Source organism: Ochlerotatus camptorhynchus, unplaced genomic scaffold (assembly GCF_037179485.1).
Source record: "Ochlerotatus camptorhynchus isolate MF236.1 unplaced genomic scaffold, CSIRO-AGI_Acam_v1.1 ptg000814l, whole genome shotgun sequence".
NCBI lineage: Eukaryota > Metazoa > Arthropoda > Insecta > Diptera > Culicidae > Ochlerotatus > Ochlerotatus camptorhynchus.
Window position 1 is genome coordinate 910 of NW_027041277.1, and position 144,179 is coordinate 145,088.

At 40.6% G+C, this 144,179-nt stretch overlaps 5 protein-coding genes across 5 annotated transcripts; 4 read left to right on the forward strand and 1 right to left on the reverse strand.

Annotated features, from left to right (window-relative positions):
- Positions 1–17,898: 17,898 nt before the first annotated feature.
- Positions 17,899–70,809, forward strand: LOC135715123 (uncharacterized; the record flags this gene model as incomplete). Its single annotated transcript, XM_065238531.1, has 7 exons — positions 17,899–18,132; positions 34,308–34,450; positions 34,610–34,704; positions 34,776–34,894; positions 55,560–55,669; positions 55,729–55,808; positions 70,212–70,809. Coding segments are annotated over 7 exons (903 nt in total), but the record flags the coding sequence as incomplete, so codon positions are not given.
- A 298-nt stretch (positions 70,810–71,107) lies between these two features.
- On the forward strand, positions 71,108–72,425 carry LOC135715118 (pancreatic lipase-related protein 2). Its single transcript, XM_065238526.1, has 5 exons — positions 71,108–71,256; positions 71,316–71,684; positions 71,748–71,950; positions 72,023–72,203; positions 72,347–72,425. The coding sequence occupies exons 1-5, from the start codon at positions 71,108–71,110 to the stop codon at positions 72,423–72,425; spliced, it is 981 nt and encodes a 326-aa protein (XP_065094598.1).
- Positions 72,426–78,839: 6,414 nt separating this feature from the next.
- On the forward strand, positions 78,840–79,441 carry LOC135715120 (uncharacterized). The gene is made up of 2 exons (XM_065238528.1): positions 78,840–78,924; positions 78,981–79,441. Exons 1-2 carry the CDS (start codon positions 78,918–78,920, stop codon positions 79,424–79,426), a joined length of 453 nt encoding a protein of 150 aa, XP_065094600.1. The 5' UTR covers positions 78,840–78,917; the 3' UTR covers positions 79,427–79,441.
- A 25,102-nt stretch (positions 79,442–104,543) lies between these two features.
- Positions 104,544–105,842, forward strand: LOC135715122 (microfibril-associated glycoprotein 4-like). The gene is made up of 3 exons (XM_065238530.1): positions 104,544–104,754; positions 104,824–105,636; positions 105,701–105,842. The coding sequence occupies exons 1-3, from the start codon at positions 104,603–104,605 to the stop codon at positions 105,840–105,842; spliced, it is 1,107 nt and encodes a 368-aa protein (XP_065094602.1). The 5' UTR covers positions 104,544–104,602.
- Positions 105,843–118,562: 12,720 nt separating this feature from the next.
- On the reverse strand, positions 118,563–119,575 carry LOC135715121 (ficolin-1-like). Its single transcript, XM_065238529.1, has 2 exons — positions 118,773–119,575; positions 118,563–118,710 (listed from the first exon to the last, which is right to left on the reverse strand). Exons 1-2 carry the CDS (start codon positions 119,519–119,521, stop codon positions 118,584–118,586), a joined length of 876 nt encoding a protein of 291 aa, XP_065094601.1. The 5' UTR covers positions 119,522–119,575; the 3' UTR covers positions 118,563–118,583.
- Between the last annotated feature and the right edge of the window lie 24,604 nt (positions 119,576–144,179).

The window sequence follows — 144,179 nt, forward strand, 5'->3', positions numbered from 1 at the left end:
GAGTTGGAATTGGTGCCCAATACTAAACTAGAACTACTGCTGTTTAAAATGTAAAGCAAAAAAAAAATATGATTTTTGGTATATTAGCTGGTTCTATGCTCCGAATGGTCCGAATCGAGATGAAAGTCTATGGGTTCGAAAAAAATATCGTTGTGCTCTGAAAACGAAACTCTTTCAGATGATGTATAAAACTGATTTTTTTTTTAGAAATTATACAAACCCAATTGATGAAATTTTTGATTTCGATTTTATTTTTAATGCTGATCCTAATAACCTTTTTTTCGACATTCATATGAAACCAAGCTTGATGCAACTGGTGTCAAAAAATCAGAAAAAAATCAAAGAATAATATTATACCTATAATTATAAATAATATAATAATAAATCATCACTTCACCACTGAACAAGAAAGTTGGAAAAATGTATCCGCATTAAAAAAGGGTTGGGTGTATGCATTTACCTCAATACGCTTAAAGAATCCAATCCAAAGAATAGAAAACATAGGTAACAAAAAAAAACAACTATAGCAGTGTTGGAGAGTTCTAAAACTCGTTTAAAATATGCTACAGAAACCTAGCTCCTTCCAATCGAAATTGTTACCCATAAACCTCGAGCCCGCCCACACTTAGAACTACAGCTGTTTAAATTGTAAATTCTAATTTATTAATTTTTGGCTCCGCATAGTGTCATATACGACTGAGCCTGGTAAATAAACGAACTAGTAAAAAAAATATGATTTTTGGTATATTAGCTGGTCCTAATCGAGATGAAAGTCTATGGGTTCGAAAAAATATCTTTGTGCTCTGAAAACGAAGCTCTTTCAGATGATGTATAAAACTGATTTTTTTTAAAATTAAACAAACCCAATTGATGAAATTTTTGATTTCGGTTTTATTTTTAACGCTGATCCTAATTACCTTTTTCCGACATTCATATGAAACCAAGCTTGATGCAACTGGTGTCAAAAAATCAGAAATAATCAAAGAATAATATTAAATCTATAAAAAAAATTGTTTGAGAATTCTAAAACTCGTTAACAATATGCTACATGCAACATAATAAGTGATGGTCGTTAATTAAGTTCAAACTTCAAAGAAATAATCATGCCATGTCAGGAATGTTGATGACAACTTGGTGTCATCCAAAATTCCTCCTTTCCAACCAATAGCTAGTAGTTTGATCCTGAAAAGAAACATTCAAGTAGGAAGTACAAACAAAATCTATTTAACCTATTTCATGTCCCACGCATTACATCAATCGATAGCACCTATAATTCCACTCAGGCAACAAAAAGCAAATAGAACCTACATCAGATCCAATCAGCTCCCGTGAATACGCAGTTAATTAACGCCACACGCCCATCCATGAAGAACACAATGACGCATTACCCTTGTGATGAAAACGAAAACGATCCGTGTTTTTACCCTTCTTACAAAGAAGGGTGTAAAGGGTGTCCACGATGAAATTGCCACACACAAAATTTATTCGAAAAATTCGAGTTTTCATCCGATTGCCATCAAATTTTCAGGGATTGAGAAATAACTATTAAACTTCATTTTCCCATTTTACTCGTATTTTATTTACAGTCCATACGCAAATGCCCGCACCTTGGCCTTAACCCCGGCCATAAGATTCTGCACAACCTGTGAATCAACCGTTTTTTGCATGTAAACCCATACTTTCTTCAGTTCCTCGACTGTCTTCACTACCTTAGGTCGTTTAAGAAGGTGCTGCTTCATAATCACCCAGTACTTCTCGATGGGGCGGAGCTCCGGAGTGTTGGGAGGGTTGAACATTTTCGGCACGAAATTGACCTTATTGTCCGCATACCACTTCAGCACGTCCTTGGAGTAGTGGCATGAGGCCAAATCCGGCCAGAAGATTGCTGGGACGTTGTGGGCCTTCAGGAGAGGAAGCAGCCGCTTCTGGAGGCACTCTTTTATGTACACCTGTCCGTTCATCGTGTCCTGGGTCACGAAAGGTGCACTCCGCTTCCCGCACGTGCAGATGGCTTGCCAAACCAGGAATTTCTTCGCAAATTTGGACATCTTCTGAGTGCGGACATGCTCCGGAACGCTGAACTTATCCTTGGCCGTTAAAAACAGGTAGCCGGGGATCTGTTTGAAGTCGGCCTTCACATATGTTTCGTCGTCCATGATGCAGTATTCAACTTTCGTCAGCATGTTGAGGTACAACTTCCTGGCACGGGTTTTGGCGGACTTGTTCTCCTTCTCGTCGCGATTAGGGGCCTTTTGTACCTTGAACGTTCGAAGCCCAGCCTTAGTTTTGGCCTTCTGGACAAAACTTCGGCTTAGGTGCAGCTTCTTAGCCACATCCCTAACGGAGGCGTTCGGATTTCGGTTGAAGGCCCCAACTACGCGGTTGTGATTTTTGGTGTTGTACGGAATACTTTTTCCTTCACTTCTGGGCTTCCGATCGGTGGTCAACCGTTCCTCGAACCGCTTAATCACTCGCGACACCGTGGAATTCGCGATTCCCAACGTTTTAGCGATGGAACGATGCGAGAGATCCTTGTTCTCGTGATGAATGCGCAAGATTTTATCACGCACGAGCTGTTCTTTCGACTCTATTTCCGCGAGTTTTGATCACAGGACTTTAAAACTTGCAGGATGTAAATAATGCACTATGAACTAAATCCACCCAAATTTTCATTAAATTCTACCCAACGGTTAAAAAGTTAGAGCAATTTCATAGTGTGGCAATTTCATCGTGGACACCCTTTATATATATATCGCATCGATAGCTGGCTTTCGGTCTGAGGCCCGGAGGGCAGATTGTCATAAGGACTGTTCAAGTTATTAAACGGATATCACAAATTGTCTGTGTTTGGAGCGAGGGTGACACGCATGGCATAGATGACCGACCCGCAGCGACTCACGAAGAGCTACTGATTCCGATCCATAGCATAGCAGTGCAGCTTCTTCCTCCTTTGATGGTTGCTTATGTGGGCTCTGCAGCTCGCTACTTGCAGGCAGCCTTTCGTTGTTACTGGAGAACAATTTTCAACGCCACACGCCGAAAGCACTGCTACTGCTGCTACTAATTTCGACGACCGAACACCATCACACAGTGGTGTGGTCGTTGGGAGCGTGTGGTTCTGAGTATGGCGATGATTGTGCAAAATATTACGCAATTCCATCCTCCCTATTCGCACGCGCCCGAGGATCGGAGGCGAATGCCACTTCGACTTGTTTCGTCTACTTACTACTCTCTGACGACTGTGCTGGGGAAGCAGCATATGCATGTAGGTAATTGGTGGATTTGTTAGTTAATTCGATGTTTTTGGACAATGCTGGACATTTACCAGTTTTTCAATAGTTTCTTGTTGAAAATCAACATTTGAAAGCATTGTTATCGATGCGTAGCCATATTTCTGATCGATTGGTGATAAAATTACTGAAATTGGACCAGGGGTAGCTGAGTTATTAACATTCAAAATCTTTCTTAATTTGATACATGTTACATTTTCGGTTTTCACAAAGTGTACCCCCATATAGAAATCAAAGACGTAGTCCTACGTCAAAATAAATAAAAAAAAAATGTTTCCGTTTACCTATGACTCTCGTTCTGCACGATTGTCTCACGCTTCCGTTCTCACACGCGCGTGTGCTTCTCAGAATTTCGACGGGAGTCTGGATTTCGTTCCTTTGGTTCCATGATTGAATGTTGTAGATTATTCATTTGATGTTGAATACTGTGTGCTTTCAAGGAGGTGTGTGAGGCTTTAATGAAAAAAGTATTAGTAAATCGGGTGTAAAAGGAACAGCTGCACTTTTACAATACGCTTGCTGTGCTGATTGACTGCCTTTCTGTCTGCAAAACGTGTTGTTCTGCGACTGTGGCCCCCATGGAGAGTTTTAAACAGGCGCCGCATGCTGCTGTTTTTGGTGCTGTTATTTTCATGGCTTCTGCTTAAGGTGAATGTGACCTAGTGGTGAGTAAACGAAAATTTCAAAAATGGTTATCTCTAAGACATTACTGCATAGGTATTGCAAAAAGCTTTCGTCGGTGTTTTCCTTTTATTATTATGCTCAAAATGACAAAGTTCTGAAGTGTATATGATGTGTAAGAGATAACTAATTTTGAAATTTTCATTTAGGTCACTTCCACGTTAATGCCGTACTTCAGTACGATACATTCAGGAAATAATGTTACAGCTGTTCTGAAATTCCTGTTATAGAGTTCCTGTTATAGAGTATAGAGAGTGTGCGTGAGACCACGGGGTGCCATTCTAAGTAATTGTGATATCGCAATAACTTCTTCTTCTTATTTATTTTTATATATTGACGTTCCATCTTAATGGTCGGGGGATTGTGCTTGGAGATCTTTATAGTCCTCTGCAGCTGCATATGGATTGTATAAAAAATTGCATATTGCTGAAGAACTGTCAACTGTGATACAGAACAACAAGGCTTTTACCTGAAGCGCTCCGTGTCCACGAGCCTGATGCAGTTTAGTTCTAACTGTCTTCGATGCATGGATTCAGGATGGCAAGTCAATGCTGCGTATATGGATCTAAAAACTGCATTTGACACGGTGGACCATAATATATTGCTAACCAAGCTGGAGATACTTGGTGTCTCATCAACGGCTGTCGATTGTTTCAGATCTTAATTGGTGAATCGCTGTGTACGGGTTAAGATTGGCGCGTCGGAATCGGATGTTTTCTCAAACAACTCGGGAGTTCCGCTAGGCAGTAACTTAGGACCGCTACTGTTTTCGATCTTTTTAAACGACGTCGCCTTTCAGATACCACCAGGATGCCACGTTTTCTATGCAGCCGATACGAAAATCTACAAAAAATTATTAAAAGTCTCTCGTACTGTTGGGATCTCCAGAATATGTTAGGTATTTTTTTCTGACTGGTGCTCAAGAAATTTGATGAGTCTAAGCATCGAAAATGTAACATTATTTCCTATCACCGAAAAATCGAACCAATCATGTTCTCTACGGACGCTGTCTTGCTCGTGTAGAGCACATAAAGGACCTCGACATTACATTGGACTGCAGACTCACTTTCAGAATCCACTACAATGACATCATCTCATCAAGCTAATCGACAATTGGGCTTTATTTATAAAGTTGCCGACGACTTCCGTGACCCGCTATGCCTCAGGTCACTCTACTCTACTCGTTTGTGCGATTCTTATTGGAGTCAAGTTTAGTTATTTGGTGCCCTTTCCATGCTAGCTGGATCACTAGAATGCGTTCAACGCAAGCTTGTGAGATATGCTCTTCGTTTCCTCAACTGGCGTGACCCAATGAACTTGCCACCGTACGAGGAGCGTTGCCGTCTTCTGGGAATCGAACCATTAGAGTTGAGACGGACTGTCGCTCAAGCTATGTTCGCTGGAAAGCTGCTTACGGGTGATAACTCGAAAACAGTAGGCTGTGGAGTTTTGACATCTCCAGAAGAGTTGTTTATTTTATCAAGATAAACAACTTTTCCAAAGTCGCTAAGTGTTCAAAACGCCATTTCAATGCATTAAAAAAAGTTATAGAAAAAAAAAAATACTTGCTCCACTAAAATGATGAAATCTCAAAAACTCCAAAATATACCTCTCTACCTAAAATTGTTGTTTTTTTCGGGTTTTCAACAATATCTTCAAAACTTGAAGCTTAAACCAGTATGTTTCTTTACAAAAGCTATTTATTTAATGCATTTGCAAAAGAGAAAAATATAACATTATATGGTTGTCAGCAAAAAAACCGAAACAGAAAGAAAAAACCATATTTTCGACATTTTTTTCTTTAACTCGGAACCAGTAGGCTGTGGAATTTTTACGTCTACAAAAGAGTTATTTATTTTGTCAAGATAAACAACTTTTCCGCAGACATCAAGTCTCCAAAACGTCAGAGAAAAAGTTAGATTGTGGCGCCATCTTTGCGGACGAGTTTTGAACTAATTGTTTATGTCAAAATATGGTCCTTATTATGATGAGAAACTTTACCTAAGACACCAAGTTGCGGAAATGCTTCGTTTCAGAGTTATTAATTTTGCTCCGCTTGATTGCATTTCTGGCCCAGTGTGCACTGCTGTCACAACTAAATATGTATGCCCCTGAAAGGCCTCTTCGGCAACGTGACTTTCTGTTTTTGGAACTACGGCGCCGAAATTATACACAACACGAGCCAATTCGAGCAATCAGTCGGCAATTAACCACTTCATTCGAGCAGATAAAATGACGTTTACTACCACTCGAACTTTGAAATGAAACATTATTTTGAGATTTTTTCTTCTAGAACCTCGAGAAAAGTAGCCAACATTTGTGCGTTTCATAAAAAAATAGAAATTAGTTGGTCCAGTTTTGTGAAATCGCTGGTAGAAAGTCACGCCAAAACTGCTTGACAAAGTGGTCAATTCAATACACAGCAAAAAAAAAATGTACTATCGATCAACGTAATTCAAGCTGATGTATGAAATAATGATGTAATAGCAAAAAGCAGATACAATATTACATCAATGGATGTAATTTTGTTCGCAAAATCGATGTACATCGTACCATGGGATATTACACAACCGATGGATTGACCTGGTTGCAGCAGTTTCGATGTAATATTCAACAACTTTTTTTGCTGTGTACCTTGTTGTATACGTCCGACTTCAATATTTCAGCTGACGTGTTTCGTCATCGGCTACTTGGCCTTTTCCGTACCGTTGACCGTAACTATTTAGTTTAAGTTTTATTCATTTGGACAATAATTGTCAGTTGAATGTTTCAACTAACAAATAAACAAAACAAAATAATCTGCATGGAGAACTCAAAGTGGTCATGTGAAAGAAATGAAGTCCCTTTCTTTTGGATGGTACATCGAAGTCATTGTCACACTCGCTGCTGCATTGGTACGAGTGAGTGTTTGTATGGATTTTTTTAGATGCATGAATTTGAATGCGAATGGCGAAGAAACTGTGTTTGCCGTTATCGCAGGATGGATGATATACATAAACTTAGTAGTTTATTTTCATTTTTTTGTAATCCTTCACAAAAAGGCTAGACTATTATAGAGGTTTAGCTGCTTTGGTGCGTCATTGATAAGTAATGCTTCTGTATTCATGTTTTGTTAACTCTTTTGATTGGTAAATGTAAGGGTCATTCCAGCTCAAATGGGTACATCACGTATGGCCAAACTTGGCCAAAACGCTTATTTTGGCATTCTGAACAAATACCTTTTTTGATTTTGCTCTGAAGTGCCTAGATTACTCTCGGCTACAACCCTGGATTTTCGAGATTTTTTAAAATGTCATCTTTCGGAAGAGATTACTCTACAACCAAAAGCTATTCGTGATCTTTAAACGTCAATTTGAAGGTATTTTATTGTTTTTGTTGTAGTTACTGTAGAAGATAGAGTTAGTGTTGAATAAATAATGAATAGAATCAAGTGAGCGTGAAGCGTGATAGTTCGTATGTAAACAGAATCTCATTGGTTAGAGAATTTTGATAGGTTAGCAGGTATAAATATGAAGCACCTAAGCTCGTTGAAGTCATTCTTGTAACGAATTTTGGAGATGACGGACCACCAGCAGCAGCAGAAACAGCAGCAACAGAAACCTCAGCAGCAGAAACAGCAGCAGCAGCAGCAATAGAAGTAGCCGCACCCGTGGGAGCTGCATCGCTAATTCGTGTTGCCGTGGCCGAGGCTGGAAACCTCGGTCCGGTCACGACAATGGCGCAGTTGGTACGATAGTGTAAGTATAGTGGAATGACTAAAGAACTGAAGAATTATTTTGAAAAAATTGCCATGATCTGATGGATGGTAGATAGAATTAACTATGACCTGATGGATGGTAGAAAGAATTACCATGACCTGATGGATGGTAGATAGAATTACCATGACCTGATGGATGGTAGAAAGAATTACCATGACCTGATGGATGGTAGAAAGAATTACCATGACCTGATGGATGGTAGATAGAATGACCATGACCTGATGGATGGTAGATAGAATGACCATGACCTGATGGACGGTAGATAGAATGACCATGACCTGATGGATGGTAGATAGAATTACAATGACCTGATGGATGGTAGAAAGAATTACCATGACCTGATGGATGGTAGAAAGAATTACCATGACCTGATGGATGGTAGATAGAATGACCATGACCTGATGGATGGTAGATAGAATGACCATGACCTGATGGACGGTAGATAGAATGACCATGACCTGATGGATGGTAGATAGAATTACAATGACCTGATGGATGGTAGAAAGAATCACCATGACCTGATGGATGGTAGATAGAATTACCATGACCTGATGGATGGTAGAAGGAATTACCATGACCGATGGATGGTAGAAAGAATTACCATGACCTGATGGATGGTAGATAGAATTACCATGACCTGATGGATGGTAGATAGAATTACCATGACCTGATGGATGGTAGAAAGAATTACCATGACCTGATGAATGGTAGATAGAATTACCATGAACTGATGGATGGTAGAAAGAATTACCATGACCTGATGGATGGTAGAAAGAATTACCATGACCTGATGGATGGTAGATAGAATTACTATGACCTGGTAATTCTGGAACGGATGGTAGATAAGAATTTCTATTACCTGATGGTTGGACTGAAGAAATTTAGAAATAGTTGGAATTGCCATAACTTGATGGAGGAAATTTTTAAATAGTTGGAATTGCCATGACCTCATGGATGAAATATCTCTGAGATGGTAGATGAAAGTCCCCCGAGAGGGTGGATAAAATTCCACCAAATGGGTGGATATAATGCCCCCCTTCCTCAATTAAGGAGAGTAGAAGAGGGGAAGAATCTAGAAGATAGAGTTAGTGTTGAATAAATAATGAGTAGAATCAAGTGAGCGTGAAGCGTGATAGTTCGTATGTAAACAGAATCTCATTGGTTAGAGAATTTTGATAGGTTAGCAGGTATAAATATGAAGCACCTAAGCTCGTTGAAGTCACAAAAACACAGCTCATTCGCTGCCAGACTGTTGAGCAGTTCAGTCGATTTGAATTCTCTCTAGTTTCGTTCGTTCGTTCGCAAGTCGAATTAGCTCCGCGTTGTATAGTGACGCTCTCGCTGACCCAGCCATGGGTAAGAAATCGCGCGGTAACGCGAGTGCCGGCTTACCGGGAAAACAGACTCTCCCAGGAGACGGCGCGACCACCGAGCCAGCTCAGAAGAAGCAGAAGAAAACCCCATTGCCCGTCCCGACAGGCGTTGCGGACCCGCAGCCGGGGCCTCCCGGAACTAAACGACCCAGACCTGAAGACATCAGCGCCACCGCATCGGCAGCAAAAAAGCTGCTGAGCAACAATCCGTTCTCCGCCCTGCAGAACGGAGCCCAGCCGCAGTCGGACCCTGAGACGGTGCCTTAAAAAGTTAAGTTGCCACCCTTCTATGTGAAGGGCTTCCCTCCCGGGCTATGGGAGCAGCTGGATTTCTACATTAAGCAGGGCCTTCGCTGCACCATTCAACGGTGCACGGAAGGCTACAAACTGATGGTCTCGGCCGAAAATCACTACAACGCAGTCCAGGCCCTCTTGGACAGGATGAAGCTGGAGTACTTCTCCCACGACGTCGAGGCCACCAAGCCGCTGAAAGTGGTGCTGCGCGGGCTCCACGACATGGACACCACCACCTTAATGGACGAGATTAAGGCGAACGGCCTCAAGCCGGTCGAAATCCACAAGATGACCCGCAGCAAGGCCATCAAGTATCGTGACCAGCTCTACTTGGTCCATCTGCAGAAGAACTCCACAACCGTGAAGGATCTCCATACGACACGCACACTGTTCCACATCGTAGTGAAGTGGGAGCGGTATAAGCCAACCCACCGTGGCGTCACTCAGTGCTCGAACTGCCTATTGTTCGGGCACGGCACCAGGAACTGCCGCATGGCCAGCCGCTGCATCAAATGCGGCAAAAACCACAAGATCGACGACTGCGACAGCATCGAGGAAGCCGCTCCCACATGCGCCAACTGCGGTGCTGCCCACAAGGCCACGAGTAAGGCCTGTCCGAAGCGGGCCGAATACGCCGAGATCCGGAAGAAGGCCTCGTCCAACAACCAGCCCGGTCGCAAGAAGGTCCCAGAAAACAACGCGCAGAACTTTCCTCCGTTATCACCGGTCCAACCACGGCCAATTCCAGTGTTGGCGCCGCTCCCGCTCAACCAACAGTTGGCTGCTGCCCAGTCGGCTGCCGCTGCAGTACCTAGTCAAGCCTCCGGCCCATCGACGGATCCCCCTGCTCCGGGATTGGCCGGTACAACCGGTGAAGCTACAGACGATTCTCCGCTGTCAACGGATGAGATCGTCACACTGTTGGCCCAGGCCATCATCATCAAGCGCACCTGCGCAACAAGAACACAACAGCTCCAAGCTATCATCTCCTTCGTCGCTAATTATGGACCGTGAACCCATAAAGATCGCCAACTGGAACGCTCGCTCCGTAGGGGCGAAAAACATTGAGCTTGCAGACTTCCTCCGCAAGCACGACATCGACGTGGGCCTCCTCACCGAGACCCACATCAAGACCGGTGACAGCTTCTGGCTGCCCGACCACAGCATTGTCCGGCTTGATCGCACCAGCTCCAGGGGGGGCGGTGTCGCGGTCATCATCAAGAAAGGCATCAAGTACTGCACCCTACCCCACTACCGCACTTCCATCATCGAGGCCGTCGGCGTAGAGGTGGAAACATCGACCGGAAACATCCGGTTCATCGCCGCCTACTGTCCCCGGCAATGTACCGTTAGCAATGGTACAGCACAGCAGTTCAAGAACGACCTTGCCATCATAACCCGCACCAATGCCCGCTTCGTAATCGGAGGGGACCTGAACGCCCGGCACGAGGCCTGGCGGAACTACCAGCAGAACCAGAACGGCCGCCTGCTATTCGACCATTCCCAGCATGGTCTCTATTCCGTCTGGTTTCCGGACGAACCAACCTTCACATCACCGACGGGCAACCCATCGACGCTGGACCTGTTCTTGGCAAACACCAGATTAGCCAAGCCGGTTGCCGTCAACGACCTGAGTTCGGACCACCAACCGGTGCTGACCGAGCTGGGCTACAACGTGGCCCCTGCACCGTGCCAGCGGAAGGACTACCATCGAGTCAACTGGGTCCAGTTTCGACGCGTGGTCGACCGCCACATCGACGACTACCCACCGCTCGACACAGTGGAGGACATCGACCGGGCCCTGGAGGGTCTCCATCAAGCCATATCCGTGGCTGACGAAGAGTGCGTTCGACGAGTTCCTGTGAGGGGTAAGTTTCAAGCAATTGATTCCCACACCAAACTCTTGATTCGGCTCAGAAATGTTCGTAGACGCCAGTTTCAGCGGACTGGGGATCTGCAGCGTAAATACGAAATGGTCGATCTGAATCGGCAGATCGCTTCCAGAATGGTCTCAATCCGGAACGAGAGTTTCGGGCGGCTCGTTCATAACCTGGACGACCGTTCCAGACCATTCTGGAAGGTTGCCAAGGTGTTGAAGTCTCACCCCAAGCCCATTCCACCACTTAGAGTCAATGACGAACGGCTTATCACCAACGAAGAGAAGGCCAATGCAATTGGGGAGCACATTGCCCAGTCGCATTTGCTTGGCTCTAAAATCCCAAGTCCACTCGAGAACCAGGTTGCGCAGTGCGTCCTGACGTTAGATGCCTCCCCTTGTGCCGTCCCTCCAGAAGAACGGATTACAGAGGAACAAATTTGCTCAGCGCTGAAATACAGTAAGAACATGAAGGCTCCCGGGTTTGACGGAATATTCAACCTAGCGTTGAAAAATCTCAGCCCGAGGGTGCACTCGCTGCTAGCTGCCACCTTCAACAGATGCTTGGAGCTGCACTACTTTCCAAGCATCTGGAAGGTGGCAAAAATCATCCCGATCCGCAAACCTGGGAAAGACCCTTCACTACCGTCAAGCTACAGACCGATTAGCCTGCTCTCAGCGCTGAGCAAGCTGTTCGAAAAATTGATCCTCAGCCGACTAAACAAGTTTGTGGAGGAACATGACATTCTTCTTCCGGAACAGTTCGGGTTCCGTAAGGGGCATTCCACCAATCATCAGCTAGTGCGGGTGATGAATAACATCCGGAGTAACAAAGCTGTATCCAAGTCCACAGCCATGGCCTTGTTAGACGTCGAAAAGGCGTTTGACAATGTCTGGCACGACGGACTTATATACAAGCTTTGTAACTCCAACTTTCCACCATACCTTGTGAAAGTCACCCGTAACTATCTCCAGCAAAGGTCGTTCAGGGTGTCGTTGAATAGTTCCCTTTCGGGACAATTTCCGATCCCAGCAGGTGTTCCGCAAGGGAGTCTGCTGGGACCACTGCTTTACAGCATCTACACGTCGGACATCCCTCCTCTAGGAGACGGTTGCGTGTTCTTTCTGTTTGCAGATGACACCGCGATAGCCGTCAAGGGTAGGATGCCTCGTGAAATTACGAACAAGCTCCAACGATGCCTTGACACATTTACTGATTACGCCACCACGTGGAAAATCAAAATCAACGCCTCGAAAACCCAAGCGATCATGTTCCTTCACAGACAATCATTAAAACTTAAACCGTCTCCCTCCTGTACCGTAATAATGGATGGTACAAGGGTCGAGTGGTCCACTGATGTTACTTATCTCGGGATGTTGTTCGATGAGAAGCTCCTGTTCCGCTCGCACATAGAGAAAACCCTAGTTAAGTGCTCCGCCTTGGTTAGGTGTTTGTATCCGCTCATTTGCCGCAGATCCCGCCTCTCAAGGCAAAACAAACTGGCTGTTTACAAACAGATCATAGCCCCCGCGATCTTCTATGCCACCCCGGTGTGGGAATCGTGCGCTCAGACCCACAGGAACAAAATCCAGGTTGCACAGAATAGAGTGTTGAGGATGATCCTAGATCGTCCATTCGACACAAGAATAGCAGACCTCCATCAAGAGGCAGAAATTCCCAAAGTAGATTCCAAAATTGATGATATGACAACTAAATTTATTCAAAAATGCAATCTTTCTGAACATGCTTTAATAAGCAATTTGTACATAGTAGGTTAAGTGTATATAGTAGAGTAGGTTAGTTTTAAGCTGTAAATAGTAGTATTAAGTAGTTTCTCTTCAAATTCTAAAAACAAAACAAACCAATCCCACCAAGGTGGTCGACCGTGTACTAAGTCTAGGACTAATCCTGTAAAACAAATTTTAAATTTTGCCCATACCTAAAGATGAAGAAAGCAATTAAATCACTTAGTAAAAATTTATATGGTAATCGTCCAAGTTAAACTAAAATAAAGATCATTTAAATTAAACTAACTAACTAACTCGTTGAAGTCATTCTTGAAACGAATTTTGGAGGTGACGGACCACCAGCAGCAGCAGAAACAGCAGCAACAGAAACCTCAGCAGCAGAAACAGCAGCAGCAGCAGCAGCAATAGAAGCAGCCGCACCCGTGGGAGCTGCATCGCTAATTCGTGTTGCCGTGGCCGAGGCTGGAAACCTCGGTCCAGTCACGACAGTTACTACAGTAAAAAGGCTTATTACCGGCAGGTATCCAAATTATCAAAAATGGCCTATTTTCACCATGGGTGGGATTTTTTATTTCTTAATACACTCTGGAAAACTCTTCTACTTGTTTCCAAGGGAAAATGATTGGGACAATTAGTATTTAAGATATGACCAGATGAGTGAGTGGTTGTTTTGAGCTTTTCTGGTGGAAAATCAATGCTATTTAATATTTTATTTTTATTTTTTCTTGAATTCCTTCACGCCGATGGCACAATAATAGTTTTATGTTATTTTTCACGTGCTATTAGCAGGATTCCCATTATATAAAATCATAGCTAGCTCAATTATTTACTTGTGTCCATAATTTAATTGTGATCCTAAAAGGGAAAAATACGTTCCTATGGGATACGGCCAAAACGCTGTGCTTTAGAAGTACGATGAAATCAGATAAATTAGCAGGTTAATAAAATTTCAGCTGTCGATGACAGCTGCTACTCATATTTATGTTAAAGTATTAGCATAGATTTTTAGGCTTCCACGCACACAAGTGGACGAACATGCACTTTTTTTTCCATGATTTGTTTTCCGTCGACCTTGTTTTCCACCGCTTAATTTAAGTTAATATTAATTGTTTAAGAGATCAATAATCTTATGGCTGCTTTACTGTTTTTTGGGCAACACTGTATTCTGCATTCTGTGACATAGTAGCTATGATTTTTGTGCTCTATTCTACGCGTCAGAAGTACCAAAATCACAAAAATATACCAATGTTGCCTGCTGAACAGTTGATTGAGCATAATCATAAGACATTAGGGACTTGAATCATTAATACATTTTGTTCCATACATTTTCTTAAAAAATGGTTCTACAAGCAAAGCTATCATTTTTTAAAGCAGAGCGATATGGTGATTGTTTAGATAGCTATGAACAAAACAATTGGTTTTCCCATAGTAGTTTCTAACTTCAAGTGGTTTGTTCCAAGTCATTTTCTGACTAAATGAGTTCAAATTTTGGGAGGCTAATCAGGTCTCAATTGTGAATCATTTGAGCACTGTGGAGCGAAAATTCCAAATTGAGCATCAGTCTAATGAATAGGGTTAGGGCGGATATTTCTATCTCACAGTCTTTTAAATACTGTCGAAGCTGCAGTGAAAGTGGAGAAACGATCAGCGAACTAGCAACGTCGGCAAGCTGAGCAAAAGAGAGGTGTATGAGCAAAGCCCGAGTCGAAGAAGCGCATTCTGGTTATGCCGAGGGGATTCAGGAAAGAGTTGGTAGATTTGGTGGATACAAAATTAACTCACGGGGAACTACAGTATTGCTGCATTTGAGCACACGAAAGCAATAATAAATTTAAAAAATGCATGACGGCAATTTTGGCCTGCTTTTCGAACCAAATACACCTATGTGCATTGGGTTGAAAAGTTAAACGAGATGAAGAACTGCGATAACATGAAACTGCTGCTGATGCTGTCACCACGCGACTAGCGATTTCACGGTTCGTTTTGTAAGATGAGTTATTCTCTTGCGATGACACGATGACTGAATATCTAATTACTAAGGACACCCCCGTCAAGATTTGCTCAATCCTCAGCATCAAGTGTCATTATATTGAGTGACGTTGAAAAAAAAGAAAAGACCGCGGTTCGTTGAATTAATTAAGTCAAGTGCATCGAAAAACTTAAATTTTAATTAACAAATCATTTAGACCAAATGACCAGGCAAAAGCTGGTTTTATGAAAGCGTAATAAAGATATGCAAAATTAAGATTTGGGCATCAGTGGATGAGTGCTACATTTGAATTGTGCTCTCCTAAGAGGAAGGGTCCATTAATTACGTCACGCGAAAATCGGCTAAAATTAACCCCCCCCCCCTCCAAGTCACAGATTGTCACATTTTTTCCAACCCCCTTCCACACTGTTACGTCACACAATCAATACCCTCCCCTCCTTTGTACGAAGGATGTACAAAAACCGTGTGTTGAATCAAACAAAATGATATTTTAATTTGTCGGTTTTTCTGTGCTTTTATTGCTTTTAATTACATGAAACTCAGACCAAGGCAAATTTGATTTTATATTTCTTCAATCATATTCATGTGATGCCTCCTTAAAGCTCGAGTTCAATGCGTTTTGAGGTAATTGAAATAAAAAAATAAAATACATAGAAAAAAACAAACTTAACAAGATATCTGCAAACTCTCACTACTCGTCAGCCCATGGATTCTGCAGATGGTCTTTGATAGAAACCACAAGGATGCCACTACTCGGTTCTTGAGCTGCGCCTTGAGGTTTTCCTGGCTGGTGCAGGGCGTTTCATTGCACTCGATGTTAAAGTTTGTGTGGTGTCATCCGGTTCCTTTGTTGAGGAAGCGGGTTTTGGTACATATACTGGTGTTACGACGGATTCTTTAGCTGCGCTAAGAGATTTCCCCAGAACTTGAACAGCTTACCCTGCTTTTTCAGCAAAAGTCCCTCTAATTCTTTAATTTTATCTTTAACTTTTGCTTCAAGCACCTCGTTATGCTTATCCTTCCATTCATTCCAAAATCTAACGGCATGAGCCTGGCATTATTGCTTTTTCTTGTCCGGGAAAGCCTTCACAAAGGCATTGTACAGTGAACGCGATCCATGATCCAATGTTTTGAATCATGTTTTAAAATGAGTTCAGCAATCTTGAATGGTCACACATTAAACTGCACTTTCTTTGCACCGATTCGAAACAAAAACTCTGAGACAATTGGCAAATCAAAGTTGGCACTCGTGGAGAATAGAAGAACTATGAAAGTGATGATGGTTTCAAAATTTTGCACGGGGAAGTATACGAGTGCAATCTTAAAATGCTTTTATTTTAAAAATTGAACATTTTATTTAAATCTGGTTACTGCTACAGTGGTAGAAAAGCGGAAGTCTATGTTTACACCTAAAAATCTGAAAAGAAATTAAGTTTTCTGTATTATATGTCTATTGAGTAGTCCTGAAGTTTTCTACTAACGTAGCACTAACCAGATTTAAATAAAATGCTCCATTCACAAAATAAAAGCATTTTAAGATTGCACTCGTATACTTCCCCGTGGAAAATTTTGAAACCATCATCACTTTCATAGTTCTTCTATTCTCCACGAGATCCAACTTTGATTTGCCAATAGGGGGGCGAAAACGAACCACGTTTTGACAGAAACGCGAACCAGCTCCTGATTGGTCGTTATAAAGTTTGCGTATGCCAAGTGGACGTAAACAAACCCGAGCATTTTCACAATAGGAAATCTATTTTCTTGTATTTTGACAGTAGGCCGTGTCTCCCAGAATGTGTTCGTTTTGGCACGGTCGTTTTCGCGAGAAAAGAAGAACACGTTAGATCTAAAAAGAAGCCAGTTGTCTCCTCTTTCTCTTAGCGAAAACTGAATGAACTGCATTTGCTTCAACTGTCATTCACAAAACAAAACAAGGTAGCAATGGGCGACTTTGATTTTTTTCATCGTAAAATAGATTATTGCTTCTTACTTCCACAAACTTGTTTTTTCTTAATTCAAATATGTTTCTTTTGTATAAATGTTAGCATAAGCTTTAGATTCCGAACGATGCCTTTCATGTGTTGAACAAGTTGTGGAATGCATTTGGAAGCAAAAAAGTTGAAAGGGTTGTATACTAGATACGACCGCAGGGTTGGCGTTGGATAACGTCTGTTATGTGTTGTACTTAATTGTGTATATTTTAGGAATATTCCTTAATAACTCTTTTGCGATATCTTTCCCCAAAGCGCGTTCGGACAACTCAGGCGTTTTCATTAATTTCTTCTCTCGATTCCGGAAGTGCACGACGTATCTGGAACTACCACACCAAAATGTATGCAGAATATTGTCGGTACTGGATTAGTAGCGGTAACCAGCAGGACCTACGTTGATTTAAGCTTAACACCCGCAGATTGATGAACGCTCCATCACATCACTTCAACCTTTCACATTCTGGCAAGAAAGTCAATTCTAAAACATCTTTTAAATTTATATGGTGGCCCTGAAAAGGGCCGGTTTTTTGTTCTGAGTCGATGACCGGAAATTCTCTTAACTCCACCACGACGAGCCAAACGACGGATTGCAGGTTTAGTGATGCCCTGGATGTTGTCACGCAACACTTTTCGGTGACGCTTGGCTCCTCCTTTGCCAAGTCCTTTCCACCCTTGCCGCATCCAGTAATTTTCTAGTATGACAATTGTAACGTCGATGAAGGTTGAAACAAAAGTGAACAAAAATTTCAAATTTTGGCTGTTTTATACCTACTCGAGGGTTAAATTCTTTTGGTTAGTTGTTGTGTTGTTGTTCTTTCATCGTTTCTGATTGGTTGAACACAGCAAACGCATGTTATAAAACAGAATGGAAGTGATTTTTATTTGTTATTCCACAGTGTGCTTTCATTGCATACACATCACAACCAGCTCAGCAGACCGCTCGCAAGTCCACTGGAGGAAAGGCTCCTCGCAAGAAGTTGGCAACGAAGGCCGCTCGCAAGAGCGCTCCAGCCACCGGAGGAGTAAAGAAGCCCCATCGCTACCGGCCAGGCACCGTCGCCTTGCGTGAGATCCGTCGCTATCAGAAATCCACCGAACTGCCGATCCGAAAGTTGCCTTTTCAACGTCTGGTCCGTGAAATTGCCCAGGACTTCAAGACCGATCTGTGTGGTAGTTCCAGAGCTCAGCTGTTATGGCTCTGCAGTAAGCTAGAGAGGCCTATCTGGACGGTCTGTTCGAGGATACCAATCTGTGTGCCATCCACGCCAAGTGCGTCACTATCATGCCGAAGGACATCCAGCTGGCTCGTCGTATCTTGACAAAACCGGCCCTTTTCAGGGCCACCACAATAATTCAAAAGAGTTGAAGTGACCTTTCGTTCCGTTCTAGTCTAGATTAAGTCTAGACTAACATTTGAAAAGGGCGGAACTCCAAAAAAACCATATCGAGAAAATCGCTTCCGAATTTTGATGACCTAAAAATTAATCCTATTTCACGACTTTCCATTTTCTGGATGATTTTATAAGCTTGACATATAGTTAATAGTGTAATCTATCATCATGCATAAATAAAAACACAAAAAAGTTTTCTTTGTCGTGAAATTGAGAAGAAAACATCATACGCTCTGATAATTTCATACATGTTGTTACCCCCCAGATCTTCCACACTTTGAACTGCCAACACTGGTGATACGCCGTGGAAGTACACCATCGGGATTTTTTGTTTGTTGTTCCGCCTTGGTTCTTCTCTCGTAAATTTTGTGAGAGTGGAATTACGCCCTAAGATTTTTTTGGTCTTCTTTTTGTTCGTTGTTTACACGTGAAATATCAATCCGATGCGTTTCAAATGAATCGGGCGTGACTAGATACTACAGAATCAATACGTTTGGCATATTAAAACAATATTATTCGTTGTTCTGGTGCAAGGCGTAACAACCAGTTGCATCATCGAGTTGAAAGTTGGAAATCCACCATGTAAGAAGAAACGTTTTTGATGATATGAAGTGATATTTTCTTCTACTTTTTCGTGTTTATCGAGTAGTTTGTGAACTGTTCTTTCTATATGTGCCAAAATATGGTTTGTTTACATTTTGGCTCTTCCGCCCTTTTCAAATGTTAGTCTAGAAGTAACGAAGTAGAACGTGTGCGGGGGTTTGTTTTCGAGGTTTTGAAAACAAACACAGCCGGGTCCGGTATATGATTTGGAAATGAATTTCACTTTATTTTCATGTAGCATCAAAGTGAAAAGGTCTTTGCTCAATCCACTAGAAAATAACATATGGTACTTTCTAAGTAAATTTTATTATGTTTTCAAGATTCTCGTTGTTAAGAATCTTAAAACTATTTTTCGAGATAAAATATGGCTCTGCTGAATCTTCGTAATTAGAAAATTAATCGTTAAACTCTTTCTTGATAATGTTGTGGCCCTGAAAAGGGCCATTTTTCCAACGCGCTCAGCGTAGTTGCCCATGCGGAGCAGACGGTGAATACGACCGACTGCAGCAGCTGGGCATTCCATGACGGCGGCCCAGTATACCGGAGCACTGGCACCAACGCACTCGGCGTAGTTGCCCTTTCGCCCCCAGGCTCTGCTGCCGCTGCTCTGCTTCCGCTGCTCTGGTACTGCTGCTCTGCTGCTCTTCTGCTGGGTCGACGATCGGATAGACAATGATGGAACGGGCGACTTTTTTTTTTTTTGACTTAAATGATCTATATTTCTTGAATTTGTGTGGTTTACATGTATAACTTATCAAGTGACACAGATGCGTCTTTTCAACTTTAGTTCCTGTGAAATTTCAATTATTATTAATTACAGTTCCTAGTCCTATCAGGCCTGTTTTAGAGAATGACCACCTTGGTGGGATTGGTTTGTTTGAAAATTTGAAAAAGGAGACTACTTATAACTACTATTTACAACTACAACTAACCTACAACTACTATGTACACCTAACCTACTATATACAAATTGCTTATCAAAGCATGTTCTGATAAATCACATTTTTGTGCAAAATTAGTCTTAATTTCGTTAATTCTGGAATCTATTTTGGCAATGCCTGCCTCTTCGTGTAAATTTGTTATTCTAGTGTCAAAAGGACGATCAAGTACCATCCTCAGCACTCTATTCTGAGCGACCTGGATTTTGTTCCTGTGAGTCTGTGCACATGATTCCCACACCGGAGCTGCGTAGAGGATCGCAGGTGCTATGATTTGTTTGTAGACGGCCAGTTTGTTCACCCTTGAGAGGCGGGATCTGCGGCAAATCAGCGGATACAGACACCTAACCAAGGCAGAACACTTAACTACAGTTTTCTCTACATGCGCACGGAAGAGGAGCTTTTCATCAAACAACATCCCGAGATAGGTTACTTCGGCAGACCACTCAACCCTTGTGCCATTCATGATTACAGTACAAGATGGAGCCGGTTTCAGTTTGGGCGATTGCCGATGGAGGAACATAATCGCTTGTGTTTTGGAGGCATTGATTTTGATTTTCCACGTGGTGGCATAATCAGCAAAGGCGTTAAGGCATCGTTGAAGTTTGTTCGTTATTTCGCGAGGCATCCTTCCTTTGACGGCTATTGCGGTATCATCTGCGAACAGGAAAAAACACGCAACCGTCACCGAGGGGAGGAATGTCGGAAGTGTAAATGCTGTAAAGCAAGGGGCCCAGCAGACTGCCTTGCGGGACTCCTGCTGGGATGGAAAACGTGTCTGAAAAACAACCATTCAACGATACCTTAAACGACCTTTGCTGGAGGTAGCTACGGGTGATTTTAACCAGATGTAATGGAAAGTTGAAGTTACAAAGCTTGTATACAAGCCCATTGTGCCAGACATTATCAAACGCTTTCTCAACGTCTAACAAGGCCATGGCTGTGGACTTGGATACAGCTTTGTTACTTTGGATGTTATTCATCACCCGCACTAGCTGGTGATTGGTGGAGTGCCCCTTTCTGAACCCAAACTGTTCCGGAAGGAGAATGTTATTTTCCTCGACAAACTTGAGCAAACGATTGAGAATGAGTTTCTCGAACAATTTGCTCAGCGCTGAAAGGAGGCTGATTGGTCTGTAGCTTGAAGCTAGCGTTGGGTCCTTCCCGGGTTTGCGGATAGGTATGATTTTCGCTGTCTTCCAGATACTTGGAAAGTAGTGCAGTTCCAAGCATCTGTTGAAGACAGCAGCCAGCAGAGAGTGAACCTTCATGCTGAGATTTTTCAACACTAGGTTGAATATTCCGTCAAACCCGGGGGCCTTCATGTTTTTGGTGCATTTCAGCGCTGAGCAAATCTGTTCCACTGTGATTCTATCCTCCGGAGGGATGGCACAAGGGGAGGAATCAAGGTTGAGTACGCATTGCTCAACCTGAACTTCAAGCGGACTTTGGATGTTGGAGCCAAGCATGTGCGATTTGGCAATATGCTCACCAATCGCATTTGCTTTCTCCTGAGGGGTGATTATGAGCCGATCGTCATCATTTTCATCTTTTAGTGGCGGAATGGGTTTAGGGTGCGTCTTTAAGACCTTGGCAACTTTCCAGAATGGTCTGGAGCGGTCGTCCAGATTCTGGACAAGCCGCCCGAAACTTTCGTTCCGGAGTGAGACCATTCTGGAAGCAATCTCCTTGTTCAGATCGGCCATTTCACGTTTCCTCGCTTGATCTCCAGTCCTCTGAAACTGGCGTCTACGAACATTTCTCAGGCGAATTAAGAGTTGGGTGTGGGAATCAATAGCAATAAACTTACCCCTCACAGGAACTCGTCGGACGCACGTCTCGTCAGCCACGGTTATGGCTTGGTGGAGTCCCTCCAACGCTCGGTCGATGTCCTCCACGGTGTCAAGCGGCGGGTTGTCGATGATGTGCCTGTCTACCACGCGTCCAAACTGGGCCCAGTTTACGTGATGATAGTTCTTGCGCAGGCTTGAAGCAGGAGCCACGTTGCAGCCCAGCTCAGACACCACCGGTTGGTGGTCGGAGCTGAGTTCGTTCAAGGCTACCGGCTTGGACAAGCCGATATTTGTCAGGAACAGGTCTAGCGTCGATGGGTTACCCGCCGGTGAGATGAATGTTGGTTCTTCCGAAAACCAAACGGAATACAGCCCATGCTGTGAGTGGTCGAACAGGAGACGACCGTTCTGGTTCTGCTGGTAGTTCCGCCAGGCCTCATGGCGAGCATTCAGATCTCCTCCAACTACGAAGCGGGAACCGGTACGGGTGATGGTGGACAGGTCCTTCTTAAATTTAGCCGCTAGTCCACTGCTGGCGGCACACTGTCGAGGGCAGTAGACGGCGATGAACTGGACGTATCTAGTCGACGACTCCACCTCCACACCAAGGGCCTCGATGATAGAGGTGCGGATATGGGACAGAGTGTGGTATTTTATTCCTTTCTTGACGACGACCGCAACACCACCCCCCTGGAGCTGGTGCGATCAAGCCGGATAATATTGTGGTCAGGCAACCAGAAGCTGTCGCCGGACTTTAGATGGGTCTCGGTTAGAAGGCCCACGTCGATGCTGTGCTTGCGGAGGAAGTCGGCAAGCTCAATCCTTTTTGCTCTTACGGAGCAAGCGTTCCAGGTGACGATAGTTAGCGGTTTAGACGCCATACTGGATGATGAACTTACCGAGCACTTGGATCTGTTCGGGCTTATTGCGGCACTTACGAAGAGCACCGGACATGTTGACGAAAATTTCCATCAGTTCATCCGCTGAGAACAGATCGGGGTTGTTGTTTTGCGTTGTTGGTTGTCTCCAGAATCCAGGGGGGGATGGAGAGCTTTGGCCAGCAGAATCACCGGAAGCTTCTTGAGGAGGGGCGGGTTGCACCCGCGAATTCGCTTGCCTTTGCTGGGGAGCACGAAGAGGCGGAAAATCCTCCGTCCTGAATGCTGGGGTTTTGTCCTTCTTGCGTCCTGGTTGATTGTTGCTTGACGCCTGCTTTCGGATGCGTTTGAAGTCCTCGCGTTTGGAGCACTGTCTGTCGGAACCTTGATGTGCACCACCACAGTTGGCGCATTTTAACGCCACGGCTCCATCCGCAGGGCAGTTGGAAGTGGCGTGTTCTTGAGCGCAGTTGCTGCAGCGTGGCTTGATGTTGCAGTTGCGGGTACCGTGACCAAAATTGAGGCACCGCTGGCACTGCGTTACGTCACGATGGCCGCCACGGTATGGCTCCCATCGTACGATGATGGAGTAGATCGATCGGATGGCTTGCAGCGCATTGAGAGTCACCGTCCCTTTCTGGAAGTGCACCAGGAAGAGGCAATCCGGGTACGTCTTCACGTTTTCGTCTCTCCTTGTCATTCGGAATACAGCGATTGGGGCTAGCTTGTACCGGTTGATTTCAGCTTCGACCATCTTGGGGTCGAAATTTGGTAGACCCCTGATGACTACCTTGAAGGGCTTCTCACCGGGGATGTCGTGCGTGAAGAATTCCGCCTTGGAATCCTTCAGATATTTCACGGCCACTTCGTACTCCGCTTTTGTTCGCAGCATCACCTTGGTGCCGATCCTGCCGAGCTTAAACTCAGCGGCAACGCCCAGCGATGAGAGATCGCCAATCAGCGTGTTGAGTGGTACTTGCTTCACCACCAGTGGAGGAAGCTTGATTTTCACCGCACTCGGGCCGGCAGAATTCTCGGTTTCGACGGCGTCGCCGAAATCACCGATGTCGCTGGCGTTCGTCGCGGTAACATCGTCGCGTCCGCTCGTACCATCGGACTGTCCTTGGTTCTTCTTCCTCTTTTTCGTCCGCTTCACCGGGACTGGGTTGGTATTTCCAACATCGGTGGGCAGGGTAGCGTACCTATTTGAGGTAGGTACCGAGCTACCCTCACCACTGTTCTTCTTCTCCGCTTGGTCACGAAGTCTGCTCCGAGAGCGCTGTCTTCCCATCACGCTATGCGACCGACACTACTGACGACGCGACGTGCAGTATATCTGCGAACGTTTGTAACAAACTATAGGTTAATCGAACAACTCGACAGAGCGAGCAAAGACCGAACTGTACTGCTTGACGTTCAAGCAGCTAATGTCGATGGAACGGGCGACCTTGTTGGACGCTTATATAGTAGAACAGAAAATATCAAATGTGTCAGATACTCGCATCTGATGTCTCGGTTGGAGAAAGTATAAGAATATAAAAAAAATCAATCGATTTTCACCATCTTTAGACAATGGTTTACTTTTAACCATTTTTCAATAGTTTACAGAATGAAATCAATAGTTTTGAAACATTCAGCAAATTGCTAGAAATATTTCCAATCGATTGATGCCATTATCTCGTAAATCTATCGAGAGACGGTTGAGTTATTATCGTTCAAAATCTTTTAATTTTTCGTAACTCATCCAAAATGACTGTTTTCAATTTTGTACCCCCGTATGTTGCCGAAAGACGTTATCCAACGTCAAAAGTTCATCCACTGTGCCTTATAATCCACTTATATTTTAATATCTAAATTTCAACTTTAAATCAATTTGATTGTAAAGCATGCGTAGTTAATATGTTTGCAGTAGATCATCAAATCAATATTAAGCTGGAAATAGGGCCTATCCGCATTGGTCGATGAAGAAGACTTTCTCTTTCATAAATAACTCAGCTGCAACAATATTTTTGACGTAGAACTGAGTCTTTGTCGACTATACTAGGGTACAAATCAAAAAATATGTGTGGTGAAATAGTGTTAGGTTTTGAACACTTGTAACTTTGTCATTTATAGATGAAATTAAAATCCAAATACGCCAATCGATAGGATATTACTTCTGAATAACTAAATCTGCTGAAATAAATACTCTTCCAATTTAAAAAAAAACTTTTGAAAAAATGCGCAAATGATAATTTTATCACTGTCTATCACTGGACATCGGCGCATTGAACCATTGATAACTTTCGATCCTTGCATTTAAGTGGTCTTCAGCAAAGTTGTAGCTGGGAAAATTTCCTACAAGTACATATGAAAGCGTTTGAAGCAGACCGATATGGTGAATTATTAGATTGACATGAACAAAAATCTTGGTTTTACCATAGTAATTCCCATACAAACTTTAAATGGTTTGTACCATCTCAGTTTCTCACCAAATGGGGGGGGGGGGGGGGGGAGGTAGCTCATCGATTCTTCCGGTTCGCCTCCTAGCATCGTGCTATAAGGTACCAGGCGATAACCAGGGTGTTGATCGATAGCTCGATGACGTCATTTTGTTGGCGTCTGCAATGGGAAATTCTCATAGCAGGCGTTGACGATGGGACGTTGTCGAGTTGTTGAATAGCAACTATCGTGGTAACTCACCGATTACCTGTCGATCTGCCAAATTTGGAAAGACGTCTGCATTGAATTGTCTCATATAATAATATTCCGCCCACTATATCACAAGAAATTGCGAGTAGCTGAGTGGAAAGGAGATAAGTTAAGCATTGGATACAGGACCAAGTCTCCCCTGGGTGGTGCAAGAAGATGAGCGCAATAGAATCATCAAGTTGCCATAAGGCACGGAATTAGACTATTGCATGGCTGGGTAGTTAAAGTCTTCCATACGTTAGTCATTTCAGGTGGATTAGAACAGGTTTAGGTTTTGGGTGGGCGTTGGCCAGATTTGGATTTTTCAGATGTAGTCCAGGATGGGACCTGGATTGTTTAATACACTAGTAACCTCAACTTCTGTCACAATGTTTCATTGTGACTAATCAACACTCAATGGGTAAAATATCAAATTTGCGGTGGATTTGAAAGAGAGGTAACTTGGAGTGTAGAACGCACTGCCCACTGGACGATTCTGAAGCCTGACCAATATATATAGATACATTCATACATTGTATTTGAGATAAGACAGGGACAGGATGCGGAGGGCCCGCTTAGGGGGAGCGTAACCCATGTTATGGCTTCCATTTATTAAATAGTTCAGATAGGCTGGAAATGATAGCTTCATGTTGAGAAAATGTACCATATGGTGCTCGTCTACTGATCAAAATAAAATTAGATTCAAATCATCAGGCCCTGCCCTGTAATAAGGGGATTGACGATGATTTGTCAAGTTTCATTTTGCATTTGCATATAATTGTAAGTTTCGGTTTGCTTTTGTAATTGTAAGATAGATAGTTTGGCTCAATTGAAACATTGAGTTGTATAAACTTGACGAATCATACCTCTAAAATAGTAGTAGTTACAGTGCCGCATTATCTAACAACCACTGCCTGCAACTAATGTTGGAGGGGTCAGCAGGGCTGATTACGGATCAAAACTAACATAACTCTAACACTGAAATGATCCCGAAACTAACGCTCATTCATTGCACTTTGAGTCATAAAGTAGTTTTATTTATTTTCCTACTAATCTATCTACACACTTAGTTTTTTCTACCGAGCTCGGCTGTGTGGGTCTCGGTGGGGAGGGGGTTTCGCTGAGATCTCGGCGGGAGTGACATTTGATTGCCGAGTCTCGGATAATGCCTTTTCTAATAATCTGCCTACGTTTCTTTTATTTGTTATCTACTTCATCCCTTTTTTATTTGTCTGCTCTTCTTTACCCTTCTCTTCTTTTGTTTTGTTTGTTTACATATAACTAATACTAATACCTCCTTGTTTTCTCTCTAATTTGTCTACTATGTCCCACCATCACGATGAGAGATGAGCTACCGTACATGGTACACGCTCATATACACTCCCAAAATAGTATGCCGCAAGTAAGTATATCACAGAGGCAACTAAAGATCCAGAAACGAAAACCGATAACGCTGAAGATAATGAGCTGTGGAGATTTATATGACTAAATAGTATTATTTATTTATACTAACCTAAACACAACGTGGGGTGACCCAAATCCAAACGATCACTAACCAAAATAATTGACTTATCTTTTTTCAGCAGCACTACACCAGCCAGCAAAGTTCAACAATCCATCGTTGCTTATGCCTTTGTTGTCGTTTGGAACCAGTTTTGCGAGGTAGGCGACGATTGTGCGTATTTCTCGCGTAATTTTTGAAAAGAGCCTTTTTATAGCCTGAACAATACGTAAAGAGCAAATTGAAACATTGAACGTCGTGTGAAAGTGGAACTTAATGAAGGCCTAAGTACTTTTTCGTAGTTTTTAGTTTTCGGATTTGAAAGATCGTCGGTTACAGTGGCCTGCTTACTGAGCAGAAAAATGCGGTCCCAGGTCCTTACATATCAAAGAGATTTATGGTAAAATCGCTTGTGTATAGTGTATTTTGCGAATCTCGTTGTTGTCGTTGGTTCCGGGTTTGAATGGATACAAAAATTTGAGCAACGGTATTATGTGACATGAGGGGCTCGGTGGCTTTAGAGCAACCGTTTTTGCTTACTGAGCAGAACATCATGAGTCTAATCTCAGGCCCATCCACATTCAAGATTCGTCAATCGTTTTATTTGTTAATATGACTACATGGTAATAACAGCAACTCGGTGATTAAAAAGGTGCTCGTCTGCCTAGTGGCAAACGTTTTTGCTTACTGAGCAGAAGACCGTGGGTTTAGTCCCAAGCTCCTTCGCGTTATATGATCGTTAGGACATCAATTCAGCTTATCGTTTACCAAAACGAACCCCGCTGCAAACCCAACCCTCTTATCCAACATCCCAGTGATTCCTCGTGGAAGTGCAGAGGTGTTCTCGGCTTCCATCAAAGCGAGTGTCATGTCAACACAATCCTTCCCATTCCTTTCTTGACCTGTGTTCGGGCGCGGCCGGCGCTGGTATTGCCTAATTTAAGATCACCAGTTTTTACACATTGAGGATGATTGCTAGTCCCAAGCATCGTCTATTGGTTCTCTGTGTAATTACAGCTGATCTGGCAATAACAGAGTAGCAACCGTGGGCGGTCAATCAAGCTCAAGCTCAAGCTCTCAGTTTCTCACCAAATGGGTCCAAAGTCCATCCTTTTTTTCATATTCTGCACAAAAGATACGTTCTGTCCCGCGCCATTCATAATAATAAGTATAATAGTCTAAAATGCATGACAGACATCAATTTTGCATGGTTCTACGTTAAACTGCGGTCGTGTCGAGGACACAACCCTTTAATTATTTTTTTTATTTATAAAATATTTAACGATTTGATGCAGCGCAAACAGCATGAAAGTTGTATGCATAGCCGTGGGTATCAATAGAGAAAGTCGGTGAAGAGAGTCGATCAATGCAGGTAGGGAAATGTAACCAATGACTTTAATCGATGATTTCTCGCGATCAAAAGTGAATCGGGCAAACATACACTTCCAATTGAAAGAAAAAAAAACCCGATAATATTAAGTTAATAATTTTTGTGATAAAAATTCATTAATGACTTAGGAAAATTACACCAATTCATCGATGTTGAAATGTTGTGATTTTATGTTGACTCATCTAAATTACAGAAAACAGACGTCCAAGCTTAGTCAGAAACTCGTTTAAAGTTAAGTGGAAACGTTGCCATGAAGTAGTGCTAGCATCTCCTGATTTCTTCTATAAATTTTTCAATTTGATTATTTTTTTCACAAGTGTTGATTTTGTTGAAAATTGCCACTGGGGGCTAGCGGCATTTTGTAATGTGTGCTACGCTAGTGCCATCATGTTGTCAAAAAGGGTTTTCAAGTTGAGAGCTCGGTGTTGGCGAAGCTTGAACGCATTGAAAATATTTATACTAGTTTTCAATCAAATTTTCCCTAGCTTCAACGTCTATTTTCTTTGCTCTAATGTACTCATGCTATATTTAAGATATAAAAAATTTAAACAAAAATACATGTTGATGTGACGTCACGGCTGAACAAACCCCTCCTCCCCCACTTGTCACATTTGGTCACATTTTCCTTAAACCCCTCCCTCCTAGACGCGTGACGTAATTTATGGACACCCCCTGAGGGTAACGGATGTATTCTAGACCGCTTTAGGTAGTCATTACACAATTTCTCGAGAAAAGTGTGATTTTGTTACAATAAATGGTTATTCATCAGGTCATTTATTTATTTATTTATTTCTTCAACCAACGTGGACTAGTACACAGATAAACATTCTGGATTTTAAAAGTGATGTAAACATTCATTCACCAAAACTTGTATTTCATCTCACGCAACCGAGAAACTTCAGTTTTATGTAATTTAAAAAGTAGCATTGGTAAAGGGTGTCCACGATGAAATTGCCACACTATGAAATTGCTCTAACTTTTTAACCGTTGGGTAGAATTTAATGAAAATTTGGGTGGAGTTAGTTCATAGTGCATTATTTACATCCTGCAAGTTTTAAAGTCCTGTGATCAAAACTCGCGGAAATGGAGTCGAAAGAACAGCTCGTGCGTGATAAAATCTTGCGCATTCATCACGAGAACAAGGATCTCTCGCATCGTTCCATCGCTAAAACGTTGGGAATCGCGAATTCCACGGTGTCGCGAGTGATTAAGCGGTTTGAGGAACGGTTGACCACCGATCGGAAGCCCAGAAGTGAAGGAAAAAGTATTCCGTACAACACCAAAAATCACAACCGCGTAGTTGGGGCCTTCAACCGAAATCCGAACGCCTCCGTTAGGGATGTGGCTAAGAAGCTGCACCTAAGCCGAAGTTTTGTCCAGAAGGCCAAAACTAAGACTGGGCTTCGAACGTTCAAGGTACAAAAGGCCCCTAATCGCGACGAGAAGCAGAACAAGTCCGCCAAAACCCGTGCCAGGAAGTTGTACCTCAACATGCTGACGAAAGTTGAATGCTGCATCATGGACGACGAAACATATGTGAAGGCCGACTTCAAACAGATCCCCGGCAACCTGTTTTTCACGGCCAAGGATAAGTTCAGCGTTCCGGAGCATGTCCGCACTCAGAAGATGTCCACATTTGCGAAGAAATTCCTGGTTTGGCAAGCCATCTGCACGTGCGGGAAGCGGAGTGCACCTTTCGTGACCCACGACACGATGAACGGACAGGTGTACATAAAAGAGTGCCTCCAGAAGCGGCTGCTTCCTCTCCTGAAGGCCCACAACGTCCCAACAATCTTCTGGCCGGATTTGGCCTCATGCCACTACTCCAAGGACGTGCTGAAGTGGTATGCGGACAATAAGGTCAATTTCGTGCCGAAAATGTTCAACCCTCCCAACACTCCAGAGCTCCGCCCCATCGAGAAGTACTGGGCGATTATGAAGCAGCACCTTCTTAAATGACCTAAGGTAGTGAAGACAGTCGAGGAACTGAAGAAAGTATGGGTTTACATGCAAAAAACGGTTGATTCACAGGTTGTGCCGAATCTTATGGCCGGGGTTAAGGCCAAGGTGCGGGCATTTGCGTATGGACTGTAAATAAAATACGAGTAAAATGGTAAAATGAAGTTTAATAGTTATTTCTCAATCCCTGAAAATGTAATGGCAATCGGATGAAAACTCGAATTTTGCGAATCAATTTTGTGTGTGGCAATTTCATCGTGGACACCCTTTATGTCTATGCGGTCAAATGTTGTGCTAAAGTCTGTATAGAGAACTTCTACTTGGTTTCCATTATCCATTGCATTCAATGAATAGTCTATAAATTCCAGTAAATTTGTCGAGGTCGAGCGACCCTTGAAAGAGCCGTGTTGCATGTCAGTAATTCTATTTTTGATTTGGAGAAATAATTTTTCGTTGACAATTGCCTCGAAAAGTTTAGGAATGCAAGAAATAATGGCTATACCACGATAATTACGTACGTCATATTTTTGGCCAGATTTAAAGATAGGCGCTAGGAATGAGCTTTTCTTAAATTTTTGGGAAGGTTCCAGATTCCAGGGACATATTAAAAAGCCAAAACAATGGAGCAGTGAGTTCCATTGCTAGATGTTTAATAAATGCTGGAGGAATTCCGTCAGGTCCAGGACCTTTTGAGGCATCTAAATTTTTTAAAGCCTGCAAAATATCCTGCACTTCAAGTTGATTGAGGCCAATGTCCCTTGAAAATTCTTGAAAAAATGCAAAATAATCGCGGTCGCTATCTTTTTCAGAAAATGTCGTATAGATTTCTTGAAATTTTTTTGCAGATAGATTGCAGTTTTTTCCGAGCTATCACCGACATTTTCGTCGTGATGCATTATTGAAGGAAAATTGTCAGATTTTAATTTGGTTTTTACTTAATAAAAGAAGTTCTTTGGACAGGATTTTATTTCATGTTCTGTTTTTGCATTATATTCTTCAAATGCAGTACTGATAGCTAAATTCAGTTGATCGCATATATCCAAATAAATTAATAAATTATTACTACTATTGTGTTTTTTATAAATTGTATGTGCTTTTTGCTTCCGATTTTTCATTTTTTTTTTATTTGTTCGTTAAACCACACTGGATTTTGTGTTTTTCTGTTGCGTTTTCAAAGGAATTTCTTCCGAAATTATTTCTGTTAACATTTTGTAGAACACCACACTGGATTTTGTGTTTTTCTGTTGCGTTTTCAAAGGAATTTCTTCCGAAATTATTTCTGTTAACATTTTGTAGAACACGTCTATATCAATTTCGACATTTCCTACATTCCTTAAAATTAATTGCCAATTGACACTGTTTAATTTAAATTTTATTTTTTCGTGGTCTGCTAATTTGTATTCAAAGACTTCTTCGTATTCGCAGTCGTTGGGTCTTTGGTTTTCATGCACAAATAAAGAATATTCAATTGCTGTGTGAACGCTTGATTTTTCCACAGTGGATTTAATGATTCGGTCACACAGAAATCTTCATAAATATTCGTTAGTAAATAGTCCAAACAGCAATTTTGTTGGTTTTTTATGTGGTTAATTTGGTTCAGTCCTAAATTACCAGTTTTGTCAAAAATGAACTGCAATGTTTCATTATCCCCAACGACTGGGACTTTAACCTCAGGAGGAAGCTCAGATATAATTTGATCAGCACTTTGGAAGAAGGCTTCATAAGTGCTTTTATGAGCATGGTCTGGTGGAAAATACACTGAGGCGAACACGTTCGTTTCACCGGCTATGTGTGATTTCACCCAAATATGCTCAAATTCTGTAAATTTTGGTGTAAAGATGAGTTCTGAGTTAAAATTGGCCGAAAGAGCTATAAGGACTCCACCGCCTGACTTCTTCTGAGTTGCAAGAAAATTTCTGTCATCTCTGAATACATTTAAGGCATTTCCAAAGATTTCTTCACTTTCACGCTTTTTTTTTTTTTCCTTTGGTTTGTTTTTTCCGTCGATCTTGTTTTCCGTGCTGAGCACCAATGCTACCGACGTGCCAGGAAGGCAGCTCCCACACCTGGACCCTACCTATCGACCCATCAACTCATGAACCGGGGACCAACGGCTTTACTTTCCGAAGGAAGGCGTAATCAGAGATGTTATGCCTCAGAACATCCCGGCGGCGCCGACTGGGATTGAACCCAGGCCTGCTGGGGTGAGAGGTAATCACGCTTACCACAACACCACCGGCGCCGTAAACGCTTTCACGCTTGTTTTAGTTGCCAAAATGACCGAGAAGGATGAGCATAATAAATTTTGATAGTTCTTCCTTCATTTTAGCTGGGCTTTTCATGCGATTGAAATTTTGACAGTAAATCAAAATTTCAGTCGCATTCTGTTTATGGAAGAAATTGTTGGAAGTACGTGGGTTGATAAAATATTTTCATTATTATTATTATTTACCTCTTTCTCGTCGAAAGGAGTCATTGCTTCCAAAAACTCGGGTAGTGAAATTTGTCGGCGCTTTCCATTATACGGTGCAGGTGTTGGATCCTCTGGTTGTTAAGATGACGCTGATAGGATTCCAAGTCGTCAGATGCCGCCTGTTTTGGTACACCATATTCTTCATGCACCTCGTAAAAGATTTTCCGAAGTTCCTCCGCTGAAGTCGGTAGTTCTTCGGATGCCAAATTAATTTTGATGCTAATATTCGTCATGCCTTTCATGGCAAAACGATGCCTCCTTGTCATGCATATATACCAAATAAAGGCGAACGATGTGCATTATTTTTGTGCCCCGTAGTCGTGCTTTCAGGAAACGCCCGTCCCCATCAGCTGATTGCTGCGTCAAGCTTACGATGGGTCGAGTGACCATTCAGATGTTGTATTTGATTGCAGAAGTGATGACGGCGTTTCAGTATTGTTGTTGTATTGTACCTGCTTTTCTGTTCGGTATTGGTTGATGGTTTCACCCTTCCTGAAGTTGATAAATTTTGGGACCGAGAGGGCTGTAATCGGGTGGTCGGTGGTCAATGGCGGACCAGCAAATTGTACTTTCGCTGTGGCCAGTAGTTGCTTGTCCGATCCCTTGGCGCGGCTGTATTCATTTCCTTGGATGATGTTTTTGGTACTGCTGGTGTGGATTTGTTGTTGTTTTCGTCGTTTTCTGCTGCGTTTGGCTTTTTCAGCAGCTTTTTCCTGCAACCTGTGAGTCTGTTGTTTTGCGTCAAATTTAGACCAGCCCTGCTTCCAGTGCCATTTGTTGCCTAAAAACCGCAATCCAGGAGATGAATGGTCAGTTTTTGGAGATATTGTATTTTTGTGTACTGGAGGACTTTCATTTTTGAAAGAGTTGAATGTTTTTGTCAAAACAATTCGTTGTAGAACGCAATTTGACATAATTTGTTGGTTTGCAGGAAATATCACAAATACTTAAGGCGCTTTTTATTTTGTTTAGAAGCACCAACTAAACAAATTTTGGCCCAGCTTTTCAAGCCGCTTGTGGAAACATACGTTGGACCAGGCTTGGAACATATTTTGGCCCAGCTGAATATGCTGGTTCACGGACATAGCGGAAATCTATTTTCGCTAGATAATGACGAACATATTTTCGCCATGCCTCATATCACTATTTTAACTCATTTGATCGCTTATAAATGCGAGCTTAAAAAAAGGTGTCAATCGGATTTAATTGAAGCAATAACCACATTTGCATGTTAAACATGTATAAATTTAAAAAATAATAACTCTTGAAATTTGGGTTCAATTATACCACCTCCTATTGATTTTGGGCTGGTTCAGCACGAGTGTGAAAATACGTGAGTATATTTTCAATTTACTATCACTAAATGAATCATTTTTCTAAAAACATAAATGGAAGACGCTAAGTAGTGTAATTATGTTCATGTAATTTTCACAATAATCTAAAATTTTATTAATTTTATGTGACAAAATGTGTAGAATGTAGCCAGGTGGGCCAAAATATAAACGTGGGCCAAATTACATCCATTACCTTAGTATGAAGAAAATGTAAGAACCAGAAGGAATAGTAAATAACTGTTGATAATTGAATCATAAGTGTCGGAGCATACCGCAGTTTTCCTCTGTTGATGACCTCGTTATTTATAACACTGTCCACTTGTGCCATCCCACACCTATCGATAATGTTTCCTTTCCTTTCTTTTGCATCCGCAGTCCCAGATGATCATATTCAATTATATCGACACGGTAATCGTGTTTGTAGTGCCATTTACAATCATCCTAGTACTGAACTCCATCACGGGCTTCACAGTGTGGCGGGTGGCCGGTCTTCGCAGAAACATGACACTGACACGGCGGTAAGTATGGATGTATGCGACATGGCTGCCTGACTGGTTGTCAAACTGATAGCAACGGGTCACTTCTTGTGTGACTTCATAGTGCGTGACATATTCATCGCAATCTTAATTTGGCTGGTTATTTTTATTGCATGCATGCTTTCTGGATGCTGTAAACAGGAAGCCATCGAGCTTTGAAATCCGAAGACAGCTTAGCATTCAGAAAACCTGCCCACACCCCAACGGACGTAACAGTGTACTCAAGCAAAGACCCGGTAAGTGTAATGGGGCATATTTTACATCGTTTCCGTAGTCATGGCCATTCTTCTTTATCTATTCCCGGTAGAAATCGGTCGCATGGTAAACTCCCAAATGAAGGTCACCAAAATGCTGCTGATTGTATCGTCTGTTTTTGTCTGCCTCAACCTACCAAGTTATCTAATGCGTGTTCGTGCGTTTATCGAGGTACGTGAGAATCGACATATTTTTGGTTTGGATGATGGAAAACTGAAGCTTGTCGATGTAGTTCGTGCTTATCGCCCCAGTATATCACACTTGCATTGATTTCATGAATGTGATGAATGTGATTCTATTAATTGTTTGGTAGAAGGTGGCATATCGGGTGTTATCAATTAATGATTTCTATCTATTAGGTAAATGTTCTTCTTCTAGGCTTTTTACGTTTCTTTTGAGAAAACATGCACATTGCACAGATTGACCAACAAATTTCACAATGAATTAACCTTAATGACGCTAACTGTTTTTAAAGGTTTGATTTCATTGTTAAAAGTTCAGTGTATTTGTGATCAATTTAATCCAGAGCTAATAGGAATAATTCTATCACAGCCCGTCAATCAAAAAAGTGTGTGATTCCAAATGCATCAAACTCACAAAAGCTTTTCAGTCTGTCAAAAAGAGACATGTGCACTTACACTTACTATGTCACTGTGCAGCTCTTTTCAATAGATGAGAAAAGTCCTTTGACAAGGGACTATTACAGCCCTTTGAAGTATGGCTTTTATCTCCAATGAAGGTAGTTCGTTTTATACGGCATGTAATTCCTTCGTGGGAGGATTACCTGAAATCATGGCTACTTTTTATATTAGCTTTTCACACTGATAAGGTTAACAGTAAAAAGAGGGTATATATTACATAAGCATGACTGACCGCTCGAGGATGCAACTCCGTTATTGCCAGATCAGCTGTAATTACACAGAGAACCAATAGACGATGCTTGGGACTAGCAATTATCCTTAATGTTTAAATACTGGTGATCTAAAGCTAGGCAATACCTGCGTTGGCCACGTCCAAATACTGGTCAAGTAAGGAATGGGTAAGAATATGATGACGTAATACTCGCTTTAATGAAAGCCGAGAACACCTCTGCTTTTTCACGAGAAATCACTAAGATGTTGAATAAATGGGTAGGGATTGCAACAGAAATTGTTTTGGTAAACGATATGCTGAATTGATGTCCTAACGATACAAAATCACGAAGGAGGTTGAGTTTGAACCCACGGTCTTCTACTCAGTAAGCAAAATCGGTCGCCACAAGTCCACCGAGCTCCTCATTTCCTGCTCAACTTGCTGTTATTAGATTTCGATCCCAGCGATGACCTCACTGACAACGATAACAACTACTTTTTATTTATTTATTTATTCGTCAATCAATCAAATCGTAGAAGGATGTGTTATAGATTTCCGATCAAAACGTCTTTCCTAAAACTCACATATTTTTTTTTTTTTCTTTAAGTGCTCGTTCCTCCAGCCGAATTTCATATTAAAAAACAAATCCGATTTATCGTTAGCGTTGGCGTCAGCGTTGTTACGGTATATATTTTAATTTGCTGCATCTTTAAACAGACTACATATAAACTTATTCTTACTTACAATACACTAACACTTACATAAGCACGGATTATTTCTTAACCTAGATTTAAAAGCCTGTCTTGAAATATTAAAATCGAACGCGTCACAAACATTGTTGAAAACACAAACACAAGCACATAGAGGGTTGTTGTACCCATAATTTGTCCGATGTAGAGGAATGGATAGCAGATGACGACTACGAAGTTGGCGTTGGGGAGCGTTGATTCTTAGCTGTTCCAGCAACATAGGGCAATCCATCTAGTCTGTCAATAGATCGCGAATAAACAAGCTCCTTATACTGACCCTTCTGTTAGAGAACGATATTAAATTAATTAGTTTACATCGCGCAGGGTACTCTAGTCAGTTAAGTGGATCACGCCACCGCAGCTGTTGCAAAGCACATCTAAAAAAAGCTTCTCTGCATCCTTTCGATACGCAAGTCTTGACACGGATTGAATCTCTACGTTCAAGAGTAACATCATTCATGTAGTACTCATTTCCGATGGAAGTTTGACGGCGCGTGAACGAAATAGTTTTACACTTGTTAATATTAACCGACATACCACTTACAATGCACCATCGGTGTAGCTCATTGATATCGGCTTGAAGTGCACAGCACAGCGTAGGTTGGATACTAGTGACACTGACGTCTCTTTTGAAATTCTCAGTCAGACTGCTCTCAGGAATAATGATGGGATTCTAATTTAAACAAGGATATCAAAAACATGACTGTCGCTATTCCCAGCCACAACCATCTGTACCGTAACTAGGGATAGGGAAGGAAATGTTGATGTACTTACTTAACGAGAGACCACCGACTTAGCGACACCCTCATAAGAGCTACGGGGTTAGTGAATTAATCATGTTTTGTTGCTGTACAGCTTCGATATTCCTTTACATATTTTTCGACGTTCTGGTCCATTCTGGGCAACCACACATTTTTATGCAAATGGCTCTTTATAATCCAAATACCCGGATGCCACTCGTGTGCTATCTGCAACATTCGTTGTCGTAGAATCTCAGGAATTACAATCCGGTCTACGAGTCCGCATCGTGCTCTCTTGCCGTGCGGATCTATTTGCTTTTTGCTGAAGGAAGTGTTACTACTACCTAAAGCTACAACAAATTTAAACAGCACTTTTCAGTGCTCAACCTGTAAAAAATTTCTACCTTGTTCAACTCTTATTCCTCTTCGATCCTTGTTTGGACCCTACCCGAGGTAATCCTTCTTGGATATCGATTTGGAAAATTCCTCTTCGATCCTCTTCGATTTGGATAAAAATTTACTGCCGCCATGGCGCCTAAACGCAAAAGAAAGGGGCAAACTCTTGATCCCCGTTCTGATGAAATTAATTTGAGTAATCAATTTGATTTGCTCACGGATGATGAGAATGATCCATCATCCAAGAACAATTCTAGTAAACTTTCCCGGCTTAATGCCACGAAGGAAAAGATTCCCCCTATTGTTATAACCACTTCCGATTTCCATGCTCTTCACATGGAACTTTTGAATTTCGTGAAAGTTAAGTTTTCACTACAAATTGGACGTCGGGGTGAATGCCGTGTATTGGATGAAACCTTGGACGGATTTAAATGTCTTCTCAAGTATCTTACTGAGAAGCAGCACAATTTTTTTACTTACGACACCAAAACTGAAAGTGTGTTCAATGTTGTCATGAAAGGACTGCTCAGTGGTGAATCCCGGGATCAGATCAAAGATGAACTGGCAAAATTACTTGGAGTTGTGCCACTCCAAGTAATCAAAATGAAACTGAAATCCCGTCCTGGCGATTCGCGCAACGGGATTTCTAATGATTTTTATTTAGTTCACTTCAGGTCTAGTGAACTAAACAACCTTAAGGTCTTAGAAAAAGCTAGCCTTATGCTCCATGTCCGAGTGAAGTGGGAACACTTCAGGAAGACTGGAGGAAATTTCCAAAACCTCACTCAGTGCCGTAAGTACCAGGGATGGAGTCATGGAACTAAAAATTGCTACATGCCAGCTAAATGCATGAATTGTGGTGATTCCTGTCACGCAAAGGACGACTGTCCTGTGAAGGAAGATGCTAAGAAATTTAAATGTTCAAATTGTGGTGAAAACCACAAATCGAATTTTTGGGAATGTAAGACTCGCAAAGCGATCCTACAATCTCGTTCTAACCGACAGGTAGGAAACGCTCCACGTTTCCGACCAGGTACAAATTCCTCTGCTGTTAACAACGGTCAGCGAGGAACAAATTCTACATTCGTACCCGTAGGTACAAATATCACCCCTGCTTCAAATGTTTCATCTATACCTACTCCCCTCGCTGCTAACAATGTTCAGCGAGTTAATGGAGCTACCTATGCTGCTATTGCAACTTAGCAGCTTACGTTTATAGCTGCCTATTTGCCATTCCAATGCGGAAGCCAGCAAAATAGTTATCAGAAGGGTGACCTTCAGAAACTTACCCGTCATAGGTCTAAATTCTTTATTATTGGTGATTTTAATGCAACACACCTCTCATGGAACAATGCTCAAAGCAATTTCAATGGTAATATTCTGTTTTATGATTGTTCTGCAGGTTATTACACTATTCAATATCCAAACAGCCCAACATGCTTTTCTTCTGCAAGAAATCCCTCTAATATTGATTTGGTCTTAACTGATTCATGTCAACTTTGTAGCCAATTGATTACCCATGCTGACTTCGGTTCTGATCACCTTCCAGTAACTTTTGAAATATCCCAAGAAAAAATTTGTTATCCCAACAGCTCTACTTTCAATTACCATAGAGCTGATTGGGAGCAATATCGAACATTTATGGAATATAACTTCGATCCAAACATTCCTTTGCAAACCAAAGATGAAATTAATTATGCTCTTGAATCACTGACTACTTCTATAGTTGAAGCAAGAGCTACCTCAGTTCCAAAATGCGAGGTTAAATTCGATTCAGCTCTTGATCCGTCTTAAAAATGTCCGTAGGAGACAATATCAAAGAACACGCGATCCTGACATGAAAGTTATCAGGCGGGATTTACAAAAACAAATTAAAAAGCGATTCTCTGCCCTGAGGAACAAAACTTTTGAAAATAATGTTTCTAAATTAGACCCGAGTTCCAAACCCTTTTGGAAACTCACAAAAAATTTGAAAAAAAACCTCAAAAGCCTATTCCAGCGCTTAAAGAAGGTGGTAAAATTTGGATCACAAATTTGGAAAAAGCTCAGAAACTTGCTAAGCAATTCGAGACTTCCCATAATTCCAGTTTGGGTCTTACTAGTCCTATTGAGAATCAGGTTGCTCGGGATTATCTGAATATTTTCTCTCGGGAAAATATTTTTGATGATTTCTGGGGGACTGCTTTGGACGAAGTAAGGTCTGTAACTAAAAAGTTTCAAAATATGAAAGCTCCAGGTGATGATGGAATTTTCTATATCCTCATCAAAAAACTCCCAGAGAGTACCTTGTCTTTCTTGGTTAAATTATTTAACAGATGTTTCCATTTGGCATACTTTCCTGATAAATGGAAAAATGCAAAAGTTGTTCCAATTTTGAAGCCGGATAAAAATCCAGCTGAAGCTTCTAGCTACCGTCCAATAAGTTTGCTTTGTTCAATAAGTAAATTTTTTGAAAAGATTCTTTTAAATAGAATGATGCTTCACATCAATACGAACTAAATTATTGCAGATGAGCAGTTTGGATTTCGCCATGGGCATTCTACTACTCATCAACTCTTAAGAGTTACCAATTTAATTCGTTCAAACAAATCTGAAGGCCACTCAACTGGAGTTGCTCTTCTAGACATAGAAAAAGCATTCGACAGTGTTTGGCATGAAGGATTGATTGCTAAATTGAAAAAAGTTTAATTTTCCACTTTATATTATGAAATTAGTTCAGAATTATTTAACTGGCAGAACTCTGCAGGTAAATTATCAAAATTCCAAATCTAATCGACTACCTGTTAGAGCAGGAGTTCCTCAGGGTAGCATTCTTGGGCCTATATTGTATAACATTTTCACTTCGGACCTCCCTGATTTGCCTCAGGGTTGCCACAAATCTTTGTTCGCTGATGACACAGGCATTTCCGCTAAAGGAAGAAGTCTTCGTGTTATTTGCAGCAGACTGCAGAAAAGTTTAGATATTTTTTCTTCTTATTTACAAAAATGGAAGATTTTTCCCAACGCTTCCAAAACTCAACTTATAATATTTCCACATAAGCCTAGAGCTTCGTTTTTGAAACCTAGTAGTAGTCACATAGTCACTATGAACGGAGTTCCAATTTCCTGGTCAAACCAAGTGAAATATCTTGGACTAGTACTTGACCAAAAATTAACTTTTAAAGATCACATTGAGGGCATTCAAGCCAAATGCAACAAATATATAAAATGTTTGTATCCTCTTATAAACAGGAAATCCAAACTTTGCCTGACGAATAAACTTCTAATATTTAAACAAGGTTTTAGACCGGCCATGCTTTACGCTGTGCCAATATGGTCTTGTTGTTGCACTACCAGGAAAAAAGCACTTCAAAGGATTCAGAACAATGTTCTGAAAATGATTTTGAAGTTGCCTCCCTGGTACAGTACTACCGAGGTACATATAATTTCGAATGTTGAGACTTTAGAACAAATGTCCAACAAAATAATTAATAATTTCAGGCAAAAATCGTTGCAATCCTCAATTGCAACGATTAATTCCCTTTATACTTAGATAAGATTTAGTTTTAGTTTTTAGTTTTAAGATATCAATTGTTATACTGACATGCAGGTTAAAAAAAACCTGTTTAAAATACTGAATTGCCAAAACAGGAACAATGTAAAAATACTTAGATATTGTAACAGGTACGTGAAGCGTACGTTACTTTTCTTGTTTGTATATAGTATATTATTTAAACTGAATTATTAGGAAATAAGGATAGCCTTTAAATAAATAATTTGTAATATAACTTTAAAACAGTAAATCATCATTTGAATTGTTTACATGACTGCTAGAAAATTTGTCGAACAAACTGAACCTTTAAATAGGCAACACCTGGGACATGACGTTACGCATGCGACTCGCGAGGTCAAGGAGAGAAACGCTCTTTTTTAACGGTCATAAAATTAGTCATTCGGATCTTGGTCCAAAGGTCATTTTCATTTCGTGTCCTTGGATTTGATGGGAAAGTGGGAAGGCGAGATATGATGAAACTTGTAAGAGTGAGATGCATTTTAATCTGACGAACCATAATCGACAACTTTGCCAAAAGCGTTCGGGTGTGACGCATTTCCTGTAATTAAATTCTCTAAAGATCTGAGGACTCGAGACTTTCTCGTCCATTTGCCTGGAAACTCGATTAAGTTTCGGAAGTGTGGCCTTGCCTGTAGCCACGGTGTTCGAAGTAGGGACAGTTTGAAAATTATAGAACCTTTCAAGTGCTAATTTACCGTGATTCTTTTCAGTTAGACTGATAGCCAAAAATCAGTATGACAGTTCTCAAACTGATTGTTGCCCGATAAAGGCAGGTAGTGCTGGCAGTTCTAGTACTGTACTGCCAATATTGTATGCAAGTTGATTAGATAAAATGTTCCAACACAACGTAGGTTTAAATAGACAATGTAAGGGAAAAAAAATCTAAAAGCACCAGCGGGAACTCCTGCACAACTTGGAATACTACGTACCGTGTGCCTAAGGGTACTAGGCCTTGTATTTAATAAATCCAAGCACGAACTTTTACGGGTTTCGAAATTCTCGATGGCGGTGAAGCACAAGTGTATCCGAGAAGAATGGCGATCACTTGAATGCCGATGGAATCACAATAGATCGGGATGATGGTGAATGTAGCGCTAGTTTCCGTAGTGCAATGGCGCGATTTCTGGGAGGAAACCTGATCCTGGTCACGGCACCAATATGTTAGGGCAGGATCGTGGTTGTCCGTGTGTGATCCCGAAATATCCCGCCGGAAAACCACGATCCTGCCCTAACATATTGTGGTGCCGTGACCAGGATCCACTCCGCGAAAATGTTATTCTTGCGATCAACATCATCCATTGTTCCAATGCCCACAGTTCGATAAAATGTCCCCCGTCGATCGCCTGAATCAGGTCAACCATCATCGACTTTGCCATAACTGCTTTCGCCAAGAACATATTGCCCGCAACTGCCAATCGAAATTCTCCTGTCGTCATTGCAAAAAACGGCACCACTCGTTGATACATCCTGGTCACGGCACCAATATGTTAGGGCAGGATCGTGGTTGTCCGTGTGTGATCCCGAAATATCCCGCTGGAAAACCACGATCCTGCCCTAACACAGTAAGATACCTTTTTCGTAGCTAGGAAAGTTACAGTTGTGTGAAAGAAGAAAGGTAACAAATTCTGTGCGTGTAGGAAAATGTGCGTGTCTTAATCGTAGTCGAACAGCCGTTCGACGGCTTTCTATCTCCAGTTTAGGAAACTATTCCACCAACCGTCGCCACATTCTTCCGTCGGGTTCTCCTTTGCGCAAAGACCCTGGCCAATCGTCACCTCGGTCAGAAGGGGCCGCGCCGTCACCATCGCGCCCAAACCGAACGAGATCAACAAACAGCATTCTCCCGGGATAATTTTCGCCCTGCTAGGTGGCTTGGGAAAGCCCTAGAAGCAGGCAATGCGCGCAGCAGTAAGAAGTACGACAACAGGCCTGTAAGTACAAAGAGCTCTTTTTTATATTGTCCGTGTGCACATGAGACCGACGACTGAGTAGCGTCGTCCTGAATGAACGCCTAGATCAATATCGGCGTCATCTACTCGCCTGCGGGCTATAGTTTGCAAGCACTTTTGTTTCGGCGATAGACAATGGTCCGGACCGAGAAGGTATAGACACGCACAGATAAGATAGGGACGATTAGAATAGAAACCAAATATATGTTGAAATTATTGTGAATTAAAATGATTTTTTTTTTATTATTTGATTAATAGAAAAGTTAGTACCCTCCCTCTCCCGCTGTTTGTATCATGGTGATTAGCATCCTGAAAGATTTTGTTCCGTGCGCTTAGAGTTCACAATTTGAATCGACTATTTTTGTTAATTTTGGTGTGAAGGGCAAATCACTCTTTCGCGACGGAGTCGCCTCTTGTGTAAATGATGGGAACTCCGATGATGATAAAATAAAGCTTTGAAGGAAAGCTTTGCTAACCGTTCGGTGAGGGTAAAGTTAGGAATTATGGTCGTTCGAGTGCAGTTAGTCTGACTAATGAGAGTGAATTTGGGGACAGCCGGACCGTTTCCGATCCTTTTCAAGGAACGAACTGAACCTACCTGAGGTTAGGTCTCAAACCGGGCAAACACACATTGGCGGGCGGTCCTCATTAGAGGTGGCGCTTAAATCGCTCGTTTTATTAAATCGAGTGCGGAACGGTAGTCCCTGGGTGTTTCTTTGTGGAGTTTGAACATTTTTAGTAGTAGAATGCCAATCGTCTCTGAACGATTTTCGGCGTGCTACAATATATATCATAACAATTAAGGCTGGTAAGTCACTGTAGTAACTGGAGCACCTAGGTTAAAATGAAATGTGATTTATTTTGAATTTGGAACAAATAATAGAGCCTCAATTGTAATAGATTTTTGGTTTGCGTGTAGGTGCCATCATGTTTGAATACTTAAATATAGCACTATGCCTGTGTAAACGGGGATATATCAGTTTTGTTGTGAGTTTAAAATCTGTTTCAATGAAACAATTTATTTATTTATCACCGTCTTCGACTAGTCGTACAGACTGAACTATTTTACTTATAAACTAGAAATTACTACTAATCCTATTTCTAAAAACGTTTTTAGTCAAGTTAAAATTTGACACAGACAACATTGAACAAGCGAAGACACGAATCGAAAGGGTTGTTGTAGCCGTAGTTTGTTCTGTGGTATGGGACTGCTATTAAAGCTGAGCTCCGAAACCGTCGAGGAGGAATGTTAAGCGGGATCTGTGCGAGAAGCTCAGGGCAATCGATAGATCCTCCAATGACATCGAAAATAAATAGCCGCTACATCGTTACTCGTCTGACAGATAGTGGTTCCAATGCTATGAGCTTGCATCGGTCAGAATAAGGAGAAAGATTGGTCGGATCGTTCCAAGGAAGTTGTCTCAGTGCAAACCGTAAGAACCTTTTCTGCACCCGTTCAATCGTGAGAACATGAGCTACATAATAAGGGGACCAAATCGGAGCAGCGTACTCCAAAATGCTACGAACCAACGAGCAATATAGAGTTTTTAAAGCGTGAATGTCGGTGAACTCAGAAGCGTGGCGACGACGGATGAATCCCAGCACAGAAAAAGCTTTGGCAGTGGTAATGCTCACGTGTTCGTTGAATCTGAGCCTCGAATCGATGGTAATGCCAAGGTCACAGATGGATGACACACGTTCCAATGATGCAGTTTCCATTCTGTATTGATGAAGAATGGGGTTATTGCAGCGACCGAAGGTAATAACTTTGCACTTCATGTTATTGACCCGCATGCCGTTATCGCCACACCATACCAGTATAGTATCAATATCTTCTTGTAGGGCAATACAATCCGGAAGAGAAGCTATGACACGATACATTTTAGGTCGTCAGCGAATGAAAGCATAAACGAGGAAAGCAGCAGACTCAGGTCATTTATAAAAATGTTGAATATTAATGGTCCCAGAACGCTTCCTTGGGGTACACCAGACGTGATTTTGAAAGTGCGGGATCGAGTCGAGTTGACCGCAACATATGCAGTACGATCGCACAAGTACGAATGTATCCACTCTGTAATCCAATCTGGAAAGCCTATGTGCTTCAGTTTTTCCACGGCTAGAATGTGCGGTACAGTGTCGAAGGCTTTCGCAAAGTCAACATACACCGCGTCAACTTGCCGCCTCTCTTCTACTTCGCGGGACAGTGCGGTGACGTAACACATGAGGTTCGTTGTTGTAGAACGATGCTTCATTAAGCCATGCTGACCATCAAAGATGATGGGAGACGCTACGTTGTATAGAACGTTGTGTACCTGTCTCTCAAACACTTTGCTGTGACAGCAAAGTACACAGAAAAAAATTCTGAATTTTAACTGTCGCGTAAAATCTCCCTTCGTTTAATTTTGAGCTATACTTGACATAAACAGCGAAATCGTTTACAAGCTTGCATACAATATTGCTTATTTTTGCGATATTGCGCTTGAATTTAAACGAAATATCGCGTAAATTTATGCCAAATCTAGCGTTAATTTTATGTGCGCTATATCTCGCAGAAATTTACATGAATTTTTCGAACGGTGTATAGATACGCCGCGATAATTTGTCACCTGTTTACAGTTGCCAGTTTTGTGAATAGGAACGATGCAAGCAGCTTTCCAAGCTGTCGGAAAGGTTCTTTCGTGAAATGATCGGTTGAATAAGCGAGCAATTGGGTTCGCTAGTTCTCTTGAACAGTTTTTCAGCAACAGGGGTGGTATTCCGTCCGTCCCAGGTCCTTTTTTGATGTCAAGCTCATCGATGACTTCTACTACTTCATTTGCGGAAAACTGAATAACGGGTAGGTTGATGATGTGCGAAGGAACGTGAGCAAAACAATCGCGCCTTGGTACAGGTGACACTTTACTAAGAACGCTCTCGTAGAACATGGCGAAAAGGTTTGCAGCATCCACATTTGTATTAGCCTGGGCATCATTGAAGGTAACGTTGCATGGGATGCGAGAAGATGCTTGCCGCTTTTTCACGAAATCCCAGAAGCACGATGGGTTTTGTCTTACGCTGTCCTGGATCCTGCGTAAGTATGTAGTTATCGTACGTGGATAATAGAATTGTTTTGTACTGCAGCTCTACTTCGCGAAGGTAATTACGGTCGCTCTCAGACTTCGAAAGGAAGAAACGGTGACGTGCTTTCCTTGCCGCTCCGGATACTAAAGAATAAACATTAATCAGCTACCAAATGAGATAGAAACTAAATGTTGAACTTTGATAGTTGAATTTTCAATTAAGGATATTGATTATCGCTTAATATCAACACTGGATATTAAATTGAACGTTTGTTGATTTTGGAATAGCGTTGATATATCAATAGTTTTGTAATTATTATTGAATTGAGGATCAAAAATAATTACATCGCCATCACATTAGAATAGGGTGGTTCAAAATATCGATTTTGCTCCACCATGCTCAATCGATTTTAAAACAGGTCCTGATCATTCACCCATAGGTTTAAGCCATCTGGTTGCAAACTGCCCTGGCAGTTAATATGGGAAAAGTTAACTTTTTGTTCTCCTTATCGAAATCTTTCGCTATAATGATTTACGGGTAAGCTTGCTATCGGTACTTAATTAACATTTTCTCAGCTACAACATTGCTGATGACCACATTTTAGTGAGTGATCAACTTGCAGTAATAATGCATACAATTAAAAGTTCCAATAATAAATTAAAAATTATACGTATCACTTTGCGAAAATACCGCATTGGTCGCGGTAGAATGCTAATCAACTTAATCGATGTTTTGATCGACACATGTACATAGGACCTATACAAAAAGGACTCCAGAAAGCTTTTACTTAAAAAAAAAACTTATCCTTCACACTTGTCCGATCACCTAATTAGAACAAAATGTGTAAAGTTTTTTGTTGACTGAATCAATAGTCCGAACGAAATATAGTGGGTGAATGCAAGTGGTTGCCTTGTCCTTTACCGTGGGCTGCAAACGTTCTGTATAGAGTAATGTATTGAATAGTGCGTTGCTTTCACGCTTAGTCTGAGCGGTAAACTATGTTAAGCTCAAATTAAATTCCACTCTTTAGCAAAGTTGTTCCTCATACGCTAAAGGTATCAAGCGCTACCGGATGGATAGTAGTATTTCCATCAATGTCAAAGTCAATCAATATTCAACCACGTGATTAAGCAGGTCAATCGATATTCTAAAACGGATTTACAAGGTATACATCTACCAACTCATCACATCGCAATGATTGACACAAACACACACACACACTCCCCGACCGGATCGCCCCAGACCGCAGTACGAGATCTACGAAACCACACGGTGCGATAAAAACTGTGACAACATTAAAATCAAATTAGGCTTATCAATGTGGAAGGCACACCACATGACAGACAAATCAGTTCCCATCTACTTGTGAACCGTGGTTCATCTACACTAAATGAAACTAGGTATATATTGCACTCTGTTGCAATTGGTACCGCTGCTGGAGGCAAGCTGCCGTTGGGGGAGCTCGCGCGTGTGCGCTTCTGCTGGGTTGCAAAATTATATTGAGATACACGCCAACAATGCATATTCGTTTGTTGCTACACGTGAGTTCACTGAACGTACCAGCATTAGACTGGTTTTGATGATTTCGAGCTAGAGCAATTCACAGATAAAAAATCTGAATTTTAAATATGATGTAAACATCCATGCGTGTAAACTTGTATTTCATTTCACGCAAACGAGCAACTTGTAAGTAATGTTGTTTACAAAACTGGGGTCTTGTATACAATATTTGCAACGATGCATGAAATGTCTCAGAACTTTACATGATTTATAATTTAAACTTGTATGATATGTGACGCTCCTTTTATATGCATCATATTGAACAGAAATTTACGCTACTTTTTCGAACTGTGAACATTTTATTCGTTACAATCAAATTGAGACCAACGCATTCTAGACAAATATTATTTTTTTTGCTTGATTTGTTATCCGTCGATCTTGTTTTCCGTGCTGAGCACCAATGCTACCGACGCCAGGAAGGCAGCTCCCACACCTGGAACTATCGACCTATCGACCCATCAACTCATGAACCGAAGGAAGGCGTGATCAGAGATGTTATGCTTCAGAACATCCCGACGGCCGGCGCCGACTGGGGTGAGAGGTAATGACGCTTACCACTACTTCACCAGCCACAGTGGTGCCAAGGGTATCAAAACACGCGCTTTTTTTATTTACGCTGAAATGGTTGAGTAAAGGTTCTAGGTGTCTTCTGAGAAGTTTCTGGGGTTACAACACTCCTTCTTATGGTAAAAGAAAATTAAAGATTAATCCACCTAAAAGTGAGATGCAAAATATATTTTTTTAATATGATAAGATACAAAACAATTGTGTGCGGTTAAGCTGTAGAGAACATTACTGTGAACAACTTTGATCAAGACTATAACTTTCTAGCTCTTATAACTGCTGAGATATAAAGGTTATATTGTGGTGACATCGTTAAAATCAGTTTTGTATCTGTTACTTTTTCAATAAATTTCTACATGTTTGGCATGTTATACAAAGATGTTAGAAATAGCAAATAACATATCTTTTCAGAAGACTGCAAATTGCTATCATTAATATTTTAAAAGTAAGTTACATTTTTTGGTTGAAAATTACCCAATTTCCAATAGGGTAAACGCTCCTATAGTTGCGGTACGTTAGAAGCGTTAGGTTCCTATAGTTGTGTATTGCGTCTCCATACACAACTATAGGAACCTAACGCTTCTAACGTACCGCAACTATAGGAGCGTTTCCCCTACCAATAACTTCTAAACGGACAAAAACGAGCAGGCCATTTTTTTAAGCAATTGAAAGTACAAGAAAATGCAATAAAATGATGAAGAAATCAGATCATCCCCACGTGACCCTTAACCGAAATACTTGCATTGAAACTTGTCACTTTTCAGAATTTGAAATGGCGATTTTGCGATTTCTAGTGACTAACAAAATGACTTGGGATCAAAACCAGACCACCCCCAAACGATCCTTGACTGAATCGGTTATGTACTCAAAATATTTTTCGATTTTGTCAATAAACAATACCAACATCATTTATGTTTAATGTTTATTACGTTCCGATTCAAATTGTATGAATCTTCGTCGATATCACTGTTCTCGCCGTTGTCATCTGTGATGGCCAAAAGTTGCAGAGCATCCCCCGAGCACACCTCACTTTTGTTTTTCGGAAGTTAACTCATGTTGGAAATTAACGGAAATTAATCGAAAGTATAAAGGGCGAACACGAAATTATTGCGACACCGAAAATGTCATGCCAATTTTCTTATAATGTTTAGAATCAAACCAAAATTTTAGGGTAGTTTTATACATATATTAACTTCAAAAATCAAAAGAAAAGTTAATCGATGGAGCCTTGAGTGTAAAATTGAACGCATTTTCGCTTGATGCCCTCCATCAAAGTCTTTACAGTGTCATCCGGTACCAGTTTCTCAGTTTTTTTTTCCATTTTCTTAACATGTCCTTCTCGTCTTTGACTGTCTTCTTGCTCTTCCGAAGTTCCCGCTTCATTATTGCCCAGTACTGCTCCACCGGGCGCAGCTCCGGACAGTTTGGCGGATTCATGTCCTTTGGAACAAAATGGACAGAATTGGCCTCATACCACTCCAGGACACTTTTAAAATAGTGGCATGATGCCAAATCTGGCCAAAATAGCAAAAGGCGCTTCTCGAGGCACTCAGATTTGTAGATCTCGCCATTTACTGTGTCCTTTGTCACGAAAGGCTCACTCCTCAGTCCGCAAGAGCAGATGGCCTGCCAAATGAGATATTTGGAGGCGAACTTCGACATTTTCTTCTTCTTCTTAAATTTGTCGTCCACATCGAACTTGCTCTTGCCGGTGAAAAACTCCATCCCCGGAATTTGCTTAAAATCGGCTTTTATACACGTTTCGTCGTCCATCACACAGCAGCCATATTTTGTCAGCATCTTCTCGTAGAGCTTCCGTGCCCGAGTTTTAGCCGTCGATTGTTGCCGCTCATCGCGGTTTGGGAAGTTCTGTACCTTGTATGCATGTAGTCCAGCTCTCTTATTTGCATTCTGGACGTAGCTCTGCGACATGCCGATCTTTTTAGCCAAATCACGGCTTGAGACGTTGGGATTTGCTTTAATCATCCGCTGCACCTTTCCCTCCGTCTTTTTGTTCTCCGGTCCCGGTTTTCTTCCAGCTCCTTTGCCGTGGCCCAACGTCAACCGCTCCTGGAACCGCTTCAACACTCTGGAGACGGTTGAATGGTGAATGATCAACATTTTTCCCAACTGCCGGTGCGACAGGTCAGGAAATTCCAGGTGTTTGGAAAGAATTTTTTCTCTCAACTCGCGTTGGTTCACCTCCATTTTCGTTGAATCGAAAAACACGACTTCGAGTTTGACAGCATGTACACAATACACATCAATGAGAAAGTGTGCAAAATTTGGTTGATTTTTACCCAATGGTAAAAAAGTTATGCCTTGTTGAATGTGTCGCAATAATTTCGTGTTCGCCCTTTAGTAACCAATTCGATGGTCAAGCTAAGCGTAATTATTATAATAGACAACTTAGTGAAGGCATGATTTCAAATTATTTCTGGTATATGATCCGTCAATTTCCCATAAAGTTTATTAAATAAATTATGTTTCCTTTATTGTTAGAAGCTTTGGTTCATATTCATAATAGTATTACTGGTATGTGCACTTAGGGGCAGTACATAAACTTCGAAGACTGTTTCTTAAGGTTTTAGACTCCCCCTTACCTTACCTTACCAATCCGAAGAAGTCGTCTCCACTCTACTCGATCCATGGCCACACTTCGCCAACCTCGTAGTCTGCGAAGGGTCCGCAAGTCGCCTTCTACTTGGTCGATCCACCTTGCCCGCTGCACGCCTCTTCTTCTTGTTCCTGTTGGGTCGCTTTCTAGAACCATTTTCACTGAGTCGTCGTGCGGCATTCTTACGACGTGCCCAGCCCACCGTAGTCGCCCAATTTTTGCAATGTGGACGATGGATGGTTCTCCCAGCAGCTGGTGCAATTCGTGGTTCATTCGCCTCCTCCACGTTCCGTCATCCATCTGCACTCCACCGTATATAGTACGCAACACCTTCCGTTCGAAAACACCAAGGGCGCGTTGGTCCTCCACGAGCATAGTCCAGGTCTCGTCCAAAGTAGACACGATTCCCTGCCATAATGCGTCTTTGAATTTCTCTGCTGGTATCATTTTCGGCGGTCATCAGTGAGCCCAAATACACGAACTCATCGACCACCTTGATTTCGTCACCGTTAATCTGAACTCGGGGTGGCAGGCTAACATTGTATTCCCTAGAACCTCTTCCTTTCATGTATTTTGTCTTTGATGCGTTGATGGCAAGTCCAATCCGCCTAGCTTCAGCCTTCAGTCTGATGTACGTTTCCGCCATCGTCTCAAAGTTCCGTGCCATGATGTCAATGTCATCGGCGAAGCCAAGAAGCTGGATGGACTTCCTGAAGATCGTGCCACTCGTGTCTATCCCAGCTCTTCTGATCACACCTTCTAACGCGATGTTGAACAGCAGACACGAAAGTCCATCACCTTGCCGTAACCCCCTTCGAGATTCAAAGGGACTCGAGAGTGTCCCCGATACTCGAACAACGCACATCACTCGATCCATCGTCGCCTTGACCAATCGCGTCAGTTTATCCGAAAATCCATACTCGTGCATAATCTGCCATAGCTGATCTCGATCGATTGTGTCGTATGCGGATTTGAAATCGATGAACAAATGATGTGTGGGCACGTTGTATTCGCGGCATTTCTGCAGAACCTGCCGAATCGCGAAAATTTGGTCCGTGGTAGCGCGGGCGCCCATGAATCCCGCCTGGTATTGCCCCACAAACTCTCTTGCAAATGGTGATAGGCGGCGGCATAGAATTTGGGAGAGTACCTTGTAGGTGGCGCTCAGCAGTGTGATCGCGCGGTAGTTGCAGCAATCCAACTTGTTGCCCTTTTTGTATATTGGGCATACGACACCTTCCATCCACTCCTCCGGTAATATCTCCTCCTCCCAAATCCTGGCAATTACCCAGTACAGCGCTCTAACCAGTGCTTCACCACCGTATTTTAATAGCTCACTTGGTAGTTGATCTACACCAGTTGCTTTGTTGTTATTCAGCCGACCGATCTCCTCCTCAACTTCTTGAAGATCAGGGGCCGGTAGCCTGTCGTCTTCATCGCGTGCTCCAAGGTCTGTTGCCGTGCCACCTTCGTTTTCTGCTGCTTCACCGTTAAGGTGCTCGTCATAGTACTGCTTCCACCTCTCAATCACCTCACACTCGTTCGTGAGAAGGTTACCGTCCAAGTCCTTGCACATATCGGCATGCGGCACGTAGCCTTTGCGCGAACTATTTAGCTTCTCGTAGAACTTCCGTGTGTCGTTTACGCGGTACAGATTTTCCATTGCCTCGCGATCTCGGTCTTCCTGCTGACGCTTCTTCCTTCAGAAAACCGAGTTTTTTCTGTTCCGCGCTTGTCTGTATCGCTTCACATTCAATATCTTGCGGTGTTGCAGCATTCTCGCCCGTGCTGCATTCTTCTCCTCTACTAACAGTTTGCAATCGCCGTCAAACCAGTCATTTTTCGGTCCGGGATTGCAGTACCTAGTGCCGCTGCAGCAGTACTACCTATGGCTGAACGGATGTCCCTCCAGCCATCTTCAAGAGAAGCTGCGCCAAGCTGCTCTTCCGTGGGTAGTGCAACTTCCAGCTGCTGCGCGTAGTCGTGAGCAACTCCGGCGTCCCGTATTTGCTCAATGTTGGGTCGCGGCGTTCGACTTCGACGGGTGTTATTAACCGTCGAGAGTTTTGAGCGCATGCATTACTGCAACTAGGTAGTGGTCCGAATCTATGTTAGCACTGCGTCGGAGAAGAATTTCCCGTCGATTAGAACGTGATCGATTTGTTTTTCTGTGTGTTGGTCAGGTGATCTCCAGGTGGCTTTGTGGATATCCTTGCGGGGGAAAAAGGTACTTCGAACTACCATTCCTCGAGAGGCTGCAAAGTTCACGCATCGTTGGCCGTTGTCGTTCGATACGGCATGCAGGCTGTTTGGCCCGATTGCCGGTCTATACATTGTCTCCCGTCCTACCTGAGCGTTCATGTCGCCGATGACGATTATGACGTCCCGTTGCGAACAGCCGTCGTACACCTGCTCCAGCTGCGCATAGAACGCTTCTTTCTCGTCGTCGGGTCTCCCTTCGTGTGGGCAGTGCACGTTGATGATGCTGTAGTTGAAGAAACGGCCCTTATTCCTCAACTTGCACATCCTCGCGTTGATCGGCTGCCAACCAACCACGCGTTGGCGCATCTTACCCAGCACTACAAAGCCGGTTCCCAGCTCGTTGGTGGGGCCACAGCTCTGGTAGAAAGTAGCCGCTCGATGCCCGCTTTTCCATATCTTTTGTCCCGTCCAGCAAAGTTCCTGCAGTGCTACGACTTCGAAGTTGCGTGGTTGAAATTCGTCATAGATTAACCTATCGCAGCCCGGGAAGCCGAACGATTTGCAGTTCCATGTTCCGAGTTTCCAATCGTAGTCCTCATTTCGTCGCGTAGGTCTGTGCCGATTGTTCCGATTCGTATTTCTTTCTTCAGTATTTGCAACTTTATGTTTTTTCCAGGGCGGCTTGTTGGGCCTGCCCCAACCTCCTGTCTCGCCGGGGGACCATCGTGCACAGCTCTGTTTAGAGTCCTACGCTGGCACTAGGACGGTGATCAGCCGCTCCTAACATGGAGAACAGACGCCGTTTTGAGCCGCACCTCCATGGTGAACAGACGCTCGGGTTTGGTGAAGAATTTCCTCAATCACCGTACTATGGTTACCGCGCCAGTGTTAGACTCCCCCATACATTTTTTTCTCAAATTTACAATTTCCAAAAAATTGTATGGTTTGCAGACTAAAGCCAACATCCCCTCCCCATTTCTAATGTGTCTACGTGGTTTATGATAAAAATGCAGGCCACTCTTAATGTGTGTCACGTGATCGTCTGTTTTCACGGAAGCAACCATTGTGTGGTCTTCCTCATTGTTCTACATCAGCAGTTATTTCGGTCGATGCGTCGTCGACTTTGGAAAGCAACTGTTTCGTGAGTGATGACCACGTTTGTGTTCATTGCTGCAATGGAAGCACTCTGCCTCCCGTTGGCGATACTGCCATACTGATGGCTGCCACTGAAAGCGGCTCCCGTTCTGATAGTGGAAGATAAAGTGTTTATTGTGTTGTACCTTATGAATATAGTTTTACGATGTTTTGTATAGTGAACAAGAATCATCGGCTCTGTGAAGTTAATTCGATTGAGCCTTAATATATAAATTTATAAACAATACAGTCTAATCTAATCATATCTAAACGAACAGTAACACAACCAGTTATTGAAAACTTCCTGGAAAATGATGGATATACCTCTATTATTTTTCTTGTCTATTTGAAGATGCGTCACACATACCAAAAAGGCCAGGCCTACTGTACGGCATAAAACATTTAGTGTTGATGATTAGTACATTGCCCGCAGCTTGTGTCATGTGTTCTAGAGCGATACTCAAATCAATCCGTGTACTCGTCTATTGTCCTTCTTTTCTCAATTTATTGTGTGTGAGGGTGTGTTATAAATGTGTTTGAAATAATATTTTCTCGATCTGGTTCCTCCATCGTTGCCATTTACAAGTTCCTAACGATTTGAGGTGCCCCAAAGGCACAAAAACTGCTCTCAAAGGACCAAATTGACTGATTGTAAGAAGAGTAAAAATGTTATGCTCATTAATTTTCCTTTAGAATCTGAGGATCAACGTGATTTACTCAGATTTTAAATATCATGTTTCATGAAAAATAACAGCACAATTTTCTCGACGGTGCGGTTAAGACAAAAACTTACGAAGCGAAGAGTATCACTAACTGTGTCCATTAATGATTAGCAAATTAGTGAAATTGAGCTCACCAGTGCAAATAACTAGCATTCATTCTATGATTGAACCTTCCTTATGCATCAATTTGCGTGTGGTTTCTCGTGTTTTTTGTAACCATGTTACGTTCGCTCGTTCAATTATGCTTGGTTGAAAAAAAAAATGAAAAAATTGTTCAACTTACATTTTTATAGGGCATCTAGATTTTTCTAGAAACACATTACCAGCTGGGGAAATTGAAAAATGCAGTTGCGTAAAAATCACGCTCCCTTCTGAACTCATTTCCCTCTGCTGAATAACCAGAACACTTGATGGATGCTTGAGCTCATTAATCATTTGAGGTTTTGCACGTTTCCTCTTGTGAATGGAAATAATATTTTCGCTGTGCAAGCTATGCTGTATACGCTGTAAAATAACTTCCAAGTAGAAAACTGCAAATATATGTTTACATAATACATTCATGGTTTTCAGTTTGTTTTTGTTCTCTAAGTAATAAACGCTACCTCGGAACAGCGTTGATTCTTGGTGATATTTTTACGTTATGTTTTTGTTTTGTCTGTTGGTAAATGTAAATTGATGTGACAGTTGGGAGGAATCATTCTCATAAACTTGTTTTTCGTTCTGCGCATTTCGTTTCAGACCGAACCATCCAGTTTGACCATTCTCGTTCAGTACTATTGTTACCTCTTTTTCATCACCAATTTCGGGATCAACTTCATTCTGTACTGCATAAGTGGACAAAATTTCAGGTTTGTTTGCAAAATACTATTCATTGCCATATGTAGTGTATTCAGTAACGTTCCCACAGAAAAGCTGTGATAGAGATGTTTCACCGTAATAGAAGAACTAATGCGAATCATGACCACTTCAGCGGAGGAACTCAAACAGGTAAGGATTGTTTGTCGTTGCATTACTCTTTAAAGATCTTTAAATCGCATAGACTCCATTTTAATTATGTTACAAGTCTATATAGATTTAATCAGCTCTATGAAACACGCTATGTTTTAAGGAGACTTTTATAAAAAAAAGTTGAAGATTGTGTCTGAAACACGATTGCATTGTTGACGTAGGACTATGATACTGTTTTTGTTGCTCAATCCAATAATAATTTCAAAGTCAAAGATTTATAAATTAAATTCCAAAATCCACAAAAAAATCAATTAAATTTTCATAGTTTCAAAATTAGGTGATATTCAACATTAGTAATAACAATTAGTAATAAATCCAATTAAAAATTAGGTTCCAAACATGCACACCAAAAAATTCTGAATTTTACTGGCGATGTAAACATCCATGCATGCAAACATTCATACATGTAAACTTCCTTTTCACGTAAACTAGCAGCTTGCAAGGAATGTTGCAAACAAAAGTGGAGAGTTGCATACAATATATAGAATTGTGCATGACATGTCTCATAAATTTACACGATCTATAATCTAAACTTGTATAATATGTGACGCTCCATTTATGTGCATCATAGTAACGGAAATTTACACTACTTTTTTTAGCTGTGTGTGAACTGAACATTCGATAGCTGACTAATATTTATTTTACAGTACTGTACATTTTTGGAGACATTTCTGCGAAAAAAAAAATCTAAACTTGAAGTGGTTTTCGCACAGGTTCACATTGAATTATCTTTTGAAAGTGTAAACATACGTTAAAGGCTCCAAACGTATGTATAAATTTTCAAAACTACGTTTATTTCTGAAAGATGTAAAAAACGCATTTTTGAAAATTGGGCGAGACTTGAAACTTCTTTGATTTTTTCCTTGACTTGTTTTCCGTCGATCTTCTTTTCGGTACTGAGTATCAGTGCTAACCAGAAATGCCAGATGCCTGCGAGAAATGGCTGTGAATTTAAGAAATGTCTTTAATTGGGCTGCATAAAATTAGCAGAAGTTTAGGTTATTTGGTATATTTGAGCAAAAAAAGAACTGATTTTTACGAATTGAACCTAATTGGAGTTGGGAATGCATCGATTTACACCGTATACGTTAAAATCAATTGAATAAAAGATAAATTACGATTACACGACAAACGAGGCTCAGAGTTGAGATTAGTTCACTCATATTCTTGAAAATGTAGTTAACTCATAGACTGAGTAAAATTTTCCGAGCTTTTACAGTAATACGTTTTCTAATATGGGCAACATCTCAATGCACATATGAAATCAGTAAATGGAAAAAAGTTTTCCTGTACTTTCCATTTGGAATGCACATTTTTTTTATCAATTAACAATACTAACATTAACAATACAAACAACCCATTTCCGGCCTATTAAGCACAACCCGCACTTAGTCTTTCTTAATCTAGCGTAGTTTAGCACCAAACGGAATGTTATTATTACTGATGGCTTCAAAATTTATTAACCTTCCCGTGTGTACCGTAAGATTTGATAAAGAGAAACCAATCGTTGAGATATTGTCAAAAGTCTAACACTGCTTCTTGACGCCAAACTCGGCCTACGGATTGTAAACTCGGCCTAACGCATTGAAACGCCATTGAAACGCCAATGAATTCACTTCGGCCTATCGGATGAAGATAAAAAATTGATTCTTTCAGGGCGCTTCTTTTGTTTTTGGGTGCAAACCATCATATCACGCATTCTCATTGACTTCGTTCCGTAGCTTATTAACTAAAGGATCGTACCAAACGCATAATTGACTTGTTAACTCTGAAATAATGGATTTATTTGAAGTTTCCTGCTCGATAGGCCCAAAATGGGCAATTAGGCCGAAGTAGTTCTCTACCCTATCTATCTGAATTTCACATAACATTCATGTGATCACATGATTTCTATATGATAAATCACTTAAATTTAATTTGACACATAAGGTTCATTTGATTTTGTGGTGCAATTCCCAATTATGATATCACGTGAAAGTTATGTGAAATTTTTATAAATATTTTCCATTGGATATGCGATTTTTTCTTTGACTGTTTACTTCTGGAATGAGCAAATTTTCGTCGATTTTTGTCATATTCAAAAAGATTTATGGAGCTCGGAATATTTTACTCAGTATACTAGTAAACTACGTTTTCTAGAGTTTGAGTAATTTTATAATAATTAATTAATACCGTTTAATACCGTTTTTCAAATAATCAAAATTATTATTGCCTGCCCGCACTCGAACTTTTGGAGAAAATTTTTGTGAGATACTTGTATCTTTTTGAATACCTCTTATTTTGTAGCCTTTAAAATTCCAAACAATTATCTCTAAAGATGCCTTATGCTTGATACTCTTTCGACTAATGTTTGCATTTCCTAACCGTTTTTAGCTACCCATCAATCAAGAAATAGTCGATGGCTCTTTCCGGTAATTCCTACACACTAAGACTATTTTACCGAAATCAGTGAAATTTTACCTTAATCTCAACAGCTGAACGATCGGTAAACAGTTCGGTGATTTTTCATAGTTTTCCTGTAATATTTCAACAAATATCTGTGAAAAATCACAGAAAATCTGTGAAAAATCACCGAACTGCTTACCGAACGTTCAGCTGTTGAGATTTCGGTAAAATTTCACAGATTTCGGTAAAATAATCTTAGTGTGTAGGCAATCGAGAAATATTTTTTAAACATTATTTAACTTCCGGAAGTTTTTATTCATTTTTAAACTTCCTGAAGTTTTGTCCAACTTACCCTGGAATTTTCTTCCACCTTCACCCTTCGCTCGAATGATTCTTTCATCTTCTCCCGGAGCTTCAAGGATGCTATCAGATTTTTATTGCGTATCCACACTAGCTGCAAGCACATTTAAGAAGTTCTGAAACTTCAGAAAAGTCTAAGTTTCGATAAATTAAAACCAGTTTCATTAACTTCTGTTAGCGTTAGCGTTAGCGTTGTTATGATATACTTCGTAGATTGGATACTAGCGACACTCACGTCTCTTCTGAAATTCTCAGTTAGACTACTTTCAGGAATAATGCTGAGGAGTAAACATTGGTTCCAATCTAAACAAGAGTAACAGAAGCATGACTGTCGCTATTCCCGGCCACGCCCATCTTTACCATAACTAGGGATAGGGAAGGAAATGTTGATGTAGTACTTACTTAACGAGAGGCCACCGACTTAGCGACACCCTCATAAGTACTACGGAGTTGGAGGGTTGGGTAGGGTATTCGGTTAGGATTCACCTCAAGTTGGCGATGCAACCAAAAGTATGTATTGTTTATTTGTTGTTTATTTAATCTCTCGATAGCCGGCTATCGAAAGAACATATTAATTTTGTTTAGTGATAATGAATTTTAAGAGTCATGATGGAGAGCTTTGGGATTAAGCCCATGATTTTCTGCTCAGTAAACAAAAACGATCCCTCCAGGGTCATCGAGCATCTCAGAACCATAACGCTTCGCGACAATACAGGACTACGTTTTCGCTTGATATGCAAACAGTTTCCGAGATTAATGTTCAATATCAAATATACAAATGATGGTGGCGATTTATTGTGCTGTGGAAGAGCTTGGGGTTAAATCCATGATTTTCTGCTCAGTAAGCACAATCGATCCCTCGAGGGTCATCGAGCATCTTATAATCCACAGCGCTTTGAATAACTATTATTTACGATAATTACATGAAATAAATAAAATATAAACTACAAACAAAACGTGACTGCTAAAATCTCAAAAAGATATTCTCACAAATATATTTTACGCCACCAGGAATCTCAAAACCATTAGACGTTATAATGATACTCTGCACATATTAGACACAAGAAGAGGCCAGCGTCCGACACACAAAACCCGTCAAATCCACTTGCAGTCACAATCACGTGCTCACGAATCATAAAACCGCTGACTGCGACACTCTGAAAGCGAAATTGACAGGCTCTATGCGTCAAACACCCGCCCTCCAACCTCCTCCCGCATCCAACAGCACAAATCTCCATTACAACATGTAACGAATTCAAAACTCCGAAAATCGCTCATCTATAGCAAGTGAGTGGAAGCAACCCTGCATGCAACCATTCTTAATGATACACTTGTTCTGCCTATCTTTCTATTAGGCCTGTGGACATGCGTTAGCTTCGAAACTTCTAACCAAACTGGGTAAATTTTCAGATCACAAAAAAAAAACTTTCAAAGGTAATTACAAGTAAGATAAATATTGATTATTCTACGCGAAAACGAGCAAGTAATATTAAATCTCTTGTATCATATGCTAATGCAAATTGACTGTAACAAAAATAATATGTTTAAATAAAATAAAATATTAATAAAATTATATGCAAAATTTTCAAGAAGATCATTACTTTATTGGTGAGAAGTTTTTAATAAGCCCTCCCAGTTCCTCTGTATACAGAACAAATCTGATACTATAATCAGAATTGCTCAGTCTGCATAATGCAGCCGATTGCATCAAAGAAGTTCTATTAACAACCAAGAATTAATCGTTTGAGGTATACTGAAGCATTAAGAAGGTGATATGTGTCACTATAGGAAATCATCATCGTTGCAAATATAAAGAAATTAAACATAACCCTTTGCTTCAGTACCGTCAACCTCCATGTCCATGGGGAGGGAGTTTCATTAACTTCTGTTAAAATTCAAAAACCCGAAAATTTCAGAAAAGTTCAGCGAACTCCAATGAACTTAAGGAAACATCATAAATATTTTGGAAACTTCAAAAGTCCAAAGCACTTCAGGAAAATTTAATGATTTTCAGAAACTTAAGTGAAGCTCAGAGAACATCAGGACAGATCAATTAATTTCAATAAAATGGTTGAAATTATAAAGGAGTTCCGAGAAACTCAGGTAATTTCCGAAAACTTCAGCAATGCTCATGCAAATTTAGGAAACGTTTAGTTACATGAAAGTTAGATCATTGTGAAAACAGTGGCAGTGTCGATAACATTTCAAAATTAAAAAAAAATCAGGAAGGTAAGAGAACTTCAATGCTGATGTTCAAGAAAATTGTAAGAGCACTTAAGAGATTTCGTAATCTTCAAGAAAGGCCAAAGACCTTCTAAGATGAATAGAGATATTTCGGTAGTCTTATTATAATCAGGGAAGTTCCGAGCGCTTCGAGGATGCCCAGAGAACTCCAAATCAGCTCCTAATTTCAGGAAAATTACAAGAACTTTTAATGAATTTCGAGGAATTATGGAATATTCCATTCCTGCATTTCAGGGGCCTCCCTTAGCTCAGTCGGTAAAGGCGCAGCTACAAAGCAAGACCATGCTGGAGGTGGCTGGGTTCGATTCCCGGTCCGGTCTAGGAATTTTTCGGGTTGGAAATTTTCTCGACTTCCCTGGGCATAGAAGTATGATTGGAATTGCCACACAATAATATCAATGCAAAAATGGTACAGGCATCGAAAGTTCTCAATTATTAACTGTGAAAGTGCATCTAGAATACTAAGTTGAGAGCACGCAATAAGCTAAATACGCGATATTGCCGTTTCAGTGAAAATAATTCGACGCATCTGACAGCCACAGCATGCCATTAAAGATGATAATCTGACGCCAAATGCTAATTTTTCTCAGAATTGGTAATATGCAATAAGCTTGAAATGCAAAGAAGAAAGAAGAAGAAGAAGAAGAAGAAGCATTTCAGGAATGTCCCGAAAAATTCAGGGAAAATAAATTATCATTAGAACATTCCCCAGGAATCTCTTTCATTCGGAATTATGTCCTTGTTTATTTCGACTGTTCCGCAAGCGCTCTGGCTTCCGACTTTTTTTCAGATGTTTCTTCCAATCTACCTTAGGAAGTTTCTGCCAGCGTCTCCAGGAAGTTTCTTTCGTCTTCTCCAGGAAGTTCAATTAATTCTCCCAGAAATTTATTTCGTCTTCTTCTGGAAGTTTGTCCATAAGCCAAAGGTTTTTTGTTCGACTTCTATTGGAAGGTTTTTCCGAGCTTCTTCAGGCTTTCCCTGGAAATGGTTACTTCTGGAAATTTATTGCTGGTTTCCGAAACTTTTCTGGCTTCCTTTGGATGTGACATCCGATAGTTTATTTTCGCCACAAGTTTCTCAAGTTGTGTCTTGAAAGTTTCCTGAAGGTTTTTCCAGCTTTTCTCGAACTTCATCCAGGAGAGCTTCTTTCGTCTTTCTCTGGATGTTTTTTTTCAGCTCCATTCAGAAGCTAATTCAAACATTCCCCGGAGTTTTCTTCCGGAATTTTCCGATCATTGTACAAAAGCTAAAATTTTGCTTTGATTAACGGCTTTCTCAGTCTTAAAACACTGCAATGACTACGATGTAATCTGCCCATTTAGGCTCTTTAATCGGCCCGACATTTCGACCATAGGTTATGGCTTTTTTCTAGGACAAATATTGTTTGTCGTATTGTCAATAGTTTAGTCGTTGTTTTTGGCTGATATTCCATATTTTGGTTTCATTTAATGATATTTAATTGAAAACAAAAACACTACCGTATGCGTGATAATGTTTGCACCATCGTACAAATAAGGTTCCGGTTTCACCTGTGCATACAATGCCTTGGTTTTCTTTGCATGCACGTAACCTATAGCTCATACCGTAGTAGGCTGTGTATAAAAGAAAATGTTTTACTTAGTTTGACAGTTGCACCATGACGAAGTGGCAGCATATTCATGATTTGTCCCACGCGCAAATGTCGCAAAAAGACATTTCAATCGCCGTGGGAGTGTCCCGGTGGACCGACAAAAGGGTTTTAGACCGAGAAAAGAAAGGAAAACTATCCACGAAAGTGGCCGCAGGTCGTCCGAGATCAGCTCGGGTTCCGAGGTTTATCGCAAAAGGAAAGTCGGGTGAATCCAGTGCGTTCAATGAGGAAAATGGGAAAGGAACACGGGATCAGTGACTTTACGGCACGGAAGATCGTAAAGAAAGATTGCGGGGTGAAGTCGAGGGCACGGAAAAAAAACTCACATGATTATCAACCGCATCCGGGAGCTACGAGTCGAACGATGCCAGAAAATCTTGAACTTCCTTAAGCGAAAAAATCCGGTAATCCTGTTCACCGATGAGAGCATGTTTACCGTCGATCCCGTATCAAATTCCAAAGCCGACCGGTATATTAGTTCTCTTCCGGTAAAAGACGTGGCCGACGAGCACAAGAACGTGTATCTGACCAAGCATCCTGCTAGCGTTATGGTGTTTGGACTGGTGGCTTTCGATGGCAATAAAATGAACCCGGTGTTCATTCCACAAGGCGAAAAGTTCAACACGGAGGTCTACATGGGGAGTTTAAGTAATTATGTTCTTCCGTGGATCAAAGAACAGTACGTTCTGAAGCCAAATGTTGTAAGTTGGGGCTCCGTGCCACTCCTCGAACCGCACTCAGAAGTGGTTGCAGGAACATCTTCCGTTCTGGGCGAAGAATATGTGGCCGCCATCCAGTCCCGATCTTAATCCGCTGGATTACTCAATATGGCGCGTCATGAAGGCCAAGGCCTGTTCTAAACACCACCTGAGTACAGCAAGTCTCAGACAAACATTTACCGGTACTTTGACTATATGTTTTAGTATTACTTCTACGTGAAGTCAACGATTCTCATAGTTGAAGATGCTAATTTCAAATAGCAGACTGTAGTGGTAATTTTTATACGATAGATGGAGTAGATGAAAGCATAGAGTTGATAGTTCCGTTAGAGTACGGCAGTGTGAAGATTGCATATAGATGCTAATTTCAAATTACAGACTGTAGTGGTAATTTTTATACGATAGATGGAGTAGATGAAAGCATAGAGTTGATAGTTCCGTTCAACTATGTAAATCGTTGACTTCACGTAGAAGTAATACTAAAACATATAGTCAAAGTACATAACTCTGGATGGGAGCATACCATCAATTACTGTCAATGGTCGAAAGGTACAGTAGCAGCACCTACCCCACCCGGGGACACGGGTGGGGTAGGTGCTGCTACTGTACCTTACCGAGATCGTCAAGTCGACGATGACAGGAGCACATATCGTGGTAGGGGTAAACAATAGTTGCAATTTCCAAACCTACGACTGGATGCCTTCCTTCGAATAACAACTGAAGTGCGGTAAAAAATCGGTAGAACTGTTTCAAACACACAGTTGGTACTTGAGCGGGTCGGTTTTCATCTCTTTTTGCCAGTGGTGGCGGGGGGGGGGGACACCCCTCACCATCCCTCTCCAAAGGGGGAGTTTGGTAAAGAGAGAGGAAAAATCGATTTGTACCTTCCTTCAAAGTTGTCCTAGCTCGCTATTCTAATATCTATATGCAATCTTCACACTGCCGTACTCTAACGGAACTATCAACTCTATGCTTTCATCTACTCCATCTATCGTATAAAAATTACCACTACAGTCTGTTATTTGAAATTAGTATCTTCAACTATTTACCGGTACCTGGAGAGAAATGGATCCAGACTAAATTATTAGAACCTGCCGGAGATATGCTTTAAGTGCATGAACTTCGGTCACCAATCAAGAAACTGCAAAGGACTCTACATATCTGAACTGTGCAGAAAATTGTTACATCACAAGAGACTGCACGAAGCAGCCCAACGTGCAAGTTGTTTCATAGCCAGAAGACGCGCTCAGAGAGCAAGATCTGAAGCGTAGGGAAGTGCTTCGAGCGGCCAGGGGCGCACTCAGGAGATAAATCGGAGCAAATCAATGTACGGTAAGTACTGTTTAACCGTTATACCCTTTAAATGCTCCCTGTTCAACGGCTGACGCTGAAGCTTTCCAAAAGCGTCGGGATCGTTGGCTTTGCGGATTGTCTAGTCGCTAACAGACGAAACGCTAGAAGAAGTGGAAATGTTGGCATTCGAGGCGATCGAAACGATTGGAAACTGGATGCAAGTATGTTCAGGCTCATGGCCATGCGAGTTGTGAGGGTGTACAGAACCACCTCATCGGAAGCAGTATGTGTTATCGAAGGAGTTATCGCTATCGTTATCACATTTACGGTGGACAGCAAGTGCTACGAGCGGCAAAAACAGAGGAGTACTGAAAATGGTGAGAACGGAGTCGATGACCAAGCAGCAGCATGAATAAGACATGGCCTTCTACTTCAACCTGACCCATGGTTGCTTCTGGAAACACCTACAGTGTCGGACAAAACAATAAGACCACCAGCAGATGAAAACTTCCCATAAGCACACTAACTGCCAATTTAAATTAAATTCATGCGAAACCTAGTGGCGAGTATCACTTGACAATCGAACTGTACGTATCGAAAAGCTGCGCTGAGTGCGAAATCCGTGTGACAAACCACTTTCATATTCTGATTCCGAATTTCAAGAATATATCAGAAATTGACTAAAACAACATGGGCCGAAACTATTACTGCACGAATCAGCAGCGAAATGGGATTAAGCAGCAAGCCAAGGCAGGGAAAAACTAACGAGAGATTGCTGGGAATGGGGGGAATGGGAATGCTTGGGCGATCGAAAACATTTCTCGATGAACATTTCAAATGGTCCTATCTGCTTTGATCGATTCTCTTCATCGACTTTCTCTTTTCATAACCACTGCTATGCAAACAGATTTCGCGCTGATTCTACCACATAGTTTGATAAAGGAGGTTCTTATCTAACGTCCAAAACGTCAAATACAACAAATTTGCAGCTGAGTTATTGACGAAAGAGAAAGTCACAAATTTTGTGTACAATGCCATTCATGGCCATAAAGTTCGGATGGCATCTGGACGACCCCAGAAGACTATAGATAAGGATGATGGTCACATCAAACGGCTTTGTAACATTCATCCGTTCCGTTGAGAAGAAATGGCGGATCGTTCTGTGGTCAGACGAAACAAAAATCAATTTGATTGCATCTGACGGAAAACGCTGGGTTCTACGACCTACGAATAGTGCATTCGAGCCACAGTACCCGCTGAAAACATTCAAGTACGGCGGCGGAAATATAATGGTGTGGGGATGCTTTTCGTGGTGGAATCCAGAAGATAATGGACCAATACCTCTACGCCGAGATTTTGCAAACCATTATGCTGCCACAAGCGGCGTGGGAAATATCGTTGAAATGGCAGTTCATGCAGGCTAATGATCCGAAACATATTACCCGTACCGTTGAAAAATGGTTTGCGGACAACATCGTTGAGGTCATGCAATGGCCAGCGCAGTCCCCCGATCGAAAAACTTTGGCAAAGCGTCAAGAAGTCCGTCAAACCCTCGAAATCCAAACTCAAAAATAAATAGTTTTGATGATTATTACAACTGACATCTCTACTAAACCCGTTTTTATGAGGGATTTGTCTTATATTTTGTCCAACACTGTCAATCGGTTTGGTCACGCAAGGTCACCTTTCTGTGCAGAATGTGGAAATGTGGACGAAACATCGGAGCACGTGGTCTTCGACTGTCCTAGAATCGAGGCAGTGCAAAAGGAGCTACCTGTCCTCAACGCGGAGAATGTCATCGATGAAATTGTGTCTAGAGGACGGCGCACAGTGGCACGAATATGAATAAAGACGGTCAAAAATATTTTCTACCCTTTTTCGACGTTTTAGAGACTGGGTGTCTTGGAAGAAGTTACTCAAAATTATATTTCGCATCTTTTAAAATACACACCTTAATAATCTTTAAGCTAGTATTACACATCCAAATTCTAGCTTTTTCCAGTTACGAGATAATGGTTCCATGTATTCGACAAAGTTGCAGAGCAGTTGATTTTATGAACATTTTTTAAAGACACCAAACTTCTACATCATAACTCTGTAGAGCTATAATAGATTTTCTTTTAAGACTACCTTAATATTGGTTTTTTGAGTTAATTAGTGCTTTTTTCAAATTTGATCAATTTATCATGTTCTAAAAAAATTGTTGGCATCATTAAAATATACAACTTTGCTGAATACACCAATGCTTTTCATTGACATCAATGTGATATACAGCCCATCAAGCGTTTTTGTGACGTCATATTCAACGGCTTGAAAAGAGGGTGGGCGGGCCCTGACGGGGTCTAAAACTGGTTGTATTTTGAAGATTACCTTATAAAATAGTACTTCTGAAAATTTCAGCGTTGGGTACTGAGGGGTACCTAGCCAAATCTCGATTCGAAAATGTCAATATTATATACAGCCCGGACGGTTTTGTGACTCCATATTGAACGGCCCGAAAAGATGGGAGGCGGCCCCTGGCAGGGATTAAAACCGATTGAATTTCGAAGATTACATTATAAAATAATGCTCCTAAAAAGTTCAGCGGTGGGTATTGAGTTATGAATCAATGATTTTAACCTACACATGTTTGAACGTGCAAACAGGCTTGCAATTGCTCATTACAGCTAAAATGCTAGTTTTCGTAATTATGAAACTATGGGATACTATAGTAATAATTTTTATTTGTAAGAAGCGAGAAGAGGTGGTAAAGTTTGTGTATGACACATAAAATTTGTTAATTTTGCTTTCAGAAGGTCACAACTAACGATTTTATGATCGCTGATTGCTCGCTCATCGCGTTGCTCATCGTTACAGCTAATCGCTATTGTGACCCTCTGAAAGCTAAATTGACAGGTTTTATGTGTCATACACACACTTTAACTTCTTTTCTTGCATCTTGTAAATAAGAATTATCATTAAAATATCTCATAGCTTCATAAATCCGAAAAATATCATTTTAGCTGTAATGAGCATTTGCAAGCTTGCTTCAAATTATTTAAATTATTAAGCTTAATCTGGAGATGTATTTAATGGGTTTGTTATTAATGTGTTTGTTCTTCAGTGTACCTACATTAGTATGTACATTCATTGCAATATTGATACGCATATGTTGATAGTTGCAAATATTATAATGCAAGCTAATAATATTGGTTTATTCCTTGCCCTTTATTATATACAATATGGACTAAAATATTCGCTATACCTATCGGTATAACTTTCAAGAAAACTAGAATAAATGATAAAATTATGACTACGGTTCTAAAGGGTTCCATCTTTGGACCTACCCACCCTACCCTCTTTTCAGAACATGGAACGTGACTTCACAACAGATGTTTGAAATTTCCGCGTGCACATCGCTGAACGCTGCTGCAGATGACTATTTTGTGCTTGACGTTTTGGCGATAGCAAAGAGCGGTAGGGTTTATTTAATTATCTAGGTGGGATTTTTTTCACGAACAACTTGTTTTGAAGTTGTGGTTCAAAATGAATTCAATCTTTGTCGGATGGAATTGTTCAAAGTGTGGGCGGAGAAGATTCACGGAAATCATCATGTCAAATATTATCGAAGATAGTCACGTAAGGAGTAATGAAAACATATTTTTTTTTTCAATATCGGCATACTCAAAATATCAAAGTTCAGAATATACAGTTGATTAACAAACCCATTGATGACATTTCAAGATAATGCATTTTTTATATAGTTGTAAATTTTATCATGAGTAAGTAGTAGGGTGTCCCAAAATTGCACTATGTCTGGAAATCTGGGGGCTCAACCTCCAACTGATAGCTAAAGGTGTTACAAACAAACTTTTGTATGGCGGCAACTCTGGGAAATGTTGTTTAGAGGTCGCCTTGACGATATTTTTGAAAAAAGTCCATTTTTCATAGCTTCGGCAAAGTTTTTGCTTATAAAATTTCCCATATATTTGCTGCATTTGATTGATAATAGCGCTATGTTTTGATACCCACTTTTGATGATTGAATGCAGTGATGTACAACAAAAAACATCATTTTAGAGAATTTGAAAAATTGTAACTAACAAATTGGACACAGAACATGCCACAACAATTTTTTCTCTTATAGTTTTGACCCTTGGGAATCTGAGAAAAATATAAAAGGGTGAGATTTCACTGAAATTTAAAGAACTAAAAATATAAATTGGATAATAGCTATGAAAAATGGACTTTTTTCAAAAATCTCTTCGGGGCGACCTCTAAACAACATTTCCCAGATTTCCAGACATAGTGCAATTTTGGGACACCCTAGTAAGTAGCACACTCGTAGCACACATTGGTTTATAACTTATACTAAATATATATAAACGAAATTTTACTAGGTACCCCTCGGTACCCAATGCTCAAATTTTCAGGAGTACTATTTTATAAGGTAATCTTCAAAATACAACCAGTTTTAGACCCCGCCAAGGCCCGCCCACCCTCTTTTCAAGCCGTTGAATATGACGTCACAAAAACGCTTGATGAGCTGTATATCACATTGATGTCAATGAAAAGCATTGGTGTATTCAGCAAAGTTGTATATTTTAATGATGCCAACAATTTCTTAGAACATGATGAATTGATCAAATTTGGAAAAAACCACTAATTAACTCAAAAAACCAATATTAAGGTAGTCTTAAAAGAAAATATATTATAGCTCTACAGAGTTATGATGTAGAAATTTGGTGTCTTTAAAAAATGTTCATAAAATCAACTGCTCTACAACTTTGTCCAAGACATGGAACCATTATCTCGTAACTGGAAAAAGCTAGAATTTGGATGTGTAATACTAGCTTAAAGATTATTCAGGTGTGTATATCAAAAGATGCGAAATATAATTTTGAACAACTTCTTCCAAGGCACCCAGTCTCTAAAACGTCGAAAAAGGGTAGAAAATATTTTTGACCGTCTTTATTTATATTCGTGCCACTGTGCGGCGTCTGAATTTCCGTCAGCAGGGCAGTCACGTAAATTCTGTCGGAGCTGCAGCGTAAATGACAAGTTGTTATCCAGCAACGCCAGCTAGCAAACCGTATTTTTCCCACTGTTCGTGATTAAATGTGAACCTTAACAGAGATGTAGCTGTAAAAACATCAATACAGATAGCAAGTTTAAACGTATATCATTATGGCAATAGACTAGGACGAGGAATACAAAAAGTTCACTTTACCATAGTAATACCAAGATGATTTGATTGAGTTGGGTGGAACAAAAGCGATGTTCTGAGCCACAAAGTCCGCTCCATATTTCAAGAAATTTGATTTTAGGTACACAGAAAAATAGGAAATATATACACTCGATTTGTACACTAGAAAGGTAAAATAACACTTCTAGATGTGGAGATAAAGACAAAACATATTATTTTACTGTTTAATTCTTTTGTATCATTAGTACGTACTATTAATCTTAACTAAATATTTCGAAATTAATAACCATTCTGTCATTGGCAATTGAAATGCGAGAAGCGTGTTGGCAAAAACTCTATTTAAATTGCAACCGTACAGCAGTACTTTTTAATATTATGAGAACAGCTGAACGTGCAACTCCTTGATATACGCTCTATTCATTAGTTTGTGCAACCCTTTGCAAAAAAAAATCAAGCACCTTGTAGAACTTTATGTATGACTACGCACACCATGAGGTGCATTTTGTAAGCGCTTGTTCAATTTCACTTATCCTCTCAACAAATATTGTTTTTCCACTTATCTTACAGAGGTACTCCGTAGCTCGGGTTCGCTCCTACCCCTCAAGCGAACCAATACGGCTACTCATCGATCCGCGGTGGGCTCATGGCGTGAGTTTTCGGATTACCCATCTTCAATCTGTCATCCATGACGCCGAGGACGGAAAATGCCACCGGTTAGTCAGCTGCTTTTGCCTCGTCGTCGTCGTCTTCATTATAACTCGAATCATCGTGCAACCGATAGAGACCAAGAAGAGGAACAGGACTCCGTGTAAAATCTCTCCGATATCAATCGGTTGAAATTATTTTCGATCATCGCTGTATTCAGCGGAATGCCTCAGATGGTGTCGTTGTTGACGGGCCCATGTGACTGCAGAAATTGAGCCAAGGAAAGCTGCTACCCTCGAGATGAACCAAATGAAACTTTTTTACGAGGTTTACTTTATCAAGGGATTACTTTTGTTTGCTTTTTGATGAAAAACGAGCAGAAAAGGTTTCAAATTTTGCCGAAAGGACAAAATTGCTTTATTCGTGGAACACGGAGACAGCTACATCTGTACTTTAGCTGGGTGGCACCGAATTTTTAGTACCTGCAGCCCTTACGTTTTCTTTCATGGTATTGAGCATTGTTTTTATTATGGTAAATAAGTACTTGAGGATAATTAATCCAGAAATAATTGTTTTGCAGCAGTGATTTTTTTTTTAATTTTACATGAAAGAAGGCACTTCTCTTATTTATCATATCCCTCCACTTGGTAACAGTTTAACGGTCGTTAAGCCCTATCATGCACGTGTGAACATTAGCATAGACTCAGAACCGATTATTGTACACTTTGCAATCAAGAATAATGCCCTGCATTACGTGACATGATGCGCTGATTATCGTTGTATCTTCGTGTGCATCTTTCGCCTTTCAGTAACCTAACATGCATTCAGTAGCAATCGAGAATCAGCTCAAAGAAAACATGCCTTCAGTACTTCTACTCTATCTATTCCTTCGTTTTGGCTGCCCGGCGGCACAACACACACCTTTCGAGGATGAACTTGCTCAAGTGAAACTCTACTACTACGCAAGGTGAGTGGAAAAATAATTACATAAAAGCATGATTAAGCCATTTTGTTTATTTTGATTAGTACAACGCATGATGTTGACATTTCCGAAAATGGCCCATTGTCAGAGTTTGATGCACAAAAGCAACTGAAAGTAATAGTTCACGGATGGAATGCTAATCGTCACCAGCTTGCACTGACACCAGTGCAAAATGCTTATTTGAGCCAAAACAAACACAACATATTAGCTGCCGATTGGGCAAACATAGCGTCAAAACCATATCCCATTGCAAGGGAACTGACACGTGCATTGGGGTACCGAATAGGATCGATTTTGTCAACATTCGTTGCCAATATGAACATAAGCTACGATCGAGTGCATGTGATAGGACACAGTCTCGGAGCGCACATTGCTGGAAATATAGGAAAGTATTTCGGCGGAAAACTGTCAAGGCATGTGTTCATAGAATAATTAATTATTCATCGTGTAATGCATAATGCAAGATTTGTTCAAAGAATTACAGCATTGGATCCAGCTGGGCCGCACTTCGTTACACTATCCACCGATGCAATTGCTCACTCAGATGCTCACTTTGTGGATGCCATTCACAGCGATATCATCCTAGGAGAAACCGTTCATAGGGCTCACATAGACTTTTATCCTAACCGAGGACTCTCTTCCCAACCCGGATGTGAAGCTTTGGATATTCTAACATTACGTAAGTAATTTTAATTAATAATGCGATGATAAGAAACAAACTATTCTATTTCCGTTTTCCACATCGCTACAGATGCCTGCAGCCACTATAGAGCACCAGCTTTCTTTGCCGAATCAATTCTCATACCAGAAAATTTCATTGCCCATGAGTGCGAGTTGAAGAAAATTCTGAGTTCACCATCCGCTTGCATGCTAGTGGAAATCCGCTCAAAACAAAGAAAATATGTTATCATGGGAGAGTACGTAAATCAAAGGTACGGACGAATGCAGGAAAACTTCTTGTTCCATGCTAAACTTTCCAATGCGGAACTTTCTAGAAGCGAACTTTTGCGATGCAGTCACGAGTAGAAATTCTTAAGGGCAGGTGCTAGCACCTCACATTTTTATTTTTCAACAGCACTCGAGGGACTTTTTATCTACAAACATCCAATTTGCCTCCTTATGGGATAGGAAATAGAGCTGTTCGACGAAGATGACTGCAGCTTCCTAACGATGGCTTCCAGATAACGCGGTCTTGAATTTATGGTTACTATTATATTATTTTGGGGAATATAGTCAATGCTATTGTATTAGTTCAAATGTCATTTTTAAACGTTGTTTTATTTTTGGGATAGGAGACAGCACTCTATGGATAATTGCATGCTGTCAGCTATGACAAAAAGTTAAACGGAAAAATAATGTATGGAGATTTTAACATTTTTCCAAAAATATTGATTTTGGAAGTGAATTGTCTTATTAATCTCCGTCGCCGTTGCATCGGTAGATGAACGTGGAGGGAGTACTGCAGATATCTGAATCTCTAAAGGTGAACGGATGATTTATGGGACTACTGAAACGAAACACAAAAAAGGGTATATCTTGGGAGAACGATAAGAGGACTGACACATCAATTGAAAAAAATAATAAGGACTTCTAAATTCTCAAATCGATCCGTTTTAGAACATTGTAAATCAACTTCAATATTCGGGATTACAGCTAGCCAGAACGTCTCTAACGGATGTAGCAGGTTGTTTTCCTCAGCTCTTAAGGGATTCACGCAACTCAGATCTTGCAACACATTATAAATCACAAGACCAAGCAACATGATCGATGTCGTGGTAACCGTCGTCCGAGCCGTCACACATGGCACAGCAAAAAATAAGGAATTGTACATGACATGTACCTAAATCATAGCCATTTTTAAATAACATTGCCTTATGTCTTTTGTATCTCTTTATTAGTTTTTGTTTGTCTTGTCCCCCGTCTCGATGAGTCTCATCGTCGCCCACTGGTCACCATAGCCAGTCGAACTCCAGACGAATCTAGAATCACACTACCGTTCATACAGGTGACATCGCTCTGATGAGACAACGAAACCCTATTCCCAAGCTCCTCCCCTTTTCCTATCATTCGACAATGTACCCCTCTAACCTCGGGTAAGCTACGAGTATTCGGTTCAACTCCTACTAGACATAGAATTAAGTGAATTTTGTTACAAACAAAGAACAACGAATTATCGGCTCCGTAAAGCTAACGCGATTGAGCCTTACAAATAAACGAACTACATTTTAACTATGTTTAAATTTAATTTTACATTTAAAATCATGCACAACCCCCTGAATTAAAAATTTTCACCACTCATATAAAGTATTCAAAAATTTAAGAAACATTCTAGAAGACATCAAAATGCTACACTCAATAGTTTCGCCGCAAATGGTCATGTCCTACTTTTTTTGATATCGTTCCATGTGTTTGAAACATGACACCTGTCAATTTCGCTTCCGGAGTGTCACAATCAGCGATTTTATGTTTCTTGAGCCGCCATATTGGATTTTGATCCACCATATTGGATTTCAAAATGGTGGCGGATGTCAATTTTCCACTTCCGCTCATCGAGCCCATTCCGTAGATACCCATATTGCATGGGTTTAAATGCATATTCCTTGTCCGTAGGCCGCCATATTGAATTTTGGTCCGCCATATTGGATTTCAAAATGGTGGCGGATGTCAATTTTCCACTTCCTTTCATCGAGCCCATACCGTAGATACCCATATTGCATGGGTTTAGATGAATATTTCCTGTCCGGGCCGCCATATTGGATTTTGGTCCCCCATCTTGAATTCCAAATACTTTGCCAAAATGGCATTGAAAGTCTCCCGGAAATTGCGTGACGTTCTTTTGGCATAATTCCGATTAAATTCCTTAAAATTTTATAAAAATGAACATTGGACAGAATTCTATTGAAATTATTCTCACGATTTGTATCAGCAAACTGCTTAAGTTTCATCTTAAGAACTTACTTTGATTTCTCTTCCGAATTCTATTTCCATTCTTCACAAACTCTCCATGCAATTGTCATCAGAGTTCTTAAAAGACAACTGACACTGTCTTCAACCAGAGGTTGCACAGACTGAAAACTTAACACTAGAAAACTGACAACACACCAGTAGGGAAATTTTCAGGTTGCGAAAGTTCCACTTGCTGGAGCGGGGATCGAACTCTCCCTTCGTGGCACTCACAATACGCCTGAAGGACGGGTGACACCGCACAACCACGAAGCTTACAAAGATGGATGGAACTCTACTCTGAATTAACTTGAAATTCTCCTTTGGTTTCGCAAAGAATTCGCCTCACACTTCACTGTAAACTATTTCAAAATTACCTTAAAATTCTGAAATTCTAGGGCAATTTAGAATTCTTAAGTAATTCAGACTGCTGTTACTCACAGGTACATAAAAAAAATGCTAAACATTATCAGATGCCTTTAACATTTTCCTTATGAATTATCCTCAAAAATCTAACAAACATACTTCAACGTCTTAGTGGTTGTCTAGATTCAAAAGCCAAATTTTCCAAGGCTGAATTTATTGTTTTCCATCCTGAACATTTTTCGATTCGATTATTAAGATTTTGATTTTTTTAAATGTAGAAAAAATCTAAATAAAAATTCCAACCAAACAAACACTGTTTACAACTGCCTCGAAAAGCTTTGGAATGCAAGAGATACTGGCTATTCCATAATAATTAAGTACGTTTAAAAAAAAAATCTCTCGGCCAGATTTTAAAGTAGGTAGGGGAAACGTTGGCCTCGGTAATACCTTAACCTATTATCGTCAGGGGGTAAACAATGTCCTTGAGAGCTCAATTTTGACATGTGTTTGAGAGCATCAATTGGCAAAATTTGAGTGCTCTAGGACTTTGTTTACCCCCAGACCATAATAGGTTAAGGTATTGCCGAAGCCGACATTTCACCTACTAAAAATGATCTTTTCCATATTTGAAGTTGATTGACGCCAATGTACTTTGAAAATTCGGGATAAAATGCAAAATAATCGCGGTCCCGAGCTTCTTCGGAAAATGTTGCATTTGAGTGAGGATTATTCCATCACTGGTATTGGCACATCGGCCTTTTTTATGGAGTGGATGTTGAAATTTTATTGAACTTAATAATTAAAAAATGGGCATAAGAACATTTGCCTCCTATCAGTTTGCTCACCGTGTGCGCATCTCACTGCAAAGCGCAATCTTTCCTGCATTTCAGATAAAGTCTAGTATTAAATATGCATGCACCATACCAGTTTCTCATGCCACTGTTGCCCTTTATATAGTTACAAAATTTACACTTTCCGGCTGAATTGATTATTGCATTGTGAAAGTTAATGATTTAAGTGAAATTAAATGACTAAACCACCTCCAACCCTTTGAACCAAGGACTCTTTAACACCTTAGGGATGATCAAATATAGCCACCGTCGCAAACTCTCTTCACTCCATTTATTTCGCCTGCTGGCGAGTGACTGTTGACGATAAGTGAAGAAAAAAAAATCGTTGAAGGCGATTTGTCGATCGCAAATATCGCCTTCAATAGCGCCCACCTTTTCATTGCCCGGAATCGAGCAGTGAGATGGCACCCATGCATGAGAAAAAACGAGGAGTGCTTTACCGGCCTCATGGAGTGAATAACCTCGCCAGAACTGAGACTATTCGGAAAAATAAAGTAGTGATCTAGTATAAGTGAGGGCAGAGTTCCGACCTATCACAATCACCATCAACAAACAGCTGATGGTATTTAGACATTTTATTTACAAATTGTACTGAAGACTTCTGTGTGTATACATCATTAGCACCTTTATAGAAAAATGAAGTGTTTCACACAGCAATTGAATACTCAATCTTCGTAGAAAATTCTTCTTCCTCCAGCGACTGGGAATACGAGTAAGTGCCGGAATACAATAAAGCAAATTACGAAGAAGCCAAACGTAGACTATGTGCAATCATTTAGCAGAATTTAATAAGTATTGAAGGAAATGTCAATACTGAAGTAGAAAAATTTCACTCAATTCTTCAAAGCCTAATTTTAGAAACTGTACCAAAAAAAAAAAGAAGATGAACACAAAACAATGAACTACCCGCATGGTTCCATCCACAACTGAAAAATTTGAAGAATAAAAACAGAAAGCTCATAAGCTATACAAAAACTGAAACCAATTTGCGAAACTATCACAACTTATGCAACCAACTAAATACAGCCAACAACTCTGCATATGACGATTATAACCGCAAAGTCAAGTCATGTCCAAAGAAGTTTTTTAATTATGTAAACACGAAATTAAAAAGTAGCAATTTTCCTTCGCGAATGAATTTGGATGCAAATGTAGGTGAGAATTCTTCTGAAATTTGCAAACTTCGTCCAAGACGTATACACCACATTTTCCGAAGAAGATCGTGACCGCGATTTCTTTGCATTCATTCCTGAAATTTCTAAAAACATTTCTGTCAACCAACGTTCTCAACATGAAGTCCTCAATGCACTAAAAAACTTACACGCGTCTAAAGGGTCTGGACCTGATGGCATTGCACCCATATTTAAAAAAAAAAACCTTTCTGAAGAACTCGCATTTCCTCTAGAGCATCTTTTCAATATGTCTCTGAAAAATGGAAAATCCCCTGAAATTTGGAAATCATCTTATTTGGTACCTATTTTCAAATCAGGCGCAAAATCAGGCATTCAAAATTATCGCGGAATTGCTATTATTTCTTGCTTTCCAAAACTTTTTGAATCAATCGTAAACGGCAATATTTTTCAGCAGGTGAAAAATCTAATTACAAGTAAACAGCATGGCTTTTTTAAAGGTCGCTCTACTACCTCTTATCTTCTAGAATATGTATCTTTCATTCTTAAAGTGATGGACAGTGACAAGCACGTTGAAGCGCTATACACCGACTTCAGTAAAGCATTTGACCGCATCGACATACCATTATTAATCCTCAAATTGCAGAAAATAGGAATGGAGCCTGGAATTTTGAATTGGCTTCAATCATACCTAACACATCTTAAACAAATAATCCGCTTTCAATATAAACTTTCAGAACTAATTTCAGTCACCTCTTGGGTACCCCAGGGTTCTCATTTAGGTCCACTTCTTTTTATTTTGGACGTAAACGACATTTCCTACATACTTAAAAAAAATGTAAACTGCTTCATGCAGACGACATGAAGCTCTTCATGGAAATAAGTAATTCTAGGGATGCAGAAGAATTCCAGAATGAAATCAATATAGGTGTTTGGCACAAGATATTTTTTCAAATTTGAATGCTCCACCTAAAGTTACAACATTTTCAAAAATCCACACTGAATATTTTTGACTGATTTTCTCTGAACTAAGTCGGACTCATTTTGAAATGAGGGGGTTAGAAGGAAAGTGGTGTAAGTGACTTTGATCGATTCTATTCATCGAATTTCTCTTTCATTAGTAATTTAGCTGCAAACACATTCCTTGATTCGAATGCCATTCTGGATGCTAGATGAGAACCTCCTTTAACAATCTATGTGTCAGAAATAGCGCAAAATCTGTTTATAAAGCTGTGGCTATCAAAAGAAAAAGTCGATGAATAGAATCGATCAAAGTCACTTATTTTCCTTCTAACCCCCTCAAATGAAAGTAGTAGTAGGGCCCTAATTATATACGCAATAAGGAACGATCGTTTAGATTACATTTTAAATCAATAATATAGCTTTTCAAGCAATCGATCAAAAGTTTGGGGTACCACAGTATGGTGTTTCACTGTTGTAAATTTAGGAATAATTTTAGTATACAAATGAAGAAAAAAAAAACTATGTTGAGCCCGTACCAGACATCTATATTTGAAAGGCAAATTGATGAAAGATGAGCAAAAACATTTGCAGGTTTTGTTTTCAGGGTGACCCGAAACATTTGATCGATGACTTGAATTATTCTTTTAATTATTTAAAATGTATTCTAAATGTTTCTACCAAATTTTCACAAACGCTCCTTATTGTGTATAGAATTAGGGTGCTACTACCAATTTCATTTCAAAATTGAGCCAACTTACTTCTGAGAAAATCATTCATGAATATTCAGTGGAAGTTTTGGAAAATTTTGATACTTTAGGTGAAGTTTTAGTATACAAAATTAGAAAAATACCCCGAGCCAAATATCTGCAACGTAAGTTTCGTTCAATACCTTTGAAAATACCTTAAGAGAATTAAAATTGACCGGAAAATAACAGAGATATCAACAAAAAACATTAACATATTTTTGTGTGGGGTGACCTCAAACTTATAAGCGGGTGTTATATTCCAAATTAGTTTATTTTTTTTCTTTAAACAGTTTCCAGTCCTAATGGGGTCAGGCAGTATCAAATTTAAAATCTGTGAAAGCATGACGATGCAACTATCATCATTCACATCCGTGATGGACCATGACCTATAGGAACACTTGGTCATGATACCATTAACGCATCTTATCAGCAATATTCATTAAGACTGAATAACGAAGTCGCATACTGATAAATGATCGATCTGAAATATCACTTAAATGATACCGATACATTAGCGGAAGTTTGTATTGATTTCGATACGGATGTAGTTAGCTCTTTCATTGCGTTAGTATAAAAGCAGAAAACTTTTTGTAGAGAGGTATCACTTTCCTTCAGGTCCACTACAGCATAACAACAATAAATCAACCATGAAAGGTACGGGTTTGAAAGAGAATGAAGCCTAATAATTAAACATTAAATTTTCCATACAGCTTTCATCGTTTGCCTGGCTATCGCCTCCGTTGGCGTATCGGCCCTGCCGGAGTACTACGGCAACTACCAACAGCAATGGCCTCAGCAGGAACAGTGGTCACATCAGCAGCTACCTCAGCAACCAGAACAGCCTCAATGGGGACAGGAAATGCAATGGCAACAACCACAGCCGCAACCTCAGGCTCAGGAGCCGCAGATGTACCAGCAAAACATGAGCCCCGATGGATACAAAATTGTTCCAGGAGTCGTTGACTCTCGCTGCCCCAGAAGTGACGACCCCAAGAACCCAACCCACTTGGCAATTCGTGGAGATTGCAGCAAGTTCATGAAGTGTTATGGAGGTCGTGCCTACGAAATGAGCTGCCCAGCTGGTCTAGAATTCGGATCCACTGTAAACCGTTGTGATTATCCGGCTCTGGCCAGATGCAGCAACGGAGGATACTAAACCGAATTTTAAACAGTGATTTTCCAATCATTTTGTGCTGAATTAATGCTGAAGAAAACATTTGGTGTAAAAAATAAATCAACAATAATGTTGAATACAATGCCAATAAACAGTCTAAATCAATAATTCTATCATCTTTCATAAACATAGCTTTGCAAGCTTTTTCCTCGAAAAGCGTAGGTCACCCACGCAAACCAACAGTATCAGGGCAACTTCCTCCTACACTATGATGTAATTGATACTTCCCTTGTTTAATTTTGAGCTACAGTTGGCATAACCAACGAAATCGTTTACAACCTTGCATACGATATTGCTAATTTACGTAATATTGCGTTGAAATTTACACAAAATATCACGTAAATTTATGCCAAATCTACATGCATTTTTCAAACCGTGAATAACAACAAAACACTTGCGACGACAACCGCTCTCCTAAATTAAGCTTGATCAGTTCGGTGGAAGGAAAAAAGATAAAATTGTTTGCAAGCTCTGTTGTAACAAACACGGTTGACACAATAATTACTTAATCAGAACGAAGAAATGACAAAAAAGCTGCAATTAACTTACGTACATAGGGTAAATGACGGCTTCGGCATGCCAGACTATTTTCGGCAACCCAAATCGAAACACTATTTTCAACGGATTTTCTTACGAAAACACTTCGCTTATGCATGCAAACGATTCTTTATGCTTTCAGCTTCAATTTGACTATATTTTTACCACTGAGAAAAAACAATCTAGCAAGGTTTTCTTGAAATAAAACACACGCACTACAAATTGTAGCTGATTTCGAGTTGCCCATAATAGAACAGCAGATTTACATGCAGTTCAAATGGAACGGTTGCCGAAGAAAAATTGGTTGCCGACAATACTCGCTCTCACTAGAGAAGATTGGAGCTTTGTAAAAGCGTTTCAAAACAGTTTTTGGCAATTCTTTCGACTGAAATTGTTAGAGCAGCTGGCAGCAAAAGATTGTAAACAAACCAATACCAAACCAATATGTGTGCGTTCCTTAGAGAAAAAGGCTATAGAAACAAGGTCGCAGCTTAGGTTGCCGAGAATACGTAAATTCCCCTATATCATCTCTTGCGTATGTTGTGAAGAAGCTTGCAAACAATTTAATATTTTTCCTTTAACCGTTCCGTTGGTTGCAGTGGGAGTTTTTCATGAAAAAAGTAGAAGAGTCTGTGCCTAGGGGCACGAACGGAAGCTTTACGAAGGACCGTTAGTGGATGGAATAAACGTGAAGAGCATTAAGTTCTTTTAATGGATCAATTATCTTTTATCTCAACTCTTTCCGTTTTTGAATTGTATGCGTACCAAATTTGTAGTATTTTTTTTCAAAGAGAAAGTTGATTAAGACAATCAATCAAAATCACTTGCACCCCTGCTTCCAAGTTTGGTTACAAGATTACAACTCTGGAGAGCATTTTGTGTGATCGTTGGAGGCTTGTGGTTCTGAATATGGACAAACAAGCACCGATAAATTCTATTCCAACTCTTTACTGATGTAAGCTTGATGGCCCTGAAAAGGGCCGTTTTATTGAAGAGGACATCCATGGCCACTTACGCTTGGCGTGTTTAGTGTAGGTGACAGCATCACGGACCTCATTTTCCAGGAACACCTTCAGCACACCTCGTAGATCAGACCGGAGATACGTTTGACACCACCACGTCGAGCCAGACAACCGATGGCGGTTATGTCGAAGAACTTTGCGATGACGCTTGGCGCCTCCTTAAACAGACCTTTTCCTCCTTTGCCACGACCAGTCAATTGTTGCTTGTTAGGTGTGAAATAGTGGACTAGCCACCACCTTCCTACTGCTGCTATTGCTGATCACCACGCCGTCCGAAGCGAAAATGAGCTAATGCCTTTTTTTGACTTTAAATGATCTATATTTCTTGAATTTGTGTGGTTTACATGTATAACTTATCAAGTGACACAGATGCGTCTTTTCAACTTTAGTTCCTGTGAAATTTCAATTATTATTAATTACAGTTCCTAGTCATATCAGGCCTGTTTTAGAGAATGACCACCTTGGTGGGATTGGTTTGTTTTAAATTTTAAAAAGAAGACTACTTACAACCAGGCTTGCAATTGCTCATTTCAGCTAAAATGCTATTTTTCGTTATTATGAAACAATGGGATACTATAATAATAATTTTTATATGTGAGATGCAAGAAGAGGTAGTGAAGATTGTATATGACATATAAAATTTGTCAATTTTAGTTTCAGAAGGTCACAACTAGCGATTAGCTGTAACGATGAGCAATGCGATGAGTGAGCAATCGCTAGTTGTGACCTTCTGAAAGCAAAATTGACAAATTTTATATGTCATATACAATCTTTACCACCACTTCTTGCATCTTACAAATAAAAATTATCATTATAGTATCCCATTGTTTCATAATAACGAAAAATAGCATTTTGGCTGTAATGAGCAATTGCAAGCCTGCTTATAACTACTATTTACAACTACAACTAACCTACAACTACTATATACCATTAATCTACTATATTCAAATTGCTTATCAAAGCATGTTCTGATAAATTACATTTTTGTGCAAATTTAGTCTTAATTTCGTTAATTCTGGAGTCTATTTTGGCAATGCCTGCCTCTTCGTGTAAATTTGTTATTCTAGTGTCGAAAGGACGATCAAGTACCATCCTCAGCACTCTATTCTGAGCGACCTGAATTTTGTTCCTGTGAGTCTGTGCACATGATTCCCACACCGGAGCTGCATAGAAGATCGCAGGTGCTATGATTTGTTTGTAGACAGCCAGTTTGTTCACCCTTGAGAGGCAGGATCTGCGGCAAATCAGCGGGTGCAGACACCTAACCAAGGCCGAACACTTGACTACAGTTTTCTCTACATGCGAACGGAAGAGGAGCTTTTCATCGAACAACATCCCGAGATAGGTTACTTCGGCAGACCACTGAACCCTTGTACCATCCATGGTTACAGTACAAGAGGGAGCCGGTTTTAGTTTGGGCGATTGCCGATGGAGGAACATGATCGCTTGTGTTTTGGAGGGATTGATTTTAATTTTCCACGTGTTGGCATAATCAGCAAAGGCGTTAAGGCATCGTTGAAGTTTGTTCGTTATTTCGTGAGGCATCCTTCCTTTGACGGCTATTGCGGTATCATCTGCGAACAGGAAAAACACGCAACCGTCACCGAGGCGAGGAATGTCGGAAGTGTAAATGCTGTATAGCAAGGGGCCCAGCAGACTGCCTTGCGGGACTCCTGCTGGGATGAAAAACGTGTCTGAAAGACAACCATTCAACGATACCTTAAACGACCTTTGCTTGAGGTAGTTACGAGTGATTTTAACCAGATTTGAAGGAAAGTTGAAGTTACAAAGCTTGTACACAAGTCCGTCATGCCAAACATTGTCAAACGCCTTTTCAACGTCTAACAAGGCCATGGCTGTGGACTTGGATTCAGCTTTGTTACTTCGGATGTTATTCATCACCCGTACTAGCTGGTGATTGGTGGAATGCCCCTTTCTGAAACCAAATTGTTCCAGAAGGAGAATGATGAGCTAATGCCATACAGCAACGCTCTTTTATATCTTTTCAGGTTAAAGCAGAATGATGTGCAACCAAGTGGTATAAAAGCTACAAAGACTCCTCCCATTATGAGTAGTTTGCTATCAAGTAGCGACACTGGCTCTTTTCCTTTTGCGTACACGGCGAATGAGAACGACCCACATTTGAGTTTAGTTCACTCATAATCGCCAAAAGTGCAGGAACTCAGCGATGAGTAAATTTGTCTCATGGTTTCCTGAGGAAAACCTAAAAAATCTGCCAGAAAATGAGGAAATTGACGAAAATTTTATTCAGTCTCGGAGTAGTACCAATAGACTGAGTGAATCCAATCTTTACTTTTATAAAATCCAGGAAGTTTCCCCTGGAAAATCCTGGAAAAACCTGGGAAAACATGAGGCAAATTTACTCATCGCTGAGTTCCTGCACTTTATTTCTTATTTCTGAGATAACTAAACTCAAATTTGGGTCGTTCTCATTCGCCGTGATAACACCGTGAAAGATATCGGCGCCGGTGGTTAGCGTGATTACCACTCACCCCAGCAGGCCTGGGTCTAATCTCAGTCGGCGCCACCGGCATGTTCTAAGGCATAACATCTCTGATCACGCCTTCCTTCGGGAAATAAAGCCGATGGTCCCCGGTTGAGTTGATTGGTCGATTGGTAGGGTCCAGGTGTGGGAGCTGCCTCCCTGGCGTCGGTAGCATTGGAGCTCAGTACGGAAAACAAATCTCGCGTCACTTTTCAATAGGTCCTATCTACATTGATCGATTCTTTTCATCGACACTCTCTTTCGTAAATAACTCGGCTTCACAAATGTTTCCTGCCGTCTTCGTCGAATTAGATGCTAGATTGTTGCTTCTTCCATCGAAAATATCTGGCCGTGGCGATTCAAAGTTGATCAAGGTTGATCAAAATAATTTGTATCCCTGCTTCCAGTTTGATTACATGAGCATTTTGTGTGGTCGTTGATTCTGAATATGGACAAACAGGCAGATGAATTCTATTCCTAATCTTTACTGTAATAAGCTTGGTGGCCCTGAAAAGAGCCGTTTTGTTGCCAAAGTTGGTGATGATTTAACCTCCGAAACTAAACATAGTGCGTCTCTGTCACTTCAAAACGTAGACGACATCCATGGCCACTTACGCTTGGCGTGTTTAGCGTAGGTGACAGTATCACGGATCTCATTTTTCAGGAACGCCTTCAGCACACCTCGTAAATCAGACCGAAGATACGTCAGACACCGCTACGGCGAGGCAGACGACGGATGGTGGTTATCTCGAAGAATTTGCGTTTGGTTCTGAATATGGTGCTGAGTGTGCAAAATATTACGCAATTCCATCCTCCCTATTCGCACGCGCCCGAGGATCGGAGGCGAATGCCACTTCGACTTGTTTCGTCTACTTACTACTCTCTGACGACTGTGCTGGGGAAGTAGCATATGCATGTAGGTAATTGGTGGATTTGTTAGTTAATTCGACGTTTTTGGACAATGCTGGACATTTACCAGTTTTTCAATAGTTTCTTGTTGAAAATCAACAATTATCGATGCGTAACCATATTTCTGATCGATTGGTGATAGAATTATTGAAATTGAACCAGGGACAGCTGAATTATTAACGTTCAAAATCTTTCTTAATTTGTTACATGTTCTATTTTCGGTTTTCACAAAGTGTACCCCCATATATAAATCAAAGACGTAGTGCTACGTCAAAAAAACTATATCTACAGCCCTATGGGGTTGTACGCAATGGTGACGTAGCACTACATGGTCTTATATAATACATGTTATTGCGTTTTGAGCGGGGTTCTCTCTGTATGACTATGATTGTCCAGAAAAGAACCTTCTGATATGAATTTTATTTGGGACATGTTCAGAAATTTAACTATTTTGGAAAATCTTGGTGGCTCTGAAAAGGGCCGATGGTGGTACAGACTTAAAGCCTTTGAAAGATGATGATGACGGGTATCGCACGGGACAATCCCATATTGTTCGGTTCAATGATTGGGCACTCGCAAAAGTCTCGGCCCGTCTGCTGCTGGACAGGGGTTGAACTGGTGTCTGCGACAGGTTGGAAGGCCACAGAATATCAGTGTCCACCCAGCTAAAGCTACTCCCCTTTTAAAATCTTCTCATCAAACTCCTTCTCTCAACAAGTTGGTAAATCTTAAACTTTAGCAGAAAGACGATTGACACTTTTTTTCGGAGAATTTATGATTCTTTTTCACGTCATGGTTCTTCTCTATGCCTGTTCAGATATATTAGTACTTTTATTTATTTTCTCTACTGCACTAAATCAAACGAGTAGGAATAAGAAGGGGTGTCGGTTACGCGCTCAAATAATTGAAAATTCGATAAATATTTAGTCGAATAACTGGAATTTTTTTTACGATTAATCGTTTATCAAATAATTGGACTTTTAGGCATCCCTAGAAAATAGTGTAATTTCATGTTTTTGGTGGTCTTTCGAAAATTTCGAACAGCGGAATTGCAACCAGTAAGTGTAACCCAAATTAAGGGGCATAGAAGCAGACAGGTGATAGTCAATTCTCTTCATCGATTTCCTCTTTTGATGACCATGACTAACCTATTTCGCATTATTTCTGGTATACTCTTATATCTTCCGGAACAACAAACGTATCAATGAATGTGTTTGCCGTCGAGTTATTATCGAAACAGAAAGTCGATGAAGAGAATCGATCAAAATCACTTTGCACCCCTGCTTCCACGTTTGGTTACAAGATTACAACTCTGGAGTGCATTTTGTGTGGACGTTGGGGGCGTGTGGTTCTGAATATGGCGATGCATCCTCCCTATTCACACACGCCCGAAGATCGGAGGTGAATGCCACTTCGACTTGTTTCGTCTACTAACGACTCTTTGATGACAGTGTTGGGAAAGCAGCATATGCATGTACGTAACTGGAGGGTTTGCTGGTTATTTCGACGATTTTGGAAAATGCTTGACATTTACCACTTTTTCAATATTTTTTGATGAAAATTAACACTTTGACAGTATTACTTCTGCGTGAAGTCAACGATTTACATAGTTGAAGATGCTAACTTTCAAATGACAGACTGTAGTGGTAATTTTGACGTAGGACTACGTCTTTGATTTCTATATGGGGGTACACTTTGTGAAAACCGAAAATGGAACATGTAACAAATTAAGAAAGATTTTGAACGTTAATAACTCAGCTGCCCCTGGTTCAATTTCAATAATTTTATCACCAATCGATCAGAAATATGGCTAATGCTTTCGAATGTTGAATTTCAACAAGAAACTATTGAAAAACTGGTAAATGTTCAGCATTGTCCAAAAGCGTCGAATTAACTAACAAATCCACCAATTACCTACATGCATATGCTGCTTCCCCAGCACAGTCGTCAGAGAGAAGTAACTAGACGAAACAAGTCGAAGTGGCATTCGCCTTAGATCCTCGGGCGCGTGCGAATAGGGAGGATGGAATTGCGTAATATTTTGCACAACCATCGCCATATTCAGAACCAAACGAAAATTCTTCAAGATAACCACCATCCGTTGTCTGGCTCGCCGTGGCGGTATCTGACGTATCTCCGGTTTGATTTACGAGGTGTGCTGAAGGTGTTCCTGAAAAATGAGATCCGTGATGCTGTCACCTACACTAAACACGCCAAGCGTATGTGGCCATGGATATCATCTACGTTTTTGAAGTGACAGAGACGCACTCTGTTTGCTTTCGGAGGTTAAATCATCACCAACATTGGAAACAAAACGGTTCTTTTCAGGGCCACCAAGCTTATTACAGTAAAGAGGAGAAATAGAATTTATCTGCCTGTTTGTTTATATTCAGAATCACTGACCACACAAAATGCTCATGTAATCAAACTGGAAGCAGGGATACAAATTATTTTGATCAACCTTGATCAACTTTGAATCACCACGGCCGGATATTTTAAAGAGAAGGAGCAACAATCTAGCATCTAATTCGACGAAGACGGCAGGAAACATTTCTGGATCAACAATAGAATAGGGCCCATCAGCATTTGTAAACAAACCGTTCCAAAGTCTCACAAATCGAAGGCCGCTCACACAAACCAACACCAACATCTTGTAGGTAGAAGTTTCCCCTATCCAATGATGGTGTTGGTTTGTGTGGGTGGCCTTCGCTTTGTGAGTAAAGGGCTTTGGAACGGTTTGTTTACAAATGCTGATGGGCTCTTTTCTATTGTTGATCCAGATTTGTGAAGCCGAGTTATTTACGAGTGTCGATGAAGAGAATCGATCAATGTAGAAAGGACCTATTGAAAAGTGACGCGAGATTTGTTTTCCGTACTGAGCTCCAATGCTACCGATGCCAGGGAGGCAGCTCCCAGAGATGTTATGCCTTAGAACATGCCGGTGGCGCCGACTGAGATTGGACCCAGGCCTGCTGGGGTGAGAGGTAATCATGCTAACCACCGGCGCCGATATCTATCACGGTGAATGAGAACGGCCCAAATTTGAGTTTAGTTATCTCCGAAATAAGAAATAAAGTGCAGGAGCTCAGCGATGAATAAATTTACCTCATGTTTTCCCAGGTTTTTCCAGGATTTTCCAGGGAAAAATTCCCGAATTTGAGAAAAGTAAAGGTTGGATTCACTCAGTCTATTGGTACTACTCCGAGACTGAATAAAATTTTCGTCAATTTCCTTATTTTCTGGCAGACTTTTTAAGGTTTTCCACAGGAAATCATGAGACAAATTTACTCATCGTTGAGTTCCTACACTTTTGGCGATTATGAGTGAACTAAACTCAAATTTGGGTCGTTCTTATTCGCTGTGTACGCAAAAATAAAATAGCCAGTGTCGCTACTTGATAGCAAACTACTCATAATGGGAGGAGTCTTTGTAGCTTTTATACCACTTTGTTGCACATCATTCTGCTTTAACCTAAAAAGATATAAAGCAGCGCTGCTGTCTGGTATCAGCTCATTTTCGCTTCGGACGGCGTGGTCAGCAATAGCAGCAGTAGGAAAGTGGCTAGTCCACTTTTCTATAACCAACAAGCAACAATTGACTGGTCGTGGCAAAGGAGGTGCCAATCGTCATCGCAAATTCTTCGAGATAACCACCATCCGTCGTCTGGCTCGCCGTGGCAGTGTCTGACGTATCTCCGGTCTGATCTACGAGGTGTGCTGAAGGTGTTCGTGGAAAATGAGGTCCGTGATGCTGTCACCTACACTAAACACGCCAAGCGTAAGTGGCCATGGATGTCCTCTTCAATAAAATGGCCCTTTTCAGGGCCATCAAGCTTACATCAGTAAAGAGTTGGAATATAATTTATCTGTGCTTGTTTGTCCATATTCATAACCACAAGCCCCCAACGACCACACAAACTTGGAAGCAGGGGTGCAAGTGATTTTGATTGATTCTCGTAATCAACTTTCGTTTTGAAAAAGATTACTACAAATTTGGTATCCCTACATTTCAAAAACGGAAAGAATTGAGATAATAGATATTTGATCAATTAAAAGAACTTAATGCTCTTCACATTTATTCCGTCCACTAGCGGTCCTACGTCAAGCTTCCGTTCGTGCCCCTAGGCACAGACCCTTCTACTTTTTATACGATAGATGGAGTAGATGAAAGAATAGGAATGATAGTTCCGTTAGAGAACGGCAGTGTGAAAATTGCATATAGGTAGTAGAATAGCGAGCTAGGACAACTTTAAAGGAAGGTACAAATCGGTTTTTTCATCTCTCTTTACCAAACTCCCCATTTGGAGAGGGATGGTAAGGGGTGAGTACACCCCCCCCCCCCGCCACCACTGGCAAAAAGAGATGATAACCGAACGCTCAAGTACCAACGATGTGTTTGAAACAGTTCTATCGATTTTTTTTACCGCACTCCTGATCAACTTTGCCGAAGAAATCATCCGTCTAAACAGTCAGGATCTTGAGATACAGCAGCACAAATATATTCACTTTCAATAATCACTAGCGCTACCTAGTGGAGGAATTCCAATTTTTTATGTCCATCATCCAACAATCCTTGACCCCCTGATCAATTTTTCCCAAGAAATCATCCGTCTATATAATCGGTATCTTGAGATTCCGCATTCAAATCATGCAAAATAGGAGATTTTAGGGCAAAACTGTGAAAAACCCCCTACTTACCCTATCGTGCCCAAGATGTGACCCACTCCAATCGATTCCTGATACTTTTTTTTTTTATAAGAATGACTATTTTTTAGTCTCTTGTTCCAGCGAGCACCGAAGTTATTGAATTTTAACACATTGTTTCGATTTTGTCCCCAGTGTGCAACGTACCGTCACACGGCTTGTAACCAACGCTTTCACGGTTACAATCGTCCTCTGATTACTGGGGCACTTAGCATTGACAAAAATGTATATATTGTAAATAATAAAAATTGTCAGTAAATGTCTAGGTATAAAATATTTGTGTGTATATACTCCACGTTGTGTTTGAAAGACGAATGTTTTATGTCTAGTAGCCCTAGGTTGGTATTTTGCGGTTTTGTATATATTTTGCATTAGTTAATTGGTTTTGTTACTATTTTTGTTTACAGTTTGTATTAAAATCGAATTAAAATATAGGATTAGGGAATTTAGCATTTGCTATAAAATTTAAATTTATATTTTGAATGTTCGCAATACCAACCTATGAAAATAAAATTGTTTGTTGCTGTCAAACCGTCATCGAAGAGGAGACACCGAGATGCCACGTATGCAGCATTGTGTATGGGCTTCTATTATTGTATCCGTTCCCGAAAACCTATATAAGGATTCTGGGGACAAAAAGCACGAGGTCTTAGATAGTGTGTTTGCCCGGAGGAGTGACGTCGCGGCTTGTCACAAGTTACACGTGACTGCGTTTCGAAAGTTCATTAAAATTCCGATCCTAAGGATCAAGAAAGTGATCGACTGGTGTCACCACACGCTCGCCAAGGGCTGGTCGATCCGTCGAGTGAGGTCATAGTGTGGTGTTTAATTTTATGCGGTCCACGGTTTCGAACAAATTCGTACCGGTACGACGCGAGTGCATGGACGGTCAGTGATTGGCACAGTAAAACGCCATTTGAACATTAGCGAACCGTTGGACATTTGTGAAGACCGTCCCATAAGCTGAAAACCTCACTCGACTTACCGTTAGACACTCGCGGTAGTTTGTGCGCGCACCTGGAACCACTCCCCGGGCTAAAGTGAATTGAAACGCTGCTGGCCTCCGTTACAAATAGGCCAATTTGACGCCGCATATGGAATCCCCCCGTCGAAGCCCTGCACAGCTGCGTTCGTCGATGGACACCCTACCGATGGCTGCCACGTGAGCCCATTCATCTTATGTCGACCAACGAGTGCATCACGGCCGCAACGTAAGCTCACCGGTGAAATAAAATGCGCAAGTACTAAAACCCTAGACTAAAACCCCTTTTTGATTTTCTCACTGCACTCTGAATAAAACTTCTGAAATAAAAATGTAAAGTTCAACCTAAAATTTAGATTTAATTAATTATTTGAAAGTTCTTTGATTGTTTTGTATTCCTATTGTTCTCATTGTTCAAATAATCCGCTTTGTTGTCTCATCCAGTAATCAGAGAAAAAGGTAAGTTGAAGTTTTTCCAGGCGACTCCATTGCAACGACCCTTAACCACAACTATCATCAAAAGAGGCACATGTTACGCCCACCCCAGACGGTTGCCGTGGCTTGACCAGCAACTAGGGGCTTAGAAAGGGGTCCATCTGACCCTGAGAAGCTAAGAGATAGTTTCAGGCTTCGCGTACTATGTTTCCGCTATGACCGCCCGAGATGAAATATAATCTTCTCCTCTTTGGTTAAAATCGGAACCGAGGTACGCAATTGGCATAATACTTCTGCGGTCCGAGCTCTCGAATGTCACGGTCCCCGGGGTTGTAACGTAATGGGGACTCTACCAACGGCTTTTGGCGACCCTTGGGGAAAATTTCGCTTAGCAAACTAGCGACTTCAGGAAACTCCGTTTATCTACAAGAGGCGGCCTTCGTAATGCACCCGGGTCTTGTCCAAATCCAACGGACGGAAATGGCGGCCAAGTTGACGCCACGACAAACCAGACGATCCGGTGACGATGGAAGCTGAATTCGCCGAAAATTCCAGCCCGTTGAACGAGCTGTCCAACGCGAAATCATAAAATTACTCATCTAATATTTAAATTTGCAGAATTAATTAACAATTACCTTTTTGTATTTAGACACACTATCTACACAGCGGTTTGAAACGCGAACTACTTGCTACAGGCAAGAAAAATCTAAATGCACAAAAAGAGCCATCGAATTAATTAACTGACTCGAACACTTCTTTTAAATCAATCACCTTTAACTTTTTGATCGAATTTCACTGAGTTCACACTTGACTGACGAACTTGAAAACCGCGTCAAACACCACTGATTTCCAGCCGATTCGTTAGCGAAATGCCAGGGACTAGAATTTCTTTTTCCCAAGAAACCACGGAATTTCTTATGTCGTTTTCGTTTTTGCGGTGTAGCTACACCGGTGCTACACTGCCGAACACCGAAAAAATTTAGGGTGTAGCTATCGGTTGCACCTTTGTTTACAAACAAATGATGATGAACTGTCAATGACTCGCACTTATTGCTGCTTACACGCTATTTTGAGGCTACTCAGTGACTGGGTGGATCGCACTCATTTTTGCATGCTGTATGGAGTTGTCAAAAAATGAGTAAACTGGTTTTTCTCTGATGAGTGAGATCTACCCAGATTCTGGGTAAATGGTTCTGATATAAATCATTTCGGTTAGTAGTGCCGGCAAGAAACGAAGACGAGGCAAGGGATCCGGACGTATTACTCCCAAGGATTTGAACAAAGGACAGGTGCCTGGTTTCGGTAAGGCCAACATTGTATGGCCAGGATTGTCAGCGCCGATTATTCGAGGTCGCGAGCTTGTCCAACAGCAGCAGCTTCCGGAAGATAAGGAGCGGTAAGCCAAGCTCAAGAAGATTCGCGATGAGATGGTGAACTTCAAACGGATGAAGCTCAGTCCCCTTGAGCGAGGTTGGCCTGGATATAAAATGCCTAGCCGTAGTATAAGACCGCCGTATGTAGTTGGAGAGGACCAGTTTAAAGGATTCGACACCAAATTTAATTTTCTTCCCGGACGAAAAAATGTATATGCAAAGCATTCATTAGGGCGTTTATTCGTTTATATCGAAATGGGTAAGGTTTACTCAGTTGACAAATGTCATCATCTGAGTAACCGTTACCCAGTTTCATCCATTATCACGTTTACTCAAATTTGAGTAAAAGCATGTTTACTCATTTTTGAGTAACTTCCCTTTTGGCTGAACTGAGTGATTTTCGACTCAAAAATGAGTAGCATCGAAATAGCGTGTACACTACACCGGTGTAGTGTAGTAAAAACGAAAACGACATTAAGGATAAAAGGATCGGATATGGCGCGAAAAATCAATGTTCGGCTTAGCCATTTTACTTAGGTGTTCATTTGAATCCTATTGGCGTCTTGCAGTGAAACTTTTCCAAGCTTTCGCCACCTACATTTCGAAGTGAGGAACTAGAAGGAGGATAGTTTCCAAATTCTCCAAGTAAAACAGACGATTTTTGGGGCAAATTGGTCTATAATGAAAAACTAATAATTTCCCGTGGAAACTTTTGCTTGAATCGTGTAAGAAAACTTGTTTGAAAGCTAACTGTTACTATTTCGGTATGGCTCGGAGATGTTTTCATGGAAAATTATTTATGCATAACAAGATTGCACCCACAGGGAGAGGTTACCTCCTGCGCAGCTGCATTTTTCGGAAAAAGGTGAATATGTGCAATTTCCACTAAGATGAAAGTGGAAATTAAGTGAATTTACTTAGGAAAGGTTGTATCATGCTGGTGGTAATGGAGAATTGGTTGTATAGGACGCCAATATTCAATAAATGTTCATTTTGGCTTTTTTAAGGTAAACATATTGATACTCACAATTTTCGACGAAAACGTAACGGAACTTGATGTGCTCAACACGCACCATACTATAAAATAGTGCTAGATGGTTTTCAAAGTGATAACAAGATGACAAATCATCTTTATTTTGAGTAATTGAGCAATTTACTTCTGTTTATCATCATATTTACGATGCAGCATTGATGGAGCCGTGAAATGAAATGAATATATCTTATGAAAGTTCACCTGGAAAAGTCAAAGATGCACATCAGTCTGATCGTAAAAACCTTTTCTTCTTCAATTCGAATGTTATATTGGAAGGATTTCACGCAGGCTTGATGAAAATTAAGAATTAATGCTAATTTTCACGAATTTTATATGCAGCCTGTCAACATTGTCATCATCATGCAGTGGCGACATCTGCGTCGAGCTTTTACGGCAATCTTCCAATTTCTTTCACGTATTTCCCAATCCATAAACAAAAGCTACATCTGCTAGCTTGCTATAAAAGCTTCATATCTACAAGCTCACTTTTATCTTGCAATAAAAATCCCGACAAATGTACGTATCACGAAGCTTTTTGCTACATTGCATTGGAAACGAATGCCTCTTTTTTAATTGCATTGAAATTCTTAATAAATTACAAGGTTCAAATACTAACCATAGTTATTCTAAACTAAACTAAAAATTGAAACGAAATAAACGCACGACGTTATCAATTGTCAGGTATAGGAGTTTGGCACGGTGTGAAGGACATCCAAATGTTGACAAGGATGCCGCAATCTCAAAATTTTCGATGAAGCTTTGCCAATTCTCCCATAATTTGTTTGATGGGATATCTTTTGGGAGTTTTGGGATGAGGTCCCAACGGATGTTGCTTCCTTTGTCGATTTCAAGGTTGTAAATACTCATTTCAGCTAAAACAATGTTTTTCTAAATTATGAAATAATTAGATGCCATGATCATATTTTGAACTGGAAGGATACAAGAAGAGGTTGCAAAGAATGTGTTTGACATATTTAACCTGTTTATTTCACTTCATGAGAGTCACAATCAGCGATTTTTCACAAACTCACTCACTCACTCACTCAGCGATCAGAAAATCGCTGATTGTGACTCATAGAAAGCAAAATTTACAGGTTTTATGTTTCCAACGCATACTTTGTTACCTCTTCTTGTAAGTTACAAGTAAAACATGCCATCATACCATCTTTTGGTTTTATTATTCCGAAAAACATTATTTTAGCTGAAATGAGTATTTGCAACCTTGGTCGATTTACCCAGGAACCGAAGCATTTGATATAGCAATAGCACTTATTTGATGTTTATTGCATAGAATTATAAGATAAAATTGAATACTAACTACCCATAAGCATAGATGGTAAAATTATGCATGAATAAGGGAGTTGATAATTCACTGTCACACGCAAGCTTGCAGCTAAAATGTAAATTCAATAAAAAGTTTGAAAAATACATTATTATTACATTACATGACACTTTTTCCTATTCTCTATCTCCGCCATTTGCTTGTAATGTAGAAATACACGACCACCCGTGTGCTGGCCGTTTTGTTTTGCTCTGGACGATGGTTTTGCAAAAAATGTACTGCTGCCACCTCTGGCCGCCATCTCCAGCTCATCCGCATAATCCAAACTTCCGTCGTTCAGTTCCTCCATTACGCTATCATCCGAATCATCATCAACAATGAGAGTTAGTTCTTCCTGATTGTCGTCATCCATCGGATCTCGCACGTATCGTCCGTCGTTTGACATGATGTCCAACTAGGCGGAGAAAATAAAATGGTTTAGTCCATTATTCATTGACATGGGCTAGCTTGGTAATATATATTGTATTTCACGGAAATCAACCGTTGTGGCATTTCTAGCCACAACCTCATTCTGGTGGTCTTCGAGGCGCACATTGAGGTATCCCTAACCACAAATCATGTTCCGGCGGTCTATTAGACGCGTCTTGTGGTATCCCCAACCAAAAATCATGTTTCGGCAGCCTTCTAGACGCGCCTTGTGGTATCCTTAACCACAAATCATGTCCCGGCGGTCTTCTAGACGCGCCTTCAAAATGGTCAGAACAATTTCAGAAAGCTCCTGGCAGGATCGCTAATGTGGAGTTTTGGCCTTAGCCGCGTTGCGCGACTATATCGTTGTAGCTGGAGCTACTTACCTGTGCATTCGTAACCTGTGGCTGTCTGAAGAGGAGTGGGATAGACCGATGGCGATGCTTGCTATTACTCGTCGTATAACGGGCCAAACGGTTATCGCTTGTCATGCCTGAAAGCCGAGGGGTTCTGCGATAGGTAGCTAACGGCTACCATCTCTTTTCGAGGGGTATTGATACTGCACAAGACCAACAACGCGAAGCCGTGTACAAGAACGGAAAGTGTTGTGAAACATAAAAAATGAACAAGGTTATTTTTTTAAGTTTTAGTTAATGGTTTTCCCACCTTTCACTGTGTGCCGGAATCCACGTAAAATTGGGTAATAACATTAGTGTCTCTCAAACACACACACACACACACACACTCGCAAGTATGAGCTTGTATGTAGTTGAATTTTTCGAACTGACTTCCACCTTAACATATACCCCAATATTCTTGTTTTCATTCCAACAATATTTTCCATACAAAAAAACTTTTTTTTCTTCGAATAGAAAATACGTTTCGAACGAGAATATGGGTGATAATTCCTAAATTAAAAATTATTTGTAAAATCAACGTTTTCCAAAGGCAGACATATTTTTTTTTTGATCTTTCGATGATGATCATTTCACTTTAGATTTAATTTGGCACATAAATCTAGAATCCTGATGAATGTGGGTGTGTGGATTACCTGTATAAAGAGAGAGAGAGAGAGAGAGAGAGAGAGAAGGAATAGTTATTTGCCTTTAATTCCACTACCTTATTTGCTTATCATTGACAGACACACGTATTTAGCGTACAATGTGCAAACTTCTTCAGTGTCTTGTCGAGTATTAGCACCGACAAACCTAAATGAATGATCATACAAATTACAAAGAAAATTCTGATCAAAGCACAAAACTGACATCTGCCGTCGTGTTCGCGGAAAATATTTATCCTAGTCACGAAGACGCGTACAAAATTTATGAGTTGGTTCGTGTCGAATCTATTTCGGACAAATTATTTTTATCTAGATAAAACATTTCTATGGTTTTGACAGATGGGATCGCTGCACATTTGAATCGGCCGTTATGGATTCTCGATCAAGATGGTGGCCCTGAAAAGGACCGTTTTGTAGTGATGGTTGAGTAATTCTGAGCTGGGTGTTCAACACGGATGATGCTGTCGAGCTGTATGTCGTTTGGAGCGAGGGTAACACGCATGGCATAGATGTCCGACCCGCAGCGACTCACGAAGAGCTACTGATTCCGATCCATAGCATAGCGGTGCAGCTTCTTCCTCCTTTGATGGTTGCTTATGTGGGCTCTGCAGCTCGCTGCTTGCAGGCAGCCTTTCGTTGTTATTGGAGAACAATTTTCAACGCCACACGCCGAAAGCATTGCTACTGCTGCTACTAATTTCGACGATCTAACACCACCACACAGTGGTGTTGTCGTTGGGAACGTGTGGTTCTGAGTATGGCGATGAGTGTGCAAAATATTACGCAATTCCATCCTCCCTATTCGCACGCGCCCGAGGATCGGAGGTGAATGCCACTTCGACTTGTTTCGTCTACTTACTACTCTCTGACACTGTGCTGTGGAAGCAGCATATGCATGTAGGTAATTGGTGGATTTGCTAGTTAATTCGACGCTTTTGAACAATGCTGGACATTTCACAGTTTTTCAATAGTTTCTTGTTGAAAATCAACATTCGGATCGTTATCGAAAATTATTGAAATTGGACCAGTGGCAGCTGAGTTATTAACGTTCAAAATCTTTCTTAATTTGTTACATGTTCCATTTTCGGTTTTCGGTTCACGTCAAAAAGTTTTAGTAGTACATACGCTAGGGAGGAAAAAAAAAAATCCGACAATAAAAGTGGTAATTTTGAAAAGTGAAGTACTGCAGGAATTTTTACTGTACCAAGTGCGATCATTCCTTGCCACGTGAAAACCTATTTCGGTAAGCGTGCCGCCTCTGAGGCCATAGTAGTCAGGAAGTCTCACAATTGCTCCTAACTGAGGTGGCTAGTACTTACAGAAACTAGGACAGAATATGAGAACAGTTTTGATCATTTTAGTAACTATTCACTTCAATGATGAGGAAATTTACGCAAAATTTGTATACGATCAGTTTTTTTTTTTTTTTGTTACAATTAATTTGCAAAGATCGATGAAATGTATGAATTAACAAGCACCTAAATGGCAAAATGTTGGCATTTATTGTAGTTTAAGTATTTTTTTTTCAAATTTTTATCAATGCTGTCATTATATAACCAGTTTTAAACAAATCTATCTTGAAGTGCCTCGAAAATCTACCCTTCAAAACCTTCTCCAGGGTGGGCCAACTAGACTGATTCTAGTCTTAGTAAGGTTTTGATGGATAATGATGACCAGGATTTTAAAATTTTGTTTTATAGCAGCTTTTAAGTACTTCATAAAACGTAAAATGTTACTTGGGCTGAAACCGACACATGCAAGCGTCCTTTATGAATTGTGAATCAGGTGAAAGAGACGAGAAATTCAATTAATTCAAACGTACTATTCGTCGAGTTCCATACGTTTTGTTCTCGAAACTCAATCATTCTATAGTTGATAGTTGAAGTTAATTTCCGGGTTAAATAAAGTTTAATTTAGCGGTTGTTACCAGAATATGAAATGAATATTTGTAATACTACAAAAGAAAGACACTTACCACCGGTAGGTGCATTAATCTGGATTTTTTAGAATTACGATTATTTTTTTTGCAATATTTTCAAGAATCTCAAAACGTACCAATTGGTGCATTCGTACACCAGATCCGTTTTCTCATTCATATCTTTCAATTAAATACTTACATAATTCTTGGACGAGTGAACAAACTTCGGTATTTTTTCCTAGAAGTAGCAATGACACTGCTGATAACAATCTTCGATCAAAGAAATCACTTAAACGATACATTGCTCGTTTCTCTCAGACACTTTTATAGGCTGTTGGTTATTAGTATATAATGAATACGCTTGCTGAAGAACGGCATCATTTTCCTTCAGTTCTATCAAAGTACAGCAACAAGTCATTAACCATGAAAGGTATGATGATTCATAAATCTTAGAATCAGGAGAAAACCAACCATTTTTTCACTTTATCTTCTAGCTCTCCTGACTTGTTTGGCTATCGCTGCCGTTAGCGTTACGGCCCTGCCAGACAACTACCGTTTGTTCCTACAACAATGGCAACAGCAGCAATGGGCTCAGCTGGAACCTCAACCTATGGAGTTGCCGCAGCAACCAGAGCAGTATCAATGGGGACTAGAACAGCAATGGCAACCACAGCAGCCAATTCCACAGCCTCTGCCACAGGAACCACAGGTGTATCAATATCAGCCAATAATGCCTGAACTGCCACAATGGGGACAACAAATGCAATGGCAACAACCACAACCTCAGCCTCTGGTAGAGCCTCAACCACTGCCACAGGAACCACAGGTGTATCAATATCAGCCAACAATGCCTGAACTGCCGCTATGGGGACAACAAATGCAATGGCAACAACCACAACCTCAGCCTCTGGTAGAACCTCAACCACTGCCACAGGAACCACAGGTGTATCAATATCAGCCAACAATGCCTGAACTGCCACTATGGGGACAACAAATGCAATGGCAACAACAACAACCTCAGCCTCTGGTAGAGCCTCAACCACTGCCACAGGAACCACAGGTATATCAATATCAACCAACAATGCCTGAACAGCCTCAATGGGGACAGCAAATGCAACAGCAACAACCCCAGCCTCAGCCTCAAGAGCCACAGATGTACTCTCAGAACCAGCAAGACACAAGCCCCGATGGATACAAAATTGTCCCTGGAGCCGTCGACTCTCGCTGCCCCAGGAATGACGACCCCAAGAAACCAACCCACTTGGCAATTCGTGGAGATTGCAGCAAGTTCATGAAGTGTTATGCAGGTCGAGCCTACGAAATGAGCTGCCCAGCCGGTCTAGAATTCGGAGCTAGTGTAAACCGTTGCGATTATCCAGCTATTGTCAAATGCAGCAGCGGGTTTTAAAGAGCCTTCCAGTTTTTTGTTGTAGAATTTATATGTGAAATAAAATAGATACAAAAACATACTGATAATAGATACAAATACATACTGATGAAGCCAAACAATTTTAATGTTCTATGTAAAAAGATGTTCGATAAAATGGATAGTCCGGATCCACGAAATAAAATTCCGTAAAATTCCTACCATGGTCATCTGTGCAGCGTCCCACTATTCCTGCTATATAACGTCTCTCATTCTGCATCAGACCGTCGTGCAGTACAGTCGGTTATTTGATTCGTTCACTCAGTGATAGGCTAGTAGTGCTACGAGTTTATTCACGTTTTCGGTCGTTTCGGTGCGAAAGCGAAAGAAGAAAACAGGTTCGAACCCTGCAACCCAGTCTAACGCTACCGGACCACAACATATCATTTGGCTTGATCTTACCAGCTCCAGGGGGAGGGGATATTGCGATTATCGTCAAGAAAGGGATAAAATACCGCAGTCTGTCCCATATCCGCACCTTTATGCATCGAGGCTCTTGGTGTGGAGGTGAAGTCGTCGACTGGATACGTCCAGTTCATTGCCGTCTACTGCTCTCGACAGTGTGCCGCTAGCAGTGAACTAGCGACTAAATTCAAGAAGGACCTGTCCACCATCACCCATACTGGTTCCCGCTTCGTTGTTGGAAGAGATCTGAATGCTCGCCATGAGCCCTGCCGGAACTACCAGCAGAACCAGAATGGTTGTCTGCTTGGTTCTCAGCCTGTTCCTGACAAATACCGGCTTATCCAAGCCGGTAGCCTTGAACGAACTCAGCTCCGACCACCAACCGGTGGTGGCTGAACTGGGCGGCAACGTGCCCCCTGCTTCAAGCCTGCGAAAGGACTACCACCGCGTAAACTGAGTCCAGTTTTGACGCTTGGTAGACAGGCACATCATCGACAACCAGCCGCTTGACACCGTGGAGAACATCGACCGAGCATTGGAGGGACTCCATCAAGCCATAACCGTTGCTGACGAGGCATGCGTCCGACGAGTTCCTGTGAGCGGTGAGTTAATTGTCATTGACTCCCATACCCAAATCTTAATTCGCCTGAGATATATTCGTAGACGTCAGTTCCAAAGAACCGGAGATCTAGCGAGGAAACGTGGAATGGCTGATCTGAACAAGGTGATTGCTTCCAGAATGGTCTCACTCCGGAAAGAAAGTTTCGGCCAGCTCGTCTAGAATCTGGACGACCGCTCCAGATCATTCTGGAAGGTTGCCAAGGTCCTAAAGGCGCACCCCAACCCCATTTCACCCCTTAAAGATGAATATGATGACGATCGGCTCATCATCACCCCTCAGGAGAATACAAATACGATAAGTGAGCATATTGCTAAATCGTACTTGCTTGGCTCCAACATCCAAAGTCCACTCGAAGATCTGGTTGCGCAATGCGCTATCCCTCTGGAAGATAGGATCTCAGTGGAACAGATTTGCTCAGCGCTGAAATTCACCAAAATCATGAAGAAGATTCGACGGAATATTCAACCTAGTGTTGAATCACTCTCTGCTGGCCGCTGTCTTCAACAGATGCTTGGAACTGCACTACTTTCCAAGCATCTGGAAGACAGCAAAAATCATACCTATCCGCAAACCCGGGAAGGACCCAACATTGACTTCAAGCTATTGACCGATCGCAACACAACATTCTCCTACCCGAAAAGTTCGAGTTCAGGAAGGGGCACTCCACAAATCATCAGCTAGTACGGGTGATAAATATCATCCGAAGTAACATGGCTGTATCCAAGCCCACAGCCATGGCATTTATACTCGTTGACTCGTTTGACAATTTCTGGCACGATGGGCTTGTATTCAAGCTTTGTAGCTTCAACTTTCCTTTGCATCTTGTTAAAATCACCCGTAACTACCAAAGGTCGTTCAGGATATCGTTGAATAGCTGCCTTTCAGACACGTTTTCCATCACAGCAGGTGTTCCGCAAGGAAATCTGTTTGGGCCTTTGCTTTACAGCATCTACACTTCCGACATTCCTCCCCTCGGAGACGATTGCGTGTTCTTCCTGTTTGCAGATGATACCGTAATAGCCGTAAAGGGTAGGATGCCTCGCGCAATAACAAATAAGCTCCAACGATCCAAATCAATGCCTCCAAAACACAAACAATCATGTTCCTCCATTGGCAATCGCCCAAACTAAAACCGGCTCTCTCTTGCAGAGTTGGTAACGGTCAGTTTGGTCAGTGACGTTTGACGAAAACCAAAAATAAATTGTCGCTGTACAAAAAGCATCATTTCCATACATTCTTCATCATTGACGAATAGAAGCCGACAGTAATCCCTTTGAACAAATCCTATCGCATCTTTTACCTTCACTTCTCTTTTCTGTATCATGCATGGACAAAAAAAAAAGCAAATACCGTCGAACGTGCATGTGAGCAGACTAGTAACCACACTATGAGCGCTTCTTGTTTTCCTTTAGCCTATCCAGTCTCCTAAGCGTTGATAAACCAGTAAGGAAGATACAAGCCTGTTAATCTCAACGTTGGTGGTTCGAACCCGTTTTGCACCCATTTTAAGTTTTTTGTGTTGCTTCCAACTATCATCACTTTTTGTCAAACAATACGGAACGGCTGACTAAAACGAGCAGCTTTTAATCCTTTCCGAGTAACCGACCGATCTAAAGCTGGGTTTAGACAGGGCAAGTCAATTGATCAAGTCAGTTGAATTCAACTGACTTGAACGCGAATTGAACGTGTAAACCATGCCATTCAACTGACTTGATCAACTCACTTGAATTGAAAAAAGTTGAACCAGGCTCAACTTTTCAAGCCAATTGAATTCAACTGAGTTGATCATTTGACTTGCCTAGTCTAAACCCAGCATAAGAGAGAGAGAACGTACTGAGCTAGTTTTTTTTCACGACGTAAATGAATGTCTTCATACGGAATTTGTCATGCGCTGCTTGGAGTGCGACGAAGATAGTAATACAATATTTTTCATCACTGACTTTGCTCTCTCTACGTTGATGCAAGACAGCCCTGCTCTCTTGTACTGTAATCATGGATGGCACAAGGGTTGAGTGGTCCGCCGAAGTAACCTATCTCGGGATGTTGTTTGACGAAAAGCTCCTATTCCGCTCGCATGTAGAGAAAACCGTAGTCAAGTGTTCCGCCTTGAATAAGTGTCTGTATCCGTTGATTTGCCGCAGATCCCGTCTCTCAAGGGTAAATAAACTGGCAGTCTACAAACAAATTATAGTACCTGCGATCTTCTACGCAGCTCCGGTGTGGGAATCATGTCCTCAAACTTACAGGAACACTTTGACACTAGAATAACGAACCTACACCAAGAGGTGGACATTCCCAGAATAGATTATAAATAGACGAAATTAGAAACAAGTTTATCCAAAAATGTACCCAATCTGAACATTAGTTTAGTTGTAGGTTGTACATAGTAGTTTTAAGTAGTTTCCTTTTTTCAATTTAAAACAAACCAATCCCACCAAGGTGGTCATTCTTTAAAGCAGACCTGATAGGACTAGGAACTTTAATTAATAATTAATAAATTCAAATAGCCTAAAGTTGAAAAGACGCATCTGTGTCACTTGATAATTCATACATGTAAACCACACAAATACAATAAATAATGAAGTCAATTTAGGTAACACTGACGTCGATGGTTGATACGAATTTTTTATTGTCCGAGTATTATTTGTAAATTAGTTGTGTTTCAACTCAATTTTATTTTCAATAGTTGTATCTTTTGATAGTGGTAACGTTGCTGCTGTGAACTAAGTTGTGTTATGGTGAAATACTGTTAGAATAATCCTACATAACAGATAGTAGCTAGTGCGCATTCCTTTCCGAAAAAGGTCCATTGTTTGTGCTGTTTGGCCGTGCCTCCACTTAAGGTTGCTGCTGTTGCTGTTGTTGCTGTTATTGCCGTTGTTGCCGTTGTTGCCGTTGTTGCCGTTGTTGCCGTTGTTGCCGTTGTTGCCGTTGTTGCCGTTGTTGCCGTTGTTGCTGTATTGAGTGAAGGAACCCGCTTGGTGAAATTATTTCGAATGGTGGTTCCAGGTGGTCGATGAGTTCGTGTATTTGGGCTCACTGGTGACCGCCGAAAATGATATCAGCAGAGAAATTCAAAGACTCATTATAGCAGGGAATCGTGCCTACTTTGGACTCCAGAGGACGCTCCGGTCGAATAAAATTCGCTGCCGCGCGAAGTTGACTGTCTACTAGACGCTGATTAGACCGGTGGTCCTCTACGGCCACGAGACCTGGACTATGATCGTGGAGGACCAACGCGCCCTTGGTGTTTTCGAACGAAAGGTGTTGGGTACCGTCTACGGTGGAGTGCAGATGGACGACGGAACGTGGAGGAGGCGAATGAACCACGAATTGTACCAACTGCTGGGAGAACCATCCATCGTCAAAATTACAAAAATTGGGCAACTACGGTGAGCTGAGCACGGCGTAAGAATGTCGCACGACGACCCAGTGAAAATGGTTCTAGAAAGCGAATACCCCTTACCATCCCTCTCTTACAGGAGAGTTTGGTAAAGAGAAATGATCAAACCGATTTGTACCTTCCTAAAGTTGTCCTTGCTCGCTTTCTACTCTCTATATGCAATTTTCACACTGCCGTACTCTAACGGAACTTTCAACTCTATACTTTCATCTCCTCATCTATCGTATAAAAAAAAAATTACCATTTTTGACTGTTATTTGAAATTAGCATCTTCAACTATGTAAATCGTTGACTTCACGCAGAAGTAATACAAAACATATAGTCAAAGTAAGGAAAGAGAAGTTTATTGAAACTTTAATTTAGTGAGATCATCGATTTTAACTTACCATTCCGAGGTGTTGATGTCCATAATCATTATCACGAGTAATGAGTCACATAATATGTTTCATTTCTTTCTCTTATGATGTTTATTTAAATACTATCAAATGAAAATATACACTGAACATTTCTTAAATTTATTTTTTGTTGTGCAGCAAGTACTCAATTTCCTCAGCAATACTTGCTACGAAAGCCATGCGCTTTTTGGATTTTCTTATTGCACCAAAGTATACCTTAAACCTACATCTTAAAGATGACAGAGAAAAATTTGGAATTACTGTTATGTGAAATTATGGAGATAAAAGTCTAACGCTTGGAGGGCTGACAAAATTAGGTCATTACTGTAGAAGAGCTGGTTGTAATTGTAGTAGGATGACAGTTTTACAGGTTAAAACTATTTACTACGGTGTAAAGTTTATTTGTTCCTTCTCTCTCTCTCGCTCTCTCTCTCTCGAATTCATTCACCATTCCCATTCGGTGGTTGCTGGTTTGACTCGAAGTTGGGCTTTCGATTTCGTTCAAATTTCATTCCAAATCGTAACAAGAAGGCGATAATTGGCTCACATCATCGTTGTCGTGTCCATCTACCGAATCGCTGTTCGTTATACCTGTATATTTACAATCTACTTCTCCAAAGTATGAAATTTGGAACCGAAACGGCGTTTACAGTGTTGGTCGAGATCTTGAACTGCAAGCATGTGCCATCGTCATTGCTTGGCTCTGTTTGCCGTGATTTACTGCTTCGAGTGGATTGCGTGTGCTACAATTCCAGCATTGGGTAGCGATGAACCAGAACCGGGTCTCGACTATCAGAAATTGCTCGCCAAGCTGGAGATATTGGATACAAAGTAAGAATGTTTTATTGAACGTGTTTTCTCGCACGGTTTCATTGTGATTTATGGGACTCTCCATTGCAGAATCTCCCGAGTGGAAGTGGCATCACGAGAGCAGTTCTCTTCGTTGGAATCGAAGTTAGATAGGATCTTGAAACAGGTCGAAAACATTAGTCAGTCGATGCACAAGGTGCAGAAGGACATTGGGCTTGTCAGAGAGGAAATTCAGCTGTTCAAAAATGACTCACACGAGCAATTGGATGCGCTAGCTGGTAGTGTTACAATTATTGAATCGTTGCTAGTTGAAGGTCACCGCCAGAAACAAGCACATCCTGTGAAAGGTGAATCAATCACAGCACGAGTAGTTCCAGTTGAGCAAAAAATATACGATAGTTGTGATGGAGCACCGAGAAATGCCTCGCAAATTGAAAAGCTTCTTCCGGATCCAGGGTTTGGAGAACCGTTCCCGGTGTTCTGCGACCAAGAGTACGAAGGAGGAGGCTGGATAGTGGTACAAAATCGGTTCAACGGATCTGTGGATTTCTACCGCGGATGGAAAGAGTACAAAAACGGGTTCGGTAATTTGAACGGAGAGTTTTGGCTTGGTCTGGAAAAATTACATGCGTTGACTTACTCCGCTCCCTATGAGCTGCACGTGCTGTTGGAGGATTTTAAAAACTCATCCGTGGTCGCACAATATTCTAACTTTGCTATAGGAAATGAACACGAATCATATGCCATAACGAAGCTGGGAGGCTACAGCGGAACGGCAGGAGATGGTTTGAGCTATCACAAGGGCTCCAAATTTTCTACCATGGATATGAATCATGATGTGATGGGACATAACGGTGGAGTCGATTTTACCGGAGCGTGGTGGTATCGGAAAGGACATTACAGGTGAGATGAGGTCATTTTCTATGTCATTTAATGTTTGGTGCGTGAACATGTTTTTCATTTCTAGCAACCTCAATGGACAATACCTGTCGGGATCAGTCGATCATACCAAATATCACGGCAAAGGAATGACATGGAATCCGTTCAAAGGAGACGACTACTCATTGAAACGGTCTAGAATGATGATCAAGCGAAAATTGAGCCAATAAATAGTAGCATCATCACTTGGGTTTTTGATTCAGTAAGTCAAGGTTGCAAATACTCATTTCGCAAAAAAACATTTCGGTATGATGAAATCATTTGATATTATGGTCATATTGTTTTTTTTTTTGTATGATACAAGAGGATGAGGAGGATGCAAACATGTATTTGACTTTGAAACTTGTCAATTTCACTTCCTGAGAGAAGCAATCATTATTTACTCACGAACTCACTCAGCGATCATAGAATCGGTGTTTATGGCTCTTAGAAAGCTTGCTTTATAACCTCTTCTTGTAACTTGCAAGTAAAACATGTAGTGATTTAACTATTTCTAGAAACATGTTTTATGCATAATGGGCAGTTGTAACCTTGCAGTAAGTATCACAGTAGTGGCCACATGGTTTGCACAATCGTAATTGGTACTTAGGAAAGAGTTAAAACCGCTATGTGCGCGACGGTGTTCCTCGGTACCCACCCCAGTAATCAAAAGTTCCGATAAAAGACAATTTGAGGCTTAAGCAGCTTAGTTGAAGGTGGTCTATAGAATTCCAAGCAGCCTCATTTTTAAGTATTTATAAGAACTTGAAAGTTCCGGTACCATAATTGAAGAACATTCTAAGCAGCTTCTGGCGGAACTTGAACGGTACTTTTAGAAAATAAGTAAAAAAATGTTTTTTGTCTTCTGGCATTTTTATGAAAGTTAATTCTTAAAGAAGCAGGTCTATATGAAAGTTCATTCTAAAGGCAGGTACGTGTATTGAGTTATCATAATTAGTAGTAGTATTACAACTGTTTGAAGAATGAAATGCTGATCATTTCATAGTTAAGTACATGAAATTTTGTTACTAAAAAAGAGTTGTGCCCATTGTTTCATGAGGGCTTTGACGGACCTGTTTAGAAACTTTCAAGTTGCTAAGAAGTTTCGCTGGGAACTTGTTCGGAACTTTGTTGCGGTCATGTTTTCAGGCTTGCTTATAGTCCATAAGAAGTGCTTAGGGATGTTGTTTAGAACTTTTTTTGAACTGCTAAGAGTACGTATAGAAACTTTTTGGAGCCTGAAGTTCCTCGTGTGCTTTGAATATACACTTAGAAATTTATTCCGACTTCAGTAATTTTTACCAAACTTTCAACAGTTGAACGTTCGGTAAAAGTTTCACCCTCATATCAAAAACTATTACACTGAACACACATTTCAAAACACTGTCAGCCTTGTTTAAATGATCGAGTTTTGAAAATTGCGGTGAAGTTTAACTTGTTTTGAAACCTTAAAACTATTGAATTAAAAGTTCAGCTGTTGAATGTTCGGTAAAAACTACCGAAGCCGGTAATAATTGCTAAGTGTGTAGCTTCTAAAGCAGCTAAAAAGTTCAGTTGGAACTTTTTATGCACTTTATGGAACTTGAAAGGGGGGTTTATCGTGGAATGCAGAACTTTTGGTTGCTTGGGTAGCTCCCATTTGAATAACGTGGTGTAGAAAAAGTCAAAAAAAAAAAAAATCCTCACGCATATAAAAGTTACAATAGCAGCGCATGTCGATTGTCATGAAAAAAAAAAAAAAAATAACTAGCACAGTGTAAGTTTGATTATTTGAACTGAAATTATCACAACGGGAGCTTTTGTAAGATAGTGAGATACCTGGCGCCGTTGCAGGATGACGTGAAAGTTCTACCGGTTATTTTCTGGCACTCTGCAGCGGCCAGGTTGATTCTTCGTAGAGGCTTCATTAAGGGGGATTTCCAGTTCAATTGACCTAAACTTTGGATTTTTTTTCCAGGGAACTGGTAAGAGTTAGAGACCTGAGTTTTTTGTCAAATCTTTATTCATTCTTGCTCTACAACTGGAAATTTTTTCAAGTCCAAAAATCCAAAATGGCGTCCAATATGGCGGCTGCCCGGCGGGTACTTCCCAAAACTACGAGCAGCCTAGAGGTCGCAAATCGTCACCTAGAAAGAAAATCGGCTCAGTTTCTTGAAGAGTGTAGTTCAGAGAATTGGAGGCGAACCAGCCCAAGGCTGAAAGCCTCCTTAATAAAGCTAAATAATAATAATAATAGTTCAGAGAATGGAATGAACTAGAATCTTTGAAAAATCTCAAAATTTGACAAAATGGCGGGCATTTGAAAAAAAAGTCATTTACCTAGTTAAAAAGGCCCGATTGCTCTGGAGGTCCTTCAAGCATGTCAAATTCCTTTTCAGGTGGACCAGATGGTCACGGTCAGTCTTCACCGTACAACATGAATGCGATGTGTACGTTAGTTTTTGCACTCGCTTGTTCTCCGCATTCTATGTTCGAATATGTTTAAGCATATTTGTACACAAGTTTGAACGCAAATAGGTACAATGAACAAGTGCAAACTTCAGCTCGCACCTCGGCTCGCACCAATGTGCACGCGCAAAAGCTAAGAAGAAGAAGCGATTATAAAATGTGGGAAACAAGCGAGTGCCAAAACTAACGAGTTCCTCGCACACATTTTGTACCGTGAAGACTACTCATAAGAAGAAGTTAAGTTTGAGCAATTGCATAAAAATTTCAGTCTTTCGCTTACAACTTACTGACAGCAAGCGGTTTGTCTAGAATTATTCTTAGGGGCTGTTCATTAGCTACGTAGACAGTTTTTTTTGGGATTCTTGATTCCCCCTCCCCCTGCGTAGAAAATTGTCGATACAATTTTTTTTAATTTGTCGACGATTGGCTCCCACTGGTGTGGCGGTTGTGGTACCATACAACATGTCAAAACATCATGTCGAAGTCGTTTGGCGTGTGCTACGCGTTGACATGATGTTTTAAGGTAATACTCTAAGGAAGCCTTAGCGTGAAATTTCAAAGGCACAAATGTCAGCTTCCACAAAACATACAAATTTGAAATTGCTACTCTATGTTTGTAGTAGCACAGCAAACAAGGAGTAGCAATTTCAAATTTGTATGTTTTATGGAAGCTGACATTTGTGCCTTTAAAGTTTCACGCTAAGGCTTCCTTAGAGTATCACCTTAACATGCTAGCAGATGCCACACCTTCGCCACAACAGTGGACTCCTGGCATAAGGGTTCATTCCTTTATTTAACGTCGGTCTCTATTCCGCAATCTAGTGCCAATCACCAACAGTCATCGATTGCCATCCATTGACAGCAATCGAATGTGCAGGAAGGCAGCTTCCACACCTGCGTAGGATATCGCACCCTCAGAAAAATCCCACCGACCTCGGCTGGGATTGAACCTAGACCCATTGGGGTGTTAGAAAGCAGTCACGCTTACCACTACACCACCGGCGTCGGCAGGAATAAGGGTTGTTAAAGTTAGAACGATTTTTAACTTGTAACCCAGTTAGGAAGCATCCATTAAGTACGTCACGCTCTAAGCGGGAGAGGGCGGTTCACAGATATGCGACTAGCAATGTATTAGGAGATAAAGGAAAAACGTGACAAAATGAGAGGGGGGTTGATTTACCCTACATTTTGCGTGACGTACCTAATGCATGCTCCCTTAGACATACTCACCCGACGCTTGTGCGCCAAATTGTTGCAAACATGAGCGTCGACTACCAACCTTCACACTGCTGGCGCGCAAAAGGGCGAGCACGTCTAACTGAAAATTTTGCTCCGTGCACAATCAACCCGTGTTTAAGCCCGTGTGTGAACCCATGTACAAACATCTGCGCATACACTTGCGAACAACTTGATACACCAGAGTGTATTGCGTGAAATGTACATGGGTTCAAGATTGCAGGTAAGTTCAAGCCAACATGGTAAATGTTTTCGTGAAGACTGGTCACGGTACTTGCGTGAAGCGACATGACGATTCATCTTGAAAATTTGGATCGACTTGTTGTTTCAATTCATCCGACAGAGTGACTGTTTCCATGTCGGGAAGGCCGCGCAAGACCAACTTGAGTGGCCTGGTTGCCTCAATACCGTGGGAGAAATAAAGGGCGTCCCACTTCAAATTGCATCACGGAAAAAACGCTGTAGAAAATTTCCTAGTCGACAGATCCTTTTCAAACTCTCAGACAATAAAATATAACCCATTAGTAAGCGTTTCGCACATTTATTTTATTCAACTTCAATACCATAACCGTACGCTCACACCTTACGCTTAACTCCACTGATTCTTTGATGGCCCTTAGTTCCGGTGCATTGGCGGGGTTCATGTCTTTGGGTACGAAAGTAACCTTGTTGGCTTCGTACCATTCCAGGACAACATTTGAATAGTGGCATGAAGCTAGATCCGGCCAGAAGATCGTAGGGCCCTCGTATTGCTCCAACAGAGGAAGACGACGCTTCTGTAGACACTCCTTGAGGTAGATCTCCCTGTTGACAGTCCCGGTAGTCACGAACGGTGCACTCCGTTTGTCACATGAGCAGATCACTTACTTCCTGCGGAACATCAAACTTGTGCTGAGTGGTGAAGAGCAGTAGCCCCAGAAGCTGCCGGAAGTCCGCCTTGACGTAAGTCTCATCATCCATGATAAGACAATGAGGCTTCGTCAGCATCTTGGTACACAGTTTCCGGGCCCGTGACTTTCCCACCGTATTTTGCCGTTCGTCACGATTTGGTGCCATATGTACTTTGTACGTATGCAGTCCCTCCCAGTCCTTGGCTCTTTGAACGAAAGACTTGGGCACATTCAACTTTTTGGCCACATACCTGACTGAAGCATTGGGATGCCGCTTAAAGGCTTTCACGACACGCATGCGATCCTGATCACTAATATAACATCCATTCTGACCGCATTTCTCCTTCCGTTCGATGCTCAGGGTTTCGTAGTAACGATTAATCACACAACTCACCGTTGACGCACGATTCCGAGTTGTTGTCCGATATCCCGATGAGAGAATTGAGGATTTTCCAGGTGCTTGCGCAAAATCAATTCGTGACGTTGCTTTTCGGGTGACGCCATTTTTGCTAACTTTCCAAAAACTGACAGCAATAAAAAATACAGTGTCAACAATACACTCTAAACTACTTCTACTCAAATTTTCAAGAGAAAATACCCATATGCATAATATGGATAATTTTCTGTAGCGTTTTTTCCGTGATGCAATTTGATGTGGAACAACTTTTACTCTACGTTTTTCTGTTTCACCAACGCCTTGACGGCCTTTTAGTGGTTCATCGCTGGAACCATCAGCTTGATGCCTTCAGTACACATGCGCATGGTGCACTTGAGACCTTTACCAATGTAAAAGTTATTTTCTCCTTCTTTTCCACCTTCGGTTCATCGCCTTTTTCCAGAATGACGTAACGATTGTTGGCCATTTGAGCACTGGAGGTGTCCGATCGGGATCGTTTCCCGGCCGGAATAGCAGCCGCGTCAACACGCGATTGTTTCCCCATGCTGGGGTCGTGCAGTGCTTCAAGAAACACCGCGAAAAAAAAAACGCGTACGCTATCACAACGAACTAGCGAACAACTCAAGAGAGCGAGAAAAAATCGAACTATACTGCTTAAAAAACAAGCAGAGAATGACTGAACTCTGAATCAAAGCAAAATGCACCTTAAGTATGAAATCTCCTCTGAATATTACGGTGCCGCATTTCCACCCATCTTGAGTCAAACTGTTAGTTGAGTTGGGTAGGATTCATTAATTGTGTTTAGTTACCAGAAATTTAATGTTTCTATTAAATACGATTGTCGATCACTCAAATCAGTGGAAAGTGATCGACGATTACTACGCAGCTTTTAGACCTATGCACCAATGCCAAGCACACTACCAGACCCCCTTCACTCTTTGGAATTTATTCGCCTTGACACCAGTCCTGAAGTGACGTTTCTTCACACACATTTTGACAGTTCCTTATGGGGTTTTGCGTTGGAGTGAGAGAATAAGAAAAAGTCCGCCATGTTTTACACATAGACTGACAGTTACATATGAGATTTCTCCATAGGAGTAAAGAGTTACAGAGCTCTCGTCAATGCCAATAGAGACAGATAACAGTGCCACCAGGTCTGTGACGATACAATGTTGAACTACAGCGTTGGAAGAAAACACGCACACCATCATATATACACGTACGAACCCACACCACTGAGCGGAGGGTACAGCGCAAATCAAAACACGAAGCGGTGTCTTCACTCATTGTCATCACTGAGCTTCGGCAGCTTCAGTTTACGATTTCATTCGCCGTCATTGAAAAATACCTTCGTTATAAAATAGAAAAGTAATCATTATTCCAACGTATTTTTTGAATAGACAATAGCGTGCTGCGTTGCAGCATGCACACACATACAGAAACATTTTCTGATCCCGTTAAGATGAGTCTATTGGTATATACCATTCGTCTCTCCGGGTCTTGGAACGAAATTGTGTTTTTCAAGTGATATCATAGCCTTTCGGTACACCTAGGTGTACGAGAAAGGCAAAAAGGTGGGTATCAGCAAATTGTGTTATATTGTTACAACAGTTGTTCCGAACGACGAGAAACCAGCACCCCGGTGCGACAAGGTTACCCGATCTACACGCAGCAGGATGAACTATAAATAAGAATACCAATATATACGCATTGAATTGTCAACGAATTGAATAGTTCCTAAATACCTACACACGACAAGTAAACTCACCATTAAAAGCTAGAACAAAGAAGAAGCAAGACGCAGAACAAGTTTTTCTTAAAATTTATAACTATTCTAGTTTAAAATTGTTGGACAGAGTACAAACACACTAATAAGGACTAGAAATGTAAGTGAACTCATAAAAACAAACATTTAACAAACCCTTATAAACCCTAATAATCATGCACATTGCATAAAAACGAGTCGTGCTGTACCAGTCCGAAATCCAGTTTCTGTCCCAACAATAGTGTTAGTGCTAAGCGCCAATTCATCGTACTTGGCTTCGTTGTACAGTGCTCTTCATTTCTCGATGATATTTATTTCGATATTCCTTCCTATCTGAATCGTTTCAGCAACCCTGATCCTGATTCATCAGCACTTTTTGAGCACGAAGAATCGCTTATAAATTGCTCTTTTGATTGTCGATTTCTCCATATTTAGGTGGTGGAAATTTGAATCTCTCACTAAGATGTGCTAGTTCCCCCGCCGTACTAAGTAACTAACGGATTTTCACACTACATGACATATAAGATCTACTCACATTTAAAAGTCAAACTCTAGAAAACGTAGTTTACTTCGAGGGGTGCGACACATCTAAATCTCGATTTTAAATGGTCGAAAAATCTCACACTAACGAACCAACCTACGAAAAATCTTTTTTCATCTCTTGCATCTAAACGCATCTACTCGCATCGCTCTCCACCTTTTTGCATGAAATCTTCAAAATCATAATCAATCGTGTTTCTATCTATTAAGCGCGCGTGCACAGCAAAACAAAAAAAAATCCTGCATCTTAGATAGAGTCGCCCCCCTCGGTTTACTTGTAGAATAAGTAAAATTTTCCAAGTCCCATAAACTTTTTCGAATATGACAAAAATCGACGAAAAATTTACTCATTCTAGTTGTTCACACTCAAAGAATAAATCACATATCCAATGGAAAATATTCTTTAGAATTTCACATAACTTTCATGTGATATCAAAATTGGGAATTGCCCCACAAAATCACATGAACCTTATGTGTAAAATGAAATTTAAGTGATTCATCACATAGAACTCATGTGATCACATGTGATGTGTCATGTGATGTGAAACTACTTGAAAACTTTTTTCCGTGTACTAATTTCATATGTACATCGAGATGTTGCTCATATTAGAAAACAAATTTCGGTAAAAGCTCTGCAAGTTTTACTTAGTATATGAGTTAACTACGTTTTCAAGAATATGAGTGATCTAATCTCAACTTGAGTTGCTTTTAAAGCATATGGCGTAAATCGATGCATTCCCAACTCCAATATGGTTTCAAATTTTGCTTCATTGACCCCCCCCCCCCCCAATACAACCTTAACTTCTGTTAATGTTATGCAGCCCAATTACAGACATTTCTAAAAATCACAGACATTTTTCGCAGACTTCTGAAAAAAAAAAATCTGGCATCTCTGGAATTGACCCTTCTTGTTCATAAACAGAAGCCAGGCAGTTTCTGAATGATGTCCATATGGGAGCGTTTAATCCATAGTGAATAATTTCATTTGATGTTTCGCATGATGGATTCTATTAAAGTCAGGATCTGGCCACTTTTCCACCAGGTGTAACCAATATGGCTGTGAGGAACACTCAATATCACCAATGATAATGACTAGGTGTGGCTTATGTGGTCTCTGATACTAAATATCTTTAGTACTAAATATTCTGGTTTCTTATTTCGTATCATGACCGAGTGTGGCCAATGTGGTCGTGAGTACTCAATAGTCCATAACATTGTTAATAAATTCTCATGTGATTTGATATTGTCTGAATGTGTCTTAATCTACGAGAAATCGACAATCGACGCTTGCATATGCATTTCTGCAAATCAGAAGGCTGATAAACCATTCCGATGCTGATAATCTTAACGTTCGAGTTTCACTGAAAACATCAACAAGACTGACAACGTTGCCAGAATACAAGCGACAGATACAGTAGCGCTGCGCTTGAGCGAATTTGAAAGCAACGCATTGAAAAATTGTAACAATTGAAGTAACTCGCAGACTGAGTCAAATTGGCAGAATCTTTTTTTTTAGCATACAATTTTTTTCTCACTTTCGTAAACAGTGGATTTACTCACAGCTGTGAGCAAATTGATTGTCCGTGTACAAACTTTGCTTTTGAAGCTGCAATCTTAAGGTCCTTTTAGACTATCTGTTCGCGATTGAAGCGAACGTAATGTGTTGTAGAAGTAGTAGTAGTAGTTGTTTTGTGTAATCGCCCTAACCACTTACCCAATCCTTTAAAACTCTACTAACCCCGAGGCGACCGCGGGTAATCGGTTTCCGAAACTAACCCTAATGTGCTACATGTGTAATTTGTATCAAGACCCTGAAAACAAGCTTTGATCATTTCCTTACGCTTCCGCTGGCTTGGCACGAGCATGCAAGCAGCAGCACCGACCGAGCGACGAGCGACCGACCGACCACAAACCAACGAGCGTGCAGCGAGTGCTGATTAGTTATGAATGAAGGAGAAATGAATGAATGCAACATCAAGAAGAAGAAAGCCAAACACATTTAAAGCGACGCATTTTGCGCGTCGCGAGCATACAGTCCACAAGCTTTGTAAAGCAAACACCGAAATATAGCGCCGTTGAAAGTTTTAATTCTCGTTTTTCCTCCTTGGACAAGCCGATGCCAAAACAGTCCTTTTCAGGGCTATGAGTTGAGTTGGATTTCAGTCGAGCTTTTCGTTGTGTTCCTGTTGGCATTCCCACAGGGGGAATTGGCCAAATCAGCTGGAATCCTCCGAGCCGAGGATTGCCACACCATCTCCAGTGTCCGTGATCGGACACTATCTGATTTCTTGGTCTGATTTTGATCGCCGCCGTAACGAAAAATCTACTCGATTTTACCTTTGACACACTTTTTCGAACCCCCCTGTTTGTTGGTGTTCACACTGCTTGCACATGTAGAAAGAACTGTCAATTTAGATTTCAAAACAAAATTGTATCAGGAATCAAAAGTAAATTCTTCCATAATAAATTGCCGGAAAATTGCTCTACCTTCGGCAGGCGTATTTGCTTTTATTATTTGAAATAAAATTAGAAGGAGATGGTGAACTTTGTGGAGTAGGGAATGGTTGCTCAGGAGGAACACCGGCAGGGATCTGGCCCATATTGTCCTTCAAGAACTGCGATATGAAGACGAAAAAGGATTTCAAAACTTCGCTATGATGTCGATGCCAACTTTCAACAAGCTAGTGGGAAAAGTTCTCAATAGATCTACACGATTCCTTGCGTTCTGACAATTTATGTTAAGATCTCAATTCTGCATATTTCTCTGAAGACCTTCGGACGTCCCTGAAGATCTGCAAATGTCCCGGTAGTTCTGCAGATTTCTTAGAAATCCTGTGTATTCGTCAGAAGTTCTGCAAATTTCTCTAATATTCTACAAAGTTCCTGAATCCATGCAGATTTAAGATCCTTAAATATCAACAATTATCTCTGATGTTCACTAAATTTCTAATAATCTACTCGAAAGTTCTATATGTTCATGATTCAATGAATATCTGCAAATATCTCTGAACATCCGCACCATTTTCTTAAGTATAAAAAAAATGTATCTAGAAATTGTTGAGCTTCTCGGAAGTTTAAGGAAGTTCTCTGAAGATCTACTTATTTTTCTGAAGTTGTACAAATATCTCTAAAGATCAGCAAATTTCTCTTAACATCCAAGAACCTCAATAAAATTCTGAAAATTTATTTAAACATCTGCAGATTTTTCAGTAGATTTGCTATCTACCATTTGAACTTTTTTGAAGCTCCTAAAATTTCTTAAAAATTCTGTAAAGTTTTCTGAATACTGTATTTCTGCTCTGAAGATCTACGAACTGCCCTGAAGTTCAATAAATTTCTCAGTAGATCTCCGAACTACTCTAAATTTCTTGGACTTTCATAAAGTTCTGAAGATTTATCTGAAATTCTTTGAAATTCCCCAAAGCTCTACTGAATATTCACGAATTTCTCTGAAGTTGTGTAAATACTTCTAAAGATCGGCGAACTTTCCCGAGGTTCTATGAGTTTTGCTGAAGTTTTGCAATTTTTTTTCTGTCTTTTTGCAGTCTTCTCTTAAGGTCTACGGACTTCTCTGAATCTTTTTAGATCAATATATTTCCAACTTCCATGGAGTGAATCTTTGACTTCCGTACTTCGCTGAGATTTGTTTTTGGAATTTAAGTACTTTTCTAAAATTTCACAGTTTTCTGACACTGTGGAGCTTTCTGAACTACTAAATGTCTCTGGAGGTCTACAAAATTCCTTGCAGGTATATAGATTTCTCTTAATATCTTCTCTTCTGAAGTTCTGCAAATGCCTTTTAAGTTCTGTAAAGTTGTTTGAAACTCTGAAGTTTTAATCTTAAGATCTACCTATTACCTGCAAGCTTGTCTGAAGTTTTTAAAATTCTCTGTAGGCTCTCGGGCTACCCTGAACATCTGAAAACTTCCCTGAAGATCTTCTTATATACCTAAAGTTCTCCAAAATAGAAAAATAGTTGAGCCTTGAAATTTTAAATGTTTCTCTCAAGATCTACAAATTTCTCTGAAATCGTATAAATATTTTATTCAAAATCGTCAAACTTCCCTGAAGTTCTGCAAATTTCACTAAGATCCATTAAAATTTCTGAGATTCTAAAAATGTATTAGAAAATCTGCACACTTTCTTGAAGGTCTTCAAATATATCTGAAGATCTATGACCATTCTTGTTATTTTTCAGAAGTTCTGTAATTTTTTTTTCAAAGTTCTGTACCTTTGTTTTGAAGATCTAAGAACCTTTCTGGTGTTCATTAATTTTTCAGTACATCACCAAACTTCTGTGAAATTCTTGGCATTTCACTGTAGATTCTTGGACTTTTCAGAAGTTCTGCGAATTTCCCTGAAGATTTGCCAAATTCCCCTTATAGTTTTACAAATTGATCTGAAAAGATTTTAGCTTGCTTGAAGTTTTGAAAATTTCTTTCTTTCTAAAGATCTACGATCCTCTTGTGAATTTTTCTGAATTTCTGACAATTTCATTTAATTTCTGTAAAATTTTCTGAAATTTTGTAGTTCTGTTCTCAAGATCTAAGAACTACCCTGAAGCTCAACAAATTTCTCCGTAGATCTCCGAACCTATTTGAAGCTCTAAAATATTCTTAGTAGGCTCTCAGACCTGCTGTTTGGCGGGCTTATTCTTACACGCTACGTATTATACAAACACTGTTTTCTTGACCAAGCTATGATCAAAGTCATAACGACATATTTCTGCCAATCACACTGGAAAATAAAAATCAGTCACATCATACACAGGATAATATTGAATAGTGAAATAGGAAATCGGTTTACTGTCATCATGCCGGATGTCTTCAAAACACAAATCAAGCAATCTTTAGCAGTTCATGAAATTTTAGAAAAAAAAATTTACTATTTTCACCTCTCTTGCGTCTATTTTGCTGAATGAGTCCAATGAAAATTAAACACAAACCTACTTCGTTCGACAAATCAAACGTCAAATCTAATCATCATGTCGAAAAAGTGTGAACGCATCCGAACATTGCATCCGACAAAATTATCAAGCAGTCCGCTTTAATCATATCAACAAATCAGATCAAGAACAACAATTGACATGGCCTTAACTCCATTTTGTAAACAAACCTTGTAAGTCCATTTTCCCGCGAACCGATGTCCGCAAAGGCAAACCTACATAATGAACAGGTATGGGAAATTCTCATCTACCCGATTGTGGTTTAGGTTTGCGATTGTACGTTTCGGTTCGCGAGAAAATGGCCTTACAAGGTTTGTTTACAAAATGGAGTTAAGGCCATTTCAATTGTTGGTCTTGCAGATAGTCTAAACGTATCTGTAGCTAAAAAATTCATTCGGAGCAAATGAAGCGATCGTGGCTGTCTCATGATGGTCGTATGAGAAAACGGGAGAATTACCAGTTTTCTTGATATGTTGTCATCTGTTTCACTCTGAACCTCAGCGGAAAATTATTCGCTTCCCTGCGCTGAGAGCATCATTAAAAAGTTCTCAATTAACTTCTAAAATTTGAAAGCAGACCCAAACTTGGAACAATATAGTTGAAGTAGATGAAGTATAGTTGGCGTAGTTTTATGGGCTGAATAACGTATTACCAATAATTTAAAAGAAACAATCGAAATGAGGACTTATATTTATTCAGTCGATCCTATATTTATTTCTTCTTTCTGATCATCATTTTAGAAGATTTCAGTGCATAATGATAGCCACGGAATGCGTTCCACACCATTCCCGTAGCGTATTCCGAGGTTTGTCCTTTCGAATATTTGCCATTCAAGTTACTGCAATAACAAAACAGTACATTAGTATATTTATTTGTAATCAGTTCAATATAATCACTAACCTGGAGTGGCATTTCGAATACCACCAAGCCCCATGATACTCTGAAGCACAATTACCAGGATAAGTATCGCTGTCCTTATCAAATGTACTAAACATGTTGTTTTTGATTCCCGATATCGAGTCTCCTGCGGTTCCACTATACCCATCAGCCATCGTCACTTTGTAGACCACCTCTTCTCCAGCCATCTCGAATCGATCCAACTTGGCATAGGTTGAGTTCCCTTCGAAATCTTCCAACAATATAACCATCTCATGCGGTCCAGAGTAGGTCAGTTGGTGGATAATATCCAAACCCAGCCAAAATTCTCCTCCGTTCAGATTGCCAAATCCTCGCTTGTATTCCGTCCAACCCCGGTAGAAGTTAGTAGAACCATCGAAACGCCACTGAATCACAGTCCAGCCACCACCGTCATAATTCTGGTCACAATAGACACGCGCCGTCTCCTGGGGATTGAGTTGCACGTTGAACACACCAGACATTTTCGACGGAACCTTATCACAAGAGTCGTACACATTTTGTAATGAATTCTGCTGAGATTTTATCAGGTCGCGTAGACTGTTTAACTCGGACATAATTGAAGTAGTGCTGTTTTGGAGTGTACGACTTAATTTGGTAAAACGTTCCTCCTGTGTTTCAATTTTAGTTACCAGTATTTCGTACCCAAAACCTTGATTCATCGCACCGCAAAGTGCGAACGATGATTTCAGTACTAGCACCAGGATGCTCGAAATAAGTAGAACACCACTCATTTTGGTTGAAAACTGTTCTATCTCATTGACGGTTGAAACACTACTGAACCGAGCGCATATGCTTCCTTGCTTTGAATTGGGGATTTATTTTAATCCGTCGTAAAGGAGAGAAATGAGAGGGCATGAGCAACAATCTCATATTTCTTTGACTGTTTTGATTCTTTCTGATTCTACGGTCGGTGATTCCCAACGCAAAGGAATGATGAGTCATTGTCACCATGCTTGGCATACACAGTTTTGGTCACGAACTGCTCATTTGCAAATAACTTTGCACACAGTTGACGAACCGTATTTATTTTTGAAGCAGCAGATAAAATAGAGGTTGAACTTGTTATAGATAGCTAAAAAAGAAGATCTTTATTTTAGTAATAAACTGTATTTGTTTTTGCGTTGTAAAAATGAAGTGAGAATTGCTCGCTGCACATCTCGGGCTTTAAGTGTAAACATTCATTGGTGTTGATTCAAATGTTAAGATTTACCTACTCTTTGCATATCTATAGTAAACTATGATCCTAATCTATCAATTACTTTGAAGAAAAAAGAAATTTCAACAACTGAGTGAAAAGCTATTAACAAATGAGCAGTTGGTGTGTACAACTGTGCATGTAAAGCATGTCTATATATAACATATGTCCAGTTATATGCAGTATTTTACGATCGATTATGGCCACTACAATTTGCTTGAGTTTCTGGTAGGGAACATAAGATTTGAAGTTTTGCGTGTGTCGTTTGACGTGTAAACGATCAAATTTGAACGTTTACACGTCAAACGACACAACCCAAACGTCAAATCTTATGTTCCCTACCAAAAACTCAGACAGATTGTGGCGGCCATAAGCGCTCGTAAAATGCTGGATATGATTGACTTGCCCCGCTTATTTATGACTACAAGGCATCCTACTGTTTTGAACATGTTGTAAGGTAATTTGCCAATTGTTGCCCACTTCACATTGTTAACTGTGCAGCATTTATCTATGACCATAAAGTTTACCAATTATGATGACATGCTAATCCGTGATCAATTGTTGAATGATTAAACATTTTTTCAGTATAAGAAATATTTTGCAAGTGATTTCAGGAGATTTCTGAAGGGCAAAGGAAGCGGAAGATTTTATTTTTTTGGATTTTCTTTCCACTTGTCTGTTCGGGACTGATTAGCGATCATTTTTGGGAAAAAAAAACTGTACTGATAAATCTGTTTGTTTTTACAGGAATGTGTGGATGATTATGATGATGATGGTCCCACCTCTTCCCACTACAAATGTTAAATTCAGTCCTCTAATTCGTGCGTGAGGCTCAAACCTTTGTAGACAACTTTTTTTTTTAATTAATCTAAAATTAAATCAAATAATAAAAATCCATCATCACCATCGTGGCGAACAGAAATAGTTTTTGCAGTGCTACAGTAATTATTAAAAAAAAGTCGTTATGACTGTCGTGACCGGACCGAGGTTTCCAGCCTCGGTCACGGCTACACGAATCTCGGTTGCTACGCCTCCACTGCTGCTACCGCTGCTACTACTGCTGCTGCTACTGCTGCTTCTGCTGCTGCTGCTGCTGATGCTTGTCCGTCACCTTCAACGTTAGTCACAAGAATGCCTTCTGCAAGCTTAGGTAGCCCATATTTATACCGAAGGAATATCCCATATTTTACCTCGTCTTTTACACAGCGCTGCTAGCTGTTTTGGGATTTCTCCTCACAAAGCAACGATAGTGAGATTTTGTTCACATGAACGATAAATTGGTTTTCCTCAATTTAAGCGTTTCGTTACATGACTCAACTTATATCTTTTAATCATTATCATCCTTACCAACTCTATCTTCCACAATGACAGCTATCCATATTAAATAATTCGGTAGTGATTGCTTCGTCAAGATACATAATTTGTCAATTCATAAAAAAATCACTGGATAACTGTTTAAAAGACAAACGTCAAATGTGAATGCAGTGTCTTTTAAATTCTGTAAGTGTTGCTGAACGTTGGATATGTCTAGGCATCAAATTGAAAATATTTATTTCTTTATTTTTTTTTTGGTTCTTGATTTATTTTATAAGGCTCAACCGAATTAACTTTACAGAACCGAGTATTCTTGTTTTCTATGCAATACATCTTAAAACTATAATTAAAAGGTACAACACAATAAACACTTTATCTTCCGCAATCCAATAAGTATTCTCCATCAGTATGGGATCCGCTTCCAGTGGTTTCATTGTATGGCAATATTGCCAACGAGGGACAGAGCGCTTCCATTGCAGCAATGGACGCAAAACGTGGTCATCACTCACACACTCATCACTAAACGGTTGCTTTCCAAAGTCGACAACGCATCGACCGAAAGAACTGCAGATAAAGAACAATGAAGACGACCACACAATGGTTGCTGCCGAGTAAACAGACGATCGCATGACACACATCGAGGGTGGTCTGCTGGTCAAGAGCCGAGTGAACAATGATTTATTCCTTTATAATATAATGAATTTTGTGAAGCACAAGTCAAGAAATGTGGTGTTCTTATATCAACGGCGTTTCTAGTATTATATCTATGAAAATCACTTCCTCTTTCAATTCGATCACACAAATATCGAGGCGGCAAACCGTAAACTACATTAAAAATGAACACCATAGTCAAATATAAAATTCTTTGCTTCACCGAAAACCATTGTTAGGCGTTCTAGCATCAAAGTTGAGGAAGTTAATTCATTACATCTCAAAATCAAACGCATTATTTTATTCTGCAAGCGCTGTAATCTCGATATTTGTGTTGCATTGGCCAGAAATAAAATGGAAGGGCAAAAGTCTAGGTGAGGAGAGATGATTGATTTGTATAGCTGTATTTTACTGGCAATAGTTAAATCATTTTTCAGTCGGCATAGAATTCCATACTTCTTGCCAATTTTCTTGATGACATTGTCAATGTTAGAGTTGAACTTAATTTTGTCATCAAAAAACACGCCAAGATATTTAATCTCCCGAAGGCGATCAACAGTTTCATCATCAATTACAACAGAGACGTTCTCATTTACTCCGCGAAATTACCATAAATTAAGTTTTACTTGTATTCAATTTCAACTGCTTATACTTCAACCATCTTCTTAGAGAACGCAAATCTTCATTCAAGTGTAAAACGGCATCATCTAAATCCTTAGCTGCAATGAATAACACAGTATCATCTGCAAAAAGATTAATTTCGCAAAATCGTAAAACATGTCGCATAATAAATAACAGGGGTCCTAATACACTTCCCTGGGGCACTCCAAGGGTATTCCCCACCGGACTGAAAAACTAATCATTAAAAACAGTCCGTTTAGTTCTATCACACAAATAGCTTTTAAACCATTTATATGCAGTGCTCGTAATTCCAAAGCACTTGGTTGATCATAACAATAAGGACGGATAAGGAATTCAAAAGTGCGTTTAAGATCCAAAAAAACAGCAACACTCGTATCTTTACACTCCAAGTCATTTTTCCACTTCGCTAATAAAAAATTCAACGCGGTTTCACAAGAATGACATTCCCGATATCCCGATTGTTCTGGTATCAACAAACTATTACTCTTGAAATACTCCAACAGCTGGCCTTTAACAACAAGTTCTAAAATTTTCTCTAATGTGTGCAACATGTTGATGGGACGAAACTCTTCGGCTTTAATCGTTCCAGCAACTGTTTGAATAGGAACCACTAAAGATTCATTCCAAATTGGTGGCACATGTCCAGTTTGCAATGATTCATTAATAAGGTCCAGCAAGATGTGGCCAGTGGCATGAAAGCAATCTTGAATAACTCTAGCATTAACATTATCTACTCCAGTCGATTAACCCAATGAAAAAACAAATAACTCTAAGTTCATCTAACGTAATTGGGTGAAAAACTTCAAATCTACAAACTTCTATTAATTGGCTGTTTTATTTAGTCAGGTTCATCGACCAATTCAATGGATTGATTAATCTATGAAACACTTTCGACAAAGTAATCATTAAACTTAGCTGCAATTACTTTGTAACGCTGTGCGGTTTTTTCTTCTGTAAATATTTAACTAAATTTAAAATAAAATGCATTTCATTATTTAAATTTTCATTAAGATTTCATTCAGTAGTGACATATTTCGTGCATTTCATAAAGTTTTCTATCGAAGTTACGCGTTATTTATGGTTAGGTGTCCTGGACTCCTGGATAAAACTTTTGCTATAAAAAGCACATCTTTATAGACAGTAGCTTTTATTGCACATGCTTTCGGAAGGCGCCATGGAATACTTCGGCATTCGATTAGTTTGGCGCAATTTTTTTAAAAGAAGAATCGTTTTTTAAAAGACAACCTTAATTTCTAAAGAAGAATGTCGTTAGGAACTTTCTTCCCCGCGAAAGGTACTCTGACTCGTCCATTTTGCTTTCGAATCGGCTGGTGAACAGAAGTACGCGAATTAAGTTCTCGTTAAAATTCGTTTGTGCATTTAGCCTTGCCTTAAAAGGTAGTTAAAATTTAGTGAGTGAGTTTTATTTTCAAAAGTTTTACTAAGACGTTTCCTTTCTTTGTACAGTGTAGCTAAGATAGTTTTGAATTCCACGTAGTCTGTTCGTTTTGTTTCAGTGAATTTTATATAAAAAAGGTAATAATTGATTTTAGTTTTATATTGTAATTGTTTAATTAATGTGAGTTCGCGTTGGATTTCCAGCGCTTTGCGCTTTTTTTGTACGGGCTGGATTTTTATCCTCGGTTCGGCTATCGCAAGGGCGGACAAGGGGGTTCTGTTAAGTGGCATCTATTCCGTCGTCCGTGTGAAACGGACCATCAGACTCGTGCGCCAAACGAAGGCCCGTCTGTTCAAAGGTAGCTAAACGGAGAAGAGTGAAGTTCGCTATTCCTCGGAGCGAAACTTTTCCGACGGTCGCCAATCAACCGTCGACGAGGTCCTTTTTCCGCTACAACCCCTTGTGGACCATTCTTTCCGAGAGCGCCGACCGTTTGAGTGCGTAGCCAAGAGCGTACCACGGTCCGGATTAAATCCAAGGAGAAGGGTGGGTTTCATTTCATCCCGGGCGGTCATAGCGGAAGCTTAGAACGCGAAGCCGTGCGGCGGTAAGTTGGCCCTCTTTTCTCTGAGGGGCGAATCTCCCGGGAAAGCACGACTGCGGTCGATGCTCAGCTCTCGACGTATTATATCGGAAGCCTTCCGTCCAGCCGCCACTCTCTCCGCAACTCTAGTTCGGCCATACTGCGCACGGGTCACCTTCATCACTGCTCGCCATACTGCAGCTCATGTATGGCGCCATCACGCCTCGCCGCCATCGCCACGCTAACTGGAAGGTCGCCTTCCGTCGCCATCATCGAGTCGTCGAGTCCCCACCGTCAGCCATCATCAAGCCGTCGTCCTTCGCGTCGAAAAACCTGCGCAGGTATGTTAGAGCATGTTTTTATTCATGGCCATGATTTGCTCTTTTTCCGAGCACTCATCCAGAAGTCCAATCCGAATAAACGAACTCAATAATATTGTTTAATGAAAATTGAAGATTAGTTTTTTATGCTTTAGAATGTTTTTTCCCTGGAATAAAAGACACTCGCTATCTTACGTTCAGTTTTTCCTTCGATTACCGCTCAGTTGAGTAAGAATTCCTTCTTTCTCTTTCCGTTTCGTTCATGTTCTGGGTAAGTCAGAGTAATTCTTTCGTTCCGATAATATCTGCGGTTCTACAGGACTTGACGTTTTACTTTTGATAAAGCTAGTTGTGCCATTAGTAATCGGAAACCGTTCAAGAGGTTCTCTGAGATAAGGTCTCATAAATCGGGCAAAATTCGAACATGACCTAATCGAGAGTGGCGCTTAAGCCACTGAGTTTTACGAAAACCTCAACGAAAATTCGTGAACGGTTACAACTTGTTCTGACTGTTCTAATGTGTCATTAAAAGTTATGGACCACGGTTTGCAATTACTCGGTTTTAATAGAGATTTCAAAATTTTCCATAACTCTTTGCTGTTGTTTTGATGCTGATCAATCTTCCTTTGAACATATTCACAACGAGTTTTCTTTATCGATTGTGAATACTTATTACGCGCGATTGTATACCTATTCCAATGATTGTCATTATTTGATCTTCAAAACTTTTTATACCATTTGTCCCTTTTCCGTTTAAGACGCAAAAGATCCAAATTGTACCAGCTGTTCGAGTTTTTCAAAGAAAAAAACTTTTGCTCAACTAGTTGATTGGTACACGTTTTCAAAGCGTTATTACCGGCCGCGAATGGAAAATTCACGCTCCTCTCAACAAGATTCGAAACAGCTTGCTTCGAATATTTCCTGCAGCACTTCAATTTTACAAAATTATCGTTATCGTTAACATGGTCTAAGACATTAATCACTAAGGTCTCATGATCGGTTATTTTCAAATCAGTATCCGTAACTGAACAAATGGAATCAAAATTGGAATAAACGTGGTCAATTAAAGTTCTACTGTGCCTGGAAATACGCGTATACTCATTTACCGTTTGCTTTAAATTAAAAAAAAAAAAACTCAGCTAAACGCTTCAATTGATTCGAATTATGGTTATCACGCCAATTAATATTAAAATCACCAGCCAATATATTTAATATACTAGAATCAAGGAATGTCTCGAGCCAGTTCTCTAAAACTTCAACTAAACGCTGGTCACTAGAACTGGGAGAATGATACAAAACACCATAATTCACACCATAATCTTCATGCCACGTACAACTGTAATGCCCAAGAACCAGTTGCCATCAATAACTTCGTTGGTACGAAGGTTGAATTGAACTGATTCTTTGACATAAATAGCAACACCGCCAGTGTGTCTAGAATGTGATAAACAAGCATCAACAATATATCCCGGAATACTATACTGACTATACTGAATACTATATCCCGGAATACTATACTGCTATTTATTGAAACGCAATCTTCTTTTCTTCTGATCAAAAAGTCTTTTATATAGCAAACATTCCGAACTAAATGCGGCATGGTTGACGCCCAAGTTCATTTTACGTTCTTTATTCATTTTCAAACAATTAATACACTTCAATACAGTTGACGTACACTCCGACGTTTTCTGTTGTTGGCTGCACCTAGAGCATCTCTCACAAATTTTTGCAATCCATGCTCTTGTGCCCAAATTCTCCACATTTGAAGCATCTCAACACATTAATCGTGGGAACTATCGAGCACCGATCAAACCGTACATTTACTTTTTTCGCACAAAACAAACATTTATACGCATCGACATGGACTTCAGTAACAACACTAAACTTGTTATAAGTGTGTTATAAGTTATAAGTTTCAAACATGTTCACTACTTTAACATCATTAATAGCGATGTCTTCATTTTGACCTTTGCAATTCCGTCAGGTCCTGGTCCTTTAGATGCGTCTTTTTTAGTGCATTGAGGTCTTCATGTTGACATATTTGATTGACAGATATGTTGTTAGAAGCTTCGGGAATGAATGCAAAGAAGTCGTGCTCGCGGTCTTTTTCAAAAAATGTGATGTATACTTCCTGAAAAAAAAATTGCAAAGAGATTGCAGTTTTCAGACGGATTTTCACCTACATTTCCATCAAAATGCATTCGTGACGGAAAATTATTACTTTTTAATTTCGATTTACATAATTGAAAATGTTCTTAGGATATGATTTGACTTCATTTCCGACTTTACGATTATATTCTTCATGTGCAGTGTTGAGTTGGTTGCAAATGTTATGATAGTGTTGTAAATTTGTGCTAGTGCTTTCCTTTTTATATAACTTTTGTGCTTTCTGCTTTTAGTTCTTCAAATGTTTTAGTTGTGAATTGAACCACACTGGCAGTTTGATGTTTTGTGTTCGCCTTCATCTTTTTATTGGTACGGTTTCTGAAATTATGTTACGAATAATTGAATGAAATCTGCCAACTTCAGTGTTGACATTTCCTTCAATACTTATTATATTTTGCCAATTTATTGTACATAGTCTACGTTTGGCTTCTTCGTAATTTGCTTTATGATATTCCGGCACTTCCTCGCTGGGAGTAGAAGTATTTTGAATGAAGATTGTAACCGGTCCGCCATGCAGTCTTCCCGTTTTCAAGTAAAAGTGGCTTAAGCGCCACTCCCGAAGGAGACCACCTACCAGGGATAGGGTTGCCCGACCGTATGAGACCTTTCAGGGGAAGGCTCTGATTTTCCCAAATTTTGGGGCGGGAAGAAAGTTGGCTGATTGAAATGGTTCGAGTGCAAAAACATGCAACGAATTCCAAAATGCAACTACTAGGAGCGTGTGATCAACTGTCGGCCGGCGACGAGTCTGGCTAGCACGGCGGTTCTCATCACAGGTAAACCATCTCGTTTCCCTCGGACCAATACGTATACAATTAGAGAGTTGCTCGGTTGAATTCGGAGCCAACCTCCCCAGTAAACTAAATTAGCAAGTAAATATATGCTAACGAAAACCCAGCAACATGAATACCTATTCAGACAGTATCACTTCATTGGGATCTACTCTCAGCGATAACTACAAAAATACGTTTGAAATATATTGCAAAGAGCTTTAGTCTATACATTTGTAAGGTTCGCAAAAACAGTGGAGCTTTTATCCATTTATAATGTCCTACCACAGTACCGAGTGTTCATTTGTACTTCAGACTCGTCTCCTATCTACTCTCATTCTACCTTTCCATAGATCCCTATTCCTATCGTGCGGGTGTGTGTGCTTGGCTTTGGGTGCTTATCAATGAATCCAATTCACGTGCATTTATTCGTTGCTTTGCACCGGAAAGAATTTGGCGCAAAATCGAATTAGAGCAAGTACGGTTTATGCTCGTACGCCTCGTAACCGTGCATAGCAATGGTTACATTTTAGAGTCACATGCGCATGGACACTCACAACATATAGTACATGTACTCACGACCTTTTCATGATGCTGGTGATGGACACCGCGCGTTCGATGAATGAACGGACGGGGTGGCGGTGAACTCTGCTACTTCTGCGTTGTTCGACAGCGGAGACCGCCGGAAGTCTAGATGCGTGCTACGTGCATCGGATGAACCGGTGCGTCTTATTCATCGACTCGTGGTCTTGCACGACGCTGTACGAGCGTCGGTATCCCTTTGGTCGTCACCAACGGGAGGAAAAACGTGTTGCTAACTTGCTGGGCTGTTGAATGGCCGATCGCCTTGCCTAGGGTGCGTCGTTGATGTTCGCGTCCCTCTTCCGGCGTACTCCGGGAACTTTGAAGCTGACGGTGGGGTCAGAAATGGCCACGGATGGTTCGGTGTGGTGTGTTGGACGTATATCGGCACTGCCACGAATCAACATTCGGAAAATAACCATTGCACCACGCACGTGTAAGCACGGAATTACACCAAGCAAAATGCATGTTCAATTTTACCTGCTTATTCACCAAAGCACAACCCGATAACACACGACCTGAGAGAATTGCACACACTTCTCACTTCTACGCTACGAAAAACTAATGGAAAGGATTTTGGTTAAATAAAGCCACACTAATCTAAACAGGTATCATGTCACCTTTTGGACAACACCACGGCGTGAGAACTACTTTGGGCCACTCCTGCCTCTTCCACGGATCAGTTCAAAGTGAACGAGACTATGTTTGAAGATCCTCAGATTAACCGCGATATTGAAATCTTCGCTACAGGAAATCACGAAGTTAAATTTTGTGATACCGAAAATTGCTCTCACGCTCCCATTAGTTTCATTGCGCGCAATTTTTGCATCTCTTTCCAAAGAACGATTTCTATCCCCCAACCAACTTCGGCCCAAAACCAGGATGGGAGAGAAAATTAGAGAAAGGTCAACACATCGTGAAAGGATTTCAAACGGGTCGACGATCGCGGTAGCTACGCGACGATCGAGCAACCCAGCGCCTGTAGGCTGATACGAGATGATCAAAGCGATCACAAATATGTGGGGAACTCATTTAATTTTACTTTGCGCATCTGTGTAACTGGTCATTCCACTGCGTCCTAGCAAGAAGTACGGTCGACTTATAGCGAATTCGTTTATTATTCAGTTCCAACCTGGATCGGGTATCAAGATTGGGTCTGCTTGTTTTCTAGCAAACGTCAGTTTGATCGTTTGTTTTTAAAACCTGGCACGGGTCGAGGTTCGCACTGACATAAAGTTCGGGTTCGCACGGGTTGGAACTGGTTCCAACCCCGATAATAAACGAATTCGCTATTAGTTCGCGCTCCGCTATTTTGGAAGTTTTCTCGCTATTCGCTTGATTTAAATTGTCAGTTTTTTCTCGCTTAGAGTTCCCAGCTAAATAATTAACTAAAAGTGAGTTTTTTTCTGAGAAGAAAGTGTGTTTTCGGCATCATCGGAAGGAAAATTGTTTTTACGATTGCCAATTCGCCAACCATTTTGCGCACCATCGGTGCGTGGTAACGCATACCTGCACACGGATCATCATCATCGAGTGTCAGCATCTGCCTCCGCATTTACACCGCTCATCTATCATCGTGTGTTCAGCTGAGTGCCGACCCTCACATAGCACACACCAACGAAGACCGCCCGCACACGCGGATCGAAGATCATCCACGCTGCGCGTCGCTCCGCTGCTGCTGTTTAAACGCTCGGTGGTAGTAGTATAGGATTATCAGATAAGTTTTTGTTCTTGTTTCTCTCTTTCGCCCACAGTTAAATTTTAAGTTTGTGTTCTGTGTTTGTAGTTTTTTTTTTTGTGTATTGTGTCCGAGTGATTATCGTTTCAGTGGTAGAGCGTTTTTCGCTCCCACTAGTACGGCAAAATGGACATTTTGTCGAAAGACGAAATGGACGTTTTGTCGGAAGATGACACCACTTTGCCACGCGATGGCAAGAAGGGTCGAAAACGTACGTCATCTCTCCCTGGTTCATCGTCTCAGTCTGGCAAAGGACAGGCTCAGATAAACCCCCGATCGCGAGCCTATCCAGATGACTCGACTGGCCCATGGGTTGTCTACTTTCAGCCCAGAAACAAACCTTTGAATGTAATGCAAATTACTAATGATCTGACGAAGCGATACTCGGCCGTGACTGAAATCACGAAGGTTAGGCACAATAAACTTCGTGTCTCCGTCTCTAACCTGAAGCAGGCTAACGAGATTGCTGCCTCCCAGCTCTTCACGCTCGAGTACAGAGTTTACATCCCAGCTCGTGATGTGGAGATCGAAGGTGTGGTCACCGAAGCGAGTCTGACCCCCGAGATCTTGGAGAAGCAGGCGGTTGGCCGTTTCAAGAACCGTTTGCTTCCTCCGGTGAAGATACTGGATGTCCAAAAACTGGGCTCAGTATCTGTCAGCGAGGGTAAAAAGAGTTTTACCCCCACAGACTCGTTCCGTGTGACCTTTTCTGGTTCAGCCCTTCCTCACTACATCGAGCTGGGAAAACTTCGACTACCTGTGCGTTTGTTCGTTCCCCGGGTCATGAACTGCCAAAACTGTAAGCAGTTGGGACATACGGCCTCCCACTGTGGCAGCAAGGCACGCTGTTCCAAATGCGGAGAGAAGCATGGGGATGACACCTGTGCAGCTACCGCACCAAAATGCGTGTACTGTAAGGGAACTCCTCATGGTATCTCGTCATGCCCGGTGTACAAACAACGCGGGGAGAAATTACAACGCTCACTTAAGGAACGTTCCCGGCAGTCTTTTGCAGAAATGCTTAAGACGGCCACGCCATCGACCAACGACAAAAATCCCTTTTCTCTTTTGTCAGATGACGAGACTGACTCTGACTTGGCTGAGGAGGGAACTTCTTTCTGTTTTTCAGCACGGAAACGAAAACGCATCCGTTCGCGGAAAGTTGAGAATGAAGAACCCCAAATCAGCTTGCCCAAATCAAGGAGTGGTGGAAAAAAGGAAGTTTCTACTCCTCCTGGATTCAGAAGAACTGACTATACCCAGGATTTTCCACCTCTCCCGGGGACATCCAAAACCCCTGATGTCCCATTTTTAAGAACAGAAGCCCCTTCTTCATCTGGGTTGTTCTCATTTGATAAAATTGTGGACGATATTCTCAAGTACCTGAATATTTCTGATCCTCTCAAAAGCATTGTTCTGGCAATGCTTCCTACTGTGAAGACCCTCTTGAAGCAATTGACATTGAAGTGGCCCCTCATTGCAGCAATCATTTCCTTCGATGGATAATTTTCCAAACGAGGTCGGGGATTTGATCACTATTCTACAGTGGAATTGTCGAAGTCTTATTCCTAAATTAGACTCTTTTAAGTTTTTAGTTCACAATAATGATTGTGATGCATTTGCTCTTTGTGAAACTTGGCTCTCTTCAGATACAGATCTTCCTTTTTATGATTTTAACATTATTCGACTGGATCGTGAGGATTCGCGTGGAGGAGGGGTACTTTTGGGGATCAAAAAGTGCCATTCTTTCTATAGAGTGAATCTTCCACAATTTACAGGTATTGAAGTTGTCGCATGTCAGGCTATTATTAAAGGTAAGAGCCTTTGTATTGCTTCTGTTTATATTCCTCCTAGAGCCGTTGTTAATCGAAAACAACTTTCAGATATATGTTCAGTACTTCCTGCTCCACGGTTGATTATGGGAGATTTTAATTCCCACGGTACAGGCTGGGGGGAACTGTATGATGACAACCGTTCTACTTTTATATATGACCTCTGTGATAACTTCAATATGACAATTCTTAACAATGGAGAAGTAACACGTTTGGCTGGACCATCTTCGAATGGAAGTAAATTAGACCTCACACTTTGCTCTAACTCATTATCGTTGGATTGCACGTGGAATGTGATCCAGGATCCCCACGGTAGTGATCACTTGCCGATCAAAATTTCGATTGCCAGTGGGTTCAATCCGTCGGAATCCGTTAACGTCGCGTACGACCTCACCCGTAATATCGATTGGACAACGTTCAAGACCGCGATAGAGGAAGCCGTGTCGTCGGTAGAAGGGCTTCCACCGTTGGAGGAATATAACTTCCTCTCCAATCTGATCTTGGACAGCGCGCTTCGAGCTCAAACTCGGCCGGTTCCTGGAACGTCTTTGCGTAGGAAACCTCCTTCCCCTTGGTGGGACCAGCAATGCACTGAGGTTTATCGTAAAAAGTCCGACGCGTTTAAGCTTTTCCGGAAACGTGGAACACCCGTGTATTTCGAAGCGTACTCGGCTCTTGAACGCGAACTCAAGAGCCTCATCAAAGCTAAGAAACGCGGATACTGGCGGCAATTCGTGGACGGATTATCGCGCGAAACGTCGATGAATACGCTTTGGAACGCGGCGCGAAGGATGCGTAACCGGTCTTCGAACAACGAGAGCGAGGAGTACTCAGATCGTTGGATTCTCAAGTTCGCGCGAAAAGTATGTCCTGATACCGTGCCGGCACAGATGATTCCTCGCGAAACGACGAATTCTGTAGACGAGATCAGCCAGCCTTTTTCAATGCTGGAACTCTCACTCGCACTCCTTTCGTGTGGCAATTCGGCTCCGGGGGCTGATAGAATCAAGTTCAACTTGTTGAAGAACCTTCCAGACGTCGCTAAGAGGCGCATGTTGAACTTGTTTGGTCAGTTCCTGGAGCTCAATATTGTTCCGGATGATTGGAGGCAAGTGAGAGTTATAGCCATTAAAAAGCCTGGAAAACCCGCTTCAGATCATAACTCGTATCGTCCCATCGCGATGTTATCGTGCATTCGAAAATTGTTGGAGAAAATGATCCTTTTTCGCTTGGACAAATGGGTTGAGACGAACCACCTACTCTCAGATACTCAATTTGGATTCCGTAGGGGCAAGGGAACGAACGACTGTCTCGCGTTGCTTTCCACTGAAATTCAGTTGGCTTTTGCTAAAAGAGAGCAAATGGCTTCTGTATTCTTGGATATCAAGGGGGCTTTTGATTCAGTATCCGTTGAAGTCCTTTCAGACAAACTCCACGCTTGTGGCCTTTCTCCATTAATAAATAACTTTTTGTACAATTTGCTGTCAGAGAAACATATGAGCTTTTCTCATGGAAACTCTACAGCTTCTCGATTTAGTTACATGGGTCTCCCCCAGGGCTCATGTTTAAGCCCCCTTTTGTATAATTTCTACGTCAGAGAAATTGACAATTGTCTAAGTGACAACTGCACGTTGAGACAACTTGCAGATGACGGCGTAGTGTCTATGACAGGGCCCAAAGGGGTCGACCTGCAAGGACCCTTACAGGATACCTTAGACAATTTGTCTACTTGGGCTATTCAGCTAGGTATCGAATTCTCCACGGAGAAAACTGAGTTGGTCGTTTTTTCTAGGAAGCATAGCCCAGCACAACCAAAGCTTCAACTTTTGGGTAAACCGATCACTCATTCCATGTCTTTCAAATATCTTGGGGTCTGGTTCGATTCAAAATGCACCTGGAGATCCCACATTGAGTATCTGAGACGAAAATGCCAACAAAGGATCAATTTTCTCCGAACAATTACCGGAACGTGGTGGGGAGCCCATCCGCAAGATCTTCTAACGTTGTACCGGACAACGATTTTATCGGTTTTAGAATACGGTAGTTTTTGTTTCCAGTCGGCGGCTAAAACTCACATCATCAAACTGGAACGTATCCAGTATCGTTGTCTTCGTATCGCGTTAGGATGCATGCACTCGACTCATACGATGAGTCTAGAAGTGTTGGCGGGCATGTTGCCACTAGCGGATCGGTTTTCGGAATTGTCCCTCAGGCTCCTCACCCGTTGCGAAGTTATGAACCCACTGGTAATCGAAAACTTTGAAAAGCTTCTTGCGCTGAACCCTCAAACTCGTTTTATGTCATTGTACTACGTGTACATAACACAGGATGTCAGCCCTTCACAGCATAATCCTCATCGTGTATGCTTCTCCGACTTCGGCAATTCAGTTAGTTTTGATTTATCTATGACGCGGGAGATTCGTGGGTTCCCAGAACATCATCGTTCCATGATTGTTCCGTCAATTTACGCTGCAAAGTTTGGCCAAGTTGATTCCGCAAGATCGTTCTTCACAGATGGATCACTAATAGAGGCGTCCGCTGGTTTTGGTATTTATAACGAATTTCATAGCGCCTCTCGAATGCTTCAAGCTCCTTGTTCCGTATATGTTGCTGAGCTGGCGGCAATACATTATACGCTAGAAACGATCGCCTCACTTGCACCAGATCATTATTTTATTTTTACGGATAGTCTCAGTTCTGTCGAGGCTATTCGCTCTATGAGGCCGGTAAAGCACTCCTCGTATTTTCTCATGAAAATACGAGAGCTTTTAAGTGCTTTATCTTTAAGATCTTTTGTCATCACCTTTGCATGGGTCCCATCTCATTGCTCGATTCCGGGCAATGAGATGGCTGACTCACTTGCTAAGGTGGGCGCTATGGAAGGCGATATTTACGATAGACAAATCGCCTACGATGAATTTTTCTTCATTTATCGTCAACAGTCACTCGTCAGCTGGCAGAATAAGTGGAGTGAAGGGAGTTTGGGACGATGGCTATATTCGATCATCCCTAAGGTGTCGAAGAGTTCTTGGTTCAAGGGGTTGGATGTGGGTCGAGACTTCATTCGTATGATGTCTCGCCTCATGTCCAATCACTATTCGTTAAACGCTCACTTGTTCCGTGTTGGGCTGAAGGACAGCAATCTCTGTGAATGTGGACAAGGTTACCAGGACGCAGATCACATTATTTGGTCTTGTGCTGAGCATCGCGGAGTCAGATCTGAACTGTACGATTCCCTTCGGGCTCGAGGTAGACAACCTAATGTTCCAGTTCGGGATATTTTGGCTAGACGCGATCTGGAGTTTATGAAACTCATATATGTTTACTTTAAGAATATTAACATTAGATTGTAAGTTTTATTAACCTTGTGTTTAGTTTGTATTTTGTACGTGTGAGTTTTTTTTTTATGTTTGTTTTCAAGATGAATAGAAATTAGTTCATGTTTTAGGATTAATTAAATATTTGTATCGTAAACCACATTTCAAACCTCCCTCTCCCTTTTCCCATCAAAAAAAAATTGTAAATCCCCACTAACCTCGAGACAACCGCGAGTATCCGGTCCAGCTCCTTTAACTTTAAATATAAGAAATCAATAATGTATAACAAAAATGATAACTCGGCTCTGTAAAGTTTATTCGATTGAGCCTGTACAAATAAAGTAATTAATAAAAAAAAAAAAATCTGTGTAACTGGTGAACAAAATGAATATAAAGAACTCTAATCGGGTGAATATACATTAGGCAAGTTCATAAATGTATCTCTAGCGGTAATTAATTATTTAAGTAGTTAACAAATATTATTGAATATTGATGGGTTCAAACGACAAACAAAATAGATAACGACATATATGCTCGTAACAAGATTGAATATTCAATTGCTGAGTGAAACACTTCACTTTTCCATAAAGATGATAATGATGTATACACACAGAAGTCCTCAGTACAGTTTGTAAATAAAAGGTCTAATATGCATTTTGCTGATTTTTCACGTGATTAATTTGATGTAGACCTAATTGTTTCCAAAAATTTCTTCGCTTCTTACGTTTTCGTTCCAGCTAGTTTCAGTTCCAAAAATTACATTGAAAGATGAAGATAAAATGTTTTGTTGAATTTCTTTCATTTTAGCTGAGCTTTTCATGCGATTGAAATGTTGGCAATACACCAGGATTTCAGTCGCATTCTGTTGAGAAGGCGAAAAAGTTTTTGGAAGATTATTTATACTTACATTTCTATTTTCTTCTGAAAGTGTCCGAAGAGTGTTGTCGTTTGATGATAAGGTTCCTTCCGAAGTGTGCGTCATTGTCGATGAAAATGTTGGGTGCTGTAGAATTTATATGCGGCTTCCCGTGTGTGCTGCAGTCGTTGTGTGCGTTCACTAGATAAGAACGCACGGTGTGATTCCAGGTCTGCCAGGGCGTCAATGCGTGGGATTCCAAGTTCTTCGTGGACGTCCAGAAAAATTTTGCGCAAATATTGTGTGTCCGTTGGTAATTCTTCGGATGCTAGTATTAATGTTGAACTTGTTTTCGTTATTCCACGAACACATACTAAAGGCGGTTGGTTATGCAGGAAAGACAGATAGGTTCGCACAGTATCCATGATTTTAGGGTCCCGCAGGCGTGCCTTCAAAAAGCGTCTGTCGTCGGCTGCAGATTGTTCGGTAAGCCTTACGACAGGCGGGCGCATTAGGTCAAGGAGTGGTGGGTCAGGCTTTTCGGTGCGGTAAGGGTTAATAGTTTCCCCTTTTTTGAAAATTTATAAATTTCGGTGTCCTGTCTTTACTTGGTAGTCCAGAAAATTGTATGCGTGCTGCGGCTAATAATTATTTGTCCACGGGTAATGATGTCCATGTGATATTTTCATTTCTATTGTTGATGTTGTCATTAATTTTGTTGTAGTAATTGTTGTTGTTGACGTTGTTGCTGTTTTTGTTGTTATTGGTGTTGTTGCTATTGTTGATGGTGTTGTTGTCGGTGATGACGTTGTTGTAGCTGTTGACTTTGTTCATGTTGATATGGTTATGAATGAATACTTTCTGATGGTGTCTTTTCCGTTGCTTGCGTCTTCTTATGGCTTTTTCTTGTTTTTTTCCTGAAGTCGACGGGAATGTTGTCTTGCGTCAAATTCTGTCCAGTCCCGTTTTCGTGAATTCTTTAGTGACATTCTCCAATTCACTTTCTAAGATATTGTAAGTATTAGGTTTAGTTGTGTGTGTGGTCGACTTAGTTTCTGTCAATTCTTCTATGTGCGACATTACATCGCATGCTAGGCTGACATGTGATTTTGCCAAGTCATTCTTGAGTGTAGTAATTAATTGCGGTAGTTGGTTTATTGAGTGCGATGTTCTTTTTGTTATTGCAACTACTGCTGTGTTGCCGCTGATTTGGCTGCCACTTCCACAGCTGTGCAAGTGTCCGAAGATGTGTCCAAATGTCATGAAATGGCATTTTTCATTTCTGTAGCAAAAAGTTTGTTGCTGCTGGCGACGTTCAATATGCTGTACTTAATGTAATTTAGCATTTTTTCTATATGATCAAGCGCATCGTCGTGGGTCGCACTGAGACTTGACATTTTGTTGCAGTTTGTGGTTCGCTTCTAGTGAATTTCCAATGTTTTCCGACATGCCATTTAGTGATTTAGTCAGTGCCTTCAGGTTAACCTCAGTTATGAACTGATCCTGACAGTCCTGACAGAGGGGTAACATGAAGGTCCGCAAAATTTCTTCATGATTCCTCTGTGTGCCTACACAAACTGCGTGAAATGTCCGGTTGCAGGTTCCATGGCTGCGCCATAGGAAGCGATTGTCGCTCTGCACACAGTTTATAATTTCGCACTTCATTACACTAGCGTCGAAAGAGATACTTAAAAGTGCTTACCCGGGGGTTCACGCGCGGGTCAGTTAATAATAATTTAAAAAAAAAAGTTTAATTTAAAAATATATACAAGAGCGCTGCGAAAGTGCATCCGAACGCAAAGGTGGTTCGTTGTGGAATGTTGTTATTTTAATAAATTTACAGAATAGTACTTTTAAGGCCATCAACAATTACAAATAATGTTGTAGTTGTAATTATCCGACCTCCAAACCGTATTCTTACCAAGGTCCTATATAACATAAATATTTGCTATAAGACCAATTTGACAGGTCCTAACAGATACTGCAAAAAAACATAACCACGAATTATGAATAAAATGAAAAAAACTTCAGTCGAATTATACGTGTTTCCTATGGATTTGTGAATACTAAAAATTATCGATCTATGTTGTAATTAAAAATGGAATTTAAAAATGTATTGCAAAAATTCAAATTAATTTTTCTTCAATCAGCTTCTATGTCAGATAAGACCTCTTGAAATGTTTGTCTAGATATATTTTGTATCAGATGACCGTTTTATAATTGGCAAAAATCATGCGTTTATTTATAAATTATAGCAAAACGGAACAGTAACCTTGATCTTACCCGTATTTTTTAGCACATTTGGCTTAACCATAAATGTTAAATGAATGCGATCTAGTGATGAGTTTATTCGTGGATCAAAGTTTTGAATTTTGAAACAGATGTTAGTTATTTTATTTTTACGTTTGCGTGGCCCGAGCGGGTTCACATACTCTCCCTCATCAATGTGAATTGAGAGCCTTAGACAATTCAGGTGAAGTTGGAGAAAAGGATGATTTTGGAAGTGCTCAACATCTTTGAACGTTACTATTGGACTATCGGTTCTCGTTGTTTCATTTTCTACCATCGCTCTTGCTTTAGGATTGAACATGATGAGTTGCAGTGTCTCTGAAATCGATATGTAGTGAAATACATCATTTTGGATTTTTACTTTCGTGATGTATTAATGCTTTCGAAACGTTCGCTGAAATTTTCTTCCTCTTGAGTGGCGGACTACGACACGTTTCAATTGTTTGTGTTTCCCCAAGATATTGTTTTTTTTTTTGGGTTCAGGTATTGAGCATCCAGCCTGTTTCCACTCACTTGCTATAAAAACATATTTTTCGGAATTCTGCAATAATTAGATGATACAATGATATGTTGTACTTGTAAGTAACGAGAAGCGGGTGTCAATTTCGCTTTCAGAGCGTCACAATAAGCGATCTTATGATTCGTGAGCGTTCACTCAGAGTGAGCACTCACGAGTTGTAAAATCGCTGATTGTGGCGCACTGAGAGCAATATTTACGGATTTTATGTGTCAAACACATACTTCACGCCCTCATCTTGTAACTTACAAGTACTAATTATCAAGTACTAATCTCATGATTTCATAATTCTGAAAAACATTTTTTTATAGCAAGTGAGTGGAAGTAACGACACGTTTCAATTGTTTGTGTTTCCCCGATAATCTCATTGGGTTCAGGTACTGAGCATCCAGCCTTTCCAGACAAATATGCAATATTGTCTGCTGGACACTTCACGTTGCTAGTCAAGTCAGGAATTTGCAATTAATTGAGAAGTAATGATTTTATTTTTAACATTGAATCCACTCAGATATGAATACATATCCATTGATAAACGACTTTAATTTAGTCTCTGGGAGGGATACATCACACCTGAGATCTGTTATCAAGGTAGAAACAGCATTTGTGGTATCTAGCAATGGAACGGGCTTTTTGTAGAAAAATTAATTTTCTATTTTTGATTCATCGCAATCGTTGAAAATTTGGGTTGGCTCTGTATCTAGAGGATGACTAGACTGAAAGTCAAAGTCTGTCAATGGATGCTTGTTTAGTACGTGCAGTTTGAAGCTTGAGTAGTAGGAATAAATTGATCCACACATTGAACATTTAAATGGGAATTCTGCTTGTAAACCTGTAATATTCCGTGACTCGTCACAAAATGGTGCTTAAGCTCATCGATGTATCCTTTGATAAATAAGTCACAATCCTGAACGTGACATGTAAACCCTTTAAATGGGGAAAATACATAAGTTTCATTTACAGGTATTATGCCCGTTCACATTACAGCCTATTTTACGGCATAACGTTGACTGGTCCTTTAATAATTCCATTTAATCATTTTTAGAATAAACCACGTAACGGCTTAACGTAAGTTTATAGCAAAAGTTAAGAAATTATTGCGAATATGTTCAAAATCGTATTAATCTATACGGAATAACACTCATCCCTCCGGGTCTCGGATAGCTAGCCCCAACTTCAAATACATGTTATTTCATTGTAAATAATCTTTAAAAATGTAAAAGTAACAAAGTATAGGCGACGGGTCAATCCTGAGTAAGTTGGGAAGATGGTTTACAAAGCCGGGAGATCACTGCAGCAAGTGAAATGTGTTTTGACCTGATATATTTTAATACTCTGTATGAATACTTTTTTGAAGCAAGGCCGAGGAGATACGTGAGTATGTAGTAAAACGTACATAAAAAAGTGTTAATTTTAAATGAAAACTTATCACACTTACCAGTGAGTTTTTCATAGGAACCGCTGTCCAATTTTTGTTGCAGTCGTTCCATTCGGTGATATCGTCAATTCGAAACCGTTTAAAAGTACAATCCGTTTACGACTGCCACTGGTACTGCCGTCAGTTGGAACGGCTATCGTACTACCGTCTGCTGGAGCACTGACAAATCCGGATTAGAGAGAGAAGATTAATATAGAACCCAAAAATCAATCAATTAAAATAAAATTATAATTACAAGTTAGTTTTCTTTATTATCGAGACTTTCAGCGACACATACTTACAAGATACTGCCAACTATAACGGATGTCGGAGTTTTATCCAAATTCAGAAAATCCGCCGCAAGTCAGCTGGCTGCCACCTCACTGTTACAGCTGCCAGGAGCTCAGCCAAATCCGGAAAAACCGGGAAAAACCACCATGAGAAAAGTAAAAGTGGAATACTTCTACCACTGCTACTGAGAGAAGTTTAATATAGAATTAAAACACGACCGTTGTTGTTAAAATAACTTCATACTTACAAAATACTGTCAACTGGAACGGTTGTAATGTTGTCTGTCGGAAGTTTGTCCAAATCCGGAAAATCCACCGCAAGGGAAGTGGAAATGTAATCCAACTACTATTGCCAACTGGAATGGTTATAGTTATTTTGCCAGCCGGATGCTTAACCAAATCTGCTGGAAGCTCTGTTAAATCCGAAAAATCTGGGACAAGCGAAATGAAAACGGAACCAACTTGTCAACAACTGCTGCAGAGAGAAACCTAAAATTATTAAAATAGAATTAAAAATCCACCAATGTTGTTAAAATGACTACTTACAAAATCAACTTATCAAAAATATCAGGAGTTGAGACAGGAAATATCCACAAATCTATACAAAATAAAACTTAAACTCAGAACTTTAGACAAACATCAACTTGCCTTGTCAAATATCGAAACAATTATGGCGCCGTAGCTTGCAATAACACTGGAGAAAATTTTCATCCAATTTTTAGTTTATTGTACGCAACGTGAACTATACACAGTTCGTAAATTAATGTAAATTTCTGTTCAATATGATGCACATAAATGGAGCGTAACATATCATAAATGTTTACATTATATCTAGATAAACATTTAAAAAGGTCCAATCTGTATTAATCGGTTCTCTTCATCGACTTTCTCTTTCGTCAATAACTCAGCTGCAAAACCTTTCCCTGTTGTATTTGACGTTTTGGACAGTAGATAAGAACCTCCTTTATCAAACTATGTGGTAGAATTAGCGCGAAATCTGTTTGCATAGCAGTGGAAAGTCGATGAAGAGAATCGATCAAAGCAGATAGGACCATTTGAAATGTTCATCGAGATATATCATGTAAAGTTCTGACACATTTCATTTAATGTTGCAAATATTGTATACAAAAGCCCATTTCAACGGCGCCGGTGGTGTGGTGGTAAGCGTGATTACCTCTCACCCCAGCAGGCCTGGGTTCAATACCAGTCGGCGTCGCCGGGATGTTCTGAGGCATAACATCTCTGATCACGCCTTCCTTCGGATGGGAAGTAAAGCCGTTGGTCCCCGGTTCATGAGTTGATGGGTCGATAGGTAGGGTCCATGTGTGGGAGCTGCCTTCCTGGCACGTCGGTAGCATTGGTGCTCAGCACGGAAAACAAGATCGACGGAAAAACCAAACCAAAGGAAAAAAAAAACCCATCTTTGTAAACAACATTGTTTACAAGTTGCTCGGTTGCGTGAAATGAAATACAAGTCTACGTGAATGAATGTTTACATAACAAATAAAGTTCAGAATTTTTATCTATGTAGTTGGTCCAACCACCAAAACTGCTTGTCTAAGAGTTCAATATGCACTGAATGCGAAGCACGCATATCCTAGAAAAGCGATTGTTTCGAGAAGAATCTAGACTTGTGTATTTTTTTTCAATATTGTGGTATCACCATTATTATGATAAGGGCATAATTACAAGTTTATTTTTACTCAAAGCTAGGTATTGTACTATTTACTCAACATATGAGTAAAAAGTATTTACCTGTCAGTTCAACTTTTACCCAACGGGAGACTTTAAGCAATATACTCAATTTTGAGTAGTTTAAACCTATTATTTGGGTATTTTTTTTAATACCGTGTAGTTTTGCTTTTGGAAGCAAATGTCAAAACGCACATGACAAACATTACTCGCAAAGATGGCAAGTCAACAACAAATGAAGTTAAACGAGAGAAGCGATAATTCTCCATCTCCACCCGAAATAATTTGCGTTCTAGAGCGTGAGTAATACGAAATTGTTGCTGTAGTCAATAATAATGTATTATTCAGATAATTTCGATTACAAAACAGTGTCAAACTTATCAAATTTATTGCTCAATGTCTCGCCTTGCTTCTACTAAGGCTCTGAACCATTTGGTGGATTATTTTAACTTTTCACACAGAGAAATGATTTTTAATTTCAAATGGATATATTTTTGGCTCAGGGCCTAATATATTTTTGGTATTGATTCAAATATATTATTCGATTAGTTCAAAGAAAAATATTTTTGAATCAACAAACCGGTTGTAGAGTCAATAATCTGTTTGTTGATTCTAAAAACCATTTTGTTGATTCAAAAATATGTTTTGTCGAAATAGTGATACAATATGTTTGAATCAATAACAAAACACATTAGGCCCTGAAACAAAAATCCATTTTTCTGCGTGTTGGTTAAAATTTGACAGATGGAAAGTTATCGATTGACCCTGCTATCCGAGCTTGGTTACTTCTGACAGACAAGAAGTTAATGTAATTTTGACAACTTTGGCTGAGTTCTTCTCGAAAACCGGTAGATCGACAGCACATGAAAAAAATCTAAAAAACACCAAACCACCTCTCCCAAATTTAAATATTTTGTTTATTCAGTATTGCTTAATTTTGGCTGAAAATGTCAGAATGCGAATTTTTGCGCTTTGGGAGGTTTTAAAGTTCAAAAATTGTTGTTTTTTTTCGGTTTTTTCAACAATATCTTTAAAATTTTAAGCCTTATCCAGTATATTTCTTCCCAAAAGTTATTTATTTAATGCATTTACATAAGAGAAAAATACAACATTATATGGTGGTAAGCAAAAAAAACAGAAACAGAAAGAAAAAACTACAAGGGACAGCCCTATGGGGTTGTACGCAATGGTGACGTGGAACTACGTGGTCTTATATAATACATATTATATGTTAACTGCAGCAGCAGCTTGTGTTTTGTGAAGGAATAGGAATTTGAGCGGGGTATGACGAGAATGACATAGATGGAACACAGTGACTCACGAAGAGCTACTGATTCCGATCAATAGTGGTGCGGCTTCAGCCTCCTTCTATGGATGCTCATGTGGGCTGCTGCTCGCTGCTTGCAGGCAACACCACCACTCACCACGCGGGGATTGAATAAACAACGATTGGTGAGACCGGATGGAATTCAACTTTGAAATCTGTGTTAGAGAAATCGCTTTTCGCAAGCAATCGGTGATAATTTTAACTATCAAAACAACAGTCGTGAAATTTTTAATTTAACAGATGCGTAGAAATATATCTGATCGATTGGTGATAAAATTATTGAAATTGGTCCAGGGGCAGCTGAGTTATTAACGTTCAAAATCTTTCATAATTTTGTTACATGTTCCATTTTCGTTTTTCACAAAGTGTACCCCCATATAGAAATCACAGACGTAGTCCTACGTCAAAACCATATTTTCGACATTTTTTTAACTCCATATAACTTGCTGTGGCTGTGGAAATTCCACGTCTTTGAAAGAGCTGTTCATTTTGTCA

What these genes read in the sequence shown, in the direction of transcription:
- LOC135715118 (XM_065238526.1), top strand. Translation starts at nt 71,108, where the DNA reads ATGCATTCAGTAGCAATCGAGAATCAGCTCAAAGAAAACATGCCTTCA. An exon ending in TTCGGCGGAAAACTGTCAAG is followed by an intron (nt 71,685 to 71,747) that starts GCATGTGTTCAT and finishes ATTTGTTCAAAG; the next exon opens with AATTACAGCATTGGATCCAG. An exon ending in GGAGAGTACGTAAATCAAAG is followed by an intron (nt 72,204 to 72,346) that starts GTACGGACGAAT and finishes ATTTTTCAACAG; the next exon opens with CACTCGAGGGACTTTTTATC.
- LOC135715122 (XM_065238530.1), top strand. Translation starts at nt 104,603, where the DNA reads ATGTGCCATCGTCATTGCTTGGCTCTGTTTGCCGTGATTTACTGCTTC. An exon ending in CTGGAGATATTGGATACAAA is followed by an intron (nt 104,755 to 104,823) that starts GTAAGAATGTTT and finishes TCTCCATTGCAG; the next exon opens with AATCTCCCGAGTGGAAGTGG. An exon ending in TATCGGAAAGGACATTACAG is followed by an intron (nt 105,637 to 105,700) that starts GTGAGATGAGGT and finishes TTTCATTTCTAG; the next exon opens with CAACCTCAATGGACAATACC.
- LOC135715121 (XM_065238529.1), bottom strand. Translation starts at nt 119,521, where the DNA reads ATGAGTGGTGTTCTACTTATTTCGAGCATCCTGGTGCTAGTACTGAAA. An exon ending in TATTCGAAATGCCACTCCAG is followed by an intron (nt 118,711 to 118,772) that starts GTTAGTGATTAT and finishes TTGTTATTGCAG; the next exon opens with TAACTTGAATGGCAAATATT.